The sequence below is a fragment of the Labeo rohita genome, chromosome 1 (assembly GCF_022985175.1).
Source record: "Labeo rohita strain BAU-BD-2019 chromosome 1, IGBB_LRoh.1.0, whole genome shotgun sequence".
In the NCBI taxonomy this organism is placed as follows: Eukaryota; Metazoa; Chordata; class Actinopteri; order Cypriniformes; family Cyprinidae; genus Labeo; species Labeo rohita.
Genome location: NC_066869.1, coordinates 28790013 through 28934191, shown reverse-complemented (window position 1 = coordinate 28934191; position 144179 = coordinate 28790013). Strand labels below are relative to the sequence as shown.

The 144179-nt window shown below is 35.4% G+C and overlaps 8 protein-coding genes across 12 annotated transcripts in view; 4 read left to right on the top strand and 4 right to left on the bottom strand.

Annotated features, from left to right (window-relative positions):
* The window catches only part of rims1b (regulating synaptic membrane exocytosis 1b), an 82329-nt gene extending 54844 nt beyond the window's left edge, over positions 1 to 27485 (bottom strand). The window contains exons 1-3 of one of the 3 annotated variants that reach the window (XM_051104271.1): positions 27118 to 27483; positions 13838 to 14051; positions 8087 to 8107 (exon numbers count right to left, since the gene is read on the bottom strand). In XM_051104271.1, the coding sequence (XP_050960228.1) occupies positions 8087 to 8107; positions 13838 to 14051; positions 27118 to 27284 (402 nt within the window). In that variant the 5' untranslated portion in view covers positions 27285 to 27483. Of the gene's footprint in view, positions 1 to 8086; positions 8108 to 13837; positions 14052 to 27117 lie in introns of all 3 variants that reach the window. The other 2 variants (XM_051104324.1, XM_051104358.1) reach the window with 2 other exon arrangements.
* A 4314-nt stretch (positions 27486 to 31799) lies between these two features.
* On the bottom strand, positions 31800 to 36003 carry cenpk (centromere protein K). Its single transcript, XM_051114731.1, has 10 exons — positions 35907 to 36003; positions 35491 to 35613; positions 34524 to 34580; positions 34305 to 34368; positions 34143 to 34189; positions 33969 to 34051; positions 33495 to 33590; positions 32579 to 32714; positions 32428 to 32481; positions 31800 to 32237 (listed from the first exon to the last, which is right to left on the bottom strand). The coding sequence occupies exons 1-10, from the start codon at positions 35907 to 35909 to the stop codon at positions 32082 to 32084; spliced, it is 819 nt and encodes a 272-aa protein (XP_050970688.1). The 5' UTR covers positions 35910 to 36003; the 3' UTR covers positions 31800 to 32081.
* A 3546-nt stretch (positions 36004 to 39549) lies between these two features.
* On the bottom strand, positions 39550 to 41622 carry lbx1b (ladybird homeobox 1b). Its single transcript, XM_051116344.1, has 2 exons — positions 41072 to 41622; positions 39550 to 40467 (listed from the first exon to the last, which is right to left on the bottom strand). The coding sequence occupies exons 1-2, from the start codon at positions 41382 to 41384 to the stop codon at positions 39986 to 39988; spliced, it is 795 nt and encodes a 264-aa protein (XP_050972301.1). The 5' UTR covers positions 41385 to 41622; the 3' UTR covers positions 39550 to 39985.
* Positions 41623 to 59727: 18105 nt separating this feature from the next.
* slc2a15b (solute carrier family 2 member 15b) lies at positions 59728 to 79449 on the top strand. The gene is made up of 12 exons (XM_051120913.1): positions 59728 to 59855; positions 62210 to 62308; positions 67723 to 67883; positions 68019 to 68143; positions 68483 to 68628; positions 68784 to 68916; positions 72839 to 73026; positions 73119 to 73229; positions 73457 to 73558; positions 76040 to 76115; positions 77653 to 77780; positions 78240 to 79449. The coding sequence occupies exons 1-12, from the start codon at positions 59811 to 59813 to the stop codon at positions 78492 to 78494; spliced, it is 1569 nt and encodes a 522-aa protein (XP_050976870.1). The 5' UTR covers positions 59728 to 59810; the 3' UTR covers positions 78495 to 79449.
* Positions 79450 to 98470: 19021 nt separating this feature from the next.
* fgf8b (fibroblast growth factor 8b) lies at positions 98471 to 103238 on the top strand. 2 transcript variants are annotated; one of them, XM_051120925.1, is made up of 5 exons: positions 98471 to 99059; positions 99147 to 99183; positions 100436 to 100622; positions 101620 to 101726; positions 101971 to 103238. In XM_051120925.1, the coding sequence occupies exons 1-5, from the start codon at positions 98854 to 98856 to the stop codon at positions 102244 to 102246; spliced, it is 813 nt and encodes a 270-aa protein (XP_050976882.1). In that variant the 5' UTR covers positions 98471 to 98853; the 3' UTR covers positions 102247 to 103238. The 2 variants fall into 2 exon arrangements, with proteins under 2 accessions (XP_050976882.1, XP_050976890.1); XM_051120933.1 differs by lacking the exons at positions 98471 to 99059; positions 99147 to 99183 and adding an exon at positions 100258 to 100340.
* An 8209-nt stretch (positions 103239 to 111447) lies between these two features.
* dpcd (deleted in primary ciliary dyskinesia homolog (mouse)) lies at positions 111448 to 115366 on the bottom strand. The gene is made up of 6 exons (XM_051120772.1): positions 115194 to 115366; positions 114858 to 114938; positions 114650 to 114765; positions 114435 to 114568; positions 112568 to 112670; positions 111448 to 112234 (listed from the first exon to the last, which is right to left on the bottom strand). The coding sequence occupies exons 1-6, from the start codon at positions 115255 to 115257 to the stop codon at positions 112130 to 112132; spliced, it is 603 nt and encodes a 200-aa protein (XP_050976729.1). The 5' UTR covers positions 115258 to 115366; the 3' UTR covers positions 111448 to 112129.
* A 57-nt stretch (positions 115367 to 115423) lies between these two features.
* poll (polymerase (DNA directed), lambda) lies at positions 115424 to 126908 on the top strand. Its single transcript, XM_051120757.1, has 9 exons — positions 115424 to 115545; positions 115777 to 115908; positions 117106 to 117403; positions 117570 to 117708; positions 117808 to 118122; positions 118365 to 118538; positions 122124 to 122252; positions 125866 to 126034; positions 126124 to 126908. Exons 2-9 carry the CDS (start codon positions 115800 to 115802, stop codon positions 126483 to 126485), a joined length of 1695 nt encoding a protein of 564 aa, XP_050976714.1. The 5' UTR covers positions 115424 to 115545; positions 115777 to 115799; the 3' UTR covers positions 126486 to 126908.
* A 2304-nt stretch (positions 126909 to 129212) lies between these two features.
* On the top strand, positions 129213 to 143795 carry wbp1lb (WW domain binding protein 1-like b). 2 transcript variants are annotated; one of them, XM_051126797.1, is made up of 4 exons: positions 129213 to 129516; positions 137823 to 137922; positions 138254 to 138415; positions 142017 to 143795. In XM_051126797.1, the coding sequence occupies exons 1-4, from the start codon at positions 129457 to 129459 to the stop codon at positions 142718 to 142720; spliced, it is 1026 nt and encodes a 341-aa protein (XP_050982754.1). In that variant the 5' UTR covers positions 129213 to 129456; the 3' UTR covers positions 142721 to 143795. The 2 variants fall into 2 exon arrangements, with proteins under 2 accessions (XP_050982754.1, XP_050982684.1); XM_051126727.1 differs by having other exon boundaries at positions 129214 to 129516; positions 137820 to 137922.
* The last annotated feature ends 384 nt before the right edge of the window (positions 143796 to 144179 follow it).

Here is a 144179-nt window from a genome sequence, read left to right as displayed (position 1 = left end):
TAAATCCACTTCTGTTGTAATACCTGACGCCTGACGTGGCTACAGGAAACATTTGGTCAAGAAGAACCCCCTTTTTTTTAACTGAAGCTTGGAAAGGAAGCCAAAGGTCTGTGCGATACAGAACTGTGTAAATCACATGCACATCCTGCAACCAACACTGCATGTTTTATCGATTGGATGAATGGTGTGAGAATGGAAAAGCCAGTAACGTTAGTCATCTTTCACGCCTGATGATCAGTCGCAAATGGGTTATGAAAGCAAGAGCTTATATGATGCACAAAAACAGAATATTTTACAACAGATGCGGCTAAAAATGCTTCATTTAGAGTTCTGCGATAGTTCTGCGAAAGTCAAAAATAGTTTGACTTCTAATGGTGACAAACAAACTATTTCATGCTACTCACATGGTGGCGTCCTCCTAGATAATGGATCCCCTCTCACAGGGTCAACCTTCAACTCCATGAACATCCAGAACAAATTTCTTTGAAGAACCGCCAGTGCGAGATACCTCGCATTTTGGTGTTGACCTGATCTTAAAGAGGAGAGAGGCTGTTCTAGGACGGGATGGATATGAGGGAGAGTGAGAGAGAAGGGACGAGAGAGCATCATGGCCTGATTGGATCCAGTTGGCACAGCTCCAGCGTAATCTGAGGTAAATCAGATATGCAGAGGCCCACAGCTGTCAGCCAGCCAGAGAAACACTCTCGGGAAGGATTAGCAATCCCTGCTAATCCCACCGCGCTACTGCTAGCCCTTCCCATTATTCAATCCAGTGACGAGACAATGCTGCCCGTGCTCTTCCTCTCACCGCCACTGGGAAACTACCACTGCAACACTGATCTTGAAAAGATGGACCACAGACTTTAAGTCCGTCTCAATGGAAAACTATGACATGTTCTTATTGGTAAACAAAAAGAAATTCACACATATAGGTGAAAACTGGTTTGGCAGTTTATGGTCAGAAAGTTTTGAGTAGGAAGAAAATCAACAACTTTTGAATGTGAATATGCTTTGGAAAAGACTACATGCGTAGATGGCTAGATTAGTCATCATTAGTTTTGTGCAGTCGAGGATGGGTAAAATAATCCAAGGCTTTAATCCTTGAATTAGATCGAATTCGAGCCGTACGCACAATGGAGGATTCACTTTCTCTCTGACTCATTTTTTTTTTCCAAAGGCCAGTTCACAACAATATCCAGGGCAGCTAAAGCCATTAAAGCTTCTCATCTTGCAAAGGCTTGATTCTAGAGCCCCTCTCCCAACTAGAGAACTGAGGAGAAAAGGGAAATAAAACATTTCAAAATCTAGGCCACTAAGACCTGGCCATTGTTAAGAGACAGAGAGAGAAAGAGATTAAATCTGAGAGAGGGCAGGGACAGTGGTTTCACTGTATTCCTGAATAGCATGAATAGGATTTTCTAGTGCAGGGAGATCACTAGTAACTAAGTATCAGACGAGACCATGAAAATCAGACAGTAAACAAGTATAATTTAATTTAACTGCAGACCTGAGGTCAGCACATATGGAAAGAGAGAGAGAGAGAGAGAGATGGATGAGGAAGGTTGTGTGTTTGTGTGCGTGTGTGTGTACATTTACATGGGTGTAAATACAATCTCTACTGTTCTCCAAGCATAAGTGTGCCAGCCACCCCCTGCTTTGGTGAATACTGTTCTCCATGGTAACCAAATCAGTGAAAAGAGAGGAGATGTACAGACGACTGTGTGAGTCTCCAGTACAGAGTCATGAATATCAAAATCGTGTGCTCTTTTTATTTCCTAACAACTAGGTGGAAACTTGGTACTCTTTTATTCAACACATTCTCACTCCCAACTCAACACATATTGAGGCTTGGTCAGGACCCCTTGGCATCACTTTTTGATGCTCAGGGCATCTCTTTAGCATCACTTTTGGATGTGCAGGGTCCTACATTGCTTTTAGTTGTTTGCATTATGTGTCACATTTAATGGTTTGCATGCATTTCCAAAAACAGAAATGATTTTATATAAATGTATTCTTTCATAAATATTTTGGAGAACCTAACCCTACCCCTACCCCTACCCCTACCCTAAACCCACTTACTTCTGAACAATGTAAAACACAGTGACAGGAATTTATTGCAAAAACTGACCATAAAAAACTGTATAAAACATTACAAACAAGTCGCATTGCATTCCAAATCCTCCAATATCTTTATAAGAAGAACAGAGTAAATAATAATGATTTAAACGCTGAAAATGATCTCGCTTCCGCACATATCAAATTCCAAAATATACTCCTAAACTTGTTTATCCTTACGTAATCGACACATAAGTGCCAACGGCATTTCACAGCCAAAGCTGACGTAACAGTTCTTTTGGTGGCAGTTTTTAAATTTGTGCACAGACTGCACACAGGATGAGCTTTATAGAGACAGAGATGGCGATCATGTCTATTCCTCTCAGAAATCAATTGTTTTGCCTCGGAAGACTTTGTGAGAATATTATTACTTTTTAAATAAATTGCGATTCTAGCTGTATCTCCCTGTTATATCCTGTGTTTTATATTGACAAATGGTTAGGTTTAGGGGCAGGGGTTGGGTTACGTGCTCATAAATGTGTGTAAAAAAAAAAAATAGTTTTGACTGTTTACATTAAAAAACACACCCCAACATGTATGCAATAATGGCAAAATTACTATCCAATATGTCATTTAATCATGATGATAAAATTCCCAAAGGGGTAACCTCTGCGTCAAAAAGTGACCAAGTGTCAATATGTGACAAGTTGGTAGTGAGAATGTGTTTTATTTAAACGTAAGTAACAAAAACTATGTTATAGTTGTTTAGTTCTATTTATGTCTGTAAATCAGTTAAAAAATGAAAATTACCCCATGATTTATTCACCCTCAAGCCATCCTAGGTGTATATGACTCTCTTTTTTTCAGACAAATACAGCCGGAGTTATATTAAAAAATGTCTTGGCTCTTCCAAGCTTTATAACTGAATGGCTGTTAAGATTTTGAAGTCCAATAAAGTACATCCATCCATCATAAAAAGTGCTCCACATGGCTCCCGGGGCTTAATTATGGCCCTCTGAAGTAAAACAACGCATTTTTGTAAGAAAGATATCCATATTTAAAACTTTAGAAACCATAATTTCCAGTTTCCGCTAACTTTCATGTGGGCGTACACGAGAGTGGAATTACAGTGGATGACGTAGGACGTAGGCTCTGGTGCGAACATGCTAGTCTCGAGAGAACCAAGATTTGTTTACAGCAAAGGAAACTAGTCTTGTCTAGTCTAGTCTGCTTATATCGAAATCCTCTGACATTTTCCTTTACAAATCTGCATTTTGTACTTCTAATTGATAGTATTTTGTTTTGCTCTCTCCTCTGCGCTTCCATATTCATCACCGCATTCGTCTTTGTCCTACATCATCTGCAGTTAGCGAAAGCTAGAGATTCTGGTTTATAAAGTTGTAAATATTCACTTTTTATGATTGATGGATGCACTTTATCTTACTTCAAAATCTCAACAGCCATTCACTGCCATTATAAAGCTTAGAGGAGCCAGGATATATTTTTTATATAACTCCAGTTGTATTTGTCTGAAGGAAGAAAGTCATATACACCTAGGATTGCTTGAGGGTGAGTAAATCAAGGGGAAATTTTCATTTTTGGGTGAACTATCCCTTTAAATTTGTTTGTGTCAGTTAATTCAAAACTTGATTCAGTTCAATATTTAATTTGCATTATGCATTTTTCATATATTTATTGATAAATGTTAAAATGTATTCAGGATAGATTTTTTGTTCTATTGCTCAGCCCTAAAATTGAGCAAATAAAAACATAAATATGCAAACACAAAGATATGACTAGTTGTAGAGAACAAAAGCAGTGACATAGGTTTGATACTAAAGAGAAATGAAGGCAGGTGAGACAGAGAGGAATAAGGCAGTCTATTGCATCTGCAGTGGTCTGGGGAAAAGGACTGGGGCTCAACTGTGCTACTTCAGAAGAAATGGGTTATGAAAAATAACTGCCTTCCTCTCAAAAACTGACAGATCTGCTGACACAGTCTCCATTGCACACCCCAAAGAGAAAACTTGCTCATACATCACACAAACACACACGCACACACAAGCACACGCACAGCTTGGATCCAATAAAGCACTCAGGGGAATTTTAATATTAAAGCATACAGACACCTGTGACAGGTTGCTTAGGCTGTCAGTACTAGTTTAAAGGGGTCATATCATGAGAAACCAAATTGTTCTTTGATCTTTAGAAAAATATTGTAACAGAATTCCCAATATTTATAATGCCCTATTCTGTTTCAGAAAATGTACTATCCATGCACTTACAGCCGCACATCAATCTACAGAACAGACTCCTAAAGGATTTTCACATTTGCTTGGCTAGCTCTACTACTGGAGGACTGAAAGGAGGAATAGCATGTGCGAACATCAGCATTTGTGCACGCCGTATAAACAGAACAGGGATAAATAGAGTCCCTAGCCAGCTGCTGGTCAGAAGGGAAGTGTTACACTGGTAAATAAAACTCACTCCTTTCCCTAACAACACGGCTAACGGCTAAGCTAAGCAGTTTTTGCGCTTAAAGGCTGTTAGGAAGAGATTGCTTCTTTATCTTGTTAGCGAGCCACAACCATGTTGCTCGTGAATCATCTTTGCACTAGCTTTCCAAAACATTTCCGCTAGTGAGTAATTTTAATATACTGTATGTAGGTACAGGCTAAATGCTAAGTCCAATCTGCTGTATGATTAATCACATCCTGATGGCTATAAGGCAACAGTATACGTTAGTTTTTTATGTGTACATGCTTGGGTGTGCATACAGTGCACATGATGAAATTTTCAACATCAGCAAACACGGTAAAAAAAAAAAAGATTTTCTGTTGTAAATAAAGATTATGTTTGTATGTTTTACAAGAAAATACTATCTCAGTCTGTTTACTTCAAAAATTCATGTTTAATTCAATTGTACATAAGGTTTCTGTGAAATTTACTATCGATTTCAAATTGAAAATTGTTTTGAAGTCAATCCTAAATTTTTTTTTTTAGTGTAGTATGCGTATATTGTATATGTAGAGCTCTTTTTCTAACTGCGCATACATCAATCAATTTTGTATTTTTTTGTTGTTGTATGAGACCGCAATAACAGAGTGAAAACACAATTTTATCAGTCATAACATGTAGTAGGGCTTCACAATTTGGGGGAAAAGGGAGAATTGCGTGTTTTTATGTTAAAAGTTGTGATTGATCATAAGCTGCTCACGTGTAAATGGACACGGTGCCGCACTTCACTCTGAAACACATTGCCCTTATATTTATTTCATTATATCATAGCTTTGTGATTTGATAATCACACTAAGCCATACTGATTTTGGTTTTATTTCTATTAAATGTGCAGCCCTAAGGTTTGGAGAGAAACAGCCAACATAGGCTCATTGGAAATACGTGCCTCTATATACATTTGTGCAAAACTGAATCAACGTACCTATATGTACAAATCACTGCAGTTTTCAGTTGAAATGAACACTAGAGGCAGTAAAATTCCAACTTTTTACCTCAAGCAGCAGAATAAAATGTGCCTGTACCAATGTAATAAAAACGTGCCACAGTCACATATTGAACGTGTGTTTTAGCGCCACTCTCTGGACATTTCACTTTGAAACTGCCACGAAACATGCAGTTGTAGAAATGTACATAGAGGCAGGTATTTTCATGAGCCTGGGTGGAAATAGCGTACACATTGGACAACGTTGAAAATTTTTGTGTGCATGTGTTGACCGCCTGTGTTAGTGTACCCTATGAAATGAAGTATATGTATTTGGCAGTATGCATATGATAAGTGTACATGTACAAAACATACTTTGGGCTTACTGTTGGAAAGATCCCACCTATATAAAAGCTGAGCTCTTTACCAAAATGATTACAGAATTAGTTCACTCCTGAATTAAAATTTCCTGATAATTTCATCACCCCCATGTCAACCAAAAATGCTCATGTCTTTCTTTCTTCAGTTGAAAAAGAGATTAGGTTTTTAAGGAAAACATTCCAGGATTTTTCTCCATATAGTGGTTCAAATTGCGGTTTTAAAGGAGAAGTCCAAAATGTACAGATAATGTACTCACCCCCTTGTCATGCAATATGTTCATGTCTTTCTTTCATCAGTCATAAAGAAATCGTTTTTTTTAAAGGAAAACATTTCAGCATTTTCTCCATATAATGGACTTCTATGGTGCCCCGAGTTTGAACTTCCAAAATGCAGTTTAAATACGGCTTCAAACGATCCCAAATGGGGTTGTAACCGATCCCAGCCAAGGAAGAAGGGCCTTATCTAGTGAAACAATCGTTATTTTTACAAATATAACACAATTTATATATTTTTTAATGTCAAATGCTCGTCTTGTCTTACTCTGCCTGAACTCTGTTTTTTTTGGTTCATGACAGTTGGGGTATGTAGAAAAACTTTTGCTAGATAAGACCCTTCTTCCTCAGCTGGGATTTACGACCGCATTTGGGATTGTTTGAAGCCACCTTTAAACTGCATTTTGGAAGTTCAAACTTGGGGCACCATAGAAGTCCATTATATGGAGAAAAATCCTGAAATGTTTTCCTCAAAAAAACATAATTTCTTTATGACTGAAGAAAGAAAGACATGAACATCTTTTAACCACAAATGCTCATCTTGCTCTGCGATGTGAGCCTACGAATTCAAGCATTATGTAATCATGTTGGAAAAGTCGCATGTGATTAGTTCTTTTCATTCTGGTTCAAAAAGCTACCTGATCTCATGAAGAAAACGTACCTGTGGGAACTTTTTTGCAAGATGTGAAATACTTGCCAAATATCACTGCAGTTTCTAACAGAAATGAACACTAGAGGCAGTAAAACAGCGAGCACTTGTAATCATTTCTGTACATAGTTATGATTACAGCTACATATGTTTCACTTTTCAGACATAACAAGCTTGCTCAGTAGCTCAGCCGGCAATTGGACTTAGGATGCAAAATCCTTGGGTATGAATCCCGTGAAAAACATGACAGATGAGAGATCAAAAACAAGCTAAAATGGCATGTTTGTGATTGCGTTTTTATGTCACATTCACTTTTGTTCATAGTATCAGGTAGGTGTACATGTAGTGCAGATGGTACGTCATATTAAAACGTCACGGAGCTTTAGAGTTATAGCGTCACTCAACGGACATTTTAAGTCAGAATTGTGGTCACACGTGACCTTTTCAGCATGATTATGTAATGCGTCAAGCTAGTGCGAGATGAGCATTTGTGGTTAAAAAGTATATACATTTCTTTTCAACTGAAGAGAGAAAGACATGAACATCTTATCAGGAAATTTTAATTCTGAGGTGAACTAATCTTTTAAGTACAACCACACACAACATTCAGAAGTATATGCTAAAAAGGAAGGACATTTCTATTTTAGCAGCATAAGTTCAACACCATTACCAGTCATTCAGAAACAGACAACAAGCACAAACACAGCAATAAACACAGACACCTGACAGGAAACACATCACACACATAAAAACGCACAAGTCGCAAGTGCCCACTGGAGTGCAGGGTAAGTATTTTTCTCTGAGTGCTTTCATCAATACTAACAAAGTGAATTGCAACTATAGCATTACGTGCTAAAACCTTGAATTTTAACCTTGAACTTTCACCCCGTGGCATGCCTATTGCAATCCCAGGGCACAAGCAGGTGCAGTGAACATGCACAGATAAGCATTCTCTCATCACTGGTAGCACTTTAAGTGAAAGGGAATCCATTCCATGTTTTGAACATGTCGCTGCTGGAAATCATGTAAATGCAGCTTACATAATGTTTAAGTTAAACCCATTTGACTAAAGAGCAACCAGTTGTGAGACATCAATATTCCAACAAATCCAAATACCCTATTCCCCTAACCCCCTTGCTGTGGCAACAACTTCGGCATCCCTGGTGGTAGCAACAAGGAAGGGAGGGGGATGGGGTTCAGCCAACACATGCTAGTTTCCTATTAGCTGGCTCTCATGAGGAAAGAATTGGTGTTGCCCATGCAGAATCTACAAGACTCAGAATGTCTTACCCTGTCTTTCCCTATGAGACACTTTGCATGAACAGAAGACAAATAATGGGCGCAATATTAGTCAAATTTTCTTTGTGCTCAATATAGCAGAAGAAAAATCAACTGAATTTTACAACACAATGCCATGACAATGCCAGTACACGGTAAATAATGTTTATTAAAGTGTTAAAATAAAATCCGTTTCATAGTTTTATTTTAAGCTACCTTACCATATACTGTAAAGTACAATCAAATGTATATATTTTTGCAAGTAAAATGAATGAATTACTGTACAGCAACATGTATGACACATCACATATGGCTATATTTTATAGTTTTGTCATTTTGACCCAGGGAGGGATTTTGACCCATTTAAGAATTTTCATTTTCATAAACATGCTAATGTTATCACATTGGACTAAAAATTACTGACTTTGCTCCCACAGACTTTCAAATAAATAAATAAAATAAAATAATAATTCAAATAATATAATTATTATATATTATGATATATAATATATTATACAACAGTTCTTTCTGGTCCTCGAATCTGATTTGCTAATAAGAGTGAGATATTAGAGTCCAACAGCCCTTTCATCGTTGTAATTATATCACTCCGTCTGCGGTACTTCTCACAGCGAGTATGATGTGTCGATTTTTCGGACATGTGAGCTCCAGGACGTCAATGTCGTTCGTCGCTCATGAACCCGCTGAGAGCAGCCTCATCTCAGCCAGATCTTCTGGAATTTACCGCTGGCTCTGATATCTCTATTGTGGTTTATTATTAATTATAATTCATTTTGGGTAAATCTAACAGTATCAGCTCAACATTCCTTCGTTACTAGTTCTAAAGTGACGTTTTCAAATTAGCAATGAAGGCTTGGGCTCAGCTGTTAAACTGTCAACTTTAGAGTTGAATCTGTGGCAGAAGGTAGTTCTGCACAAAAGAGGATTTTTAAAGATGCTCCATTGTTGTTTCATATGTATTTACACACTCGTGCCATTGAACTGTTGTATAAACGCAATATTACACTTGTAGACCAGAGATATGGCTGTATATTTTGGCACGCTGTGATTACCTACGGTCGAATCACAACCGTGCCAATATAAAGCCATATCTCATGTCTATGAGTGTGATATTGCTCATTTATTATAATCTGAATTTTTTTTTTTTTGTTACCCTGTGATGTTTCCAATAGAAATTGACCAACCACAAGAAACTGCATATAAATCTTTTGCTATCCCTTCTGGTTTTAGAGCAGTTTTGGCCACTTCTTTAGCTGGCCAGGTTGGTCTTAGTTGGTCAGGCTTAGAGAACAACCAGCAAAAACCAGCCTGACCAGCCTAGCTAGGCTGGCAGACCAGTTAAAACCAGCTGAGACCAGCCAACCATCTTAGGCTGGTTTTTAGCTGTTTTTTTTTTTCATAGGGGATATTAATCACCAAATTTTGGATTCTTTATATCAACATTTTTTCTTTCAATTGCTACAGGTTTTGTATTTCTTTTTGGAACTGACTAACAGGCTTTAATAATAAAATATTTTTGAGTGATAAAACCATTATTTGTGGATAACTGGCAAAGTTCAGTAAAAAAAAAAAACCTGTGGTGCATAAGAGGAACAAAGATTTGGTAATAATAATATTTTGGTAAGATTTGATAAAAATTTTCTTTGGGATTAGGAAATTAGGGGAAAAAAACATTCAGTGCAGCACAAAAGTTAAATAGTTTCTTCTTCTTTTTGTTATTGGTAATGTACATAATGTGTTGCATATTCTGTTTTTTTTTTTTTCTTTTTTTTTTTTTGGTTGCACTGTCTATATTCCACTTATGATGAACTCTGAGTCATCATAATTCATCAGGCTTTCTATTGTGCCACCTGTATTATTAATTATATATATTATATTATTTATTAGTGGTTATCAGTGCATTTTAATATAGTAGCTATATTAACATTATATCACTGTTTTACTACTATAAGTTGTAAAGCATATAAGCACCAGTATACAAACCCACAATAACTGTGAATTTCTGGCATCCACAGCTGCCAGTCCTGAAGGTTTTGTAAGAGATTCGAATCACCCTCTCACACACATGTACATACACAACTTCTTATATTAGCAACAAAAATGGAATTAGTCCATTCAATCCAGTGATTGTGCACATTCAGACGTAACACAGTTTCCTCAAATCACATTAGCAGGGCACACAGCAAAAAGAAAAGAAAAACTCTAACCACTTTATCCTCCTTGAGTCATGCAGTCCAGGAAGCAGAGAGTGAAAGACAAGCAAACAGAGGTAGTGGGGGAAAGGAGGAGGGTTGGAGGTGGAAGAGAAAAAGTGTGAAATTAAAATTGAAAATAAATGGTGAGAAATGGAAAGAAAGAGTGTGTGAAAAAGAAATGGGAGGAGGGAAGAGTGGGAGGAAAAAGTGTTAGTGAAGCAACCGCGTTTTCTCTTGTGCGTCAAAACAGACATATGCATAGAGAGTGAAAAGGGCAATCAAAAAAGCTTTAATAACTCCTTTTTTAATACATGTTTAATACATGAACTGAACTGTGGGTGATCAAAGGTTTGTGTTCTATACATAACAACAGACATGTCCAACAATGGTCATGTATGGCTCTCTGGTAGAGATGAAATGTGAGAACAGAACTGACAACTCTAGACATGTTCTCCACTCATACCAAAATGAGAGCATAACAAAACACAGATGAGGGGTCCAAGCAACCTCACAGGATGCTTATTCAACACTGTGAGGCCTCGCTGAATCTGTGCCTGCGCATCATATTTGTTGACAAATTGTGTTTGATTTAGGAGATCTGTACATGACTTTGTCTCTGTCATGCCCCCAACAGGCAAACACCAGAACTACAGCCGTGCTCTCTTGCAGCCTTGGCCTTTCAAGGTATTGATTGATCCTGGATGCTGGCTGGGAGAATTTGACACCAATTGATCTTCACTGTGAGAATTATCAGAAGGGAAAAAACTAATTCTGAGAAGAAAATCTTAATGTTGATCATTAAGAGGATATGACGGTTTTTATTAGTATAAATGCGAGTCTGAGTGATCAAGGCTGGGCAGAAACTCTTGACAGGATGAACAGCACATAAAAACTCATACACACCTGCACATACTATACCTCTGTTTTTTTTTTTTTTACACATAAATAGAGTAAAATGTTGTTTACAGGAATGGTTCACCCAAAAATGAAAATTACCCCATGAATTATTCACCGTCAAGCCATACTAGGTGTATATGAGTTGCTTCTTTTATATGAATACAATCGGAGTTATATTAATAAATGTGCTGACTCTTCCAAGCTTTATAATAGCAGTGAATAGGTGCTGAGATTTTGAAGTCCAATAAAGGATATCCATTCATCATAAAAAGTAATCCACATGGCTCCTGAGGGTTAATAAAGGCCTACTGAAGTGAACTGATACATTTAAAGAAATATCTACATTGAAAACTTTATAAACTGTAATCTTTAGCTTTCGTTAACTGTTGTACATGCGTTCACGAGAGAGCTGTGTTCCAGCGGATGACATAGAACGTACGCATAGCATAAGCTCTGGTGAGAATATGCTAGTCTTGCGAGAACCAAGTTTTGTTTACAGCAAAGAAAAACCAGTGCCTTCTTAGCTTAGCAAATCCTTGTTTTCTGCTTCTAATTCATGACTTATTTGTGTTTTGTTTTGCTCCCTGTACTGCACTTCTGTGTTCATCACTGCATTCACCTACGTCCTACGTCATTCGTTGGAAGGCACTCTATTGTGAACGCATGCACGGCAGTTGGCAGAAGCTAGAAAATACAGTTTATAAAGTTTTAAATATATATATTTTTTCTTACACAAACATTGATTTGCTTTAGAAGGCCTTTATTAACCCAACAGAGCTGTGTGCAACACTTTTTATGATGGATGGATGCACTTTATTGGACTTCAAAATTTCAACACCCTTTCACTGCTATTATAAATCTTTGCCATGCTATGTTTCTAAATCTTTAAGAGGATAGTTCAACGAAAAATGAAAATTCATAACTCAGCAGGTACTCACCCTTATGTTGTTCCAAACCCAGTTATAAAATGACAATTAAGACAAAAGATATTTGACAATCAATTAAGTTTTGAAACAACATGAGGGTAAGTAATTGATGACAGAATTTACATTTTTGGGTGAATTAACTCTATAAAAGTTAGTTCTAGATGATTATCTAAATCGTAAAATAGACAAAACAATTAATCCGATATCAGCTTAAAGCATTAGTTCACTTCCAGAACCAAAAATATATAGATAATTTACTTACCACCTTGTCATCCGAGATGTTCATGTCTGTCCTTCTTCAGTCGTAAAGAAATAATGTTTTTTGAGAAAATCATTTCAGAAATTTTCTTCATATAGTGGACTTCTATGGTGCCCACAAGTTTGAACTTCCAAAATGCAGTTTAAATGCAGCTTTAAAGGGCTCTAAACAATCCCAGATGAGGAAGAAGGGTCTTATCTAGCAAAACGATTGGCCATTTTCTTAAATAAATTAACATCTATACACTTTTTTAACCACAAATGCTCATCTTGTCTAGCGCTGCAATGCGCATGTGTACGGTTAATTACAGTTAGGGTATGTCAAAAAACTCCCATCTCATTTTCTCCTCCAACTTCAAAATCGTTCTACATCGCTGCAGAAGTACCGACCCAGTGTTTACAAAGTGCACGTGCAAAGAAAATACCCTAACTGTCTTGAACCGAATGCACGTGCATCGCAGAGCTAGAGCATTTGTGGTTAAAAAGTGTATAAATATTAATTTATTTCATTAAAATTAGAGCCCTTTGAAGCTGCATTTAAACTGCATTTTGGAAGTTCAAACTCGTGGGCACCATAGAAGTCCACAATATGGAGAAAATTCCTGAAATGTTTTCCATAAAAAACATAATTTCATTACGACTACAGAGAGAAAGACATGAACATCTCGAATGACAAGGGGGTGAGTAAATTATCTATAAATTTTTGTTCTGGAAGTGAACTAAACCTTTAAAATCACCAATCCTGCCAATATATTGTGCATCCCTAATGTAAACAGCATTATAGAGTTGAGCTTCCATGATCTACTTCATGTCATATTAACAGTAAATACAGAAAACTGCTTTTAGAGCCCTACTGTTTCTATTCCTATTGAAAACTTTGAGATGGACTATATGTGACAGTAGGGGACCTCACCCAGCTGGGCAGGACGGAACTAAGGCAGATTGTTCCTCAGCATGCCCAGTGAGATGAGTCCATTCTCAGGTAAGTCACTCTAGAGGAGGGAGGGCCGTCTTTAGAGACAGCAGGCAAGGATGAGATCCTAAAATAGACCCTCGCATGTTGTGCTGCTGGAAACGGTCCCACACATTACCCTGCTGGTTCTTAGCAAAGTCAATGAAGATTTCACTCAAAGAAGAATCTTTATAAAGCTCAGAGGAGCTGTGGGTGGTTTAGATTCACACTCCAAATCTGTAGACTTGTGTAGATAGAAGAAACTGAGATTAACTGTTTGGATTCTGGATTTGGACACTCAAATCGCTCCGAATTGCATGATTTATACAGATTCAGCAAATTCCCCATCAGGGAATCAACCAAACAAACTGAATGTAGTTACAAAAATAAAAGAGGACTTAAGCAAGCGTATCAAAACAAACAGAATATTAAAATGAAATGGAACTCTACAGTGAGAAAGACAACATGGAGGATGAATGGAAAAAAAAGCAATGAAAGTCTCGCAGCGGGTTCTTACGTTATTTGAGCGCAGCGACACTCTTCCCCCACAGCGGGCGCAGAACTTGGTCTGGCAGTAGGAACACAGATGCCCACAGCCATCTGCAAACTTGGTCTTACGGCATATGCCACAGGTAGGTGCATCATCTTTATGGACAGCCTGCTGTCGTTTTGTTTCTGCCCCGATCTTCCTCACCTGCTCCTTATAACTCTCGAACTGCTGGTGCAGTGTCCTGACAGAAAATAAAAAGGGAGAACAAAGAGAGAACAAAACGGGAAGCGATTGTTAGTTGGTTTGTATTGTTAGAATACACTGTTATTACTGTTAACTACAACTAAAACTATTAACATAGTTGTTAATGAACACATCTTGGTGATATATATGAACTATCTGTGTGATGAACAGCATTTAGCACATGTACAACACAATATTATATCCGAAATGGGTCATATGGTCCATATCAATTCATATTCAAGCTGTAAAATACTTCATCTGAATTGTAACCTAACTCCACTTTGTTTGTCTTCTCCCTTCACTGGAATGAAAATAAACTGTTAATGAATTGCCAATGAGGCGCTGCTGTCTGCTTTAAAAAGATGGGGCTTTGTTCCAGAAACATTTCTCAAAGGAACAGCACATTAGCATAACAGTTCTCTTATAGCAAGTGGTTAGCAGCTCTAATGACCACGGAAAAGACATTAAGCCATTTAAAATAGATTCCCCTTAAAAAAAAAAAAGACAAATTGTGAATTCACTGCACGCATTTCTGTGTAAAAGTTGTCTCCAATACTATAGACTGACAGGTAACCAAAATCTACCGAATATCGCACTGTTTTGTTCAACCCTAATACAATGGATTCATATGAAAATGTACATCAGTTACACTGCAGTAAAAATCGTTCTTTAACAATACAAAACTGAAAAAGCAAGTGCAAAGCATCACCTCTCTTTGTGGCGAACAGCCATGATCTGCAATTTCCTTTCAAAATCCCAAACCTGCATAAAACAGCGACTCCAGAATCCACTGAAACTCTCTAACAAAAGCACACTGCCCACGACTTCTGGTCTTCATGACTGTAAATGCTATCGTTCTCTTTTCCTTGACCACATTTGCAGTTTTCCTTCTGGAATCAGATGGCAGACTGCAGTCCCAGGTATCTGGATGGAGGTTGTGACTTTGGGGAGTCTTGGCCGGTGATGCTATATTACGCAGTCAGGATGAAACGTTACGTGGGAAGTCGAAGGCGTGGCGACAAGGATGAATCATTGGCAGAGGAATCAAAGAAAAGAAAAGTGACCTCTTTAAGGTTATAGGTGGATGTGCCAAAGAAGATCTATGGACATTTTATGTGCAATTATACGCACATATTGAATCAGGTTGGCAAACAGATCTTCTAAATAAGACGACAAGACAACAATGTGTATGGATTTCAAGAAGAATGAAGATTCTAAATAGGAAGTCATTTTTAAGGTAAGTAATACAACCACTAATGGATAAACTTTAAGTTTACTAGAGTTACGTTTGAAGATATTGACTTCCGAGAACGCTGTTGAGGTAGAGAGAGTTGAGTCTGCTTTCAGGTCAGTGCTCTCAGCTGGGAACAGCTGTCATGGTAGCAAGAGACCAGGTCTCCAGCCATCATGGAAACACAAGTAAGCCAGCTCTACACCTCTTAAAGAAACAGCTCACCTAAAAATGGAACCTTTGTCATTGTTTACTCACCCTCAGGTCATTGTTATTTTGAACCCATGTAACTTTTTCTGACCAATTTTTTTTTTTTTTTCCGTAAAATAAAAAGTGAATGAGCACTGTATCTGTCATGCTTCAGAATGATCTAAAAGCACCATAAAATTTCAAAGTTGGTCCCTACATGGGTATATATATGTGTGTGTGTGTGTACATATATATATATATATATATATATATATATATATATATATGGGCCATTCTAAAGAATTGGTACAAAATTGTATGTATGCAAATTGTAAAATATGTATAATTATGTATGTATATGTATAATTTCTAGTAATTGTGCAGTTAATTCTAATATTGTGTTTTCAGGAAGTTTTGGAATATTTGTCCTCTCACCAAATTTGTCACTACCAAAACACAGTAATAATAATTTAATTAGAAGGGTTATATTGACCTATTAAGATTTTGCTTACATCTATGTTGTAAAAAAAATAATAATAATAATAACAATTACTGATTATGATTGTTGTATATTGAATCCAATTTTTCTTTTTCTTTTTTCTCCAAATATTGCTAAAACCAACTAAAAAAACTAAAATACAAAAGTAAAAAAAAAGTTTAGTTTATTTCCCCCAAATATTTTGTCACTATTGAAATGATGTTGGCATGTTTCGGTCAGGACTGTTTTGGTTTTGAAAATTTTATGGGATAACACATAAAAAAAACAAAGATGCCACTACCGAAACTCCACCAAATATTTCAGTAGTGACTGTTTCGGTAGTGACAATTTTAGATTCTTTTGAACCTAGCTCAAAGATGCTAATCAGCACATGGTTAGCTAGCATAGTTCTGAGCAGTGGTACACATATAAAAACTAAATGTTATGGAATAACTGCCAAAAAAAGTGTGCTTAATAGCAGAAAAAAGGTGTTTAATAGTATGCCAATTATTAAAAAGAACTGATCCATTCACAAATCAGACATTACTACTTCTTGTAGTGATTTTAAAAAAAAGTCACAAGTTTGAAACGACATGAGGGTGAGCAACTAATAATGATATTTTTTTTTTAGGACGCTCAAGTGTACACTTTAGAGACTAGAACTATAGACTGGAACTATAAATCTACTATATATCTTAATAGAAATGTACTAACAAATTGTCAGGTTTAAATTACACTATGAATTGTTCTGTGTTTCAGTGATTTAAAGTTTAAAAGGTTGCTTATATGGCTAAATCTAGATCTAGTGATTCACTTGGCTACTTGGTTGGTCTCTGGACCAAAACAGAACACCAATACAAGTGGACATCAATAGATTTCTGTTAGAACAGACTGAGGTTAGGTCTGAGGGTTGAACTTCGGTCTTTCTACACCTTCCCAAAAGGCAAAACAAGTTCTAAAATAGCTGCTAAAAGGGATAGTTCACCAAAATTGAAAAATCTGTCATCATTTACTCACCCTCAGGTTGTTCCAAACCAAGTTTCTTTCTCCTCCTGAACACAAAAATAGATATTCCAAAGAATGTGGTTAACCAAACAGCTGCTGGACCATTTTCCATATTATGGAAAAAAAATGCTATAGAAGTTAATGGGTAAATAATGTAACTAATGACAGACTTTTAATTTTGGGGTAAACTATCCCCAAACTATCCCAAGGGAGCCTCTGATGATATCACTGTGAGGTATACTTATAACTTTGTAACTTAGCTGTACTAAATCCCAGGAGCAGACCAAAAAAGATGCTGTATTTGGGACTCCAAACAACAAGAACACTCTTTTAAGACATCAGGAAACCTTTGAGAACTTTAAGCTTTCCTTCAAGTTTGTTGTGTGACACAAAATTCCTTGTGGGATCAGAGAACACGGGGATGACCTCATTCTGCCAAGTAAGACACAACATAGAGACACCCAAATACTTGACTGAGATATAGTAAACTTTTTGTAAAATCAGATTTAACAACTTCACTGAAAACATTAATAATTATAAATCATTTAGTTCCAGTGTTCAAATTCGATTCATTACAAGAGTGCTAGGATAAAGTCCAATAGCACTGGGACTCATTGTTTTTATCAATCCACTTCTGTTTTACATGTTCCACATAGACTCCGCATTAGTAGATTGGGGGATTGTTCACTAAACCTTTTTGCAAGTTACACTGCTACGACAGTAAATGGTGAAAAAATGACTGAGTCATTGAATCATTAATTCCATAGATGCATTCAAACACGCTCATTCATTCAGGAACAAAACAAATAACTGTCTTTATGAGTGACTCATTGAATTACTTGCTAAAACAAATCATTTATAGCACAATTATTCAAAATAAAGCTTATAAAGATATAGCTTGGCGCAATTTTCAAATTAAATTTATTCAGAAACACTGAACACACACTGAATCATTCACTCAACTGACTCATTCAGCAATGACAATACTGTGAACCTGGATATTTGCATGGAACCATTTTTTTTCTGGTAAATCAAAAATAGACATGCTACAGTAACTGGCAATATTGTGTCTATACAACTTACACAATTTTAAAGGGATAGTTCACCCAAAAATGAAAATTATCCTATTATTTACTCGCAAGCTTAATTAAAGTGATAATTGCATTTTAAATATAGATATTTTTCTTACAAAAATACATTGATTTGCTACAGGAGGCCTTTATTCAACTCCTGGAGCCGTGTGAGGCACTTTTTATTATGGGTGGATGCACTTTATTGGACCTGTTTTGGACTGATGAAGAGAAAAATCTACCGATTGCATTATAAAGCTTAAAGGAGCCAGGACATTTTTATATAACTCCGACTGGATTCATCTGAAAGAAGAAACTCATATACACCTAGGATGCCTTGAGGGTGAGTAAATAATGGGCTAATTTTCATTTTTGGGTGAACTAATCCTTTAACCGTTGTATATAAGCTAGTTTCAGCTTCAGACGTCACGCCCACAGACCGCCTGATGCATATCACACACAAAATTGGAAAAACTTCAGGAGTTTCGAATTCCTCATTGGATTGGTTGAAATATACAAGATTTCTGAGAGAAGTGTGTGTCAAGTTCTTTAACGTTCTGTCTGGAAACAAAGATGCTGAGATGGGAGAAGAAAGCCAGGAGAAGAAAGCCGTCATGTTTACAGATGTGACAATGAACACTTGGGATCAAATAAATGTCGGATTTTCAAAAGTATGTGAAATATGTAAAGTTCGCAGCATAGGCTCTTTAAAATATGTCCAAGAGTTGTTGTGGGGACATTTCCACACCCCTGAACATGACGTGGTACAAAACAAAACATGATTGGTTGCTTTACCTGTTGTCATATGGCCTCTTGGGTGGACCCCAGAGCTTCTGCCATCAGTCTGAAGGTCTGGTTACGCAAGCAATATCACACTCACAATAGTGTGAAAACTATCACTTGTGTAATATTGTGTAATTAAGAGACAAAGACTAAGAGTAATTTGTATAACTGTGAAAAAAGGAAAATCCCCTGTAGTTTTTGTGCATTCTCTTTGCTCCTCATTGCTCTAGTTTTCATGATCCATGCACGGCCATAAAATGCTCCACAGACATTAGATTTCTCTCTGTCTCTCTGTCTCTCTCTTTCTCTCTCCTTTTTCTCAGACATGGCCTGGCTAGTAATTATCACCCGTTGATTACATCAGAAGAGTAGGTGTGAGCAAGACAGCAAGGATGGATGGACAGATGGAAGAATAGATAGGGAGAGGGAGAGGGACAAGAAGAGCAGCACGGAAAAGGGTGGAGAGCAGAGAAAAGGGACTATTTCCATCTCGCTTGCCGATTCCCGGCTGCCGCCTTCACTGGGTGTCTCTCTTTTTTTTCCCTCGATTTTTCACAAATTAATTGAAAGTGTCTAGCCAGATCAGCACTCAGGACACACCACATACAGTACACACAGAAAAATAACCACACAAAAATGACTCAACCCTAAGAGGACTTACCATATATTTAGGCTTACAGTGAATTTATGAATTAATTTGTACTGTGATCAGTATAGTTACACAACTAAAAAAGGAAGTGTCTTGCAACCTATGGAATTATGTACTCTTCAAGAATCGAAATATTTCTAATTAATTATTTATGTAAATAATGTGCTTAAATCTAACTATAGTAAGATTCATTATACTGTGTATAAGTGAAGTTCATTCATAAAAGTACAATCTATATATTCAACCACCATTGCATCCATTTGAAACTAGATACAGAGCAGCGGAAAGAAAGAGAAGTGTATCGATCAGTGAATCAGCTCATAGGTTAAAATCTATTCTTATCCATCATAAGGGAGGCAAAAGAGAGAAAGCACTGTAGAAATGTAGTGATAATGAAGGAGAGGCTGCAGCTACTATGGCCAGTGGTTTACAGCGTTGTGTAAAATTGTCATACTTAAGTAAATATACATTTTTGGAAATTGGCTTAAGTAGTAGCTCATGAGAAAAACACTTAAGTATTAAAGTAACTGACTTTAAATCTACTTCAGTGAGTGATTACCTACAGTAGCTGTCTGCTGCACAATATATATAAATTTGTGGTCACAGGTTTACATAAACCTTGCAGAATTTACAAAATGTTAACAATTTGAACAAAAAAAGGGGTCGTAAAAAATGCATGCTTTTATTTAGTACTGCCCTATTTTTTTAGTACTACCCTAATTTATTCATAACATTTACTTCCCTTTCAGTCAGTCACTTTCGATGTCACGTCGAGACTCACAAATTGGGTCTCATTCGCCAGTGTCGATGTGACATCTCCGTTCCCTCCCTCAGGGAACGAGGGTTACACAAGTAACCCGAGACGTTATTCATAGAGCTATTCATAATAATAATAAAAAATTACCCAGTTCAATATTTTACATATTCTTGATTCTTAATACTGAGCCTCTAGTCTCAGCCCACTGACCGTTGCAGACCGTTGATGCCAAACCGCCTCATGAAAGAAGAATGCTTTCGTGTTTACAACTGTGACAATGAGCGCTTATTGGGATCAACTAAACGCTGAATTTTCAAAAGTATGTGAAACCTGTAAAGTTCGTGGCATCTTTAAAATATGTCCAAGAGTTTTAAACACTGGTCTGTTATTGGGGAAACATTTTCACCCCCTAAACATGACACGGCACAAAACTAAACATGATTGCTTGCTTTACCTGTCAATCATATGGCCTCTTGGGCGGGCCTTGGCCATTCAAAGGGCCCAGACCTTCTGCCGTCAATCTGAAGGTCTGGCTACACAAGACTAACTGAGCCCCTTGTTTACCCTGAGCTGTTAAAATGCCCACGGCTCTTTAGAAAAATCCTCCAGCTCTTGCACATTCTTTGGTTTTCTAGCATATTCTGAACCATTTCCAACAATGATTATTATTTTGAGATCCATCTTTTCACACTGAGGACAACTGATGATTTTTATCCTTCTTATTTATTATTGTATAACATTTTGCAAATTCTGCAAGGTGTATGTCAATTTATGACCACAAATGTGTATAAAAGCCATTAAGCCATTTTTAGAGCCTACAGAAGAGATCAGAAAATTATTGGGAGTCTTTCTGACTTCGGCCTGCATGCAACCAACCAACAACCAACACCTTAAAACCTTCACATCAATGGGCTAAAAACAACTGAGAATACTGCAAGTGATGCCCTAGAAATGATGCAAATACAAACAGTTCAAGTTGGACAATTTGGTCTGCAGGATTTCATCTGAGGGAACAAACAGAAACCTGACCACATAAGCCCTCTAAGGGGGGTCCATTGTTTGTTTAGAGACAGTAATACAGGCCCAGCTCCAGAATAAACTATCGTTATAATCAATTAACGTCTCTGCGCTGCAGAATGAGTCTCATTGTGTCTGCACTATTGTATAATGAGATGATTCATGCAACACCTGAACTAACTCTGAGGCGATCTGAGCGGTAAATGGATTCTAACATACTCTAACTGGATTCTAACTTGATTGGCTGTTGGGTTCAAGAAATCAACAGTTATGTCTGTGATTGGCTACATTGCTAATCACTGCAAAAACATCTTAAAATGGAAACCATCTCCAGTGTAAACCATAAAGCAAACCATAACACACTGAATATTTTTCCAAATTCTGCAATGAAATTTTATTATTACAACATTAACTGAGAGTGCTATTAATTTTGTTTGAGGCACACCCTCTAGCATCCACATAGAACCGGGCCTGCAATAATATAGTAGTAAACAACCACTTCGAACACCCTAGCAACCCCATGGCAGTAAACAAATGGAGTAGCTTTTTGCACAGGCTATTCTCTTTAGGAAATGTATTGCAGTTGAGGTCAAAAGTTTACATACACTTCGCAAAATCTACAAAATGTTAATTATTTTACCAAAATAAGAGGGATCGTACAAAATGCATGTTAAATTTTGTTTAGTTCTGATCTTAATAAGAAACTTCACATAAAAGACATTTACCTATAGTCGAGAAGATAAAATAATAGTTAAATATAAATATCTTTTTTTTTTTTCATTTAGTACTGCCCTTCAGAAGCTACAGAAGATATGTACATGTTTCCCAGAAGACAAAATAAGTTACATTTACCCTGATTTTCAAATTCAAAAAGTTTTAAAGACTATTTGTAAACGTCTTTTATGTGAAATATCTTATTCAGGTCAGTACTAAATAAAAAATAACATGCATTTTGTCTGATCCCTCTTATTTTGGTAAATAATTAACATTTTGCAGATTCTGCAAGGTGTACAGTATGTATGTATTCTGACCTCAACTGTAAGTAATTATATTGCATATATGATTCCTTTAAGAAAGGCGTGGAATTAACATAAGTAATTGCAAACAAAACAAACATATATGTACCCATAAAAAACGGCAGCATGTTTTTTGCTGTTTGTTGATAGTGTTGCTGTAGCTGCAGGGAAGTATTATGTATTTATAGACTAAGTGCCTTTAGTGCCATTTGTAATGGACCCTATGTCTACTCTCTTATTCTCTCACTCACTCTCCTGTTATTTTTTTTAATGTTCACTGACAAGTCTTCATTTTTCAGGTGAGCTATTTTAAATGCCATGGGATGTCATGAGTGATTGAATTGGTGAACAGCGCATTGGTAAACTGGAGAATTCTCTGACTGGTCAGTCACACACACACACACACACAGAAAAACACACATACAGAATTCCCGGGCAACCCATGCAGAATGCTTGTTTATTAAATTTTCATGTTTTTGAGTGCTAAAAAGGCAACTTTTCCAACATTTTTTTCACAAACACACCATATCATGTAAGAGAATGCCCTGTTTTTATATTCCCAGCATTTTAACAAGAGTCTCATGATAACCTATGCTAATACAAGACACCTTCAAGACCATGAAATACAGCCAATAACATTACTGAATCACTTTGTAACTAAGTGTCTCAAAGGAGGTCGAATGATCTTAACATTTATGTGTAAACATGAAAAGGCTAGTGCCTGGCTGTAATTATTAGCCAGTCAATACAGTGCTTAGTCAGAGTAGTTTAGTGTTAGAAGAGCAGATGAACCTATTCACATCTCAAAGCAAACAGGCTCATTATGCTATAAGCCAACTCACGTAATTAAAAGTAAGAATTCATGAGGGAAGGTAAAAAATAAACAGGTTTAAAATAGACAGGGAACATCAACAGACGCCCATGACGAGCTCAATTTTTAAATATTTCAGCAAGGACTTCCAAGTGAGCTATTTTCAGCTTCAATTCATAATTTAATGCTCACGTTTTCCTCCGAGAAACCTTGAAACCTTCCTTATGCTGAGGAAGGAAAAAAGGAAGGAACAAGAAGAGATGATCCAGTGTTTGTCTTTTCAACAAACTGATCTTAGTAACACGCATTATCTTTTTATAAGGACTTTTCTTCCGCAGCCAAGCTACAGTTCTGAGATGGGAGTCTGGCAAGCTGTCCTCAAGAACTGAACCGGTTTCATAAGCCTAGATGGAAAAATGGCTGCCATTCGTTCACTCTTGGTTTAGTCACAGTGGAAAAGAAACAAGGACTAGCACATCTTGCTAAAATGATGCAAAGTAAACATACCGTTTATGTTGATGTTAAACTGTTTTTATTCTCAGACAAGACTAAACTCCTCAAGATCAAATAAAAACTGCGTTTTTCTACAACAGATACAAGTGTCTATTTTGTGTACATTAGGCCATGAGACATTCATCTCCATCAAAACCCTGTTTCTTCTTTACCTGTTGCCTTCATTGTAGTGCGGTGATCTTACACTGGCCTACCCATGACCCCTGTTGTCTATCTGATCCTAACCTTTGAATAATTCCAATGCCTCTTTGGATTCTCTGAATGGAGCAGGTGGTATTTATTCCCTTCGTTTTGGTTTTGCAAAGCTCACAAACTCACAGTCAACACCACTGCAAGCTGGATGTAGGGTTTAGAAGCAAAACACTGTTCTGGACAAGGTGTTCAAAGGAGAACAGCTCTCCAAGGAAGAAGTTCTGGGAGGGAACAGGTCTGTACACGGGACATTTTACAAAAAAGTTCTGTTTTTTACATGATTTTTGTTCTTCCGTATAAATACACAACTCTGTTTAATTGGAAAAACATGCCTGTGGTGGCATTTCTGAAAAAATATGAGTTATTAAATATTGTTTCTTGCGCGTTTTGTGACACTTTCATACTGAAATGCCCAGAGAGTAGTACTACTACTAGTGTGTGAAGGATAAGAGGATAATGTGTGTTTTTCAAAAACACATGAACGTGAACATCTCAGTGTTTTATTGTGTTGGTTGTTGTACATATTATGGCAGTTTGTAAATGAATTGTCTGTTGATTGGCACTAAAAGTTTGAAAGAAACTCCACCTACACAAAACACAACTGATTTTTGAGCTATTATGACTTGTGTTTTACGAGACTCGTACTTGAGCACTCCACATTGCATGTGCAGCACTGTACCGGGTGAGCTATTGAGCAAGTTTACTACATCAGAAAATCCAAACATATGGAGCTGGGTATGTGACGCAAATGCCAAAATGCATTAGCTTATAAATCATGCAGTATTTTTTTTTCAGTCATAACATTGTATTGTGCAAAGAGCCGTGCAAAAATATTAATCAATAATCATATTTAAAAAAAAAAAGAAGAAAAGTTACTACCACTAATGTTCATTTCAGCTGGAAACTGCAGTCAATTGTATTTATAGAAACATAGTTCTTTGCAGTTCTGCCAAAAATGTTGGTAGATGCATAGATTTCCAATGTGCCTAAATTTAAGGCAGAAATCAAACTCAGAAATCAGTTTCATAAGGTTTAATTTTTACCAGGAGGAAGTTCCAAAAACATAATCTCTAGAGGAGCCCTGAGGAGGAAGTAGAGTTTTCTGAGTTGGAACAGATTTGAAGTGAACTAGATGACTGGAATATTTTCATTTTTGTTGTGCTTGTGATTAAGCTTTCAGTTGATTTTTTTTTTTTTTTTTTTTTTTTTTTTTTTTTTTATTCATGTACAAATATGTGTGATCATGTAGCATGTGAAGGCACATACTACTAGCCTGAGCAGGTGCTGCATTCACACATCACCTCTCAATGATTAGCTCTGACCTGTTCTCAAGGCTGCCTCAACATACAGTATGAACAGCTTGATTACAGGGTTTTATCTGTTCCAGCTGGCCTGTTCTCAGCTAAGATAGAGATAACCAAAAAATATACCAATATAATATCTCAAACAAGCATTTCATCAAATACTGACACTGACTGCAACAAACATAAACCAAAAGGAAAATAAATCCATAACTAAAAACACTGAATGTTAACAATCATCCAATGCATATATCAACCACCAACTAAGAAGGAAAAATAACACAAAGATAGAAGGGTCCCTCGGGAGCTACAGTAGTCACATTTCTTTACTAAATATCAATGGGCATAATAGGTTTAATTAGTTAAAACTAAGCATAACTGAGAAAATATGTGTGCTCTCTGTCATCTATAAGTTAATTGCATACTGCCTTAGTAGGTGCTACACTGGATGAAAAAGTATGTGCCTACTGTTTTTCAAATACTATGTATAGTATGAATAGTTTACCTAAAAATGAAAATTGTGTCATCATTTACTCACCCTCAAGTTGTTCCAAGTTGTTTTTTTTTTTCTTCTGCTGAACACAAAAGAAAATATTTTTTAAAATGTTGGTTACCAGTGTCTTCAAAATATCTTCTTTCGCGTTTAGCAGAAGAAACCCATATAGTTTGAAATAACTTGAGGGTGAGTAAATGAGGACAGCACTTTCATTTTTGGGTGAACACCCAAAAAGCACAGGATTCATTAAACATGTAGGATTAAGATTATGGTAAATCTGTATCCATATTTTCCACACGTCTGCCTTTACTACACTGTGGACCTGAGGGTTGACATATGAACAAACACGAAGTCATAGTTGTGTAATATAAACAGATACTGAGACCAATGTTAATTTTGAACTATGCTGCTCCTCTCAGCACGTTCACTACACAGGTACTGACATACCCCCCTGCCACACATTTTTTAGATGTGGCTGGTGAGTCGTGATGTAGTGGCGCCTATGACTCAATCATTGCATGGTCAAAGTTATAGATTACCATTTCCGTTGCAGATTAGTCGTCATAGGAAAAAATTACATAACCTCGCCTCAATTTTCTATCACGTCATTTCCGTCTGAAGAGTATCTGTGAGGGAATACGCGAAACGCAAGAGCCAGCACTGGCGCTCGACGTCAGGTTCTTCTTCATATCATTCATGCCGACGAGAGGGAGAGGATGCTTGTCACATGAGAAGAAATTGTATTTTAGATCTCGAAACACACGATAGTGGCTACAGTCGAAACTTTGAGTAATCCATGTATCTTAAAGATACACATTTTTAGTTTGTAGGCGTCCTCACATGCATCGACAGAGCCACGCGAAATAATCGCGGCCAATCACGAACCACACCCCGGTTGTAAAGCGGTGAAAGACTGTATTTCCTTTCCGGATTGTGGATGTTTTTGAATATATTGTCAATAGCCATAAAACAGACGTTTTGGTTTCTCTGTCGTTTAACGTGTACCAAACTAGACGTGTTTTCTTTCTTCACACACCAACGCGCAAGCCTAATACAGTAGCCTTTAGCCAAGTTAACATTCGCTCTATGTTTCCCCATAATATAAAAGAGTGCTTGGGCGCTTGCTTAAGGGTAAAGAGCGCCTTGTGTTGCCCCCGGAGGTGCATCGGGTGGAGTGGGGTGGCACGCAGTTGCGAAGTATGATTCATCCCCGCGCTCTGTCACGCCCCATCTCCCCGTCTGCTTTCCATGGTGCACCTGTAACTCGCCTGACCTCAAATCTAGCTAATTTCTACTCACACACTGCGGTTGAAACCAAGCTATGCAAAGCTCATCTGTTACATGAACTCCTGCTTTCTATGCAGTAGAAGCCACTGCAACCAGACGTTTTATCCAGCTAAGGATACTTGAAGAATCACGCGTTCGCAAATTGCAAAATCACTACGATTTTAGGGTGTCGTTAATCACACATTACGGGTCGTGAAGCTGTGACTCAAAGGAAAGCGAAAGTGTCGAAAACGTCTGTGGATACACAAAGGAAATCGTCCAGCCCTTACTTTAGCATGGCTTGTTCCTTCTCCTCTTCCTCCTTTTGCCGAACCATCACTGCCATGATGATTTTCCTTTCCTCCTCCGTGAGGTGACTCAAGTCCGGCATATCAGGCATGGGAGCCGGCACGGTGGGTGGGCGAGGGCCGCTTTGGGGCCCTACCGAGGCGGACATCTTTTGCCCCGCTCCCAGGCGTATCTATTGGCAGTATCCCGAGCGCTGGAGCCACACCTCACGACATGGTCCACGGATAGAGCAGCGTTCTTTGAGAATAGTGCAAATCTCGCATGGTTTCAGGCACCCACAACTGTGCTTTTGTTTCTCTTCGTGTGTGTGTATGTGTGTGTGAGATTTTTTTTTCAACCCACCCCTCCTCTTTTCTCGCTACCCCCACCCCCCGCCTCTCCCCTCCACCTCCAGTTACGGGAAGCCCATCATCTCTACGCCCGGAGACGACGCAAACAGAGGGACTCCGGCATTAGCTAGCAGATCTGTGATTTCCCCCTTCACTGAACCGGGGGCTCGGTATTGGGCGACGGCAAAGGCGGAGTCCGTCTCTTGCCCACTGATCAGTCTCTCTCTCTCTCTTTTGTCGCTCTCAGATTAAAAAGAAGAGTCAATGGAAATGCAGATCCGCCGGCGCGTATACCACTCTCACTGACCGCACGCTTACTCATATGTGAAATGGGCAAAAGAGCATATATGTGATAGTCACACTCCCCTTTTCTTTTTGATATCGGTGTTTGTGCTCGACCGCGCACACCTTGTTCTCGTCTCTGTATTTTTAGGAGTAGCCTATCTGGTAATAGTTCAGAGCGCGCTCTCGTCAGGCTATTTTTAGAATCGCTCCCGCGCACCCTTTAAATACAATCAATTTGTCTGTTTTGTCTGTCTGAGGGATGTCTGTAATGAAATTATCCGCAAAAGTCTCATGTGTGCATGACATAAATCATCTCTAGACATCTTTAAAAAAAATAGATGGCTACTGGAGCCCAGATGGTCTGTAAAGTTTAATACATGGTCTAGTTGAAATCATGTTTTGAGAATAAAAAGAAAATCCAACAATATTCCAGCTTATATGGTCAGTTAGATGTAAAGTAAGTGCAAACTGTAGTTGTTTTCAGAACCCTGGACAGCGACACGTGACGCAGTCACGCAGAACGCACCGTCACCCATTTGACTACACTGTAAAACGTGTTAAAACTGTTACTATTAAAGACTGATTGTCCTATTTAACGCATTAAAACGTTTTGTTGGTATAAATAATGTATTTAGGATTATTCAGCGACTGACTTCAGTAAAACTGTTCATTTAGATGTTACAATTTTGCAACGAATTAGGTCAGTAAAAGAGTAAAAAAGGTCATTCACTGTTAATAATGACTGTTGCTCAAGATGTTAAAAGTTTCTTTTTTGTGACATGAAATATTTTTTAGCAACTTTGTGGCTACTTTCTGTGAATGTGAAGGTTTGTAACTGACTGGTTTCTTGCTAGATGTTGGAGGTATGACCTGTTTCATGGTTTCTAATGTTGTGTTATAACAACTAAATTAGCAATTAGTTTGCACCATTAAATTGTACATTTTGAACGCATATCGAAACATACAACTTAGTCGTAAATGCAAATTATTCTTAAGGTGGCCATCTTCATTTATCTTCCCTTAATTATTTACAAGTAAGTGACCTTACTCTTATACAATATATACTTATACAAGTTTTTTTTTTTTTTTTAAATATGCATACAGTTTCATGGGACATGTATTTACAGAGGCATGTACCTGTGTATACAGTATGTGTATATGCACTTAAGGTTAGGCTATTTAGAATAACCTCCATGCCCAGGGTTACAGTAGCCTCCCAGTGTAAACATTTGTCATAATGTGTGTATATCTGCTTTAGAAATCATCATTTAAAGATGTGCCTTTGATGTATGTAGAGCAACAGTGCTGCCAAAAATTAGGTTTTCTCTAATTGTTTACAAACGCTCATGTTTTTCCAAACTTATAAGTTTTTTTTGTTGTTGTTGTTGTTTTAATTTTTGGGATTTGTTTGGAATTTTTTTTTTAAATACAGGTTAAAAGTTTACATACACCTTGCAGAATTGCAAAATATTATCTTTTACAAAATCGGAGGGATCATACAAAAAGCATGCTATTTTTTATTTAGTACTGACCTGAATAAGATATTTCACATACAAGACGTTTACATGGAGTCCACTAGAGAAAATAATAGTTGAAATTAAAGCCCATTTAAACGTTTACATATGCTTGATTCTTAATACTGTGTTGTTACCTAAATGATCCACAGCTGTGTTTTTTTGTTTTGGTGATAATTGTTCATGAGTCCCTTTTTTTCCTGAACAGTTAAACAGCCCACAGTTCTTCAGAAAAAAATCTTTCAGGTCCAATAAATTCTTTGGTTGTTCAGCATTTTGTGTATGTATGTGTGCGTGTGTATGTATTTAAACCTGTTCCAACAATGACTCTATAATTTTGAGATCCATCTTTTAACACTGACGACAACTGAGGGACTCATATGCAACTATTACAGAAGGTGCAAACGCTCACTGCTTCTCCAGAAGGAAAAACAATGCATTAAGGGGTTGTAAACTTATGAATAGAATGAAGATGTGTTCATTTTTCTTATTCTGCATAAATTTATATATATATATTTCATATAGTAGTGCCCTTCAGAAGCTATAGAATATACTTACATGTTTCTCAAAAGACAAAATAAATTACATTTATCCTTATCTTCAAATTCAAAAAGTTTTCAACCTCAGCTCTTAATGCATCGTTTCTCCCTCTGGAGCATCAGTGAGCATTTGAACCTTCTGTAATAGTTGCATATGAGTCCCTCAATTGTCCTCAGTGTGAAAAAATGGATCTCAAAATCATACAGTCATTGTTGGAAAGGGTTCAAATACATAGAAATTGTGAAAAAACAAAGAATATGTTTGGCATGAAGGATTTTTTTTATTTTTTTTTATTTACAGTGTGCAGTTTAACTGTTCAGGACAAACAAGGAACTCATGAACAACTATCACTAAAGGAAAAAAAAAGTTGTGGATCATTCAGGTAACATCATAGTATTAAGAATGAAGCATATGTAAACTTATGAACAGGGTTATTTTTATAATTTTTTTTTTTTTTTTCTATTGGACTATATGTAAATGTCTTTTATATGAAATATATTATTCAGGTCAGTACCAAAAAAAAACAACAACATGCATTTTGTATGATCTCTCCTATTTTGGTAAAACAGTTAACATTTTGCAGATTCTGCAAGGTGTATGTAAACTTTTGACCTTAGCTGTATATACATATGTTTGATATATAAAGCTTTTAAAACAACTAAACTTATGTGTACAAACAAATAACTTTTGATATACAGAGCTTTTTAAATGACTTACATGTTATCTTTTAAACGCTTTATGAAACCATATAAATTATTAAATCCAGTTGATTCATTGGCATAGTCAGATAATCACAATTTCTGGATCAAATTCTTGAATTGACAGAGATTGTTTATAATGCTCTGAGCTCACTGAACCTGATCTAAACCAGGCAGATTTTTTTTGGTTTTGTCAACTCTAAACCTACACTGCAGAGTTTGTTCAACTATCTTCATGCAACAGGCCACTAGAAGCAGACATATGCAAATATATTCACCTCCAATCCAAGAGAACCAATATTCGGAGGTGAGTTAAAGAAATGCTTTATATATAACAAGAAGAACATTTTAAGCTGTGAAGATGTTGAGAAATACGGATGTTTCAGAAACTCTTTGACATTGGATTGTTTTAAGGGAATGCAACCAGAGCAGTGAACACATGCTAGTGCTTTTAAGAAGACAATTCACACATACACAGACAGAAATGGCTGGAGGGCAAAACAAACCCAGATGACTGTTATGGTGTATAACAAAGAGGTTAACAACTTAAGCTATACATCTATTTTACATCTGTTAAGTATAGTGTTAGTATAGGAACAACGTCATATTGTTTGTGTTTCTTTAAAAGAATGTGAATTCCTTTAAACCAACAGTAAGGGCTAGTATCCAACTTACTTTCCCGTAAGAGCGGCCGCAGCCATTTGGAATTCTCATGGGTCTGGCTTCAGGTCTCATCAAAGTCCAACTATTTTTAGCTGTACAAACAGCTCGTTTTACTGCTAAAATATTGCAAATTGGTGTCTTACTATGTAATTGTAATGTATTATCTTAATTATGAACACTGGTTTGTAGTGCAAAGTTTTACAGTTTACTGCGCATTGTTATTCATGCTTATTTCCTCACCCACAGGCTTACTTCCACGTTGAAAAATAAGATGGATAGGGAAAGGATTATATAAAACGCCAAGAGGCCTATAATAAGCTAAATTATTCACCAGGTGTCACTCTGTTCTAAAAAGCTCAATGAAATATTGTATCTGAATAGCAAAATTACATAATATAGCATTGTTATATGCAGTGCTAAATGCAAGAACTACCCCGCTAGTTGAATTAAAAAAAAAAAAAAAAAAAGTAGTTATCTCACGCCCTCTGTTGACTGGACACGGGATTACACAGGAATATACCCCGAGGCTATTGTCACAGAACCTGTAACTGTGGTTGCCAGGACATTTTTAAATCCATGTCCCAGGCTGACAGAGTCACTGAAACAGCACTAGAGATAACTAAAAGTCGTAATGCATGTTAATGGTTACTTTACTGAAGTGATCATTAAAAAAAATCTGTGTACACATGTACATACAAAGTAAAAACAACCACCAACACTTTAGAAAACATGCATTCTAAGTTGTGGACTCGACACGCAACTCAAAAATACATAATTGAATTGCAAAGAAATACCACAATGGCCAAGCTTCATATAAAAATTACGCAAATTTGAAAGAACATATAGACACTGACATTTAACTGTAGACATACAAAATCTAATTTTCATATTAGATTCAGTGAAGTGCTCTTTAGATTCAAAAAAAATTTTCCAGACGGATTTTATTGCAGTCCTCTGGATGTCGTGTTGCAATACCGTTACGAAGAAGCATTTCTGTGTACGGTGGCCAGAAAGTGTCATCAGTAGTCACATAAGGGTCATGAGGAGTTTCTAATGTTTTATTGGTCAATCTCTGCAATAAATAAATAAATGCGCATGATTAAATGTGTTAATGCATAGGGTTAGTAAAAGAAGAACTTTGTATAAGGAAATCATTTATTTTCTGTTCTATTATTTAAAATTTTATTCCACATAAGGAGATTACAGACGTAAAGTAACAATAAAAAAAGAAATGTTTTATTGTGATGGGTATCTGAACATACCTCGATAATCTCACTCAGTGAAATCAGGTTAATCTCTGCATCATATGCAGCAGCCTGAAAAATCCAAATCCAGTATTCATATGCAGCAACCTAACAAAAATCTAAATCCAATATTCTCTGATCTAATTGAGACTGTGAAGGTGACACCTACTCTTTTTTTCTTTGTGCCATTTCCTTGGGGATCAGGAAGTGGGAAGTGCTCAGCTAACATATCGCTCAGCATTTCCATGAGGCTGCTGTGATAGTCCTTCAGATTGTTAATTTTTTTCTTCATATCCTGCAAAACGCTGCAAAATAAATAAAAATATTAATAAGGCGGAAAAACAGAATTGGATTAATAATGTACTACACACCAATTTGGAATAATACATTTTTTAATGTTTTTGAAAGAATCCTCTTTTACTCACCAAGGCCACATTTATATCAGCAAACACAATAAAAAAAATAAAAATAATATAATATATATATATATAAACATAGTTATCTTAAATTGTCATAATACAATGTTGTTATATATATATATATATATATAACAACATTGTATTATTGCAATTTAAGATAACTATGTTTATACATATATATATTATTTTTATTTTTTTATTGTATTTGTTGGTATAAATGTGGCCTTAAAACTACGTTTTAAAACATATTAATATATATATATATATAGTCAAGCATCTGATGCTGAATTACAGATTATAGATACTGTTTTATTTATTTATTTATTTTTTTTTAATCTAACCTACACTTTCTACAAAAATGAAGCAGCACAGCATTGATAATAATAAGAAAGGTTTCTTGAGCAGCAAATTAACATATTAGAATGATCAATTCTAATGAGTGTTCAATTCTAACATAATGTCACAACAGGCTTGATATCATATAAACACCAAACATCAAGTGCCATGAACTCTTACATACATTGTAACAAAACGAATGAACATTCCTGAAAATAACTGTTTTTCTCTATTTCACAGATATTAATTTACAATAGCATGATGATGAGTACATCAATTATTATTCCTTGGGTAAATATCCCTTTAAGGAGTAAAAATGTGATTAACAACCTGTGCTCTGATTTCTCATTTTCAGATTGTAATCTGGTGATTTTCTCACACACTGCATTTAATGCTTCTTTTTTCTCTGCTTGCCATGTCTGCTCCCTGAAAAACATTTTCAGAATGATCACAGAGTTTATATATGTTTAAATTAAACATGAATGAATTTTGTGTGACATAAATTGTCTTAATAAGAAAAGGTTCATTTAAACATAATTCTTAACAGCGTTATTATTGTTAACTGAAACCATAAAAAGGAAAAAATTATTTACGTGAAAGAAAGCTAACTGTTAACTGAAATAAAATATTAAAAAACATAATGTACTAAATAAATTAATTCAAAAAACAAAAAACAGCTAAATTACTAAAACTTAAACTAAAATGAAAACAAATATAGAAAAAGATACATATAAACAATTTAATTAATAATATTAACAATTTTTATTAAAAATAAATAAATAAATAAATAAAAATGTGTTGCACCTTTTCAAAATCTTTTTCTGGGCATCCAGCTTTGCTTGTGAGCATGACAGAACCATTTTAAGTTGACCATTGAGTCTTTGCAACTGTGAGAAAAAATTGTGTGAAAACGTGTAACTTCATTTAAATTTTGGTATATCCTGCTGCCTATTGGGTGTTATTAAAGTGACAACGTACCTCTTCTTTTCCAACAGCTAATAACACTTCAGGGCTTGTTGTCAGCACTAGGAAAAAATAAATGTCTTCAAATATTCAAGTATTTAAAAACGTAACCTTGAACACTGCATTATTTATATTATACAAATTAAATAGAATATAAAACAACAGACAACACCTTACATTTTGGTTCCATTTCTTGCCACTGCTCTAGCTCAGATGTGACTGCAATCAGGCGATTCACTGCCTAAATAAAAAAAAAACAATAATAATAAATAAATAAATAAATAAATAAATAAATAGATTTATGATGTCAATATTTTTGTCTCAACTAAAAGGTAATATTAACATGCACACAGCTGATATTTAAACTCAAAAGCAAGTGAAAGGAGAAGGACAAACCTCATTTGTCTGATCATCATTAGCCTCTGTGTCTGCCAGAATTATCTCATTTTGAAGCTGAAAGATATAAGTGCTTACTGTATGTTGACACGGCAGTTGCATCTTAGCTACATTCTGTCTGCAGCTGACGTCTAAAAATATTCACAACATCAAAAAGCTAATGAAAGGGTATTAAAAAACTGTCACAAACACGTAAATTGTCATGACATCCAATGATGCCTCACCACCCAGGTAATTAACTTAAAAAAAAATCTATAAACATTTTGCTAACATTCCCATTAAGTTACAAAAACATTATCTCTGAAAGATGTCTGAAAGTTCAAAATCTCTTTTTTTTTAAATGTTAAGCATTTAAAATTAAAATGTTAAAAATAAAACGTCTTACAAGAAAAATGTTACATGAACAATGTACAAATAACGTTTTGTGCTAATGTTTTGAGAACATTATTAAAGACCAGAACGTTGAACTTTTCGTTGTGCGTAACGTTTGTTCATAAGAGAACCTTTGGTTACACTTTATTTTGATAGTCCACTTCAGACATTCTACTGACTATAAGTAACTTTGCAACTACATGTCAACTAATTCTGATTGATTTGCAACTACGTGTCTACTAACTCTCAGAGCAGACTGTTAGGTTAGGTTTAGGGTTAGTAGAATTAGTTGACAAAGTTTAGAAGAGTGTTAGAAGATATTAAGCAGACAGTCTACTAATACTCTAATGACTAGTTGACATGCAGTTGCAAAGTTACTTACTGTTAGTATAATGTCTAAAGTGGACTATCAAAATAAAGTGTTACCGAACCTTTCAAGAAAGTTAGCCAGGGTTCTGAGAACGGTCCCTGTTAGACTGACCTTTAGGCCTTTTGGTCCATGAACTGTATATTTTTATAACAATTTGTTTGTCCTTAAACGATTTGTATAGTTAATTTACAACTCGGGACTGAAAACAAGACCATGGCAAGTTACCTTCTGTAGCAGTCCAAACTGCTGCTCACACTCCTCTAACAACACTGCTTTTGCAGCAGCCTCTGAAGACTGAGAGGACTGGATGTCCTGCTCCATTTCTGTTTGTTTTGATGGTGTTGGAGTCTGCAGTTGTGATAAAGTCAGACAAACAATATGAAACAAACAGAAGAGCAAGAAAAGCAAGTGAAACGCGTAAATCATTAGCAAAAACTCCAGCCAGATACATACAAACGGATATTCAAAAGGAGACTGTACAGAAAAGTGACATGTTAGCAGCGCGGCTAGCTAGCTAACGATTTCAAATCAGACTGGTTACTATATGCAAAACAGTTTCGTACAATTACAAGAACAAAGCTTCGTATATTTTGTGGCGATATCATACAGTAAACGTAATGTACAGTCACGATAGTGCTTACCATATAACGTGTACAGTTTTTCTTTTAGGTGAATGCTACACCCAAGTTTGGCACTGAACGCTAAATGCCAAAACAAAAATACCGCCAGCAACAACGTCATGACGTAATGCTGACGTCGCACGCTGTGGCTGTTCAAGGGTTTGGTAACTGCACTGCTTATGCGCAAATACAAAAATTTTGTATTTTTATTTCATCATACACCCATTTGACTAAATATAGAATCAAATTTAAACGAATATTTTCCATTAATGTTAAACGAGGCGTGAATTATATAAGAAGTATAAAGAATTATAAAGAATTATAGAAATATTACAAGACTTGCATCAACAGGATTTTAAAACGACACATTTATTTTACGAAAATAACAAATCTGCGGATCTGAGGTAAGTGAGAGCAACACACGAGAGCAAAACCCACTAGAATGTTGTCCACCAGAGGGCAGCAGAAGAATAGATCTTGGGCTGAGAGTAACGCATTCTACCAAATAAAGGGGGGGAAGAGAGATTAATAAATAGAAATCCTTTTGATGTGTTTATTATCCTGTCTGTAAGGCTGGTAGTTTTACAGAGCTTTATATTCTGCAATATTCCGATTTATTTGACGTTAATTGGCTATAACATGAAAGAATGGAGGTTGTTAGACGTAGATTAAGTCTCTGACAAAAACATAGCCTACTTGTGTTTTCTGATTATGTCTTAATTCAAAAACTTTCAGATATGGGATAGCCATGGGCATTTACAGCCACTTTTGACCCACTGGACTGAAAAGAAACCATTTTAGTCATAAATAAGAAAATGTGAAGAGTTAAGATGCAAACGCCTCTAAATCCATCTGACTTATTTTTTTAAAATTAAATTTCTTTCTGGCTACTTTGTATAGGTTTCTATGTGGTACTTCTGATTGCGCGGAGGCTGGAATTTAGTGATTTTTACACTGTGTGTCAGGAGCATTCACTTAGTATCATTATCCCATTTTTGACCGAGATGGCTGGTTTTGCATCTGAACTTTTCATATACTCTCTTATATAAGAAAATAAGAAAATACACTCTCACTAGTTTAACGTGTCTACGAACAGCTTATAGTATGTGTGTGTGTGTGTGTGTATATACACTACCGTTCAAAAGTTTGGGGTCAGTAAGACTTGTAATAGTCTTTAAAGTAGTCTCTTATGCTCATCAAGGCTGCATTTATTTGATTAAAAATATACAAAAAAAAAAAAACAGTAATATTGCAAAATGTTTTTACAATATAAAATAATGTTTTTTATTTTAACATACTTTAAAATAGAATTTATTCCTGTGATGAAAAGCTGAATTTTTATCAGCTGTTACTCCAGTCTTAAGTGTCACATGATCCTTCAGAAATCATGCTAATATGCAGATTTATTATTAGAATGATCAATGTTGGATAATATCAACAGTTGTGCTGCCAAATATTTTTTGGAACCTGTAATTTTTTTTTTTTTTTTTTTTTTTTCAGGATTCTTTCATGAATAACAAGTTTAAAAAGTACAGTGTTTATTCAAAATATAAATATTTTATAACAATGTAAATTATTTATTATTAACTTTTAATAAACGTTTAATTATTAACTTAATACATCCTTGGTGAATAAAAGTATTAATTTCTTAAAAAAAAAAAAAAAAAAAAAAAAGAAACAATAAAAATGTACTGACCCCAAACTTTTGAACGGTAGTGTATATATATATATATATATATATATATATATATATATATATATATATATATATATATATATATGTATATATATATATATATTCGAAATGTCATGAACTGTTAACTATTTATTGTCTGTAACAGCATTTTGTGATAAAAATAATGATGGTAATTATGTATTAATTTATTTATTTACAATTACACTCTTTTGCCTTCCTACTAACTCCATTGCTAGCATGTTTTTTTTCTTTTCCATCTTTTTAAATATATTTCCAATAACGAATATATCATTAAAAATAAAACATTAACAATATAAAGTTTCCTTTTTCTTCTTCCTTTCTTTCTTTCTTTCTCTACACTATACACTATACCCTACTTTCTGGAAGAAAAAAAAAAATAAGTAAAAAGAACGAACAGAAAAACTGCCCTTACAACTTAATCTTCCTCTTTACAAAACAACGTAGTCTAACATCTATTACTACAACAGTTAGCGTTCAAATTATGCGTTGGCCTACTGTTGTTCCTTTTATACACGAAACACACCTGCTACTGACAGCACACTCAATGCGTCTTGTTTTTTCCAACTCACACGCTCTTTAGCACATTATCCAGTTTTTGGCGTTATTAATCTCCTCAGAGTCAAGTAGGCTTAAGGTAAGGAGGCGAGAGAATCAAACATTATAAACAAAAGGCCCCTTTTAGCAAAGCTGACACGAGGGCCTTGGTTTGAACGCTTAACGAGTCCCCTCCTGAACATGAAACTCCAACAAAATGAGGACGTATTCTTTAACTAAAAAGTCCCCCCACACAAGTTTAACAAATCATTTAAAATCACCAAAAGGGGGACGAAAGTCAGTGCCTCACAAAAAAGAGAGAGTTTCATTGTAATTCATTGACTTGTTCAAAACGCCAAGCTAAAAAGGCGAGAAGAAAAGAGCGGACATTCATGGGTACAGATGCTTTCTCGAGGAGAGACTCCAATGTATGGCCTTTGTTCGCGCTGCGTTAAACTGTTTAAAAGAGGGGTTAACGCAATCCATCAAATTGTCTGAAATTGTGTGAAAATTTCAGAAACCATATGGCCTCCAAACGTTCGCGTCTTTTTTATGTGGCTGGACACACTTGTTTCAGTATGGTGAACCGCAGGAGTCCAGCCATGCGCCATTGTCACTTGTCACATCAGGGTGGATGGCTCATTTGTCCTCAGCTTTCATGCTTTACGCTGGAAATTACAGCTTCACCCGTGAACAAAAAGGATTATATAGCCCTGGAGAAACTGGACCAAAACTTGATGTTTTTGTGTCTTTCTTCTCCTTTTTCTCCCCTGCGCCCCAGATTTGTGTTTCTCACATAAATTTCGCCCAGAATGGAAAAACACACGTTGTTGGGTCAAAAGCCAAGTCACGCTATTGCAAAGTGAAAGAGAGAGCGGAGCAAGCCAAAGGCTCTCTGTTCCTTCTGCGGAGAGCAAAAACAATAGCGTTAAAGGGGCAAGAATGTTTTTCTTCCCTTCTTTTTTCTTTTTGAGGAAAGAAATCAAGGCAGTTAGCAATTGCCAAAAAAGTATGAAGCTCTTGGCTGTCGTGCACAAGTTCGTTAGCTCTTCTGTCAACGGATTTTTACACTGCACTTATGTAATAGCCTATCCGAAAATGTTTACATTTTCATTTTTTTTTCTTTTCTTTTCTTTTTCTTTGTTTTTCGTATTTAAAAAATATATAGGGCTATGCGTAAAAATATAGTTCACAAAAACAGCAGTATAAGCTACAGAGCTCAGACTTTAATTTCTCTATTTCGGTCAGTCACTTAATATTTACAATTTATATAAAAGGATACGCAAAACAACACAATTCTTGTTGTAAATAATAATAATAATAATAAAAGAAAAGTTTTGTCAGAAAATGAGGATTGTTACAGATTTACAGACTCGGCAATAGTTCATCTTTATAAAAGGTATACATGTTTTTATTTTCAAACTCAATACATTAAACGACACATTGGGTATTCGTACAATGGCCTAATTTTAAAAGGCACTAAGTAAAATGTACAAAAACTTTACAAAGAGCAGTCACTGTCGATTGTGTACAAATGAAGCATATACGCAATAAATACAAATGCAAAAATAGTTTTTCTTATCAAGAGGTTGTATTGCTGTTTGTTGCCCTGATTCGTGAAATATTCTTTTATTACACTCATTAAAGCCATTATTACATACAATACAATATATTATATATAAAAACTTCAGCTGCTCACTCGCTGTATTGAACAAATAGGAGTTAGACTTGCATAGTCTGGCTATAAATTAAACTAACTCAGCTTCAGAAAACACTACAATCATGTAGGCGGTTATGTGCATGCGTGTCTTAAAATATAAATTTACAAATCAATATGCAGTGGTTTTCATCACACATCGACGTCTATTTCCACATCCTCGTCCTCGGAGTAGTCTTGACTTGTGTGGTCTGAGAGAGACGACATGGGGGACAGACATAATTTGTGCGCACTCTTGTACTCGTGACCCAGCCGTGGCGAGCACTCGGGCCCCGGATGTCCCGTGACTCCAACTGCACACCTCTCCAGATCGGCGAGTTTAGCGAGTTTATCCAGAGGCACGATACCTGTGGATCTGACCGACTCCACGTCCGCTTTCATCTCCTCCAGGTCTCGCTTTAGTTTTGCCCGTCGGTTTTGGAACCAGGTGATAACCTGCGCATTTGTCAGCCCCAGCTGATGGGCAGTTTGGTCTCTGTCGGCGGGTGACAAGTATTTCTGATGGAGAAACCTTTTCTCTAGTTCATATAACTGGTGGTTAGTAAAGGCCGTTCTAGATTTTCGGCGCTTTTTGGGACTGTCCCTTTGACCAAACAGAGTCAACCCATCCCTTCCTGTGGATGAAAGAAAATGATGCAAAATTAGGCGACACAGGCAGTTTATGTCTTAGAATATCAATTTCTTAGAATATTGTTAATATATAATAATAATTGTTGATAAAGAAACGGTATTTACTTGTTTATAACCATTCTGACTTTATTAATAAATTTAAAGTTGATGTTGATTTTAAAATGAGTCAGACTATGAAAATATATTGATCAAAATAAAGTTGAATTAAATATTTAAAAATGTTCTTAATTGGTACTGATAACATTCACTGAATCTGTCCATTACACAGATGTTCTTTACAATATTCTTTTATGAAAGATTCTTTGGGGAACCCAAAAATGATTCTTCTAAAAACCCACGTTTTAAAAAGCATTGACCTGTAATTGCTACCTGAAAGAGCTATTTTTACCTTGTTTAACCCATAAAATCTAGTGTTATTGGTGTGCATTAATGCATTTAGGGTGATTCAGCGATATTATTTTTATTTTAATAAAACCAGTTAAGGTAGAGGTTATTCTTTTTTCAGTGTTAAATTTGTACATGAATTGTAAAAATGTATTTTCCAATTTAAAACTTTATTTAGAATCCCTAAACATGATCTTTTCTTACCTTCTGCTGCTTGGAGTACACCTAATTCGAGACCTTTGAACGTTTTGCTGGCCAGTTCCTGAAGAGCACACAAAGGCGATGTTTGAGTGATGAGAGTCTGCCGTGATATTGTGATGCTCTGCCGGGGTCTCTCGGATGCTGGAAGCCGGTGAATCCTCTGAGTTCTTTTGACAGTCGGTTTGCTGAGGATGTCTGCGATGCTGAAAGGGGTTAAGGGCTTGTTGGAACTCGCGGGTGGTGGAAGGTGGTCCAGGGGGTTCAGCCCACGGCTCTCCATAGCCTCACAGACTTTGACACCTTTGGTGGTCGTCATCCAAGCAGTCGCAAAGCAGCTTTGGTTATAAAATTTGTGTACAAATTTGGCGAAACTTTTGATTAAAGTATATAATGGTGGATTAAAAATCTAACACTTTCTATTCACTTGTCCCAAAAAGTCTTTTGGCACATAAGTGGGTAGCCTGCTGCCCAACAACAATGGCAACGTCCAACGAGTTAGTCTCTCAGCACCATCACTATCCAACAGCAAATGAGTAGTTAGCCTTGTGCGTTGACAGCTCTGCAGTTCTGTTCTGGAGTTCTGGAGGCTGAGGACTACTTAGTGCTCAGTTAATTAACTATGACGGAAAGGCGGAGTCGTGTAAAGCGATGAAGGTTTGTGTTTGTTGCTGTTGTTTGCCTTCTGCAAAAGAAACGAAGTGTCCTAAACGACGGCTGATAGGTTAATTCTCAGCTCTGATGATGAGCCTACTACTACTAAAAAAACCGTTGCCAATTACCAAATAGCGATTTTGATCAATAAACTTTTGTATAATATCTACATTTTCATGTATATATTAAATTATATTGCCAATGCAACACTGTATTAACATTTATTAAAGTGAATTTTTATTCTCATAAGAATCGACATTAGACTAAGTTAGGAATTTTCTGAACAATATAAAATGAACATTGAGACTGCGTGTAGTATATACGTTAATAAAATAATACATATAAAACATATATTGACATTTGATATTGATTAAATACTGAATTATATTTGTTGGCTGTTTAAGATCGAAGCTCACGCATTTGTCCCGAATGCTAAAAATTACCATATATATTAGGCTATAATGTATATTAAATTCATGTTTTCAGATTACGTAAAAAGTCGTTTTCCAAACGGCACGTATTTTGGTCATTAAGTAGAATTGTAAAGCGCATTCTTACAAAAGCTGTCAATTATGAAAGTTCTTAACTAAGTGCCAATCTTCCACCAAGATTATTATTATTAAAAATACGCTTTTAAAAAGTGGTGTGGCAAATTGTTACCCAAAGAGTTATCTATTTCTACTTGTTTTAATCCATAAAGAATGTTTATGTCTGTTGATTCAGACATATTAAAAATATTTTTGACTTGAATAAAACATTAGATGTTAGCATTTTACACCAACATTTTTTTATATGAATATTTTTTAGAAAAATTAATGATCAATTTAGAGATTAATAGAAGTGCTCCAATATAAATACAATGATAGAACAAGATAAGTCTATAGAGACAATGATTTTAGGAAACACACTGAGCACTTACATGGCAACATGCAGTTGCATGTATGATTTTAAAAAGAACAAACTTTAACTTTGACAACAAACTCTATTTAATTTTAGAGAGTGAGTCGCCCAAATAATCTTTTTATTTTTTTATTTTTTCCATCAAATAGCACACACAGACACACACACACTCTATTCTCACAGGCTGAGTAGGAAACATGAATTAGCCCAGTCAATGTGGTCTGACTGTTGAGTTAATGACAGTCTTGACCTTTTGCTGCCTTCTTTGTTTAGTGTTTCTCTTTAGGCCAAGTGGTTATGAATTAACCGGGGCAGCAAAGTCTATAATACACCTCTATGAGAATAAATAGTGTTTAAGTGACATCTGATATTAGCAATTATAGTGTTGTTATAAGAACATATTATTATAAAGCAGCCATACTATTTATTAATATGCCTATAAACATAACCTATAAAAGAAATACTGGGTGTTTTACTGTATTATTGAGATTAAAGAATAAAAAATCCAGATTAAGCCTAGCAGTAAACAGAAGAAACAACAACAACAACAACAACAACAACACTGTAATATGAAGGAACATTTTAAAAAATTCCTAATTTAAAATGTATAATGTTAATTTAACATTTACTAGCTGTTATCTCTTACACATTGTCTTAAATCACTTAATTTGCTTGATCAATGGGTGAAATTTATAGCTACAGAAACCTTATGTATTTAAAAGATTAATCAAAATGAATTTAAATGATATGATCCATATACACCATACAGCATGCTCAAGGAGAAATTAACATTGTAGTAATTATAGATGTTAGATCATCTGACAACAGTATATTTGCAGCTGAGCCCCTGGCAGGGAGTACATGTCAGGTCAGCTGAACTTTATTTATAAATCACATATAAAACAGCTGATCTAAAGAGCTGTAAATCTGAGGCGATATTAAGGCAAATATTAAGGCAAAAAATTAAAAGCAAGTTAAGATGCAGTGAATAGAGGAATAAATGAAAACACACTGATGACTTTGATCTTTGGTAGTGAATGTGATCTTACGTGTTTGTTGGAGGAATGGAGGAAGTGGAGGGTGCACAGTATCTAATATCTAAGTGAAACATGAGCTTGTGGTAATCCACCAAATCCCACACCTAAAAACGGACCACCTTCAGTGATTATTAAATTACATAAGAATGTGACATTTTTATGTGTATGATCAACATGTATTTCTGTGTAAAAGTGTTTGATCTCATGTATCAGCAGTGGTAGGGAACAGCTTAAACCGCTGCAAGTCTTGACAGAGCCGTCACCATACTGATTTTGGTTGCACATATTTGATATACAATTTTATACTTCTTTATACTTTATACTTCTTCTATCTTTATAAAAACGAATCCAAATTACATAGTGCTTATAAGTTCAATTAAGGCTATTTTGTGCATCTTCTATGTAAAAAATAAAGTAAATTTTTGTATTGTACTGAAAATAATAGCTTGCAAAAGTTTCTCACACATTCCCAAAAATGAGCTTTCATTTTCATGTGAATGTGAAGTTATTCAATTTTCTTGTTATGTGGTGAACAGCTGCAAAGTGTATATGTACTGCATGAAATTTGCAGGAAATTGCTGGATTAGTCACAAAGGAACTCACATTTTTATAAATCAGCTAAACAAACAAATGTATCAAATTTCACTTCTCAAAGTTTCAAGAATTTCATGGTTACGTTCAAAGTAGTCAGGAAAGTGTAATAAACTTTTGTAATCATTTGTAGACTGTTTCTTCCAAAACGCTAATAAGACACAACACTTTTCTGAACAGCTGTTTGTGCATTGCAGAAAAGACTTCCTGATCTATATATAAATACTTATATGTTGTTATTATTAAAAATATATATTATTTGTAGTAATAGCAGTAGAAGTAGAATGTGCATTTATTTATTTAATTAAAAAAATATTTGTACAAAGAACAAAATGTATGTTTGCTCTTATTTTTGTACCATCACCATTATTATTATTACAGCTACTAATAAACGCTTCCATAACAACAAATGTTTATGAACAGGATATCCTTAAGGTCAGAGATCAATGTTGCTTGACTGTTATGTGGACAAACAGCTCAGGCTTATGTTGAGGGTCACAACATTCAAATTAGTCACAGTAAAACATAAGCCAATGGCAATGGGGGTAAAATTACACACATCTATTGAACTGAAAAGAGAATATGCTCATAAAACACATAAATGCAGATGAGAATTTAACTGAAAACACACTATAAGTAATGTGACAATCTTCCCCTCACATTTTACAACTTAACCAAAGTCATTTACTTTATTATTACAATTAAAAACCAATAAAACAAAATCTCTTCTTTTTAGCTTATGCAACAGTTTCCATTGTGATGGAAAACTAGTCTTGCCCAAAAAATAGTATGACAAAACAGTAACGTTTAGAACATGCTTTGAATAAGCAGCCTAAAAACAAACAACAGTATAGACTGAGAAACATTAGAGGTTTCTTGACTCAAAATTAAATGGGCATGCACTAGTGCAACATTATGTAGTGGCTTCAGGCCTAACAAATAATTAGATTCTAAATCAGTGTAATTAAGAGGATGAATCACAAAAGAAAGAGAAAAAAGCTCATCAAGAGCGAAAAAGAGATTTGATACCATTAAATAATGAACTGAAGCAAGGAACATTAATATAATTGTGTATTTCCCCTGAAGGTAAAGGTGAATGGGCTGTAAATTAGAGCTTTTTTCTCCCCTTGGTGAAAACTGAAATGAAATGTGACCCTGGACCACAAAACCAGTCTTAAGTAGCACAGGTATATTTGTAGCAATAGCCCAAAATACGTTTAACGGGTCAAAATGATAAATTTTTCTGTTATGCCAAAAATCATTAGGATGTTAAGCAAAGGTCATGTTCCATGAAGATATTTTGTAAATCTCCTACCGTAAATTTATCAAAACTGAATTTTTGATTAGTAATATGCATTGCTAAGAACTTCATTTGGACAACTTAAAAGGTGATTTTCTTGATATTTTGCTTTTTTTGCACCCTCAGATTTCAGATTTTCAAATAGTTGTATCTTGGCCAAATATTGCCATATCCTAACAAGTAATGCATCAATGGAAAGATATATAAACATCTCAGTTTAAAAAAATTAGGCCTTATGACTGGTTTTGTATATATATATATATATATATATATACATTAGAAAAGTATATATACATATATATATATATACACTTTTTTAATGATATGCTCCTGAACAACAACCGTACACAGAAAGTATGTGAGTGAACGATTTCCTGAGCTCCAGGCGTCTGTCCTGAAGATTCACTAACATAACTCTGCCATCTACTGGAGACATGAGGAACTTAACGTTGCTTGCAAATAGTTCACGATAACTCTTCAACTGTCTGAATCCTGTATAAAAACACACACAAGAAGAAAAGATATAAGAACAATAAATATAAAACTCTCCCGGTTTAATTAAAACAAAACTTGATACGACATACGACAAATTCTAACGCATACACTACAAAAGAACATTTTACTTACCAGACTCATTTACTTCAAAATTACTGAACCCTTAAAATTCAACATGTATTTCACTGAATATGAGGCTGAAGCTGCACAGCAGTCTGCTGCCTCTTTGTCCCTATGGCAGAACATTTGTTACTCTGTGCCCATGTGGCATTGTGCCTGTCTGCTGGTTAGGCCTGTTGCCAGCAGACACAGTCATTCCCCTTGAAAGCTGTTCACACAGCCTGCCATCAAAATACCTCCAGTTGTCTCTAATGGTGTTTGAGAATGTGGCATATTGGGAATGCTTTGTTTTCTAGGCGAACATGAAAACTCCTCATTCCAATACACGTGTTAGAAAACATGTCAAACAATGTTACACAAATGCAATAGTAAATAAAATAAAATAAAAAAGTATAGTAAATGTATACTGTATGTGTGAGCATGTGTGTGTATATAAATGACTAATGAGCAAATGTGACCAAATGACCAAATGTGCATTGCTTCATATAAAATATTCATATTGGAAACTGCAGTTCACTGTAGGCCACAGTAACATGATATCCTTTTCTAACCACATGTTCACTAGTAACACTCAATTAAAAATGCTGTTTAATATTAATTTGATAATATTTGTACAGATATAACATTCCTGAATTTATGATTTCCATATGATTTCCAGATGTGAAATTGTTATATATGAAACATATTAGAAAGTGGAACAATACTAATTGGAATATATTGCATATATTTATCCCATACAAATATGTTTATATATATATACATAATACATAAAATATGTCATTTGCATCTATCCTAAAACCAAAAATCAATACATGTAGATATTATATAAGTAAAGATACTCATGTATTTAAAGAAGCCTCTTCTGCTCAGCAAGCCTGCATTTATTTGATCCAAAGTACAGCAAAAACAGTGAAATTTTGAAATATTTTTACTATTTAAAATAACTGTTTTCTATTTGAATATATTTTAAAATGTAATTTATTCCTGTGATCAAAGCAAAATTTTCAGCATCATTACTCCATCCATGTAGATACAACATATATTACCAGTCAAAAGTTTTTGAACAGTAAGATTTTTAATATTTTTTAAAGAAGTCACTTCTGCTCACCAAGTCTGCATTGATCAATCTTTGATCCAAAGTACAGCAAAAACAGTGAAATTGTAAAATATTTTTACTATTTAAAATTAATGTAATTAAAATTAAATATAATTTATTCCTGAGACCAAATCTAAATTTTCAGCATCATTACTCCAGTCTTCAGTGTCACATGATCCTTCAGAAATCATTTTAATATGTTGATTTGCTGTTCAAGAAACATTTTTATTATTATCATCAATATTTTTAACAGCTGAGTTCATTTTTTCAAGATTCTTTGATGAATATAAAGATCCAAAGATCAGCATTTATCTGAAATAGCTTTTGTAACATTATACACTATACCATTAAAAAGTTTGGAGTCAGTATAATTTTTTTAGGAAGGAAATTGTAGAGATGAATACGTACTTGATCAAAGGTTATAATGTTACAAAATATTACTATTTCAGATATATGCTGTTCTTCTGAAATTTCTATTTATCAAAGAAACCTGAAAAAAATCTACTCAGCTGTTTTCAACATAATAATACAAAAAAAAATTTTGAGCAGAAAATCAGAATATTACAATGACTTCTGAAGGATCATGTGACTGGAGTAATGATGCTAAAAATTCAGCTTCGAGATCACAATAATAAATTACATAGTAATAATAACAATAGTAAAAATATTTCAAAATGTTACTGTTTTTGCTGTACTTTGGATCAAATAAATGCAGGCCTGGTGAGCAGAAGAGACTTAAAAAAAAACATTTAAAATCCTACTGTTCAAAAACTTTTGACTGGTAGTGTAGATATTATTATTTTTTTGTACATACACAAACTATGGGGATTTGATAAACGTATACCTTTGCTTAATGTATGTATGTGAAAATAATATAGGTAACATATACAGCAATATTACTCCTGATATAGGGCAATATTTCCACATTTGTAAAAAGAAAATGTTTAAAAAAAATGAAAAATCACCCTTTTTATTGACAAATATCACGTATATCTATGTTATTGTTTGTCAGTAACATAATACATAGAATATTGAATCTGAGCAGAACATATTGTGCCACTTGGATGTCATATGGTCTTCCTGTCAGACCAATGACTGAACCCAGCTTTACGTATCACAGAGAGACAGAGGGAGGGCTGTGGGGATCTGCTTTGAGCCTTTAACATCAATTACACTCAGTTTGATGAATGGGATGGCATTAGAGAAGAGGAATGCTCAGCTGCTCTTTGTATGTGAGTAAGTATGTGTCGGAGTGAGTGTGTCTTTGTTTTGGTTTGTGAAGTCACTTAGCAGCATCAAGCTTTGTGTTTGTGTGTGTATACTGTACAAGAGGAGTATCTGTGTGTGTCAAAGAGGCTTCGGTCGCCCCCCCTAGCAGTTTGGCCCAAAATACTCCCACATTGAGCCTGTCAGACACTCATCAATCAGAAGGGTTAGTAAAAGCCATTTAGGCAGTTTAACGAGCCGGCCAATCACACGAGAGTGGGTGCATTAGCATACTCAATTGCCCTCATTTATGCCAGAGACTGCTGGAGGTTTGACCGCATTGTTGTCAGAGTCTGTGAAGTGCTTTAACTTTGTAAGACTGGGATGAAATGATTGTGTGACTGAACAATATTGCAAAAAGACAAACAGAGAAATAAAAAACCAAGTACAGGAACTTTAATTCTATCATTACTACAGTTAGCTTTTATCACTTTTATCACAGCACTTTTCCATGCTCTTTTTCTCCTTCTCCTAATCACCTTTCCGTCTATTTGATCTTATTCTGTAATTGATCTTATTTACCAAATTTTCATTTTGTAAAAATTTTCAAATGAGGTTAATGCAGGTTGATTCACTTTCTTACATACATCTATAGATATTTATTCTCGCATAAACCCAGGATCTCCCACCCAGCTGCTCAGACATCCAATATAACCCGATCTAAAAAAGTAGGATTACTTCGTAATAATTTTCATAAAAAAGAATGACATTATTATATTTACATTACATTTAATAAAATAATAGTACTAGTAGTTACATTATTATATTTATAATATTATATAATTATAACATTACAATAGCATTATTACATTATATAATAATAACAATAATAATAATAGTTCTTATTACTGTTGTTGTTGTTGTAAAAAGCATGTATTATTGCTGTTGTGTAATGTTTGTTGTGTTATATATGTATATATATATTTATTTATTTAATAAACAATAACATTATGTAATAATAATAATAATAATAATAATAATAATATACAATGTAATAAAAAAAAACATTATGTAGTAGTAGTAGTAGTAACAATAATAACGATAATAATATTTTTGGTGGCATAATGCACACGTTATTGTCTATAATATATAATTGAATTAAAAACAAATAATAATAATTATTATAATAATATGTAATTAAAAAACAACATTATGAAGTAGTAGTAATAATAATAATAATAATAATATACAATGTAATAAAAAACAACATTATGTAGTAGTAGTAGTAGTAGTAGTAATAATAGTTTTTGTGGTATAACGCATGTATTATTGTTTATAATATAACTGAATTAAAAACGTAATAATAATAATAACAACTATTATTGCTATTATTATAACTAAATAATGTTATTTTTTATTAAATTATATTATTATTATTATTATTATTATTATATATTATTATGTGAAACATTGTAATGTCATAACTATATATGATACGGTTATTACATTGCAATAGCATTATTACATTATATAATAATAACAACAACAACAACAACAACAACAACAACAACAATAATAATAATAATAATAATATACAGTTTAATAAAAATCATTATGTAATAGTAGTAGTAACATTTTTATTGTAATAATATTGTTTATATTGTTGTATAATGCACAAATTATTGTTTATTATATACCATTTAATTTAATAGCTTAATAACTTTAATAACTTAATTTACTTAATAACAAGAAAGAAGAAGAAGAAGAATCATCATCATCATTATTATTATTATTACATAATGTTTTATGTATTTTATGTTTTTTTATTAATTTTATATTATTATTATTATTATTAATAGTAGTAGTAGTATGTGAGACATTGTAATGTTATAACTATATATTATATAGTTATAACATTACAATAGCATTATTACAAAATTTAATAATAATAATAATAATTATTATTATTATTATTATATAGTAGAATAATAGTAGTTTTTGTTGTTGTTGTTGTTGTTGTGTAATACTTAACAGATCAGTGGTTATGTAATGGTAAATGTGTCCTTACATTTTACCTTTATATAACTCCTCTTAAAAGCAGTAACTTTATTATATTATATAATAATTATTATTATTATCATTAAACACTCCCCACATACTCCAGCCCACAAAGTCCAAACCCATCATAAAAGCACATGTCTGTGTTGAGCCATTATTAATATTCTAAAAATCAAATAAATCAAAGGAAAAAGTCATTACTTTTTGGGGGGAAACACTTTAGTATAAGGAGCAATTCTCACTATTAAATATTTTCTTATTAGCATACATATTACTAGCATATTGGCTGTTTATTAGTACTTTTAAAGAACATATTCTACATGACCATATTTTACGTCCTTAACCCTGCCTAATACCTGAACTTAACAACTACCTAACTAACTATTAATAAGCAGTATTACTTGTATAAGGACCCCTTGCTTTCTAAGCAAATTCTACTGCAGTATTTCTTTGGACACTTGGTTTAACAGCCTGGTTGTTAGTGGATTCTACAAAAACAGAATAAAACCATTCCTAAACATCTACTGTAATCACTCTCAAACTAACAAATCCACCTACTCAGCCAACTCTGTGTATCTCTGGTATATACACCTGCTCCCTGACTATATCCGAGCCGCTGATTTCTCCTCCTCTACACTCCAAACTGCACGCTTTCCCACCCAAATGAGACAGTGATGAATCCAAGGGGTTTTTGTTGTCTTGTTTTTATGAACTAGGCCTAAATACCCAGTAACTCTATTCTCCCCGTACAGCTTTTCTGCCTGCTTGATCTATTGTCCTTAAAGAGACTCGAGCCACAAAGAGCAGCTACACATTAACACAGGCCCTTGTCCTGTCTATTCAGTGTAGCAGGGCACAGCTGTCTCACAGTACACCCTACACTTCTGAAGGGTGAGGGGTGACAGGGGGTTCACTTACATTGAGCGGCCCCCTCTGGAGCACCGAGTCAAGAGTGTTTGGGAGAAATTGAGAAGGATGGCAAAAAAGGCTCACTATTTCCAGTGATGGAGAGGGTGCTTCGTCACACGCGACGGACAGCTGCAGCGGCCCCTTTCTTGGCCGCTTCGCTAACAGTGTGGCTCGACGCGGCCTTGTGTCTTTGTGACGAGCTAGAATATGTGTGGCGTGTTTAAGCAGAGTTCAGAGGTCTTTAGCTTAGTTGGTGTGTGCTTTATGGTGGAGGCTGGGTAATTAAAACCCTTTGGTGTTTTAATAGCATTACCACCCATTGAGATGATGATTATACTGACTTTGTGCTGGGAATTTCAAATGTGTTTCTTTAAAAATATTCTATTTACATTTTTTGAATCTTCTTGTTATTATTACGATTGATAGATTTGTAAAAGTGCAATCAGTAAGTCTGTTACAATGTTTGATTTATTAACTGCTGCTACTGCACACTGGAAGCTTTCTTGTCCTTTTTTTGGCTCTGTGTCATCACATTTTTGGATTAAATCACAGCATTTTTGTGTGGTTGTTGGTTCATGCTGGTAAGCAGCAGGATGGAGGTCATTGTGTGTTCATGCTTGACGCTTGAGGTCCCACTTTTTGACTTTTGCATTGCTCTGCAAAAACAGAAATAAGTAGAAGTGCTACTCAGCATAGAAATCTTAATATAAAAGGCACAGAAGCATAAAATAAAATAATTTTATAAAGATAATTCTTAATTGTAATTAAGCCTTTTTGAATGAATGAATGAATGAATAAATAAAGAAAGAAATTAATTAATCAATTACCAGAGTAACCAGTCAATTTTTTTTTTTTTTTTTTTTTAGACCACAAGAAACATCATAAATAAATAAATAAATAAAGTGAGTAAGTAAGTTACTGGAGTAAGCAGTCAATTTTTTACATTTTTAAAGACCACAAGAAACATCACAAATAGATAGATCGATAGATAGATAGATAGATAGATAGATAGATAGATAGATCGATAGATTTTCTGAAGACCACTAGGAACCTAAATAAATAAATAAATAGTTACCAGAGTAACCAGTTAAATTTTTTGAAGACCACAAGAGCATAATAAAGAAATAAGTAAATAAATGAATAAATAAATAACCAGAGAAACCAGTCAGTTTTTTGAATACCACAAGAAATATAATAAATAAATAAATAAATAAATAAATAAATAAATAAGGTTATCAGAGTAACCAGACATTTTTTGAAGAATAAATAAAAGAAATAAATAAATAACGTAAATTACCAGAGTAAGCAGTCAATTTTTTTAATTTTTTAAAGACCACAAGAAACATTATAAATAAATAAATAAATAAATAAATAAATAAAAATAAATAAATAAATAAATAAATAAATAAATAAAGTGAGTAAGTAAATTACCAGAGTAACCAGTCAATTTTTTTAGAATCTTGAAGACCACAAGAAATATTATATCATAAATAAAAAAAATAAATAAATAAGGTTATCAGAGTAACCAGGCACTTTTTTTTTGAAGACCACAAGAAACAAAAATAAATAAATACACAAATAAAGTAAGCAAGTAAGTAAGTTACCAGTGTAACCAGTTAATTTTTTTATTATTATTTTTTTTTTTAGGACAACAAGAAACATAAATAAGTAAATAAATAAATAAATAAATAAATAGTAATAAGTAAATAGTAAGAGTAACCAGTCGATTTTTTTAATTTTTGAAGACCACAAGAAACATAACAAACAAACAAATAAATGAATAAATACATTTTGGGTAAATTGTGTTTATTGCTGTTGTTTCATAAGTTTGAACCTGGATTCTAAAGGTTTGATTAGATGTTACTTAATGGAAATATAGCACATATTTCTCAGTACTAAAACCTTTTACTTTAGTTTTAAGATGTTTCTAGACAGCTTAAAAACAGCATTCTAAAATTAAAAAGATTTAGATTAAAAAAAAAAAAAAGTCAAACCTGATTGATGTATATCGCAAATGAGCACCAGAACTTTTTCAGAACTTTCTGTTTCAGTTAATTAAAGTTGCTGCTTTTGTTTTTGGGTTGACAGATCTTGGCTAGCTTCAAGGGGTATATAGCCTTGGTATGAATTTGTAAAGAATTGGTTTTGACTGCTACTCTAGTGATGAAATGTAAAATGAAAGTCCAAAATTGTAATAGAATTTAGAATTTATTTACTATTTTATGACCACCAGCATTTCCAGCAGCACTCATGCTTAGCTTAAATGCATGCCTGAGCATTAAATATTCTAATACATTAATCATAATTATTTTGACGTATGCTATTATTTTATTTTAGCAGAGACAGCACATTATCTACACATCTGCGTAAATCAGCACTATCTGAGAAAAATTCCCAGTGCAAAAAATATGCACATTTGCTTACAAGACAATCATATATCCTTTGTTAAACCAAAAGCCTTTTTCTTAAGTCAGTACACTCCAATTAATCATATTTACAGCATGACAACCCAAGAGAGCCGTTCCCCAGCTTCTAATGACTGATGCCACATCTGCACTGCTCTGACAGTAGTCAGATCTGGATCTGACAGTAGGTCAGCTTTAAAGTTTTTTTTTTTTTTTGGTTAAGAATCCTTTCAAGGAATCTTAAATGTATGCACCCATACACAATATAATTCTTCTGCTGTATGGATGTACACCTAATGAAAGTCAAATAGACAGATTACCTCTCATAATGTTAAAATGGAGGGCAGGAGAAGAGAGACAGAATGATTAATCATGCAAGGACAGACAAATTAATAAATAACCACCAGACTCAGCACTGGAGAGCAGCCATTATCAGCCAACAGGAATTTAAAAAGCTTAATAGACTGTGATTAAGAAGTCATTTAGCATGAAGCCATGGAGATATGGTCCCATTACTGTACCTGTATGTGTGTTTTTATGAATGTAGGTTATATCATATCAGAAATTTCATTGCAGTAGTTATATATAGCTATTTGTGGATAGTTTACCCATTTTCTCACCCTCGTGATGTTAAAAACCTGTAAAAGATATTTCTAAAAAATACGTTTTATTAAACCATGACCCTACAGAGAAAAAGTGGTTTGGAGAATGTATGGATAAGCCTAATTTAATTATCTTTCACTATTTGGACAAAACAGTTCAAAACATCTTCTAAAGAAAGAAATTAATATTGGTTTGGATCGACATGAGGGAGAGTAAATGATGACAAATTTTTCATTTTTGGGTAAACTTTGGGTGATCTGTTTATTGTAATTTGGCCATCCACGGATTGTCCAGCAGGGGTCAGTAGGAGCTCCATTTATGTGCCATTTTTGCAAGCATAATATTATTGATAGCACGATAGCACCCTCTACAGCTTAAACATCACAACTCTTTGAAAATTCAGCTTCAACAGAAACTCACCATCGAGTACGTGCTCTAACCTATGAGGGTCAATATCACCATATGGTGCCTTTCAGCCCTCACAGTACTCACAAATTTTGGTCTTAAAGGAGAGGTCCACTTCCAAAACAAAGATTCACATATAATGTACTCACCCCCTTGTCATCCAAGATGTTCATGGCTTTCTTTCTTCAGTCGTAAAGAAATGATGTTTTTTGAGGAAAACATTTTTCCAAAATGCAGTTTGAATGTGGCTTCAAACGATCTCAAATGTGGTTGTAAACGATCCTAGCCAAGAAAGAAGGTTCTTATCTAGCGTAATGATCGGTTATTTTAATAAAAATAATACAATTTATATACTTTTTAATGCCAAGTGCTCGTCTTGCCTGTACTGTTTTTGTTCCAGTTCATGACAGTTAGGGTATTTCGAAAAACTCCCATCTCATGTTCTCCCTCAACTTAAAAATCGCCCTATATCACTGTTTTACCTTTTTTGCCAAGGGTGTTTGATCTTCTTTGCATGTTCACTTTGCAAAGACTGGGTCAATACTTCTGCAATGATGTAGGACGATTTTGAAATAATTTTTTAAGTTGAGGGAGAAAATACAATTGGAGTTTTTCGACATACCCTAACTGTCTTGAGTCAGAATACACAGAGTTCAGGAAGAGAAAGGCAAGACGAGCATTTGAGATTAAAAAGTATTTAAATTGTATTTCTTTAATGAAAATAACTGATCGATTCACTAGATAAGACCCTTCTTCCTCGGATGGGATTGTTTACAACCGCATTTGAAGCCACATTTAAACTGCCTTTTGGAAGTTAAAAAATCAGGGCACCATATCAGTCCATTATATGGAGAATGCAGAATGCAGAAATGTTTTCCTCAAAAACATAATTTCTTAATGACTGATGAAAGAAAGACATGAACATTTTGGATGACAAGGGGGTGAGTACATTAAATGTGAATCTTTGTTTTGGAAGTGGACTTCCATAATAATAATAATAATAATAATTAAAGTCACTAAAGGGGATGGCCTTTTCTTAAAGGGGCAGATTCCCCAATATCACAGGGTAGACAACAATTCAAGGGACAAATGAACAATGGGCAAACTCTTGTTTTTTATTAAATAAAAATATAGTTTTTTTTGAGTTTGAACTTCCAAAATGCAGTTTACATGCGGCTTCAAACGATCCCAAATGCGGTTGTAAACGATCCCAGCCGAGGAAGAAGGGTCTTATCTTTCATTAAAAAAAAAATACGATTTAAATACTTTTAATTTCTAACGCTTGTCTTTCATTTATCTCCATGAACTCTGTGTATTCTGATTCAAACCTCTGATCGTATTTTCCCCCTCAACTTCAAAAATCATTTCAAAATCATCCTACATCGCTGCAGAAGTACCGACACAGTCTTTGCAATGTGACCATGCAAAGAAGATCAAACACCCTTAACAAAAAAGGTAACAGCAATATAGGATGATTTTGAAGTTTAGGGAGAACATGAGATGGGATTTTTTTCGACATACCCTAACTGTCATACCCTAACTGTCATGAACCGGAACACAAACAGTCTAAGCAGAGTAAGACAAGATGAGGGTTTGGCATTAAAAATATACATATTGTATTCTTTTTATTAAAATAACCAATCGTTATGCTAGATAAGACCCTTCTTCCTTGGCTGGGATTGTTTACAACCACATTCGATTGTTTGAAGCCACATGTAAACTGCATTATGGAAGTTCAAACTCTGGGCACAATAGCAGTCCATAATATAGAGAAAAATGCTGAAATATTTTTCTCAAAAAACACAATTTCTTTACGACCGAAGAAAGAAAGACTTGAACATCTTGGATGACAAGGGGTTGAGTACATTATCTGTAAATTGTTGTTCTGGAAGTGGACTTCTCCTTTAAGCTCCCAAATAAAAAAGCACCATAAAAGTGTCAAAAATGTGGTCCTTGTGACTTGTGCATCATATTGGTTTAAAGTTAAAACGTCCTAATGATGAATAAAAAATGCAGCTTTCACGTCACAAGACATTAACTGGAGTCATGTGGGATTACCTGTGGATTATTGTGATGTTTTCATCAGCTTTTTGGACACCCATTCACTGCAAAGGATTCACTGATGAGCAAGTCATGTAATGCTTAATTTCTCCAAATTTGTTCCCATGAAGAAACAAACTCATCTACATCATGGATCGCATGAGGGTGAGCACATTTTCTGCAAATTTGCATTTTTGGGTAAACAATTTCTTTAAGACAAGAGCTTTTTACTAAGAGGACCTATAATACCTGAAAAAAACTATTAACATTCATCTAAATGGCTGTTGTTTAGCTTACAAATGATTTCCTAGAAATACACAGCCTGGAGGCTGTCTTCTTTGCACCTCAGTTTGAACATCTGTCATGTGATTCATCACTCATCAAGTGCTGAAGGCAAAGTAAAATATATATCAATTTCACACTTTCATGAACTCTCCAAACATAATATCACTGGTACAAGTTCTACCAAACTATTTTAGAGTATACATATCTACATTTGAATAGCCTTCAATGGGGAAACCTGCTTTTTGCCTTGATAACAGTGTAGCTACGGCATCTAGCAGCAGGGGGGTAAAGGAGTAACATTAACCAACTAATGGATGTTACACCACGGAAATCAATGGATACCTCTGTGTGCGTACATGAACACTGTATGTGATTCCAAACACTTGATTGGGGAATTTGCCACTGACGCTGGTTGTAAAACATAAATATCATTGAAATTAGAAATTTAGGTGTTCCATGCTGTGCAGATTGTTGAAACTTAAAACTTAAGTGTGAGATTGTAGTTCCTTCACGTGTTCCTACCAATGCAATTTAACACGTCCCATTACTCTTTAGATTTAGAGATACTTGGATGAATGAGTGACGAGAGTAAAGTAAAAAAAGTGAATTAACTTCCTATGTGAGACAATAATTGATTCTTCACAAAAAAAATGGTCTGATGCTATGGACTTCATGCTGGGAGTCATATGACAAGAACATACTTAGAAAAGCACATGTAGATAAAATGGCTGCCAGGTCTGTCAGCGCACATCATCACTCTCTGATATATATAAAAAATAGTAAATAAAATAAAGTAAAGTACAGTAAAAATAGTAAATGATGTTTATCTGAAAATGTAACAATGCAAACATGTTTTCTGTAAGGGTTAGGTTTAGGGTTAGGGTTGGGTTAGGGGATAGACAATATCGTTTGGTCAGTATAAAATCTACAGAAGTCTATGGAAAGTCCCCACAATTCACAAAAACAAACATGTGTGTGTGTGTGTTTATTTATTTATTTAAAATGTAGAGGATTTGTGTGGGAGCATCTTCTCAAACTCATGTGAGAAGAGAGAGGGGCAAAATAAAAAGCCAGAGGGAGCTAGTACAGTGCCAAAAGAAACACAGACACAGAACTATTATTTCAATATTTGTCAAAGGTTAGTCACAAGGCAGAGCAACTGAAGAATTTTTGAAACTGAGGGGAAACAAATATATTGAGAACATATTTAGGCAGAGCACATGATAGTGTATAGAGTGATATTGCAAATATTTTTTTCTTTTGAATTGAGTGTTTGTGATGGACCTTAAACTCTGTTAATGTAGTCTTTTATAAAAGGATTTTGCCCCAAATAGAAATTCAGAAATTCTGTCATCATTTACTCATCCTCATGTTGTCCCAAACCTGACTTGTCATGACTTTTTTCTTCTGTGGAAACCAAAGAGTTTTGGTTACCACTGGCTTCTATTCTATAAAAAGAGGAGCTTTTCTCAAAATATTTTGTCTTATGTTTCACAGAAGAAAGAAAGCCATTCGGGTTCGGGATGACAGAGAGTAAATGATGAAAGAGTTATAAATTCTGGGTGAACTATTATCCCTTTAAGCCCTTATGGGCCTGATGCAAAGCTACGGTCACCAAACCGTAACTAATGTTTTAAGGCTTGCAGCCTAGTTTCACGTGAGTGCTTAAATAGCAGTAATAATTTGCACAGTAAGACATTTACAAATGTAAAATGTAGCAATTCAGTTACAGTTGATGTGTAAATTTCAGAGTTTGATGACCATGAAGAAATGATGGAGATCCATGGGATCAGGAGGTTCAATTCCATTAGTCTGACGTCTTCATGATGCATAGTCAATGTATCAATCATCTGTATATAGAACACAGAGAAAGTAACAACAAGAGAAATGAAACACTGGTTTTCTGTGTGCACAGACTGAGTGGTTGCACTTCACATATCCACCTTATTTTTTCAATGCAGAAGTAAGCTGTTTTTTGGTAATATGTTACACTTAATAATGAGAAGAATGTTGAGTAATGGTAAAACTGTTTGCACTACAAACCAATGTGTTCATAATTGAGATAATACATTAAAATTATATGATATGACACACCAGTTTTCAATATCAAGCAGCAAAACAAAATGTTTAGTGCAGTTAAAAATAGCTGGATGCATGAAACTGGAAGCAAGACACATTAAATTTACAAATGGCTGCTCTTACGACAAAAAAAAGGTGGATAGGTTAAATAGACAATACTAGACTATTACTATAACACAAACATCTCACTAAAAGTATGCAAAACTTTGGGGTTTAATAAAAGGAAATGAAAGTTGTAAAAAACTAAAAGCAAGAGTTCACTGGAGCAGTGAAAGTGTAGTTAATTTAAATAAAGAGTTAAATCACGCGGGTTGTTAACATGTGACATGTCAGTCTCGCATTTTGACCTTTTAAAATGGTGAGAAATGCTTGTAGGTGGAGCTGCATTTGTCAGCAAGCAGTAGTTGGTTGAACGTCGCACACTCTCCCTCCTCCTTGTTAAATGTGCAGAATTCAGTCATTACACAGTCAAAAATAGCCTGCACTGGGATGCCGGTGGTATAAACAATAGCCGCTCTCATTCAAATTTTAGTCAGAGAGACAATTTCGTTTGAGCTTTTAGATGGCGGAGGAGGTTTTGATAGAACCTAATGGGAAAAGTGGAGGGGTAAGTAAGCCTAATTTATTTTGCATATTAGGATTTAATAATAATAATAATAATAATAATAATAATAATAATGTATAATAATGTGTAATCATTTTTGACGCGACCAAGAGTTTTGAGAAGGAGAAAATAACATTCTAAAACAGTATAAAACTTGATGGTTTCTCTAGATAAAAAGGCATCACAATGCTGTTACAATTCGCATCGTGACGTATCTGTTGAATTCGCTTTTACAGGGAAAAGTTGGCGTTATAATGAAATCATCTTTTTTATTTTGTTTTCGTAACTGTCTGCAAATCTGCTGTTTAACTTCTAGGCTAATCTCTTCAAAAGCGTAACTCATCTAAATTCATTGTAATTATTTATCTGTTTATTTATAGCATTTCTCCAACCTAAAACAGACAGATATTGTCTTTGACAGCAGGTTTAAAAAAATAGATATATAACAGACGTCTGTAATGAATAATTTTCATATGTGTCTTTGTCAGACAACGCTAAAGAGGCACTCAATTCTTACGTAACGCTACTGTTGCCAAAAATGAATAAGCTTACGTTACATACAGTGTTGTTACTGGTGCTAAACCTATGTCTGTGCTTTCTCAGAATAAAATATCTCTTCTTTTATTTTACCAAAAATTCAGACAAATTTATTGCTACAGAATGGCACTAGTCAGTTTGGCTCATGAACCTGTGTTTTTTTTTTAACACTTCTGTGAAGGAAGCCCAGCAAGTCAGTAATATTAGAATATTTCCTACAGCTTGTGTAATAATATGCTTATAATTTGATTGTAAATTAATGTACGGTCCTTATATGTGCCTTTATTTGGTATATTTCGCATCAAACAAACATTAAGTAACGTCGTTTTCTTTGTGCTTTTTCAAAGTTCATGGTCAAGTTTATAAAGGCAAAAGATTTTTAGCAAGATGCTATCTAGCTATAGGCAGCTCTCTAGGAGAGACAGCAAATGGCAGCAAGATCTTATAAAATCATATTAAAAATAACAACATGAGTAGTAAATCTTGTCAGGCAGAAAAAGAAAAATCTCAAAATGTAGTGTGAATATACAGTAGGCAGCATCAAACTATAACCCTAACTTCACAAGGATATGTTTATAGGGGGCTTTCACACTGGCTATTTAGTAAAAACAGAGCATGGCTCACATTTAAAAAAAAATATAAATAAATAAATTGGTCATGTGAAAACTGTCATGAGCATTCCCATTCATTTTCTGCGAGTGGGTTAGAAAAAAAAATCTTTAGTAAGGATAAACTAAATCAACTAAAGAGATCAATCACAACATTACAACTTTTCATTTGAAGCTAAAAAAAAAAGACTTAGCCCAGCAAGTATTGTGATTGAATAATATACTCACATTCTAAATGACTATACAATTACATGTCATTGATTCTGAGCTCTTCGTAGGCTTGTCTTGAAAGGTTTACACATTATTGCCTAAATTCTCTGTGAAGAAAAAAACATATTTACTCTATCTTGTGAACATCTTGTGCCTGGTGCAGAGAAAGCTATCCCAGATAGCACATGTACGTTAAAGATCTGTTGATCTGGAAAGCATCTGCTGTGTACAAACGTCTGGCAGACGTCTGTAAGATGTCAGTTTTACATACATACTAAATCATAAACATCTTAAAGACATCTAATAGACGTCTATTTGACATCTGACCGGAAATGTCCAATAGATGTCCAAACTATGTAACAAATACGTCTTGCAGATGTCAAATAGACTTCTCAAAGATGTATGTGTGCTATCAGGGACCATTCTGAGAGCCCTGTGTTTTCTTTCTATGGACCCATTCTTTTGAGAATAGTCTCCCACTATGCATGATACAACAAAGTTACTGTTTATTTTTATGTTTGCTCTTTTTACACATTTTGTATTTATCTCATGAAAGACACACTTCATACTTTGAGTTTTTCACTTCTTCTCAACTATGAAATTCTTTCATTTAACTGCTTTCCCACTTTTGGCAGGTGGTGATAGTGATTCTGTACATGTGCAGGGTAATTACTGTAACTCAGTTTGCCTGGGCAGTGAACACTCATGCCAGATCTAGTCATGGTTCACTTGTACGCTAATGCAGTCACATGCTAACTGGATCGGCGCCAGAGTCTAATACTTTAGGCTCAGTTACGGCTTATAAACAATATAACATTTGTACTTAAAGTGTGATTTTGTACTCCAGAGGGGAAAATGCAATGTTGATTATTGAAACAAATAAAAAGCTGCTTCATGTTAGAAGTGCTAGACATCTTATGAAAATTTTAAATCCAAAAACAGGGATATATGTTATTACAAATGGCTATCAGACTCATGGTTGTCTTTTATTTGTTTCTCCAGCATCTAACCACATCCCTGTTGGCGGTAGCGTTCCTCTCTTCCTTTGGGAGCTCCATGCTGTATGGTTATAACCTGGCTGTTGTTAATTCTCCTGCAGTGGTGAGTGACATGACAAACATAATTTTTCACATATAGTAGCCTCACATAACTTTTTATGCAGCTGGATTGAATCACTTGCTGAAACACTAATCACAGTTTGTTCACTTCTTTCCTTTAATGTTGATTGAAGGTGTGTTCTTAAAATATGAAATTCTGACATAACATATTAACAACTATTTAAACTACAACTGATGTCAGTACCACAACACAGGTGCTCTCGATTCAATTCAATTCAAATTCAAATTTATTTGTATAGCGCTTTTCACGATACATATCGTTGCAAAGCAGCTTTACACCAAATTGACATTTTTACAATATATGTAGTAGTAGCTTGATGTACATATGGTAGAGATGTGTGGTAAAGATCAATTAATGACGTAATCAAACAGACAAAGAACACTATAAATTAGTAGCAGAATTTGGTAGTGCTGTATGTTTTCAGGGTTGGCATCATCTGAAGTCCTCTGTGGGGTTGGCATCATCTTTTCTTAAGTGTTCTGGATCCAGACTGGAGCTTGTGAATTCCTAGTTACCATGGGATGTCAATCCCATGGCAAAAACAGAGAACAAATAGGAACATAATTAGCGTAGCTGCTGTTAAAACTAAGAAAAGGAAGGTTTGTTAACCAGAGCTAAAAGATTAATAATGAGCATTTGATCAGATATAACTGCAGGAAAAGTTTATGAGATGCATTATTTGAATGCTTGGCTAAAAAGATGAGTCTTTAATCTAGATTTAAACAGAGAGAGTGTGTCCGAACCCCGAACGTTATCAGGAAGGCTGTTCCAGAGTTTGGGTGCCAAATGTGAAAAAGCTCTACCTCCTTTAGTGGACTTTGCTATCCTAGGTACTACCAACAGTCCAGAGTTTTGTGACCTTAGGGAGCGTGATGGATTGTAGCGTGGTAGAAGACTAGTTAGGTACGCAGGAGCTAAACCGTTAAGTGCCTTATAGGTAAGAAGTGCTATTTTGTAGCTGATGCGGAACCTAATAGGTAGCCAGTGCAGAGACTTTAAAATTGGGGTAATATGATCATATTTTCTTGACCTGGTAAGGACTCTAGCAGCTGCATTTTGGACTATCTGTAGCTTGTTTATTGAAGATGCAGGACAACCACCTAGTAGTGCATTACAATAGTCCAGTCTAGAGGTCATGAATGCGTGAACTAGCTTTTCTGCATCAGAAACAGGTAACATGTTTCGCAGCTTGGCAATGTTTCTAAGATGGAAGAATGCTGTTTTTGTAACATGAGAAATATGATTTTCAAAAGACAAGTTGCTGTCTAATATAACACCCAGGCTTTTGACTGTAGTGGAAGTAACAGTACATCCGTCTAGCTGTAAATTGTAAGTCAAAAGATTCTGTGTATTGTTTTTAGGTCCAATAAGTAATATCTCTGTCTTATCTGAATTTAATAGCAGAAAATTGTTGGTCATCCAATCTTTTACATTTTTAACGCACTCTGTTAACTTTGATAATTCAGAAGTTTCATCTGGTCTTGTTGAGATATATAGTTGAGTATCATCAGCATAACAATGGAAACTAATCCCGTGTTTTCTAATAATATTACCAAGGGGCAGCATGTATATTGAAAATAGTAGAGGACCTAGAACAGATCCTTGTGGCACTCCATACTTTACTGGTGATAACTGAGATGACTTCCCATTTAAATAAACAAAGTGGTAGCGATCAGACAGGTAGGATCTAAACCATTTTAAAGCCTGCCCTTGGATACCTGCATAATTTTGTAGTCGATCTATTAGTATGTCATGATCTATAGTGTCGAACGCAGCACTAAGATCAAGTAAAACTAGCAGTGAGATGCAGCCTTGGTCTGACGCAAGAAGCAAGTCATTAGTGATTTTAACAAGTGCAGTTTCTGTGCTGTGATGGGGCCTGAAGCCTGACTGAAATTCTTCATAGATATCATTTTTTTGCAAGAATGAGCACAGTTGAACAGATATAACTTTCTCTAAAATTTTAGACATAAATGGAAGATTAGAAATGGGTCTATAATTTGCCAGTTCACCAGGGTCTAGTTGTGGTTTCTTAATAAGAGGCTTAATAACCGCCAGCTTGAATGGTTTAGGGACGTGACCTAAAGATAACGATGAGTTGATAATATTGAGAAGCGGTTCTTCTGCCACAGGTAACAATTCTTTTAGTAATTTAGTGGGTACGGGATCTAATAGGCATGTTGTTGGTTTAGACACAGTGATGAGTTTATTTAACTCTTCCTGTCCTATAGTGGTAAAGTACTGCAGTTTTTCTTTGGGTGCGACGAAAGAAGTTGACATATTAGATGCAGTATAATCTACATTGGTTATTGCATTTCTGATGTTATCTATTTTATCAGTGAAGAAATTCATAAAGTCATTGCTATTAAACTGTAAAGGAATATTTAGATCAGGTGGCGTCTGGTTATTTGTTAATCTAGCCACTGTGCTAAATAAAAACCTAGGATTGTTTTGGTTATTTTCTATGAGTTCGCGGAAATGCTCAGCCCTAGCAGCTTTTAAAGCCTGTCTATATCTGGACATACAGTTTTTCCATGCAATTCTAAAAACTTCCAAGTTAGTTTTTCTCCATTTGCGCTCAAGATTGCGAGTTTCTTTTTTGAGGGAATGGGTATTACTGTTGTACCATGGCGCAATACGTTTTTCTCTAACTTTTTTCAATTTGATGGGGGCAACAGCTTCTAACGTATCGGAGAAGATGGTGCCCATATTGCTAGTCATCTCGATTACAGTAGAGGCTTAAAATAGTACATATACTTTCTGCCTATATCATATGTGATCATACTGAGAGCATCTTCATGCTCATTAAGAAGAAATAAGTATGACAATGACAAAAATAGGTTCGAAAAAGGTCATTCAAATACAGATACAGCAATTTAGAGACATGACATTATAACGTTTTTGGGGAGAGTGAGTTTTTCTCTACAATGATTACATTCATTGCATTCATCCATTCCAATGTCTGTTCTACACTGTATAATTTTGACTTGTGTTACTTTGATTCGCTGGTTGTATAATTACAGCAGACTAGAGTCTCAAATTTGAATGTGATCAGCTGAGAAGTCACTCCAAAAGTTTAGACAAAAATTTAACCCTTGTGCGACCTTTTGGACATTTTTGTCAATTTTAGTTTAGTTTTTTTTATTTTTTTGATCATTTTGCCTGTGTTATTGCCAGGTGCATAAATTTTGGCACAGGCGTGTATTTTTATTGGAATTTTACTATTTAACCCTCATTTCCTTTAATGAGTCTATTTTGCACTAGGTACAAAAAATAGTTCCTCTCAGGACCTTAAGAAAAAAACGTCCCCATTGATTTTCATTCTGTTGGCAAGGCTTCAAAATTAATTTTTTTTACAATTTTTTACCAGATGGTGCCATTTTTTTTTTTAGATTCGGCCAATAAAGCAAATACTCGCTTTATTTCTGTTTTCTGCTTTTATTATAGAGCCAATTGGATAAATAATGCAGCTATAATTTGTGGGTGTGTTGGTATGGATGTCAGAGTGTGGTTTGTATGCGTGTCGTAAAAAAAAATTGTGTGTGTAATATCTGAGAGAGAAAAACTCTACTGCAAATCACAAATCCAACCACTGTGTGCACCAGCGGAGTTTTGCTGGCATCTAATGGGGAAAATTTGGTACTGTGCCCAAACAAAATCTTCCTGAAAGCTAATTTTTTGAGATATCAACCTCAAATTTGGAACACAACTTGTTTAGATTTAGAGCTTTGATTTTCTAGCAGGTTTACAGTTCAACATATTTCATAAAATATATTTTATATAAAATATTGTTCATAAAGCATTTTCATAAACGTAAACCACTATAGCTTTTTTTTTGGTTTCACTTTTGAAACTTTTTCTGCTTCAACAATAATCTTCTTTCAAATGTGGCCAAACTTAAGTCTGTGCTCTGCAGCTTTAAATTTTTATGACAGTTTTTTGACAAGGACATTTTTGTCCACTAAGGACCTATGTGTAACTTTTTTATTGACGCACAAGGGTTAAATTTACTGCATATTTACTTACCCTCAGGTTGTTTAAGATGCAGATGAGTTTGTTTCTTCATGCAAACAGATTTGGAGAAATTTAGCATTACTTCACTTGCTCACCAATGGATCCTCTGCAGTGAATGGGTGCCATCAGAATGAAAGTCCAAACAGCTGATAAAAACATCACAATATTAAACAAATAATCCACACAATTTTAGATGGTGCTCGATTTGTGCATATCTTTCTCCTTTTCATTCAGAAGAAAGCACTGTTGTGAAACAGTTTAATCGCAGTGGCATTTAACTGCAAAATTATGCAATTATTTGTTAATAGATTTTCATTCTATTGGCAAGGCTTCAAAATTATTTTTTTTTTACAATTTTTTACCAGATGGTGCCATTTTTTTTTTAGATTTGGCCAATAAAGCAAATACTCGCTTTATTTCTGTTTTCTGCTTCTGCATATTATAGAGCCAATTGGATAAATAATGCAGCTATAATTTGTGGGTGTGTTGGTATGGATGTCAGAGTGTGGTTTGTATGCATGTAATAAAAAAAAAAACAAATTGTGTGTGTAATATTTGAGAGAGAAAAACTGTACTGCAAATCACAAATCCAACCACTGTGTGCACCAGCGGAGTTTTGCTGGCATCTAATGGGGAAAATTCTTCCTGAAAGCTCATTTTTAGAGATATCAACCTCAAATTTGGAGCACAACTTGTTTAGATTTAGAGCTTTGATTTTCTAGCAGGTTTACAGTTCAACATATTTCATAAAATATATTTTATATAAAATATATAAAAGCATTTTCATAAACGTAAACCACTATATCTTTTTTTTTTTGGTTTCACTTTTTAAACTTTTTCTACTTCAACAATAATCTTCTTTCAAATGAGGCCAAACTTTAGTCTGTGCTCCGTAGCTTCAAATTTTTATGACAGTTTTTTGACAAGGACATTTTTGTCCACTAAGGACCTATGTGTAACTTTTTTTATTGACGCACAAGGGTTAAATTTACTGCATATTTACTTACCCTCAGGTTGTTTAAGATGCAGATGAGTTTGTTTCTTCATGCAAACAGATTTGGAGAAATGTAGCATTACTTCACTTGTTCACCAGTGTAATGTAATTAATAGTGTAATGCTAAATTTCTCCAAATGTGTTCCGATGAAGAAACAAACTCATCTACATCTTGGATGACCTGAGGCTGAGTATATTTTCCGCAAATTTTCATTTTGGAGGAACTATTCCTTTAAGTGTGTGGTTTAAGTTAGTTGAAATGCTTTAGGTAGTGAATCTTATATCGCTGTCTAACTGTTCAAGTATGACTGGCAATGCCCGGATAATGTAGTAGAAATGTATATTATAAGAGCTACACAGAATCATATTTTCTTTGTTTATCTCACAGTACATAAAGGACTTTTTTAACCAAACCATTGTGAGGCGGAATGGATCAGGAGTGGATGAGGAGACTCTCACACTTATATATTCAGTCACTGTGTCTATATTTGCCATTGGAGGCCTGGTGGGCTCTCTGACGGTGGGAATGCAGGTTACCAGATTTGGGAGGTACAGTATGCAGCTTATATATGTTTTTTTTTTTTTTTTTTTCTCCTATTAGACATAATACGAATAGTTCTGAAATGTTGTCTCATTGTAGTTCAATAGCTACTTGAATGCTTTGTGCAACTTTATAATTTGTAGGAGAGGGACACTGGTACACAGCACAGTTCTGGTGTTTATCGCCGGAGGGCTGATGGGCTTCAGCCGATTGTGTGGATCTCCAGAGATGATCATCATTGGGCGCTTCATTATAGGGATACATGCAGGTCATAAGTTCAGTCATCATTTAATATTGAAGGCCTTAAATGGCAAAAATGAAAATTCTGTCATTTGCTCACCATGTCATTTCCACAACTATATGGCATTCTGTTTTTCTGTGGGGCATAAAAGAAGACTTTTTGATGGTTGTCTCAGTTTGTTTCTTTTTTCATGAACAGCAACATTTAAGCAGATTTAACCATTTTAGTGTAGTCCTGTTTTTCTTAAATATGCACATCTAACTATGTCTACTCATGTTGGATTTAAATTTCTAGTGGCATCACTAGTATTAATTTTATATATCGAGCTGCTGTACTGACATGTGCTCCTCTGTTGTGGTTCTATAGGAATTTCTCTCAGCGTAGTGCCCATGTATCTGGGAGAAATTGCTCCAAAGAATCTCCGGGGCTTTCTAGGACTAGTTCCCAGCATCTTCATCTGTATAGGAGTGTTTATCGCTCAGATTCTGGGGCTTCATGAACTCTTGGGCAAGGTGGTTGGGCAACATTAGATCTGTCTCTGTTATGAACACCACATATTAATTGATATATTCCAAACTTTTGTTGTGCCAATATAGTTTAAACAGATCTGCTTTTCTTTCAGTCTTGTTAAGTATTTTTAACATTAATATTTGGTTGTTCCACACAGGAAGAGCACTGGCCTCTGTTCTTTTCTCTAGTTGTGGTGCCTACATTCATACAGCTCATGTTGTTGCCATGGTTCCCAGAGAGTCCGAGATATCTGTTGATGGAAAAGCGGAACATTCACGCCACTATCACAGGTAAAGACTTTTCTTAACTATAAGAACAGTTCACCTAAAAATATATGTATATATTTTTACCATCATACTATTCTACATCCGTCCGTAATACATTCTTTCTTCTGTGGAACACAAAAAGTGTTTTTTTTTGTTGTTGTTTTTTGTTTTTCCATGAATACAAAGTAACAAAATTATGCTTTACACAGAGCAATTGCATAAATTTAGAAAACTTATATACCGCTCATATAAGTGTAACATGCAGTGCTAATGTCAGAAACGCACGATGAAGGGGTAATCCAAAAACACCATTTTTAATAGTACATCCAAGGAAAACAAACACAGCGAATTCAGGAGCAGACCAAAACAGCAAAGCATGTCCATGTGATAACTGGCAAAACACAGAACTAAAGGAAGAGAATTTATACAAAGAAAAGAGAGGAACTAATGACTGACTAAACACAGGTAAACTGAATGAACTAATCAGGGCAACTCAGGAAAACTGGGACTGAATCCGCCTCCTATACCCTCATTCACTATCCCTTACATTAGGTCACTTACTCAGTTCACTTGAAGGAGTTACAGTTAACAGTTAAGTGAATTTGGGTACTAAGTGCATCAGAAGGATGGCCACTTTACATAGTTTGTGCTTACTATTTAATAATAATCATTTTAAACTGGCAAACGGACAAGATCAAAGGATTTATCTTGAACTCTGTCAGGCAAATGATGTTCAAACCCTAGTTAAACAATTGAATAATCAATTTACAATGAATGTATACCTGCATTGTATTATGCTGTGCACCGTGGATGAGCTCTTTTAAAGAAATAATGTACTCACCCCCTTGTCATCCAAGATGTTCATGTCTTTCTTTCTTCAGTCGTAAAGAAATTATGTTTTTTTGAGGAAAACATTTCAGGATTTTTCTCCATATAATGGACTGATGTGGTGCCCCAAGTTTGAACTTCCAAAATGCAGTTTAAATGCGGCTTCAAACAATCCCAGATGCGGTTGTAAACAATCCTAGCCGAGGAAGAAGAGTCTTATCTAGTGTAACAATTGGTTATTTTCATAAAAAAATAATACAGTTTATATACTTTTTAATGTCAAACGCTCGTCTTGTCTTTCCGACCTCTGTTTTCTTCCAGTTTATGACAGGGTATGTCGAAAAACTCCCATCTCATGTTCTCCCTCAACTTCAAAATCGTCCTACATTGCTGTTTTAACTTTTTTGTTAAGGGTGTTTAATCTTCTTTGCATGTTCACTTTGCAAAGTGAACTTCTTTGAAGAACTTCTGCAGTGATGTAGGATGATTTTGAAATTATTTTTGAAGTTGACAGAGAAAATACGATCAGAGATTTTCGACATACCCTAGCTGCCTTGAGTCAGAATAGGGTTGAGTTCAAGAAGAGCAAGACAAGGCAAGCATTTGAGATTAAAAAGTATTTAAATTGTATTTTTTTTATGAAAATAACCGATCATTTCGTTAGATAAGACCCTTCTTCCTCGGCTGGGATCGTTTACAACCGCATTTGGGATCGTTTGAAGCTGTATTTAAGCTGCATTTTGGAGGTTCAAACTCGGGGCACCATATCAGTCCATTATATGGAGAAAAATCCTGAAACGTTTTCCTCAAAAAACACAATTTCTTTACGACTAAAGAAAGAAAGACATGAACATCTTGGATGACAAGGGGGTGAGTACATTATCTGTAAATTGTTGTTCTGGACATGGACTTCTCCTTTAAAATGAATGGATGGATGATTCAGCTGCGGGTGCCATCTTCTGGCGAGACGCGGGAATTCTTTCGGCACCCAAATTTTGCAGTGAATTATGGGTATTCTCTAGCCGTTGAGTGTACGTCGGTTGTACACTAATTTTTGCTGTGCATTGTGAGAATGAGTGAGTGCACTCGAGAATGTCCACTATGGTTTCGGTTGCCACTAAAAATGGCTGTCCCCTCAAATAGTGGCCTGTTGGAGGGTATAGGGGGCAATTTCGGATACAGCCTAGGTCAAATGAAACAAGGCAGGAGGAGAACAGGAACACAAACAAAAGTCCATAACCATGACAGTAAGTTGCATGGACTACTGTATTGACTTCATTTATATGCAGTTCATTGTAATTGTTTGGAAAACTGTGACCACTGCATTCTCTGGTATGTAAAGTTTGAAAAAAAAAAAGTTTCTGTTTTACAACTTACAATCTTCCATGAAAAAAAATTCTAGAAATTCTTCTGAATGTTCCCTACATTGAGGCTGATTGAATTGTGTGGAGGGATTAGTGACCAGCAGACTCTCATAAGCTGTTATTGTATGTACTGTGATCTCAAAGCTTCAGAAGCCGACACTACAAAGGCCCATCGGTCACGCAACAGCTACCAGCCAGGAGAACTTACTGACTAAGAATGTGAGACAGGATTAGAAGAGAGTCACAGCGGAAACATTAAGCTATTTCCATACAAAAAATCATTTTTGTATGATTTAACTGTAAGCATATGTATTTTTTGAAAGATGACTAGATGGATGAGATAATTAATTACACATTTACATATTTTAGCTAACTAGCATCAACATATGCTTATGGTGTATAGCCAGAGGAAAACTTAAAAGTTTCTCCAAAGGTTATTTTCGGCACACTTTATGGTATTTTCCTTGCCACAGTGATCTTTGGCTTCTTATTTAATGTGTAATATAAGTCTCAGTTGTCCCCAGAATGTGTCTGTGAAGTTTCAGCTCAAAGTTTTAACCCCAATAGATCATTTGTTATATAATTTTGAAAATGCTTATTTTGAGTGGAAGCAGAAACACGCTCTTTTCGCGCATGTCTCTTTAAATGCAAATGAGCTGCTGCTCCCCACCCACTTTTCCATAATAGGGCTGCCTTTACATCTAGTACCCAGTGTTGCCAGATTGGGCAGGGTTCCAATTTTGAATTTGATTGTGCGGGTAAAAATTGGCTTGGGCGGGTGGACAAAATTTGGGCTGGTTTGGGGTCAGTGTGGCAGTTTTCAAACATCTGAATTGTATAGGCTAATTGGTTTACAAACAAACGTAAGTGTGTGTGTACTGGATCCGGTCAGTCATCACAACGTTACTAAACTACATACGCACACTGCAGAGGCAGCTGATGCTGATGTTGGCATGGAAATTCGCACTTATAGCCAATCACTATGGATCAGCAGACAGATGTGATGATTGATGGGTTGTTAGTGCGATAAAAGATCAGATTTTTAATGTATAACTGAATTATGATATTTGAATGTATATTCAAATGATCACAATGCCTATATAAGTTACACAGTAAAGACTGGGAAAGTGACTCTGAAAACGTGAATCACACCTTTATTCTTCTATATCTATATTTATATTAGATACAGAACAACAATTTAGAGATAATGTACTCACCACCTTGTCATCCAAGATGTTCATGTCTTTCTTTCTTCAGTCGTAAAGAAATTATGCTTTTTGAGGAAAACATTTCAGGATTTTTCTCCATATAATGGACTGATGTGGTTGTGGCTGATGAGTTTGAACTTCCAAAATGCAGTTTAAATGCTGCTTCAAACGATCCCAAATGCGGTTGTAAATGATCCCAGCTGAGGAAGAAGAGGGCAGGTCCAGGACTAGAGACTAAAGCACATGGCAAAACACACACAACAGAATCTATGGTTATCTATCTTGTATTTCATCAAAAAAAAATCTTCATTTGTGTTCTGAAGATGAATGAAGGTCTTACAGGTTTGGAACGACATGAGGGTGAGAAATTAATGACACAATTTTCATTTTGAGGTGAACCATTCCTTTTAATTTTACATTATTACAAGGGACACTTTTTAAAAGTGTAGGGTTACCAGAGTAGTCTCTTGTTCTGATTTTTGGTTGTTTTGATGTGGGCTAATGGGTCTTATATAATGACACTCAGATTCTGATTCTTTTTTGCAGCACTGAAGTGGTACCGTGCCAAGTGTAACATTCAGGCTGAGGTGGAGGAGATGCAGGAAGAGCAGCGCTCATTGTCCTCTGTAGAAACTGTTTCAGTATTGCAGCTCTTCAGGGATCCGTCTGTTCGCTGGCAGGTTGTTACGGTCCTTGTGGTTAATGCTGGGATGCAACTGTCAGGAATCGATGCGGTGTGTGTGTTTATAACATTGGAAACTGTTGATGATAAACATAAAAAAGGCTAGAACATTATTTGAGATAATAAAATGGTTTTCATTTCCAGATCTGGTTCTACACCAATGCCATCTTTGAGAATGCGGGCATTCCTACTCATCAGATTCAGTACACAACTGTGGGCACTGGAGCCATAGAGGTCATCGCTGGACTCATAGGGGTGAGAACACAATGAATGATACCAAAAGCAAACTATAAATTTAGCTGTGATTATTATTGTGATTATTGTGTACATACATTTAGGTTGCTTATGTGCAGCAGTAAAAAACTCAACATGCCTGCAGCTTCGATGCTGAGTAAAAAACTCTCTAGAATGGCAAATATAATTGGCTCTTAAGTAACAATGTGAGTAATTCATAATCTCATAATTCTCTGGATGTTGTTTAGTGCTTTACTATTGAGCGTGTGGGTAGGAGGCCTCTGATGATTGGTGGCTTCAGCTTTATGGGGATCTGCTGTGCTGGAATCACTTTCTCCCTGCTATTACAGGTAATTACGAACACCAAAATTTACTTACATTTAATTTGCATTTACATTTAGTCATTTAGCACATGCTTTTATCCAAAGCAACTTACAAATTACAAGTTACATCTTAGAAGTCTTGGTTAGTCTAACACAGTAAACGTAGCAAGGTTTTTTTTATATAATAATAAATAAAAAGAAAACAATTAGATAGAATAGAAATAGAGTAAAGAGTGCAGATAGATAGATGAGATGTGTTTTTAGCCATTTCTTGAAGTCCTTGAAGGACTGAGACTCAGACTGAGTTGGGCAGGTCATTCTACCAGGAGGGAATAATTAAGGTAAAAGTCAGTGAAAGGTCCCCTAAGATTTATTTTTGGTGTTTTTGCCTTTATTATGATAGGACAGATCATAGCTGATAGGAAGCTAAGTGGGAGAGAGAGAAGGGGGGGTTTAGGAAAGGTCCTCAAGCCAGGATTTAAACTCATGACACCCGTAGCGCAACGGCGCTGTATGTCGGCGCGCTGCCCGCAAGGCTATCGGCGCCGACCATGAAAGTGATTTTGTGCCTTTTTGGGATGCCACTACAATGCAGTGTTAGTTTGCAGAATGCAAGCTTCTGGAGGGCACATAAGTCTGAAGTAGTGAATTTGAGTAAAGAGGTGCTGAGCCAGTGTTTGTTTTGTAGGCAAATATCAAAGCTTTGAATTTTATGCGAGCGGCTATTGGTAGCCAGTGCAAATTGATAAACAGAAGTGTGGCATGTTTGCAATATCAAGCAGCAAAATGAGCAGTTTTGTACAGCTAAAAATAGCTGGAAACGAATGACACTGGAGGCCAGACCAATTAAATTTACAAATGGTTGTGTGGATAAAGCAAATCTGCAGGACAAGACAGGACTTGCTCTTGTCGTAATCTATTTAAGATAATTGAACCTTAAGTAATAATTAGTTTTTACTATAACCTATTATAGCTTAAAGGTACTTTAAGTCTATATTGCTACTATTTACATAGTTTTGAGTGAGACTAAAATTATTACTAGAATTCAAGAAGAGGGCAGTAAAATCTTTTAAATGTATTCGAAAGAAGTTATTCTCATCAAGGCTGCTTTAATAGATCAGAAACACAGTAAAATCAGTAATATTGTGAAATGAAAATTATTACAATTCGTTTTCTATGTGAATCTATTTTAAAAATGTAATTTTGTTACTGTGATGGGAAAGCCAAATTTCTGAATTTGAATTACTGAATTTCTATAATGTGTATATATATATATATATATATATATATATATACAGTGTTGGGGAAAGTTACTTTTAAAAGTAATGCATTACAATATTGAGTTACTCCCCAAAAAAGTAAATAATTACATTACTTAGTTACTTTTTATGGAAAGTAATGTGTTACTTTACTTTTGCATTACTTTTTAAATCTGGCTAGGGCTTGCTTGTTTGTTTTTAATATAAAAAGTTCTATTTTTGGCAAATGTAAAAGCCTTTTCACACCAAAAGCCTCAGGTTTTGAGAAAAGTCATTCATTAGAGAAGACAGCAAAAGAAAAAAATGTCAGCTCTTCAGCAATAAAAAAGGAAAACAAATGTTAGATTATCTTTTTTGCTTATTAGTATGGTTGAATTGGATCATCGAAGGTTGGCAGCAAAGACACTGGTTAATAAAATGGGATTAAAGGCATAAAGGATATTTGTATTATTTAACATATTTAATTATTGCAGGTTTGTGTCATAGTTTAATTTCACTGTTTTTATTCATTTTTAGAAATACTAAATCTGTTTTATGTGAGTGAGATGAATTAATGCATGTTCACGTTTATTCTAGAACTAACATATTACTCCAGATTTCTCTCAGGGTGGGAACAGGAGAACTTTTAATCAATAAATGGGGGTAAAAAGATATTTTCTTGTCAATTAAAAAGTAATGCGTTACTTTACTAGTTACTTACTAGTTGGAAAAAGTAATAATATTACGTAACTCGCATTACTTGTAATGCATTACCCCCAACACTATATATATATATATATATATATATATATGAAGAGTTCAGTTGCAAAACCCTTTAAAAGCCACTTTGGTTAAATAGATATAATAGAGATAATGATACTGAGTGAATGCTTTCGACACATAGTATACATCCATCAAATACTTTTACTTCAAACTCACCAAAATCCCAGCCTCAGCCCAATCAGAAGTACAAACCTATACATAGAAGCCTGATAAAATGCTTACTTTACTTTAATGCTTACCCTAAAGTACAATAGTGAAAAGGCATTTTTGTACCTTACCTACCCCTAAACAGTACATATTAGTACCCTAAAGGTACATTTTAGTACTTTCGAAAGTACATATTGGTACCTTCAAGGTACATATTGTACCATATTGCATTTGTATCTTTTCACTTTGTACCTCAGGGTACTGCCCCAGCGACAGAACTGTACCTTTTTTTCTGACAGTGTATATATATTGATCTCTGCTTTTTTTTTGTCTGTGTTAGGCTCATGTATCCTTTATGCGGTATGTTAGTGTAGCTTGTGTGGTTGGAATCATCGCTGGATTCTGCATAGGACCTGGTGAGGATCTCACTGAACAGGAATATACCTGTCATATCATGTCTTCGTGTATATCTGACTCTTAAAGGATGCCATTTATATTTGTAATGGTCTAAAAATAAAATGTTATATTCATGGAATTACTGATCTTAAAACAAAGCCAAGGTTTGCTGCCATAAAGCATTTTATTTGAAAGACTAGTGCCACCTGCTGGTGAAAGAGTATTTGTTTTGGAAAAGAAAAAATGCTTTGAATTATGTGCTACAGTATGTATATGCTACATAACTTGCCATATGCTCTGTTGCTTTTTTTTATTAATTAAAATATATGGTAACACTTTACAATAATTAGCCATTTGTTAACATTAATGTATTAAAGGAGAAGTCCACTTCCAGAACAAAACTTTACAGATAATTTACTCACCCCCTTGTAATCCAAGATGTTCATGTCTTTCTTCAGTTGATAAAAAATTATGTTTCTTGAGGAAAACATTCCTGAATTTTTATCCATATAGTGGACTTAAATTTTGGAAGTTTGAATGAAAATTAATTGACATTTTAACCTCAAACGCTTGTCTATTCTCAAAACATCTTGTCTATTCTCTGGGATGCGCATGCTAGTTCTCTGTAATCCGGGTCAGTTAGGGTATGTCAAAAAACTCCCATCTTGTTTCCTTCTTCAACGTCAAAATCGTCCTACATCGCTGTTTTACCTTTTTTTTTTTTTTTTTTTTTTTTTGTAAGGGGGGTTTGATCTTCTCTGCATGTTCGGTTTGTAAACACTGGGTCGGTACTTCTGCAGTGAGGTAGGACAATTTTGACGTTGGGAAAGAAAATGAGATGGGAGGTTTTCTACATACCCTACATACCCTATTTAACTGTATTGACCGTATCGAACCGGAAAAAAAAAAAAGATTTCACACAAACTTAGACAAGACGAGCGTTTGAGGTTAAAAAGTAAATAAACCGTCAGTTTCTTTAAAAAATGACCAATCGTTACGCTAGATAAGACCCTTCTTCCTTCCATCTGAAGCTGCATTCAAACAGCATTTTGGAAGTTCAAACTTGGGGGGCACCACTGAAGTCCACTATATGGAGAAAAATTCGGGAATGTTTTCCTCAAGAAACATAATTTCTTATCGACTGAGTTAAAAAAAAAGACATGAACATTTTGGATGACAATGGGGGTGAGTAAATAATTTGTAAATTTTTGTTCTGGAAGTAGAATTCTCCTTTAACTAACATGAACGAACAATGAACAGTACATTTATTACACTATTTATTAATATTTAATATTAGTTAATAAAAATACAGTCGTTGATTGTTTGTTCACGTTAGTTCACAGTGCATTAACTAATGTTGACAAACACAACTTATGATTTTAATAAGTTAATTAACATTAACTAAGATTAATAAATACTCTAAAAGTATTGCTCATTCTTAGTTCATGTTAACTAATGTAGTTAACTAATGTTAACTAATGAACCTTATTGTAAAGTGTTACCAAATATATCCTATTAATATGACTTTAATGTAGTTATATGTTTGCTCCTGCACAGCTGGTGTCCCGTTCCTCATGACAGGAGAGCTTTTTAAACAATCTCATCGACCTTCTGCCTACATTGTAGGAGGTTTTCTCAACTGGATATCAAACTTTATGGTGGGATTTGTCTTTCCATTTCTTCAGGTAAGCCTGTTTTTGTCAAACTTAATATTCAATCTTAAAATTTTAAATGTAAAATGTCCAAAAAAAAAACAATTTTACAAAACAAAAATTACCAAACATATATAAACATACAGATTTCTGCATATAAGTTGTTTTAATAAACTTGCATATATATATAGTTGGCATATATGGTTGCTACGTATAATACAGTAAAAAAATAATCATGTACTGTATATGTTATTAACATAAGTAAATAAATAAATATAGAAATCTTACAATGGAGATTTTATATATGTTATTAAACAATATCTTCAACTGTGAAAATTATATATTGTCCTATAGGTAATATATGGTAATATCACTCATGATATAGGGCAGCGTATGTTCTATGTTACATTTCTGTATGTTTAATTACAAATTATATTGTCAGCATACTAACTGTTCATTTGCACAATAAATTGATTTTCATTGTATTTTCAGACGTCAGCTGGTGCGTTCTGTTATCTGGTATTCTGTGGTGTGTGTGTGGGGGTGGCAGCCTACGTTTTCTTCATCATCCCTGAAACAAAGAACAAAACCTTTGTGGAGATCAGTCAGATGTTCGCCTTAAGAAATGCATGTAAAATTGAAAACCAGCCGCTGGGAACAACTGATCAACTCAAGCTCAAAAAAATGAATGGGTATGGTACACTGGAGCCTGGAGATGTGGACAAAATGGACAGGACAGAGAAATAGTGGTAAAGAAAGAGGGCAGTATTGTTTCTATGCTACAATGTCTGGTGCTACAAAACACTGTTCTGTGTGTTGTGATTGATTTTTTTTATGAATTATCCTGTGTCATTAGATCACTTACTACAAAAGCACCATTAAAGTAGCCCAAATGACAAGTCGTATGGAGCTTTAATGGTGCTTTTGTTTGCAAAACTTCTGAAGCCATACAACAGTTTGTGTGATGAAAATTACTTATTACTTTACTAGTAACCAAATGTCAAATCTGCATGTTTTAAAACTCTCCTGGTTATTTTAAAGGCACAATATGTAAGATTTTTTTATTCAAATATCCAAAAAACACTAGTAGCGTTATAACAGAATTTTTTAACACACTAAAATGTATCTAGTATGATAAAACAGCGCTGTTTTTCCAACATACCCAACCGGAAGGAGCAAAAGCTCTGCTGCTTTTTAGCTGTGTATCGCGCTCATCCTTTATTAACAATCACTCCATCATTGTTTAGTTTCTATGACTTTAGGCGCCATGCGTTATACTACAGTGATTTTAATAAGTCTTTTAATGCATTAGCTCATCCATGAACATGATTTCTGCCCAAGTCCTGACAGATCGACTGTGGGGATGAAGACAACAACTCCCATGATTCCACACTCAATCAAGGCATCATCAAACTATGCCTTTGGTTCTTTGTTTGTTTTGAGTATGCGCCCTCTACTGGCGAAAACTTACATATTGTGCTTTTGAGATGTCATTAATTGATGTTGTGTGGATTATATCTTATATGGCAGTTCTATATTTGAAAGCTACAGAATTGCTTTCTTTTTAAAAAAGGTTGCAGCGCATTCAATTTTGAACTGCCTGAGAGCTTCAGTTTTGATTTGTTCCTCACACAAAACTATCATATGCCTTAAGAAGACTAAGAATATTAAGCACAGGTCATATGGACTACAGTACAGTTTGAAAAATTTGGAGTTTAGAGATATTTTGATAAAAGTCTCTTCTGCTTGGCAAGGCTGCATTTATTTGACCAAAAATACAGTAAAAACAGTAATAGTGTGAAATATTACTACAATTTGACATAACTGTTTTCTATTTTAACATTTTGTAAAATTTAATTTATTTGCAGTAATGAAAAGCTGAATTTTCAGCATCATTACTCCAGTCCTCAGTGTCACGTGATCCTTCAGAAATCATTCTAATGTGCTGATTTGCTGCTCAAGAAACATTTATTTATATCATCAATGTTGATTGATGATTTTTTTAATGAACAGAATGTTCAAAAGAACAGCATCTATTGTTACTTTTGATCAATTTCATGCATCCTTGCTGAATAAAAGCATTAATTTCTTTCAAAAAATAAAAAAGCTGCTGACTCCAAATATTTGAACATTAGTGTACTTTTGTAATATAGAAAATAATGATTTGTGAAGATACACTCTATTTTTATCATAACCTCAAGTTGCATTGCAGGTAAACTGTTCCTTTTTTGCAGATCATTTTAAAGGGGTCATCAGATGCAAACTTCACTTTTTCATGTTGTTTGAACATTAATGTGTGTTGGCAGTGTATGTACAAATCTACCCAGTAATGATAAAATCCATGCAGTGGTTCTTAATTAATCTGTAAAAATAATATCCTCTTTTTCAAATCGAGCCATTCTCAGATGCCTGTCGATGTGGCGTCACACCGACAGAGGCCGCTCCCACGATAGTTGATTGACATGAGCGTCTTACCTCAGATCAGCTGTAACAGTCAGACCTCCATTGTTTCGATGCCGGAGCAGGGATGTAAGTAAGACAAGAATATCTCTGATGGAGCGATTGAGGTGTTGTGTTGCTGGATGGTACAATGAACATAGTGGTCGTCATTTACACCCGACATCTGAACCGCTGAAGATGCAGTGGATTACATTTGTTTGTGAAGGGAATATGCCTCCCGATCTACATAAATGCGCTATGTTCGCGCAAATCATTCGTGATCCAGCTTCACTTACAGCAGAAGTGAGTATAAGGGTTTTTTTATTAATCTCTGCAACCTTTCCTAATAACGTGCTAGTTAGCAAGTTTTGCGGCTAAATTAAACAATCTCTCAGAGCAGCAGGTCACTCCACAGAGAGAAGAGAGGGGCGGGACGAGCAGAGCTTATTTGCATTTAAAGGAACAGAATGGGATGATTTTTGTAGAGCTAAAAAGGATGTTTTTTTTGAGAATTTTTAACCAAAGTATATTATAGACTTTTCATTAAAACCCTAGAGAATCATATCAACTTGTGGAAAATGGGCATCCTATGACCCCTTTAAATAAGAATGCATAGGCTAACTGATAAATAACCAAAGAAACATTTATATGTTTATACTTTATATGATTTATATTCCTCCTACCGGTTGAAATCTGTGACCTGTCAGGTATAACATGGAAAAAAAAAAAATATTATTATTGTTGTTTTTGCTGACATTTAGTAAACTGTCCCTTCAGTATTTTTCTTAAACCATATTGTATTACATGCTCCTCTTCTTTATTTATGTGAGGGAGTATGTTCTTAGCTACTTTAGTAGTATTATTCCATAACAAAGGGTATTTGCCTTTATGGGGTACACTTAATAATAGTAAATTAACTTTAAATAAATATGTTAGCAAGATTATTAACCAAATTATGATGAAACAAATCAAATATGTGACCCTGGACCACAAAACCATTCATAAGTGTCAACTGTCAAAATTGAGATTTATACATAATCTATAAGTTGGTTAAATTAACTTTCTATTGATGTATGGTTTGTTAGGATAGGACAATATTTGGCCGAAATACAACTATTTGAAAATCTGGAACCTGAGGGTGCAAAAAAATCAAAATACTGAGAAAATCACCTTTAAAGTTGTCAAAATGAAGTTCTTAGCAATGCATATTACTAATCAAAACTTAAGTTTTTATATATACACGGTAGGAAATTTACAAAATATCTTCATGGAACATAATGTTTACTTAATACCCTAATGATTTTTGGCATAAAAGAAAAATGGATCATTATGACCAATACAGTGTATTTTTGGATATTGCTATAAATATACCAGTGCTACTTAAGACTGGTTTTGTGGTACAGGGTCACATATCAATGTCAAATGTGCTGTAAATGTGAAATATGGTTGTAAGCTATATTCTCCAACAATATGCAATATTTGTTTAATACAATTGTAATGTCATGTGACTTTATTGATGTGTAGTATGTGTTAAAAAGCACAGTCTGACATGTGCAGGAAAAAACAGTAGATGGCGTACCAGGACATAAATATGGCCACACTTTTCTAAAACGCTTTCTGTTTGATATAGGACAGGGGTCTTCAAAGTGATGATTCCCATGTGAAGTACCCCCTTCCTAAAAAATAAAGGCAGCTGTCCTATTTATTTTCATGTATTAAGATGAATTTATACTGTATGAGAAAAGGTCATGCTGTAAATACAGTACTACGACATGTTGTCTGTTCCACAGACCCCTGAGCATCATCTGTTTAAACCATAACTTAAACCAGTTTTTTTAAAGGCAAAAACTCACGTAATAAATAGCACTAGTTCTTTTTCTCACTTTTTCTATATTTAAAAGTTTTGTTTAAGAACACACACGGTTGTCTTTACAAAACAAGCTTCATCATCACATCTTCCAGCACCTCAGATGACAGGAATGGTAGAGCTGTCACCTGATCACCTTGTACCATTGACATCACCCTGAGATTGGGGTGGAGTATCCAATCACATGGCCTGCTGGGCTTTGAGTGACAAAGCGGCAGATACAGAGAGTGTTTGATCGATTGACACTCCGCTCAGTTCCTCCCGAGACATGCAAGCGCACACTGTCACTGACAGATTGTGTCGAGTGTCCACTGAGCCCTTATCACTTACATCAATCCATCCGCCCTTCGGCCCTACTAAAGACACACACGCACACCATCTCCCCAAATCCCCCATCCATTCACTGTCAAGAGTACCAGCACATACCAGTCAGATGCTTTCAACACTCGAAAAACTTGCCATGGAATTCCATCTCTGTCTTATCTCTCCAGTATGGCACAGCATGTTTTTCATACCTGTCTAAGCTTCCTGTGACTCCAGACATTTCATCCACAGGAAACCCTGGAGAGCCAAGTCTTATTTTTCATACAGTTAGGTATTTTTGCTGGAAAAAAAAAAAAAAAATCTGATTACTGCACACAGAATGTGTTCTATTATTTAAGGATTATGCTGGTTCTCTGATAAAGTCATATTATTATAGTATTAGTTTATTATAATTAATAATAAAAGTATATAAATTATATAAATAAATTATTATATATATCACTTATAAATCTATACATCAGTAATAATGTTTAGAAGACTTCTTTTCTAAACATTATGATTACCATTTATATATATTGTATAGATAATACAGTGCCTGTAGAAAAGCATACCCTGTGAAAACCTTTACCTTTTGTCACATTACACCCTGGAAAAAGCAAAACAAAAATCACTGAGTCTAACTTTTTAGGATTTTAAATCGGGATGATCACGGCTATGATTACATCAGTACTTTCACAACAGCCAAAAACAGTTGCTGTACGTCCGTTGGATACTGCTTCTTGAGTTTTTTTATAGTAACACTGTATAATCGAAAACGTGCTACAACCGCAAGGAGTAAAAGAAGTTCTGGGCTGAAATCGTCTAAGTTTTGAACATACCGGGTGAGTGCATAAAGCTGCTAGGACGCTAGCTAAACATTAGTTGCTGAAATGACGATCTGTTGCATAAAATCACGTGAGTCAATCTTGTAGTGTGTGATGCACCACTATTTTCAAATATTGTAGTGTGATTTGAGGGAAGATAATCTGCAAAGATTCTCCTTATGTGTGCACTGCAAGCAGATTTAATAATCGGTTAGGATTTTAAAAATCATGTAGTGTGAGCCCGGCTTTAAAGTATACCATTATAAACTTGCTCAGGTGCAAGCAGTCAACTTCCAGGATAAACACCAGGCTAACTGTACCACCTGACATCAGTAGTAGTGGTGTTGATTACTTAAGAAAAAAAATGTGTTGTTTCTTGAAGATTCCACTGTTAGTGCATGGTACGGCAAAGAATTCACCATGGTTGGGAAAGTGCTTTCAAAAGACCTCCGGGATAATGTTGTAGAAAGGCACAAGTTAGAAAAAAGGCTACAAAAATATTTCAAAGGCTTTAGATATCCCTCAGAGTACTGTTCAGAGCATCATTAAGAAGTGGAACGTGTATGGCACCACCAACACATTGCCTAGATCAGGCCGTCTGTCTGTCCAAAGTAGATGACAGAGCCAGGAAGACATTGATAAGAAAGCTACCAGGAGGACAAAAGCAACTTTGAAGGATTTACAAGGCTTTATGGCCAGATCTGGTCAGTCTGTGCATGTGATATCTCTCAAGCTTTACACAAAACAAAAGAAGCCTTACCTAGAAAAGTGTCACACTCAGTCTCGTTTGCGCTATACAAAAACACATTTGGAAGAGTCTGATGCCTTCTAGCAAAAGGTGCTATGGTCTGATGGGACCAAAATTGACCTTTTTGGACTGAACTCCAAGCGCTATGTTTGGCGAAAAGCGAACAAAGCACACCACCCAAAACACACCACACCTACTGTGAAGCATGGTGGTGGCAGCATTATGTTTTGGGGGTGTTTCTCTTCAGCTGGGACTGGGCGATTGGTCAAGATTGAAGGGAAAATGGATGCTGCCAAGTACATCCAAATTCTTGAGGAAAACCTGCTTCCCTCTGCTATACAGCTGAAGATGGGCAGGTCATTCACCTTCCAACACGACAATGACCCTAAACATACTGCCAAAACAACAACAAAATGGCTTAAGAATAAGGTTAATGTCCTTGAGTGGCCAAGTTCGACCACTGACTCAAATCCAATCGAAAATCTGTGGATGGATTTGAAGAGAGCAGCCCATTGTCGCTCACCACAGAATTTGACTGAACATGAGCAATTCTGCAAGGAAGAATTGGCAAATATTCCCCAATCAAAGCTAGTACAAACATATCCAAAAAGACTGATGGCTGTAATTAAAGAAAAAGGTGGCTCAACGAAGTAATAAATCAAGGGACTGATGACTTTTCCAACCATGTTATTCTATTTTTGTTGTTGTTGTTTATTAATTTGCAGATCTGCTGTGTTTTTTTCTTTCACTGGTTTGATGTTGTAAGACCAAATTGTAAATAAAACTGGAAAAGTTATTTGGAAAGGGGCTTGATTTCAGGCTGTATGACAAATAAAGTAACTATGTTAAAGGGGTATGATGATTAAGATTATTATGATTACATTACTATCACTGTTATAACTCTTTGATTTTGTTTTTTGGTGACCTGTGTTTGTGTATGCGTGTGTATGTGCGTACATGCAAGCATTCTTAGGTGATTAACACATCGACAGTCCCTAACTGGTGCTGCAGAGCGACTGTGTATGTGTACAGATAATGGAGATGATGGGCGCCTGAAGAGGGACAGAAATGCCCCTGGAATGTGCCAATCTCATGTTCCCTCAGAATGTTCCTGAAAGCATTCCAGGCTATTGTGACCCGACTCAGCACAAATAAAAAACCTGTATATTTACAGGTTTACAGGTTGAGAATTACTTTCAAATTCTAATGCGATTCTTACATTTAAAATGAATGTGAATTGAGTTAGTAAGCACACTGAACTGCAATTTTTGATTGGAAGGAAATGGATTTATAATTAAAACAAGATTCACAATTTTTGACAGAAAATCAAAGTTGTCAAACCTAGTTTGACAGTTTGTATGCCTTGAAATGAAAATTATCTCACCATTTACTCATCCTCATGAGTAACCCAAGAGTATAGACCAACTGTATGACTTTCTTTGTTCAAATGAACAGAAAAAAATAATTCATCTTTCTGATTCCATACAATGCAGGTGGATGTAACCCTCAGAGTTGACACAAAAACAATAAGCAAGCTATTGATTCACTTCAGAAGATATTGATTTATCAACTGGGATCATATGGATTACCGTCATGTTTGTTTTGCATGGTTTTTGCTGTGTCAGCTTTGAAAGACCCTTGCACTTGCATTATATGGATGCACTCACAGACATTCTAAAATTCTAAAAATATAAATTTTTGTTCATATGAAGAAAGTAATATACTCTACATCTGGGATAACATGAAGTAGTCCTAAACAAATTTTAATTTTGAGTATACCTTTGAAGGAACAGTTCACTGAAAAATGTGAATGTCCTGTTTAATTATTCACTAAAGAATATTTTTAGCTGAACCCATGGTCCATGGCAATTCAAAATATATATACATCGATCAGGCATAACGTTACACCACTGACAGGTGAAATGAATAACACTAGTTATCGCTTCATCACAGCACCTGTTAGTGTGTGGGATATATTATGCAGCAAGGTGACATTTTGTCCTCAAAGTTGATGTGTTTCTAGAAGCAGGATTTGGGCAAACGTTAGGATTTGAGCGAGTTTGACAAGGGCCAAATTGTGACGGCTAGATGACTGGGTCAAAGCATCTCCAAAAATGCAGCTCTTGTGGAGATCTTGTGGGGTGTTCCAGGTCTGCAGTGGTCGGTATCTATCAAAAGTGGTCCAAGGAAGGAACAGTGGTGAACTGGCAACAGGGTCACGGGCGGCCAAGGCTCATTTGTGCATGTGGGGATGAAGGCTGGCCCGTGTGGTCCGATCCAACAAGCTACTGTAGCTCAGATTGCTCAACAAGTTGGTGGTTCTGAGAAGAAATGCTGGTTCTGATAGAAAGGTGTCAGAATACACAGTGCATTGTAGTTTGTTGCGTATGAAGCGGCATAGGCGTAGACCAGTCAGTGTACCCATGCTGACCTCCTGTCCACCGCCAAAAGCGTCAACAGTAGCCATGTGAGCATCAGAACTGGACTATGGAGCAATGGAAAAAGGTGGCCTGGTCTGACGAATCACATTGTCTTTTACATCACGTGGTTGGCGGGTACGTGTGTGTCACTTACCTAGGGAACACATGGCACCAGGATGCACTATGAGAAGACGGCAAGCCTGCAGAGGCAGTGTGATGCTTTGGCCAATGTTCTGCTGGGAAACCTTGGGAAACCTCCATGTGGATGTTACTTTGACACGTACCACCTACCTTAGCGCTGTTGCAGACCATGTACACCCTTTCATTGAAACGGTATTCCCTGGTGGCTGTGGCCTCTTTCAGCAGGATAATGCATCCTACCACAAAGCAAAGATTGCTCAGGAATGGTTTGAGGAGCACAACAACAAATTTGGGGTGTTGACTTGGCCTCCAAATTCCCCAGATCTCAATCCAATCGAACATCTGTGGGATGTGCTGAACAAACAAGTCCAATCCATGGAGGCCCCACCTCACAACTTACAGACTTAAAAGATCTGCTGCTAACATCTTGGTGCCAGATACCACAGCACACCTTGAGTTGTCTAGTGGAGTCCATGCCTCAACAGTTCAGGGCTCTTTTGGCAGCAAAAGGGGGAATAACACATTACTAGGAAGGTGGTCATAATGTTATGTCTGATTGGTTTATTTAGTGTTACACCAATCAGACATAGTGTTGTTTATCAAAATAGTAGTACTGTTTTATCCTGGAGGATTGTAGCAATGATGAACTTGGCTGCTGGTTTGGCTGCTGGATTAAGCTGGTCCTTAGTTGGTCATGAGCTGGTTTAAGCTAGTCATGTGCTGGTCCTAAGCAATTAGCCCCTGCTCAGGACCAGCTAAGGCCGCTAAGGACCAGCACATGACCAGCTTAAACCAGCTCATGACCAGCTAAGGACCAGCTTAAACCAGCTCAAACCAGCAGCCATGCTTCAAAACATACCTAAAAAGCATATGCTGGATTTTTCAACAGGAGGTTCACGGCTGCATGCATGAGCGTGAGTACGCTGAACTGATGTCTGCTTTTCTAACTCTCAAACTGATGGCTCCAGATGACTTCCATTTATGAAGGACCATGAACCATGAGTTCCACTAACTGTTTATTATTCTACTGAGGAAATAAAGTCACTTACATCTTGGACGATGTGATGACCCTGCTGAAAAAAACAAAAAAAAAAAAAAAAAACAATAGAGACCATCACAGAATTTGCAATGGTTTTACTCATTATAAAGGGAATGTTTGTAATAGTATTTGTAGTGGAAACCATTAGAATGTCTGTGATGGTTTCTATTGTTTGTTCGTTTTTTCAGAAGGGGAGTGAGTACATTAACAGCAAATTTTAATTTGAAAGGTTTTACACTGAATTGAAAGGGAGAATTTTTTACACAAACCCACAAAGCTTTTTGTTATTTTACTTAAAGGAGAACTCCACTTCTAGAACAAAAATTTACAGATAATGTACTCACCCCCTTGTCATCCAAAACGATCCCAAATGCAGTTGTAAATTATCCCAACCGAGGAAGAAGGGTCTTATCTAGCGAAACAATTGATTATTTTCATTAAAAAAAAAACAATTTAATTACTTTTTACTCTCAAACACTCTATTGTATTGCTCTCCCTGAACTCTGTGTATTCTGGTTCAAGACAGTTAGGGTATGTCGAAAAACTCCAATCGCATTTTCTTTGCAAAGTGAACATGCAAAGAATAGCACACACCCTTAACAAAAAGGTAAAACAGCGATATAGGGTGATTTTGAAGTTGAAGGATCTGTCATGAACTAGAAAAAAAAAAACAGTTCAGGCAGAGCAAAACAAGATGAGCATTTGATAGTAAAAAGTGTATAAATTGTATTATTTTTACCCTTCTTCCTCATCTGGGATCATTTACAACTACATTTGGGATCGTTTGAAGCCGCATTTAAACTGCATTTTGGACGTTCAAGTTCAAATCCTGAAATGTTTTCTTTAAAAAAACATAATTTCTTTACGACTGAATAAAGAAAGACATGAACATCTTGGATGACAAGGGGGTGAGTACATTATCTGTAAATTTTTGTTCTGGAAGTGGACTTCTCCTTTAAAAGTTGCTTCAGGAGCTTTAAGAGATTCATAATTTTATACACGGTACAGGTGTGGTCTGTTTGATGGAACGAGGTGAAGAATTTAGAGGATGGAGTGAAGATGGGGTCAGAGGAGCATGATCCTATAGGGTTTGTGATCCCCTAACAATCTTGTGGTTGTCCCCCACCCAGATGGGGGTCACAGCGCAAGATGGGGTCACATTTAACCCCCTTGCCACACACACTCATGTACAGCTTTGCCTCTGTGACAGACAGATGATTAGTTCTCCAGGCTGGCTGTGGGAGAGAGGAGTCCTGTTTCCATGATGCAATAGCTGACTTTTACAGTGACATTTACAATTGTAGAGAGACTGATGCACCATGGGATATCTGGAGGACTAGGGATGCCAACAAACTAATGTCATACCACATACCAAAACCACCAGGTAAGATTTATCATGTCAGATCTCTGCATATCTCACCCTACAAACATTTCGGTTTCTATTCAACAAGAGTGACTGTATAAAAATAAGTCACTTTTTCTGAAAAATAATGTTTTCTTTATCTATAAAAGCAAAGCATATATGAGACTATGAATGAATCGTGACATTCTAAGTATTACTGATGCTGGATATCAAGGAGTATTTTAAGGTTTAGTTTCTGCAAACACTCAAATATAATGAGGGACCCCTTTCCTAAAATATAAAAACAGCTTTCTTATTTCCAGCCCATTTATACTGTGGAAAAATACAGTACACGCAAAATATTATATGTGACATAAAAATATTCATGTCTACATCAGTTTTCTACACACCATTAAGAGTTATGTTAAAGGGATCTTTCACCCAAAAATGAAAATTACTCCATGATTTAGTTACCCTCAAGCAGTCTTAGGTGTATATGCTTTTCTTCTTTCATACAAATACAAGTTCTACTAACACGCTCTCATGAACACATGTACAACAGTTAGCAGAAGCTAGAGATTATGGTTTAGAAAGTTTTAAGTATGGATATTTTTTCTTACAAAAACACGTCATTTTGCTTCAGAAAGCCTTTATTAACCCCTGGAGCCATGTGGACCACTTTTTATGAAGGATGAATGCACTTTTTTGGATTACAAAATGTCAACACCCATTCATTGCCATTTTAAAACTTTGAAGAGCCAAGGCTTTTTTTTAATATAACTCCAATTGTATTCGTCTGAAAGAAGAACATATACCTAGGATGGCTTGAGGGTCAGTAAATGTAATGGATTCACTGAGGAAAGTGTAGTTGTGCAGTTTATTCACAATCCATAAATGGATAAATCACTAACATAACTTGATATAACTTGACCATGTACATAACTCACCTTCAGCGATTACAGGAAACAACATTAATATATGACATTAATACTAACATGGCAAACATGAGGGCTTAAATACTAGACAAGGGGAACACATGACTAAACCAACCAATGAGCAAACAGAACTAAGAACCAGACAATAAACCAATAAGAAAAAAGACACACGAACGAGACAACCAATCAGAACATGACACATACACTTGGCAGTATAACATGAGGATCAAGGAACACATGACAAACCAGGACTAAACTACAAGACAAGAACAAAAACAAAACTCAAACCAACGTGACAGTAAATCGTGGGGTAAATTTCATTTTTGGGTGAACTATCCCTTTAAACACATCTGACACACATCCGTCCGACACTAGGTGGAGCTATAATAACTCTAAAACCATAAGTGCTAGAAAAGGCCCTACAAACTGTACACTTACATGTCGTATATGATATTCATGAAAATCTTTCTGCCATTTCCAATGTTTTTTTTTTGTTGTGTTTTTTTTTTTAAGTTTCAAAGCTCGAAACTTGACACAAACAGACAATTATGTAGGAAATTCTGAGAATACACACCAAGTTTCCTAAAAAGTCACCTATAGGGGGCTTTAGACCCGAAAAATGACAATAACACTGATGCATGAAGTTTAAAATTAGTATATCCTCAAAGTTTGCTTATGTAAACTCTCAGCAATGCTCGCATTAAACCATTTAGCAGATACAATTTATATATATATATAAATATATATATATATATATATACATAAAATAAAGTTTTTTTTTAAGTATGATCTTTTTCTATCAGTTTGAATGGCAAATAAATGCTTAAAACCAGTTATGGTGCAATGGTAATATAGTTTTATATAATTAGTTTACCAAGAAATCTGCCGACTAAAATAACGTGCAAGCATATACTGTTGACCTGTGTTGACCTGTTGACATGTGACATCCCATGACACACAACTGATGTAAGTTTAATTATACATTTAAATTAATAAATTTTAAATGTAGAATGTGAGTCCACATACACCACATATCTCCTTATCACATATTTTAATCTTTTGAAAGTCAGTTGCTGTTTTTGATGACAGTGTGTTGCTGTAACCTGTTTCATCAAACTCTGACTGTCAGTCAAGTTTCAAGATGGACTTTGCTGTAAAAATCCCATCGTAAGATATATTTCAACTGAATCACTAATCACCCGAATTGCCATTTTCAGCTTTATTATAATTGTTGTTGTGGTTAAAATGTACTATTATTATTTTACTTAATATGTTTTGTATTACTTATACTTATTTTACTGTTTACTAATAATATTTACAATTATTATTAGTGATATTATAATACTATTAATAATCATTCTTAGTTAATTATTTAAATGAGAAATAACCTTAGATTTCGACCTTATTTTGATGGGGCAACTGAAGGATTTGAGGACAGTAAGGTTCAGGCAGTGAGGGTGAGGTTAAGGTTGAAGAGACAGAGGCTGCAGCAGGCTAAAGCTCAGCATGGTAAAATAATTAGGCTTGGCTTTGATGGGGACTAAACAAACATTACCGCTCTCAACACTGCCCTTTTTTCCCCTCTTCTCCTCTCCGCGATGAGTTCCCTCTGAAACTCTGGCCAGCCGACTCCCTTTCTGCTTTCTCGCTTTGTTTTGCATGCAAGTACACACACACACACATACACACATATGCATGTTCTTTCTCCCTCTCTTGCTCTTTTGCACTGTAGAGTCTCTGGAGATGTGTTGCAACTTTTCTGGAGAAGCAGGTGAGTCAGAACGCATATTTTGCAGCTTGTCTGATCTGTGTTTCAAATTTGGAATTGGCATATAAGATAAATAGTCCACACTGGATTGCCAGCAAAATAAAATCTTGACGTTTTAAAGCGAACAGGGGGGTTATAAACCTTTATCATTTGTGATTACTCGAAATTTGAGCAGTTGAAGCCTGATACAAGTGATCTAATGAGGCACCTTAAATCCTCAAGCAAATGTTTAGCATTTGTGAACATTACATTGTGAATGTAGTCTTTTAGTTGAATTAGCATTCAGCTATCACTGAGTGTTTCTGGTCCATTGGAACACAAGCCTACAAAGATCAGTAGAGCTCTGATTCAAATTCCCTATCAATCACCATATGTCTCTCATCACTAGAGTATTCTGACCCAAAAACAGGCATTTTAAAGTCCAAGTATTAGGGTCAAAAGCAAGCCATTTCATCTTTGGCTTTTCCGTCTTTTTTGGGATGAAAGATGATATAGCAGGTAGTGACAGGGTAGCAGTGACCCTCTCCAGAGCGAATTCCGTTGTGGGAGGTAACACCCCCATGTAGCTCCTAGGAAGATTTCAGCCCTCTTTCTCCCCCTCGCTTTGGATGGACAACAGTTTATATTCAGACCATATATATATATATATATATATAAAACCTTCCCAGTTTTTAAGCAAATGGGATTTCCACCACCATACCCAAACTAAAGAAAACTCTTTCTGGAGGGGTTTTCAAAGAAGTTCAAAGCTTGGAAACATAATCATACCAGAGAGTCCGATCGATGATGCACCTGGGACAAAAATGTTTAGGATTTAAAAAATCATTTCTATCTCATCTTTCAGAGGCCTAAAGCTGTTTTAGGTACAGAGGGAGAGAGAGAGAGCGAAAAAGGTTGGAAAAGCAGAGATGGGAGGAGATGAAGAGCACAAAGTTAAAGAGAGAGGACAAGTGAAATAAGACAGAGAGGGAGAGAAAAGGGGGGATGTGAAGAGAGAAATGGAGAGGAGAGAGCTGGAGAAAAAGCGGGAAAGAGGCAGAAAAGGAGAGTCCCTGAGGTCCATTGAATTTCCTCTCTTTCTTCTCGTCCCTTTTTCAAGCCTCTTTCCCTCCCAGGTCTACACAGCTGTTTGGACACCAGGGGCCACTTTTCTGCACCCAGATGAAAAAGAAAAAGACTCAAAGCAAACTTGCAGGTAGGCCTGCAAAAGCAATCGCTCTCTCCAGCCCAGAACAGAAAAACAGAAGAAAGGGGGAGCACGAGGCACAAAAGTGTGTGTTTGCTTTAGTGTGTGAGTGCGCTAGGTGCGTGCGTAAGGGAGACCACATGCACGCCCAATACCAGGAATGATATCTGCTTTTATTGACTTTGTTAAACCGTTCTCAATGCTACTTCCTATGTGTTTACAAGACAGTAAATCAGATCTCATTCAGAGGAACAGAGCACCCATGTCAAGGGAAAAATCCCTCGATGGAGAGGAGAGTAAAAGCCGAGGACAGGAGCATCCTCAATCTGAACTCCACTACCCTGGCCTGTCTAAAAGATGCTGCCAACACTTTCCAATGAGATTTAGCTTGTTAACATTAAAGAATTAGGGGTTAATAATGACCTAACAATGAACATAAGGCATGTTGATGGACTGACTGTACATGATCTGTAATCACACCGCTAATCATCAATTAAATAAACACATGGGAAAACAGTATTATAGTAGGTCTGTAATGAAAAGAATAGTTCAGCCCAAAAATGTACATTTTCTGGAATTGTACTCACTCTCAGGCCTTCCAAGATGTAGATAGTTTGTTTCTTTGTGGGAACACATTTGGAGAAATTGAGCATTACATCACTTACTTGCTCACCAATGAATCCTCTGCGGTGAACGTGTGCCAACAGGATAATAGTCAAAACAGCCGATAAAAATATCACAATAATCCACAAGTAATTCACATGACTCCAATCGAAGGCGAAGAAACAAGATTTTGTAAGAAACAAATCTATAATTAAGATGTTTTTCATTTTAAACTGTTGCTTCTGGCTGAAAGGCTATTAAATTGCTTTGTCCAGTGAAAAAGTAATTTTGTCTGAATCAGAAGAGAAGTATGTACAGATCAAGCACTGTTTACAAGCCAGAACAGTTCTGAACAAAAATGATGATGGATTTTGATTTGAGTGGACAACAGGGGACTGATTTTTTTCACTGGAGGAAGTATCTGAGGGTGAGTACATTTTCAGCTAGTTTTCATTTTTGGGTAAATGATTCCTTTAATAGCCATCTGAAGTCCTCTTATTTCATTTTCAATAGAATCTTTAAATGAGACGCTAGATACAATTTGCTGCATTTTTTTTTTTTATGAAATAAGAGCACGTAACATATGAGAGAGATGAAAGTAAAGCTGGTTGCCAAGAGTATTGTACAGCGCCGTGATGGCAAGGACTTTGATCGACTGTTCAGAATCAAGTTTCTCAGAGAACTGTAATAACTAATGCTAACATCTGCATGAAACAGGAATTGCGGTCGTGATTTAATGTATCAAAATGTAGAGCAGGACTCTTAAATTACTTTTGTTTGAAAATAGAGTATTGCAAGGATGATATTTTTGTAAGCTAAAAATGAAGCATTCTGCGTTAGTTCAGACAGGCTTTGTAGTCAAATCTGCTATCAGCTGATTGAAAAATTTCAAACCCAGCCCCTCCGCTATCAGCTGATCCGATCCCTGTGCACTCGATTGGCAAATCTCAAACAGGGTGCTCTACTTAAATGCAGAATCAGCTAGCTTGCTTTGCCGCTTCCTCTACACGCTGCTTGCCACCCACCTCCTCCCCATCTCCTCCTTCAACTTATGTTTAACTTAAACAATGTCATTTCCTTGTCATTGTTGCTTGCTCTGTTCGGGGTTTTGTGCTGCTTTCCTATTCGTAAACTGGGAGGGCTACCCATAAGTTATCTTTTGTGTTCTTTGACTTAAGAGGTCCTGACTGAACCTGCGTTTTAGCACTTCTGGTTCTATCATCGTGAAGTCAGTGGGTTTTTTGAAAGGGTTCTTGATTAAATGATTGACATAAGGTCTTTGGTGAACACAAGCTCAAGATATTTTCATGTTTTGTTCTATGACATGAAATACATTAGTGATATGCACTTCTGTGGTTTTATAAGCTTTTAATTCTCTTAAAAAATGTGATTGCAAACAAGTAGGGATAGTTCACCCAAAAATGAAAATTCTGTCATTAATTACTCACCCACGTCATTCCAAATGTGTAAGACCTTCGCTCATCTTCGGAACAAAAATTTAGATATTTTTGATGAAATCCGAGAGTTTTCTGAACCTGCATAGACAACAACGCATTAGTCTATGTGATGGATTTCATTAAAAATTATGTAATTTGTGTTCCAAAGATGAACAAAGGTCTTACGGGTTTGGAATGACATGAGGGTAAGTAAAGACAGAATCTAAATTTTTGAGTGAACTATCTCTTTAAATTTTTTAAGGACATTAACCATTATCACACCGAACAGAAAAACTCATGTACTCACTAGCTGCATTCACAGCCTCAGTGTGTTTATAATCATGCTCTTGCAAACTATTCTTACTTAAACTATTCTTTTAAATAACTACTTGAAGTCATGTAACAGTGGTGTAGTTCATTTATAACTTTTTTTCTTTTTTTTTTTTTTGTCTCAGCAATTGTGTTTAGGCTTTAAAATTTAGAAGGGCTGGGTTCATTTTTAAAGATTCATCATGATGAACAAAATCGTGTAAGAAAAGAAACATTTATTGGCCACAGAACTTATTTTCTGCAATAATCCAAAAGCCAATGGAAAAATCCTATTTTGGTTTTGGTCAAGGGAACAAGGATGATACTAAGATTTTCTCTTAGCACCAAACAAAAGTTTGGAACAGCTTTTTCACTCTCATTGAGCTCTCTCTCTTTTTTAAAGACAGTTCTTAGATTTTCTTGTGCTATCCAGGCAGTTACAATACAATGAACAGCTGAATCGAGTGTGTTTAGAACAGCCTCTGACAGCATGTATCATCCAGAAACATATATAGTGATTGGTGTTACTGGATGACACCTGTGTTCTACTTCCAACTTTGTTTCCACTTTCAGGCACATTCCGTTTTATTTTCCTCCATGGTGTCTACCTTTCCACCTCTCTCTCTCTCTCTCTTTCTGTGTCTCACAGTCATGTGTATTTTTGTGCTTGGCATCTACCAGAGTGAATAATACTTTATTTAATGGAGTGGGCTCATATTAGCTCCTTCAGACATTTACTCATTCCCCTCTTCCTTCTTAGAATAACCAGAGATTCCCATGCCAGAGTTCTTGTTTCACTCAGTCTCTCACTTTTATTTTCCCGCTGCTATTTAGAAGGACAGAGACAATGTTTGGAAGAGCATCAACCACTCAATGACCAGACATCAGATGGCAGACCTGGACCAGAACTGGTTAAGCAAGAAGAGTAATACAACTATGGAAAACAAAAAGTCTATAGGAGAAAAAAAAAAACAGTTTGGATGTGATATTAAAATGCACCCTTGGGTTTCCTCAAACTTGACAAAAGCATGACTCTTGGTTAACCACTGCTGAATTATTTTGGCTGTTTGACCACAAAGAGTTAGAGTGAGAGAGAACAAGAAAGAAAACAAGCTCCTCACCCTGAACATATTCCATTGTTGTAGAGGGTGTTTAAAAGCTATGAAAAAAGACAGGTCAGATAAAGGAGACACTGTGTTCTGTTATATAAACAAATTAGGGATTTCAGTTCAACATTCAGACGGAGGCAGTTATGCTTTTCTGTCCAGTAAAAGTGACTAACAATAAAATGAACACACTGAACTGTGTGCAGATAAGAATACAAAGAATATGTTAAGGTCTCAAAAGCCAAGACAACACAGAGAATGTTAAAACAATTGTGAATACACTAAAGATACTGTGAAAGCACTATCCGGTACATAATGTGGAGTCAAGTCAGTGAAAACAATATATACAATTTTTAATATATTGAAGGAGGAAGGAAATAAAAGTAGTGTATACACATAGCTGAAATGGTCTGAAATTTCTGCTAATGACACCATATGCTTGGTATAGTGGAAATAACTAATGCTGTAAACCAATGAGACATTGTAAAATGTAATTGATAAATTTAATGGAAATCAGTCAAGACATTTGTCATTTCAGTATTTTTACCCTTGAATAAATGAAGTTAGTAAATAAGCACCAAATAGGTGTTCCAAAAGTTTCTCAAATGAGCACTGTCAGTGCTCTTGACCTCAACATATTTTATTGCAGAAACACATTGAAATCCAAGACATAACCTGAACAAAAGTTCCCAACACACAAATTCAGTGTAATATCTGAGATAGGACCTGACTAACTAGTGCACTGAATCATTCCAGGTGGCAAAATCGCTCGTGGCCGTCTCCCTCTGGATCTAATCAATCAGGTACATTCTCACCCTCTAAGCCAGCACTCAGACTGATATGAGTGATTTACGGGATGGAATTAAACCAATACCGATAATGACATTTTCTATGCTGCTTAGCAGCTGGTTTGTCGCTCCTATGTGCGCTCAAAGGTGTGAAAACGGTTCATTTTTGGGGTTTGAGTCATGCATGGGAATTATAGTTGCAGTTTGAGATTGGTGGTACTTGCAGTGATCCATGTTATGGTCATTGCAGCATATTGAAGGCTGAAGTAAAAACTTTTATTTGCCAGAATGTGAAGAAAAAAATCCCACTAGCAAATGAAGACATCTTAATATGCAGTTGAGATACACCATTAGATTCCAGTCAACTGTAATACCAGTATTGCATTAAGACATGGTGATTTTATTGCATACAGTTGGAGTCATGATTTAAAAAAAAAAAATCATGTATTACATTATCAAGCACAAATGTAGGCTTCATGTATGTATTTGAATAGTTCAGATGCTTTGTTTTCTGTTGGATGTAATCTATCAAAGTTAACTAAACTGTTTGGACAGCATATGTCTAGCCATTATATGTTAAGAACTCTCGTGGAGCATATATTACTTACACATGCAGTGTGTGAACTGTGAATGAAAAAATGAAAACTGGGGTCACCACAAAGGCATAGTGAAGCAAAATCTTACAGGCAGCCAGGGAATAGCTTAATGTAGCTGTATATATTCTGGAGTGGATATCAGAATATTTGCAATTTTCTCTTTTTCCTTGTGGGAGATTTTTTTTATTTTTATTTTTTTTAAACAAAAATTCCTTTTAGGGGCTGGGTTATATATTTCTTCACTTTGGGCTGGTTGGGTGTTCTTAGACCAGTGTATGATGAGTATTATGTCTATCATGATTTCAGAATGTTATGCAGGTAACATTAATTATTAAAAAAAAGTGCATATTTTTAATGATGAAGATTCTTATTATACGTTTTACGTGCTGTTAACCCTTTCAATCATCATTTTAGTAAGCAAATGCACATTAATTGTTGGATAGCTCAATAAAAATAGCAAGTCTGTTCTAGGAAAGTTCAAAAAAGGTAAACTATGTTTTATTTATTTCTTGCTAGAATTGTAAATGGAAACTAATTACAATTTAAGTAACATTAATATTTTTATTACTTTGGCAATATTTCCATAGGAAAAAGTTTTACCTTGACTCAATTAATACTTTCACTTAATGCAATTTTTAATGTGAAATAATCAGTTAATTAAAATTATATATACATTGCATTTTACGTGAAATTGTTTTTATTGTTCATAAAATTGTGACTAAAATAGGTTCATTTCAGTCAGTTTTTTAAGTGTATCTATAACTTTATAAACTCTTCTAGTAAATGTTCAGGTTAAACGAAATGTGTTTCTCGCTCAGTGAAGGAGTTTAAATGTTGAGGGGTGGGATGGCGCTTCTGTGGAGGTAACGGGAGTCAGACTACACGTGAAGAGTGGGTTTGACATTGGGAGCTTGAAAGTGGAGAGAGACACAGTGAGGCTTCTGCTCTAAGCCTCTCGCCAGGGAAACATCAGAGTTTATCAGCCTAAATGAGACTTAAGACTCTTCCAGTGACATTTACATCAGTACTGGACATACCGTGAGGAAACATAATGCAAAGTCTCAACACGGGCGCGCGCACGCTGCCGGATGTTGTCGCTGATTTTCTATGAAGAATGTTTTATTTTTCGTATCTTCGCTGTAATCGGACATCGATCATGAATTATGTTTGTGAAAACAGTCGCCTGTAAGGTGCTTGAACTCTAAGGAATAAAAGTGAATTTACCTGACGGATTCATCTGACAGTGGACTCAGTGGATGAATAAATCACTGTCGATACCAATATATTTTATCCTGTCATTCGGTTTATTGTTATTTTTGCTAAAAGTCCGATGGACCAAGCATCTTCATACAATAATATACAAGCACAGAGGAATTAATGAAGAACTTATTGTTTCGGATAATAATCAGAGAGGGCTTGGAAATCTCACAATGAGGCTGAAATCATCGAGGTTAGGATATCTGTAAGTACTTAATATGGACTTTTGCTAAATAGTCGTTTTTTATATTTTAAAAAATAATTCAGTAATTAACGTTTTTTTGTATTTCAGATTACTTCAGTTTATGACTTTGTGTTTTTACACTCAGGTAAGTCTGCATTTTGTGTTTGCAAACTAATAGGTAAACTGATGAAAACATGTAATGTCTAATAGTGTGTAATATCAGTTTTACCAGTTAGAAATGAGTTAGGGGGTGAAATCACCATCATACATGACAACCACCCCTTCAGGAGACTGTATAATTTGTAAGTGCCTCTGTAAAAAATGTTAAAAGGTTAGATCTGGTTTATAATTTTAGTGATTGTGTGGATGTTCAAAGTACAAAACTGATTTCACCCGAATCAGGAGGATGTTTTCTGTAATTAAATAGGCCTATAACTTCCATAACTTTTTACCTTAATGCTAAAAAATAGAAATATAATCTCAGACTGTAGAGGGAGGGTTGTGACAAGACTTTTCAATGTATGAAAACTGAACAAAATAGGACACAGGTGTGACAACTGTGATAGGCAAACAAACAAATCTTGTGATATGTTATCATATATTCTGTGTATTTTAATATTAGTTTTCAATTTGTTTCAATTAAATGTTTCTGTTATGTTTAATATTTTTAAATAAAATCCATAGTATCATAAAAGCCATAGTTTCTATCAGTGTTGCATCCCACCCAGTTGTAGGTCAGATTATAAAAGCAACACTTTTTTAAAAAAAATCTGACAATAACATTTACAGTTCATAATAGGAATAGTTCATAAATTTATAAATACATAGGAATAGTGCAATTAAGTCAAAACAAAACAGTCATTGAAACAAAAATGTGTTACAACTCAGTCTCCCCATTCGAATATTTTCCAGTCAAGCATGGGCAGGATACACTGAAAGCGATAAAACTTTTACACACATTAATCTTGTGCTGTTATATGTGTGCAGTAAATGTGTTATAACCGTGCAAACAACTCATTATTAATAGAGTCATTGGCAAATTGTCAAACATCTTGAAAAGACGTAAACCCCTCGCTTTAAAGGTAATGGCTCTAACATGTGGGCACGGCGCATGGCTGACTTACAAAAGAAAATCGTTATGAGAAAGAGCCCAGAGAGACAGGGGTGAAAGATCAGTGTTGGTCGAAACGACCCCTCATTGGCATGTCATCCAGAGTGCGGATAGTGCATTTGCCCTGAGAGTGCCAACCATCTTGTGTCCTCCACTGCAATATGAATTATTTGAATCTGATGAGAAACAGTGTAACCTTATTGTTCTTTTATACATGTCGCATGCCTCACATTAAATAATCAAAATACAGTTTTGATTATATGTTCTTCTGTCATATTTTTTATAGATGACGATGCAGTCCGTCTCTGTACCCAATTTTAAGCACCATGTAACGGAGCAGAGTCGTCTGTCGGACAGGATGAGTCGGAGATTAACAAGGACTTATCAGCTCTATAGCCGGACGAGTGGTAAACACGTACAGGTTCTGGGCAATAAGAGGGTCAACGCCAACGGCGAGGATGGCGATATTCATGGCAAGTCACAGTCTTTACAGACACATTATTTTAAACAATAGGACAAAACAAGTTGAGGGTATTGCTTCAGAATATCCACTGAATGTCTTTGCCAAAAAGTAACCTGCATAGTTTGAAATGGATTCTATATTGTTGAGGTTTGGGAATCTCAAGAGAAAGCCGTTTTGGTTCTGGAAAACACATCAGTACTCATCTTACCTCTGCCGTCTTAACATTTCCTGAATAGTTCTCCATATAATAAAGAGTTGTAGGACAGAAATATGACATGCAATTTTCTAACCTTTTCTAACATCATTAGTTTTCATCATTCATGTCTTCCAAAACAAATATGTTTATTGCAAATGTTCCTGTATTATGTGTGAGGCAAGATGACGATCTGAAGTTTCAATCACTTGTCGAGAGCTATTCGCTCCAAAACGACGTGTATTTTTTTCTCTGCTAAATGGACGGTTGACATATGATTCATAGCGTGCATTGACGCTGCAAATAGGCAATGAAAAGTCAATCTTGGTTTATTTGAACTCAATGTCATTTTAAAGCTATACAGTAAGGCACCTGTTTTAAGTGAGCTGCGGCACTTCTTCTCCAAACAAAACAGTGGTTAGAATCCCGTCCGCTGGGAACGAATTCCTGTCACCGAAGTATTTCTGCGTGTCTAGCCATCTTTCCACTCGTGCAGTCCATCCACTTTGCCCACTTTTTTGGAGGGTCATTTTATGAGGAATTTTCATAGCTTTACAACTCAACGTATGAGTCAGTTTATGAAGAGAGGTGAGGTCAGCGTCATCAGTTTATACCCTTCTTTGTTACTCTTACTCTTACTCTTTGTAGTCTTGGCCTAACACACACACATTTGCACATTTAGACTAAATACTGGCTTTTTCAGCCAATACAACAATCTCAAAACTCTCCAGTAGACAATCAAAATCATGATTCATTTGTACGTATCACCTAAAAGTGAAAATTAACAGCTTTTGTAATGGTTTAACAATTCCAGCTAAACTTGTTGTGGAAACCGACACGTTTGGAAGCCGGGTTCGAATCCGAGGAGCAAAAACAGGATACTACATTTGCATGAACAAGAGAGGAAAGCTAATTGGACGGGTGAGTTTAAGTAATTAAACATCTGGTTTGTTTATGTTGAATTATTCTGCAAAATGATGTTGTTGAAATAGGATTTCAATACAACATAGATAATTAAATTGGCTTGAATGGCACTAATGATATCACAGGTAAACTCATCATGCTCTGAGAGCAAAACTGAGCCTCGTAAATCTCTCAGGCTTAAATAGCAGATTTCCGAGTTTGTCATTTCAGTCCTCGGCTGTCTGTCTCTTTTTGTTGCCAGAGGAAGGGCCGTGGCAGGGACTGCATATTCACCGAGATTGTTCTGGAAAATAACTACACGGCTTTGCAGAACGCCAAGTACAAAGGTTGGTACATGGCCTTTACGCGCAAGGGTCGACCCAGGAAAGCCACGCAGACCCGGCAGCATCAGCGAGAGGCCCATTTTATGAAACGTCTTCCTCGAGGACACCTGTTAACAGAACAGAAGCCTTTCGATTTAATCCCATATCCCCCCAACAAGAGGACTAAGCACCATCAGCGCACAAGCGCGAACTGAAGGCAGAGTCGTATCTTATACCGGAGCGCTATCTTAATTTGAGTTTATCTAATCTATGTGCATCCAGAGTTACTGGACATCATGGCGAACTGATGTGTAAAATTTAAGGAGTCTGCAAAGGCTTAGAATTGGGATGAATGACAGTACTAAGAACAGTTTGTTCTGGGACAATTACTGAACTGTTGATTGAACAGAGGACACTGTAAGCCTTGTAATAATGAGCAACACATCTCTGGGAATGAAGCAAGACAACAGAACACACAATACACAAACACTCTCAGAAAAACGTGCAAAAATTGTATTTTTAGGCATAAAACAGCTTGTAACTGAAACAGAACCCTCAAGTCAAGACATTTGTTTGGCGACATTTACATACACCAAACTTTAGGTTTTTATAGAGGGGTTTGTTCATACATCGTTCTCCTGATTTATATTCAAAATACATGTTTAAAATGTATATCTTGGCTGTTGAGAGTATTTTCTGATTTATGGAGTGATTAAAAAAAGAGATATGCTAAATCCCCTCTATAAAAACCTTTAATAAGTCAACAAAATAAAACAATAATTTTGAACCTGAATTTATCCAATATCCAAATAACATTTCCTTACATGCTGTGATTAATCAACTGGCAAATGAATGGTGATTTTAAATTGATATTACATACATTTGTACCTTATTTACTCCTTAAAATTTCATAGTAGTACCTTAGGGTGACATACTGCTACCCTAAGGTAAAAAATATCCATCCATGTAAGGTACAAAGTTATCGCTGTAAGGACTTCTGCCCCGGTCACAAGCTGTTGTACAATTTTTTGCACGTTTTATTCTGACAGTGAGCATGGCAGCTACCTACTGACGATCCCAAACGTATGCAGATACACACCAATCCCATGACGTGTAGTGATATTATCGAAAATCATCTTTATTGTTTGTACATGACTATATATTTTTATCGGAAGATTGTAAGATACTTAAAAAATGGAAATATTTATTTTAGAGCGTGTATTAAATTCATGTAAAAGTATTGATTTAACAAGGTCTCGGGATGGGTGATTCATTGACTCCCTAACGGCCTTTGTGGGAACTTTAAATTCGGACTGTGATTGATTCGAGTCCTTTGAGATGCGCTTCTACGCTGAATTTGCTTTGAAGGAGTCAGCGATCATTAGCTGACAGGTCGAATTCTCACTCTCTCATAGATCACGCTGTATGTGTGTGGGCGCATCAAGAACACGAGCACGACAAGTGTGGGTTAAAGTCGAAGGCCTCCAGGAGCAAGTCGGCCAAATTGGGAGCCAGTTTCTTTCAGAGTCAGGCTTATTCAGTTGACAACAACAGCAGCCTGAGAGAAACCTCAAGGGCATGATCGGGTCTATTCAAGAGGTATACTTCCAGGACCGTATAGCTGTTGTTATGTTTTTTGGCGCAGCAGTCGAACTCCCAGAAAAAGAGGCCTGAGCCTCAGATAACTGTGAAGCAATATCTGTGACAGGCCGGTCTCGATTGAATGTGCTCAGCAAGTGAGACTGGGCCTTTGAATAGCTCGGGCCTTTCGCTTTAGAAGAGATGAGGTCAACCCACCATTGCTGTCCCAAACAAAGGTTACCACCGTGTAGTTGCATTTCTGCGACCCGCGCACCGTAACCCTCTGATCAAATGCTCCCTTTGTAGGCGCCGTAGAAAAGAAACATGTTATACAATGGTGGACCTGAATAATAACACAAGGAGGGGTCAGCTATCAAAAAAGGAAGCCCAGTCACACAGAGGGGGTGAGGGCGGGCGAAAGAGAGAAACCAAGAGCGACTCGGGGGAAGAGAAAACGTTCGGGGGGTGTCATGGGTTGAGATGTGGGCGAGAGGGGCTGAAAGAGGGCAAATGGCTGGGAAGAGGCAAAGAGGGGCACAGACGAATGAAAAGGGCCAAAAAAGAGTGTCTCTCTGTTGAGGCAGTTGAGCATGACCATTGAGGCCTCAGGATGGGGAGGGAGAAAGGGAAGAAGAGACACTGAACAAAAATCACAGCGCTGAGCTCTTCCCCTGTCGCCTTTTTCCCAGGACTTCTGATTTGTCAGTTGGCCCTTGGACTGCTTCCACGTGCACAGCCATGTTTCGCTAGAAAAGCATCTAGAAAAGCATTTGATTGACCTCTTTAAATTGCTGCTTTGTTCTGTTCCTGTCAAAGGACCGCCTGGCTAACACCAGGCCTGCATCGTTCGATAAATTAGACTGCATCTTCATAATTTAAAAGGTTTCTTGTTTCTGAATATTGATCACAAATTTCTAAAGGATCAAATTAACAGTATCAGTGTTTTAGAAGTACTACACACACACAATATCTATCTATCTATCTATCTAGTCCCCATAACTTAGGGAATACCAGGTACACACATACACGTATATGTTTGCAGTCTCATAATTCCAACTGATATTAATAATTACAACTGATATCATATACTAAATGACTGAGGATCAAACACTAACATGCACTTTTAAAGTCGTTCCAAAAACAACAAACTCAGGCAGAAACATACGCCTCATTGCTAAGAGACTCATGCTTATCATACACTACACAATTTTCTGTAAAATCTGCCCAGTATCTGTAGACTGGCTCTGACTTTGAGCAACTAGCGCTGACTCCTCCAGACTGCAAACTGATGTAAAAATCTGGGCAAAAGTTGTATAGTGAATAGCAGGCAGCCTTAGGAATAGTTCAACAAAAAAAAAAGAAAATTCTGTCATTAGTTACTCACCCTCATGTCGTTTCAAACCTGTAAGACCTTTGATCATCTTTGGAAAACAAATTAAGATATTTTTGATAAAATCCGAGAGCTTTCTGACCCTGCATAGACAGTAATGCAACAAGATGTTCAAGGCCTAGAAAGGTAGTACGGACATCATTAAAACAGTCCATGTGACATCAGTGGTTCAACCGTAATTTTATGAAGCTACGAGAATGCTTTTTGTGCGCAAAGAAAAAAAAATCTTTATTCAACAATTTCTTATCTTCTGTGTCAGTCTTTGACGCTTGTTTACAACAGTTCCACAATGCATGTGTGTGCATCGACAGACAAGGAAGAGAAGAAATTGTTGAATAAAGCCGTTATTTTAGTTTTATTTCAGTTTTCTTTTAAAGCTTCATAAATTTACAGTTGAACCACAGATGTGACATGGACTTATTTATCAATGTCCTTACTACCTTTCTGGGACTCAAATGAGTCAGTTTTGTTGCTGTCTATGCAAAGTCTCAGATTTAATAAAAAATATCTTAATTTGTGTTCTAAAGATGAACAAAGGTCTTACAGGTTTGGAATGACATGAGGATGAGTAATTAATGAGAGAATTTTCATTTTTGGGAGAACTAACCCTTACAGGATTACTCCACTTTCAGAATAAAAATTTCCTGATAATTTACTTACTCCCATTGTTTTTGAGAAAACATTCCAGGATTTTTCTCCATTTAGTGGATGTCAGTGGTGCTCAATGGATTAAAGGTTAAAAATGCAGTTTCAGTGCAGCTTCAAAAGGCTGTAAACCAGGGGTGTCAAACTTCGGTCCTGAAGGGCCGCAGCCCTGCAGACTTTAGATGCAACCCTAATTTAACACACCTAATCCAACTAATCAAGTTCTTCAGGCTTATTTGAAAACTGCAAAGTATGTGGGTTGGAGCAAGGATGGAACAAAACTCTGCAGGGCTGCGGCCCTCCAGGAACTGAGTTTGACACCCTTGCTCGAAACGATCCCAGACGAGAAATAAGGGTCTTATCTACTGAAACGATTGGTTATTTTCTAAAAAAAAAAAAGTACAATTTATATACAGTTAGGGTAGGTCATTTTCTCCTCCAACTTCAAAATCATCCTAAATCACTGTTTTACCTTTTTTTTGTAAAGGGAGTTCAAAGGGAGAACATGAGTTGGGAGTTTTTCGACATACCCTAACTGTCATGAACTGGAAAAAAACAGAGTTCAGGCAGAGCAAGACAAGATGAGCGTTTGACATTAAAAAGTATTTAAAATGTATAATTTTTATGAAAATAACCAATCGTTTTGCTAGATAAGACCCCTCTTTTCTACAACCGCATTTGGGATCGTTTGAAGCCGCATTTAAACTGCATTTTGGAAGTTCAAACTCGGGGCACCATAACAGTCCATTATATGGAGAAAAATCCTGAAATGTTTTCCTCAAAAAATGCAATTTCTTTACGACTGAAGAAAGAAAGACATGAACATCTTGGATGACAAGGAGGTGAGTACATTATCTGTAAATTTTTGTTTTGGAAGTGGATTTCTCCTTTAACTGCACATAGGATCAATTGAAACTGTTTCCTTTCTTTACAAGAATAAGCTGTAATATGGATCAGACATCCAGTCAAATGCTTGAGAAAATGTAAAAACAAAATAATGCAAATGTTGACCACCACCCAGTTAAAAAAATAAAGGAACAGAGATCAACAGCTCGCAACAGCATTAGCAACAGATCGCTCATGTAGGACCCAGTGACCTACAGATAACAATCAACATTTGCCAAAAAGTCCAAATGAGTCTGTCAGAAAAGCCGGTACCTCTAAAAAAACAAGGACTGGAGGAACTATAAGAATCTCTCTCGGTAGCAGTTAACCGATAGACATCTGACTCCTTCCATGTAAGAAATTTCTAAATAATTTTTCACAGACCTCAGGCCAACAATCTCCCCTGGACATTAGGTATTGGTTGAATCTGGAATCTCATATTGCTGTGAACTGGAGCGTACCATCTTTGGGCAGCATGAGAAGGGGTAAAGACAGCGCCAGGACTCTTGCTCCTAGAAGGTTTCAATGATGTGTGCAGATGTTTGGCTTGCAGCACTGCTTGTCAACACACAAGTGTAATGATGCACAATGGTTTCCGTCTCTTTGTGGTCAATACGAGGTTATTACGATGAGAGGTTGCCACACAGCAAAAGCTGCAGTTTCAGGTGAACAGTCAGTATGTTTTTATTCATTTTGACAACTCATATCAATGGCATGTCCTTGCAGTTCCTAACATTACTAGAGCCAGAAGACCGATGCCAGAAATTAGGCTCCAAGATGTGTCACAGGATGTTGATTAAATCAAGCAGGTCAGAGTTTACTGCTTTAAAAACCTTCAATATTCACATGTATTTATTTTTGACTGCTTCTACAGTTAGTTCGTTTAAGGTAGGGTCTTTAATCAAAAGACTGACCTTGATCAGTTTGTATGACAAAATCCTGGGCGTATACTGAAATGGGAAAAAAAAAAAAATAATAATAATAATAATATATATATATGGGGTATCCAGTCCTGCTGCTGGAGGTCAAATATACAGAGTTTAGCTACAACCAGCTCCAACACCTGGAGGTTTTTAGGGAGTCTGAAGGCCTTGATTACTTAGATTTAGGAGTCTTTAATTACGGTTGGGGTAAAACTCTGGACCAGTGGTCTTCAAACTTGGCCTTGGAGGGCCGGTGTCCTGCAGAGTTTAGCTCCAACTTGCCTCAACACACCTGCCTGGAAGATTCTAGCATGCCTAGTAATAGTCTCGTGTAGCCAGACCTTCATACTGATGGCAGAAGGTCTGGGAACCTTTCCGCTTTGAAGGCCTAAGAGGCCATATGACAGACAGGTAAAGCAACCAATCACATTTCATTATGTGCCACATCATGTTAACAGACTGGTTTGTAAAACTCTTAGATGTGTTTTAAACATTTTGTGCCGCAAACTTTAAATATTTCACATACTTTTGAAAGTCCAGCATGTAGTTGATCCTGATAAGCGATCATCGTCACAGCTGTAAACAGAATGGCATTCCATAAGGGGGGTTTGGCATCACAGCATCTTTGATTCCAGGTGTTATGTTAAAGAACACAACACACATCTTCTGGAAATCCTGTATAATTTAACCTATCTAATGACGACTTTTGAAACTCCACTTTTGTGTGCCATATGTTCAGCCAACGGTCCATGGGTGTGATGTCTGAGGCTGAGAGTAGCCAAGCAAGACTTTGATTAGCTGGTTCAGGTGTGTTTAATTAGGGTTGAAGCTAAACTCTGCAGGACACCGGCTCTCCAGGACCAAGTTTAGAGACCCCTGCTCTGGACAGTGGCCCTCCAGAAACTGGTTTGCACACCCCAATACAGGCTACCATTATTTTAAATAATACTGGAGAGCAGGGGGATTGAACTCTGAGCCTGTGGGGAAGCTGAACCAGCCCTTGTTTTTAACCAATCTTAAACAAAATTGGTGGAATGACCATACATATTTGAAGAGTAATCCATTTTACTCACTCAAAAAAGAGTTACCCATTCAGTCGGTCACTTCGAGTCACATCAGTGACCAACGAATTGGGATCTCGCTTAGAGAGACCAATCTCCTTCGAGTGTCATCAAGAGGGTAGGGGACCTGCACGCATTTTCGGTCGACGAATCATGCCTAGAGTTCGGGCCGGCGGATTCCCAGGTAACCCTGAGGCCCCGGCCCGGCTGTGTGCCCAAGGATCCCACTACTCCCTTCAGGGACCAGGTGGTGAGCCTGCAAGCGCTGCCCCCGGAGGAAGCGGACCCAGCCCTAGGTTTGCTTTGTCCCATCCGACCAATAAGATGGTACGTAGCCCGACGTAGCCTGTCACCGACGTGACTCGAAGTGACTGACTGAATGGGGAACGTCTCGGTCACGTATGTAACCCTCGTTCCCTGAAGGAGGGAATGGAGACGTCACGTCCCGTCACCATGGCTGCTGTACCACTGACGTGACGTCTCAATTTCCTCCTTCAGGGAATGAGGGTTACATACGTAACTGAGATGTTTTTTGCTGTTCAGAGTGATTTTTGTAGTAACACTTTAGAATATTGTTCCATTATCAGTAAATAACTACACAGGAATAAATAACTAATGCACTATTAACATTTTAGTAACTGCTATTAACTAACCAAAAACCTAACGATTCAGTAAGAAATAGCGCTCAGTTGAAAGTGGTAGTTCATTATTAGCTAATCAACTAGCATTTTTTTCATATCTCCCAGAGAACTACTAAGATCTACTGTATACAGGTTCATAATTAATGTGAATATGATGCAAAATGTATAATTAATTCTAAAGTGAAGATCATGGTAACCCACTATTAATGACTCAAGTATTACCAAATCCATCAGAAGAAATTACTAATTATTTGGATCAGTATTCTAAAATGAAGATCATGGTAACTCTCTAGTAATGACTAAAATCATTGTAGGCTTTTGCGGTATATGTAAGGTTTTGGATAGTAATGACTTAAGTGTTACTACATCCTTCTAAAGGAATTACTAATTATTTGGATCAGTATTCTAATGTAAAGATCATGTTAACCCACTAGTAATGACTCAAGTGTTACCAAATACCGAAGTATTACAGTCCAGAACCTTACAAAAACCTCAAAAGTGTACAATTCACTGTAAAAAACAGTCAACTTAGAGTAATTTGTTACCTGGCTGCCTTAAAATTTTAGGTTCAGTCAACTCATAAAAAAACATTCAACTTCTTGAATATGTATGAAATGTTAAATTATACTAAGTGACAATTTAGATATTTGAGTTGATTCAACTTAAAATTTTAAGGCAGCTGGGTTACCCATCTGTTAAGTTTAACAAACACAAATATCTAAGTACAACTTACTTAGTACAACTTAACATTTCAAGTTGGCTAAACTTATCTGAGCTGACTGAACATAAAATTTTAAGGCAGCAGGGTAACAAATTATTTTAAGTTGACTCAACAAATTGTGTTTTTTGTTTTTTACAGTGAATGACTTTAGTCATTACTAGGGAGTTATCATCAGTTATCTTCACTTTCGAATACTGATTGAAATAATAAATCCTTCTGATGGATTTAGTAATACTTGAGTCATTACTAGTGAGTTACCATTCTCTTCACTTTTGAATTAATTATGAACCTGTATATAGTAGTTCATAGTTGTTCTCTGGGAAAAAAAAATAGTAGCAACTTAGCTAATAGTGAACTACCACTTTCAGCTGAGCACTATCAGTTTCTTGTTAGTTAATAGTAGTTACTACAATGTTAATAGTGCATTAGTCATTTGTTCCTGTGTAGTTTTTCATTAATGACAGAACCGTATTCTAAAGTGTTCAAGGACTCAAGCTTCTTGTGTCTGAAAAATTACTGACAAATTTGAAAAATATCACACGTGTTTGTGCTTTAAGAAGTTACAGTATGAACTGTACTGTTAGCATTATGTTAGCTATAAACTGCTGGATGATACAAGGATGTTAAAATGGTAGGAGTGGGGTAGTTTGAGGCAAACATCCTGGGGTAAGTTGAGCCAGTGGCTCACCCTTTAGATAAGCCTTGTTTATGAGAAATGGCCATTTAAATTTTTATGAAATTGTACTTCCCTGTAACATTTATAAGTGGGATATTGAGTACTTTTATTTTTAAATAAAACTTTTAAGAAGTCATCTATACATCCATTGCATTATCTAAATCTTGATGTACTTAGGGTCATGGGAAGGAGCCTAATCCAGCATCTTGAGCCACAGGTTGGGAAACTTTTTGGATGAATGGCCAGTCCATCACAAGGCTCACACATAGATTTAAAAAGGTTTTTTTTTTTCCATCTTCCTTTGATATAGCATGAGATGAAAATGTTCAGTTTTACCTCAGCATAAACAGTAGCACAGTTTAAATCCATGTGGCTCAACTTACCCCGCATTGGGGGCAAGTTGAGCCAAGGGATTTTTTTTTTTTTAAAAAAGCAGTTTATTTTGGATCCAACGTGATTATTCCCAAGTTTTAGGTTTTGCATCTTAAATAATATGCACAAAATAATTAATACTACTTAAAAACATATCTTCCATATTTTCAATGCCACTCTAAAATATTACATGTTTCATGTTAAAAGCCAGAACGAGAGACTGCAGTGTTAGCCCTGAATGCTGGCTGGTGAATTCCAGGGCAGAAAACATCCTCCTCGGAGGCCGTTATACACAATAGTGAGAATGACTTGTGGTTTAGTGCCTGTTTTATGCATACAGTCTCTTGGTTTGGCACAAAAGCTGTGGAGTGGGAACTAGAAGCAAAGAATCACCAGAGTTAGAAACAGTATATTCACATGGTATTGTTGTCTATGCCTTAAAGCAACAAAGAGTTTGTGTTTGCAGTATTCTATTTACAGTAGAAATACAAACAACAGCACTGTGGTCCATGCCAAACATCATACATAAACATGAGGTGAATGCAGATAAAATCAAGGAACCCAGTTGAATCAAATATTTAATTTTCCCACGATGCACTTCAAGAAAACGGACAAGTCAAGACGGCAGTAAGTTCAGTGACCTTCATGTAATAGAAATTTGTTGATGAATCTCTAATAATAATACAACTGTACAACTTGTAGATGCATAAGCAGTCAATTTATGAATTTGCTCTTCAGCTGTACATTTACTGAATGAGTGCTGGTCTGCCATGCTGCCGATTGCACTGAATAATTGTATGCATTCTTCATACATTTTATTTTTACTTTTTTTTTTTTTGCATCTACTATATTTATTTTATGATTAGGATTTTTTTAAGCTATAGCGTGGAAATAGCGGGAATAAAGCAAACGTCTTATCTTAGTAATAACCTTAGTATATAACATTACTACTACTACTAATTTATTTTTATCAGTAATATTTATTATTTAGACTCAAATAACAACTGTACAGTAGGAACATCAATCAGCATTAACATTTGAAATTTTATATTGAAAAAAAAAAACAAAGATCACATGTTGAAAGTGAGTTTCTTGGACATACAAGGCTGACAAAAACATACCATAGAAATGTGCCAAAGTGTCTAAATGAATGTGAAGAAACAGACAAACACAATAACACAAAGGCTTCGGATCCACGGCAGTTCACTGAGTTTTACAGTCGATATCTCCTTCACTTGTCCCCTTTAGTTTCTTCAGTTCCCCAAGCAGCTCCTGTTCCAGTGTTATAATCTCCTTGGGCTTCTTGTACTACAAAAGTGAGAGAAACTCCATATAAAATCCATTGCTGGATGAAATAGCTGAGTACTGAAGCAGACGACAGGGGTGAGAGCAGTTCAGTCCAACCTTCTCTACTTAGGTGAACCAATAAAAAGTGACAGCATAGTTGCCCTTTTGATGATCTGAGACCAGATTTGTGTGCTCTCTTAGTGAGGATTAGGGCTTTGGCAACTTGGTCCCAGATTCACGCAAAAGGGAACGTTCCTCTACATTATGCGGAAAAAACTGTGACTACATACGTTATACTACAGAAAGAGCTTAGAGAAAGTGATTAAGTGAGACTAGCGGTGAGAGTTCACTCACGCTGATGATTAAAGTGTTGTTGGCGTGGGTAAAACTCAAGGCTGTGCTCTCCAAAGGCAGCTGGCAACGGTCAAGATCTGGAATACTGAACTTCTTATAGTACCTGGGAAATGAGAAGATGAAGAATGAGAGAATATTCCTCATGGCCAGCCATGCAACTTCCATCTAGCTCAACAGTGCCACCTACAGGGATACAGTAGGGCTACTGTAACTAAACAATTTCTTCATCAACACACTTTTCACTAGGTATGACTGGAAAAAAAGATGATTTATATGCTGAAGTTGCCTTTTTAGACTAATTTGATTTGATACACTACCAGTCAAAAGTTTTTGAACAATACAATTTGTATTGTTTTTTTAAAGAGCTTTTCTGCTCACCAAGTCTGAATTTATTTGATCCAAAACACAGCAAAAACAGTAAAATTGTTAAATGCTTTTACTATTTAAAATAACTGTTTTCTATTTAAATATATTTTTACATGTAATTTATTCTTGTGATCAAAGCTAAATTTTTAGCATCATTATTCCAGTCTTCAGTGTCACAAGATTATTCAGAAATCATTCTAACATGATGCTAAGAATTCAGCTTTGAAATAAAAGGAATAAGTTACATTTTAAAATATATTCAAATAGAAAACAGTTATTTTAAATAGTAAAACATATTTCACAATTTTACTGTTTTTGATTTACTTTGGATCAAATAAATGAAGGCCTGGTGATCAGAAAAAAAAAAACATGAACAATCTTACTGTTCAAAAATGTTTGACTAACAGTGTGTTTATTGTATTTGTCCAATTTTAAGATTAATGCATTCATATTATGTAAAGTGAAAAGCTGTGTTTGTAAGAAACAAATCCAATGAGATGATTTAACTGTAATCCCTTGCTGAAAATACATAATAGAGTCCATAATTCACAATGACGCTTCCTCCAGTGAAAACGTCCATCCCCTGATGTCCTCTCACATCCACCCACATTTTTGTTTAGAATGGTTTTGGGCTACTATGTGTATACAGTGACGACAAGATGACTTTTTAACTGGAGGAAGCATTATTATGGAACCAATGATTAGAAGTTAAAAACGTCTTGATGGATTTGTTTCTTATAAACATGCAGCTGTTCGCTTTAATCAATGTTAGTCACGTCTATTACTTATGAATTACTGTGATGTTTTTATCAGCTGTTTGGAGTCTCATTCTGACAGCACCCATTTACTGAAGAGGATCCATTGGTGATTAAAGGGATGAAAATTCTGTCAATAATTATTCACCCTCATTTCGTTCCAACCCCGTGAGACCTTCGTTCATCTGCGAAACACATCCAGGTTCCACGTAAGAATGTGCATGAAAGACTGACATGGAAGAGAAGAAATTGTTGAGTTTTGTTTTCTTTGCACACAAAAATTATTCTCATAGCTTCATCAAATTTAGGTTGAACCACTGAACTACTTTTCTGGGTAGTAACGTTGCTGTCTATGTAGGGTCATAAAGCTCTCGGATTTCATCCAAAATATCTTAATTTCAGTTCTGAAGATGCACAAAGGCCTTATGGGTTTGGAACGACATGAGGGTGAGTAATTAATGACAGAATTTTTGGGTCAACTATCCATTTACGTGATGTATTAATGCTACATTTCTTCAAATTTGTTCCTGTGATGAAACTCAAATACATCTTGGACAGCAACAGGTTGAGTACATTTTCAGCAAATTTTCATTTTTTGGTAAACAACTTCTTTAATGACAACTTAAACTGCCCTCTTTCTTTTTTTTTTAAATGTGATACTTGTTCCAATTTAACCAGGCATCCTCACCACATACAATACAGTCAAATAAACACTTACTAAATAAACAACATACTAAATAACTGACTTTTTGTTTGAGGTTCGGACGACACAACATCTTTCCGTCGGCTCTGCTGAAACACTGTACACTTCAACAGGGTAAGAAATATTGCGGATCCTCCATTGGAAACTGGTCTTTGTGTCCCTACGCATAAACATTGGCTGTGTGCGTAAAAACAGACATTATTATAAACAGATTAAGAACATCATCTATTCAGTAAGAAAGTGAAGTATTACCCTTACATTTGAACTGCTCTCTTTGATTAAATCAGAGGTAACACCGTTTGGGTTTGTTTCACCAACTTCCAATGTCCACTGTCCCTGGCCTCCAAAAGTGCTTTTTTGTCGCAACTTTCGCACTAAAAATAGATGAAATAATTACAATACAAAACTGCATTCACGTGCGATTAGATAATCGGTTAGTTGAAACAAGAAAAGAAAAATGACTTACAAACAAGTTCATCTGTTTTCAGGTCATACTCCTCAGCCATCTCACTGCCATCCTCAAACAGATAATGAACTTTCCTTTTCCCTAATGAGAAAGACATATGAAGGCGGCTCTTATTTATACTTTAACATACATGGAACAATTTTCAAGCGATAAACTAAACAAACAAACAACTTTAGCTGGTATTTTACGATGCTTTACACAGGTCTCGTTGCTATTAGCGTGTAGCAACTATATACGCCTTATAAATTTTATTAGCAACACTATTAACACGCCTGCCAGCATAAATACACATACAGATGAACTAATCTAAAAATAAAAGAGAAGATATATGCGCACCATCAGATATTAAGGCAGTTTTCTTGGCTTTCCTTAAAGTATCTGCCCAATGTTGAACAGCCATGCTTCATGCAGTTTCATTTCCTCAAACAACCCCACGCCTGAGGTTGCTAAGGAAACCGCTATGCCCCAAACAATATATTTCGTATTTTTAATGCTTTACAAAGCTTATATACAACAATATATGTAATTATAACAACCAAACGTATTGAAAATAAGTATAAAAAGAAATTTAGAGTTTTAAATGTGTCGTTTGTTTAAAACGTCAGTGCTAGTTTTGACTATGACCCGGAAGTTGATCCGTTTAAAAACACTTCTGGTGGGTTTTTTTCTAAAAGAGGTGCTGGAAGAGGTACGTCGGGGTGTTTTTAAGTCATATAAGTTGCTATTACAGTGTGATTGTGCATTTAAAGATGATGTTTAATAACCGTTGTAATGTAACGATCCGTTCATTCGCTTCCTTACATGAGTCAGCGCTGCTTGCCTATATAAGGACTTTGGTCTTATGAAGCTTTCTGCTGTAGATCTCTGTATTTTTTGTATTCTGTGAGCCCTGTTGATCACAGTCATTTTTTTTTTAAAGCTCCTCGCCTTTCGCTGGCTGGAATGGAGGGTCATGGCATCCTGAAAGCCTTCCCCAAAGTAAAGAGACCCAGGGCTAATGATCAAAAGGACGCGCCTCCCCTCAAGAAAACGCCTGCTGAATCAATAACAGGTTCATAATTCTCTCTCTAAAATACATTTGAGTAAAACAACAAGAGGTTAGTTTAAGAATGTCTAAATTGAAATGTGAGGATTAGAATTTAAAGACTTTTTAGTTAAGTTTAGTCAAAATTTCTATTATATGAAAGGTTTTTAAAAGATTAAAGATTTATGTAATTTTGTGTTTTTTATAAATATATATATATATATATATATACACACACACACATACATACATATATATATATATATATATATATATATATATATATATATATATATATATATATATATATATATATATATATATATATATATATATATATTTTTTTTTTTGCTTGACTTGTTTTTGACTTTTCAATGTTTCATGCAGTTCTGATATATATGTTTAAACACATTCAACTGCCGATCGTGTATAACTAGTATTAGTGGTTGTATTTTAAAGGGATAGTTCACCCAAAAAAATATTCTGTCGTTTGATTGCTCATGTCATTCTGTTCTGAGCTTTCTGATCCTGCATAGACAGCAACGCTGCAGACATGTTCAAGGCCCAGAAAGGTAGTAATGACATCTTTTAAATAGTCCATGTGACGTCAGTGGGTCAACCGTAATGTTATGAAGCTACGAGAACTTTTTGTGTGCAAAGAAAACAAAAAACAATGGCTTATTCAACAATTTCTTCTCTTTCGTGTCAGTCATCGACATACATTCATGAGAGGAAATTGTTGAATAAACTGTTCCTTTAACATCAATAATTCGGACAATAGCAACTGAATTAGGCTGCTATCCCTTTAAAAGCAAATGCATGGATGCAATGGATGCAATGTATGCAATGTACTGATACACGTTCCCCTTGCTGTTTACGTTCACTTAAGACTTAACTGACTGTGTTTACTTGAATACTTGTCAGTTATTTTTGTTTTCTTTGCACACATAAAGTATTGTCGTGGCTTCATAAAATTTAGGTTGAACCACTAATGTCACATGGACTATTTTAACGATGTCCTTACTACCTTTCTGGGCCTTGAATGTGTCTGTTGCGTTGTTGTCTATGGAGGATCAGAAAGCTCTTTTATTCAAAAATCTCTTAATTTGTGTTCTGAAAATTAAGAAACGTCTTACGGGTTTGGAACGACATGAGTAATTAATGATAGAATTAAATTTTTTTTTTTGGTGAACTGTCCCTTTAAATGTTTTTGTTTATTCTTAGGTTCTGTTTTCCAAGGAGTCACAATATACATAGTTCCAACTGGTATAGGGAAAGCCAGGTGTGATATATTCCATCGGCAGATCACCCAGAATGGAGGGCAGGTAGTTTCCACATTCTCTCCCAGCTGCACACACATCGTGGTTGATGATTCAGTTGATTGTAAGAGAGCTTTGAGACTTCTGAAAGTAGAAAGACTGCCCTCTGCTGTTCATCTGGTCAAATGCACTTGGTTGAGTACCTGCATCAGTGAGAAAAGCTTACTAGACCCTGAAGACTACAGCCTTCTTCCTCCAGAAAGGTAAGGCCCTGGAGTCTAGACTTAATTGTAGTGCCATTTGCCTGTTGTTTTTATGTAAGAAATTTGTAAAAATGCACTGTTTGACTTTTGAATACATTTGTAAATGTTTATTCAGTGTAAAATGTATAGAAATAAATACTTAATGAATCTTAATTAATCATCTCAGTCCCACAGTTGCTCACGCTGAGGAGTCAAATGAGACAGCAGCCAGCCTAGTTCCAGATGTAGCAGCAGCAGCAGTAGCACAAGATCCTTTGAAAATCCTTGAAAATCAAGAAAATCCTCAAGAAACTCTCACAGAGACGGTAAGGAAGGGAGGAATTGTCTCCATCTGTAATTGTCTCCATCTGTAAGATCCATCAGTTGTTTTTCCTCTCATGCAGTGCTATTAATATGACTCACAGGTGCCAGAGATTCAGGAGGAGCACCATGAGGAAGATGGTGTATCTCAGAATGATCTGGAGGCCTTGATCAGTGGCATTCAACCATCTGAGAGCACACCGAGCCAGAGTTTGGCAGAGAATCCAGTTTTGTCTGGGAAGTGGGTCTGTTCCCAACCATCCACAACTAAAGGGGAGAACCATAACAAACACATTACTGACAAACTGGAGCCGCTGGCCAAAGCCTATACGCACACAGGCGATAAATGGAGAGCTCTGGGCTACTCTAAAGCAATCAATGCCCTTAAGAGCTACCACAAGCCTATCACTTCATATGAGGTCAGTTCAGATACAGATATGAATCCCTATAGGTTTTGGGGTTTACTGAGGTGCTTATTTGTGTTAAGAACACATATGGTTGTCGTTGCATGGTCATTTGCATATTACGACTAGTTTCAGGCATGCGTCAGTGATTAATAAATACTTTTATAACAGATATTGCTTTTTAAATTTTTCAAATATACAGTAAAAATATTAATAACTTGGACATAAAGATTGTTTTTTACCCCATCTATTTATAGGAAGCATGTAAGATCCCCGGCATTGGTAAACGCATGGCAGACAAGATCATGGAAATCATGGAAAGTGGGCACTTGCGTAAACTAGATCACATTGGGGAGGAGGTGCCTGTTCTTGAAATGTTCACTAACATCTGGGGTGCTGGAGCCAAGACTGCGCAGATGTGGTATCAGCAGGTAAGACTGTCACACATGGAATTGTAGTTCAACTTTTAGTTTGAAAGATTAATATTAATTGTATGAAAAAATTTGTATGTGTTGGGTGCCACTGTAATGCAACATGATTTAATAAACTATACAAAGCCCTGCACGTGACGTGCAAGGAAAAAGAAATGGATATAGTGGTTAGAAATTAAAAATTCTCTCATTAATTACTCACCTTTATGCCTTTCCAAACCCCTAAGGCCATCGTTCAATCTTTGGAACACAAATTAAGATATTTTTGATGAAATCCAAGAGCTCTCTGAAAAGTGTTCTCGTAGCTGTTTTAAGGATGTCCTTACTACCTTTCTGGGCCTTGAACGTGGTAGTTGCATTGCTGTCTATGCAGGGTCAGAAAGCTCCTGCATTTCATAATAAGTATCTTAATTTGTGTTCCGAAAATAAATAAATGTCTTACGGATTTGGAACGACATGAGGGTGAGTAATTAATAACAGAATTTTCATTTTTGGAAGAACTATTCCTTTAAGAACCCATTTCATTAATAGGGAATGAGTTGGTATAATGTGGCCACGATTTAACAATAACGAGGGAGTGAATTAGTACAACATGGCCACAATTTAACTAAAATGTGGGAATGAATTAGTACAATGTGACCACAATTTAGCTGAAATGATAAAACAAATTGGCTTAACGTGGTGCATCTTGGCTATGATTTGATTAAAATGAGGGAACTAATTTGTTCAACATGCCCTCAAATTAATAGAAACATTAAATAGCTGTTTTAAGAAATCACAGTTCAGTCTTACAGTCTTAGACTATGTAAATGGCCAAAAAAATAAATAAATAAATCAAAGTGAGCCTGCAAGCTAATCAGAGAAAAAACAAAACATAGAAAGCTACAACCAATAATGTGAATTTTTATGGCATCTTTCCAAGCTAAGATGGGAAATGTTTGGGAAACTATATAAGCAGTGCCTTGCAAAAGTATTCATACCCCTTCATTTTTTTTCACATTTTGTTGCAGCCTTATGTTAAACTGATTTCAATTAGTTTTTTTCCCACATCAATCTACACTCCATCAACCGTAATGACCATAATGTATGTTGTATAGGTATTCATTCAACAGGGCAATAGGCCCCCCGGGGTAAAAGGCGTCTTTGATATTATTTTCCCCTAAACCACTAGATGGCAGAAAAACGTGGTGCAGCACTTTCCAAAAGAACCGCTTTTCAACATACACATGCAAAATTGTCTGATACTTGAAGCGTTCGCGGGCAGCAGCACAAAGTCGATTCTCTGCTTACTTGATGTAATATTTAATTTTTTTTTAAACTGTTGTAGATTTAAGTAGCAAATGAGAATAGCTAAAATTATATCTTGAGACAAAGGTCTTCTTAATGATTTTCAGTTTTGTTAAAGATAATTAAAACAGCAGTTTTTAAATAACGAAAGAATATGTAAAAGTATGGTGTTTGGGGTAAAAAAAGCGCCTTTGCTGTTGGGGCTAAAAGGCACAATAATTAACATGATAATTAATAGAAGGCTGACTTTTCCATTTGTTAACATGACATTGTTAGATTCAGATGGTAAATATCATATATAATATTGGGTGTCCATCTTAGAGATATTTACTCTGTTTAGAATGAAACCATCATATTTAAAAACATGATATTAATCATATCATATAATAAAATATAATTTGTTGTTACTACTGTAAATCTAAATTAAATTATTTTGGGATCTCCTTCAATGCTTTCAGAATCTTTTAAAATTATTTTGTTCTGTATTTTAAAATGTTTTATATTAACATAGTTTAATGAAAGTATATTTATTGAACAAAAAATAATTTTATTTAGTAAAATAAGTAGGAAATAGTAAAGACTTTGCTAAAGTGATTGTTTTGAACAAGTATTAACTTATACATTATTTAAAATAAACAAACAAACAAACAAACAAACAAACAAAAACATTATTTTAGCTAAAGTATTTGTATCAATACTGTGTGCCTTTTACCCCATGTGTGGGGTAAAAGGCCCCCCTTGCCACCTCATACATTTATGAGATTTTTAAACAAAATAAACGTCTTGTATGATTTATTTTCACACAAAATCTGTTGCTCCATAAACGTTCAATACAAATGTATGTATTTTTCTGCAATCATACACTTTGGGCACAGTGAAAAGCACAATGTATTCTTAGGGCTGTCTTTAGCCTTGTTGTACCCTACCCTTAATTCTGTACTTCAGTAGGGTATGATGCAAGAAATTTTGTACATCTGCATTTGGCAATTATCTGCCATTCTTCACCTTAAGCTCTGTCAGGTTGGGTGGGGATTGGCAGAGATTTTCAGGTTTCTCTAGAAATGCTTGATTGTGTTCAAGCCCAGGCAGTGGCTGGGCCACTCAAGAACATTCTGTAAGCCAGTCTTGCTGTGTGTTTAGGGTCATTGTCCCATCAAGGTGAACTTTCTGCCCAGTCTGAGGTTCTGAATGCTCTGGACTGGGTTTTATTTAAATGTCAATTTTTTTTTTTTTTTTTTTTTTTTTTTTTTTTTTTTTTGGTGCGTTGAGCTTTCCTTCTCTTCTGACATGTCCCTACTTTGGAACCTCCGATGCTTGGACCAAAGAATCTTGTTTCACACAATCTGAGAGTTCTTTCTGTGCTTTGTTGCAAATTCCAAGTGGCTTTCATGTGTCATCATTGAGGAGGATTGAGTTTGGCCACACTGCCATAAAGCCCAGATCAGTGGAGTGTTGCAGTGATGTTTGTCCTTCTGTAGGCTTCTCCCATCTGCATGGGAGTATGATCGTAGAGCTCAACTAGTGTGACTATCAGCTTCTTGGTCACCAGTCTAACCAAGGCCCTTCTCCATCAATTGCTCAGTTTGGCCAGGAGGCCAACTCTAGGAAAAGTCCTAGTTGTTCCAAACTTCTTCCATAATGGATAATGGAGGCTACATGCTTCTGTGAACCTTCAATGCAGCAGAATTTTTTTGTAAACCCAGATCTGTGTCTTGACACAATCCTGTCTCTGAGGCGGTTCTTTTGACCTCAGGGCTTGGTTTTTGCTCTGATATGCTTTTTTTAGCTGTTAGATCTTTTATTGAGAGGTGTGTGCCTTTCCAAATCATACTCATTCAAATGAATTTGACATAGGTTAACTCCACTCAAAGTGTAGTAACATCTACAAGCAATATGAATGTTCCTGAGCTCATTTTCAAGTGTTCCAGAAAAGGTTATGAACACTTATGCAATGGAGTCATTTCACTTTTTTATTTCTAATAAATTTGCAAAGTCGTTACAAACCTGTTTGCGCTTTATGGCGTATGGAGTGTAGATTGATGTGAAAAAAAAAAAAAAAGAAAGAAAGTAATTTAAGACATTTTAACATAAGGCTGCAACACAACAAAACATGCACAAAATTAAGGGGTATGAATACTTTCGCAAGGCACTGTATATATTTTGTATGTTTGGTGCTACAAGTGGCGCAGAACATTTAAACTCTCTTTAAACTCTGTGGAACATATTCAGTAATATTAAGCAACAACCATAATATTTTACAAGTTTAAACGGATGATTTGATTTCTTTTACTATCAAAGGGATTTCGCACATTGGAGGATATTCGCACTAAGGCGGTTTTGAATCACACTCTAAGGATCGGACTAAAACACTACGATGACCTCCTTGAGCGGATGCCGAGAAGTGAAGCAAATGCCATCGAGAGAACGGTTTGTACAGACCTTATTTTAAATGGCCTGAAGTAAAGAAAATAGCCATAACCAAGCAATTAAACTGAGGGATTTTCTTTGTTCTTACCATCAATAACAACGTCGTCCGGTTGAGAAGAACAAGAATGTATCTACTTGATTTTCACAGCAGTAAATAATAAAACCAAATTTCTAAAAGACAAGCAATCAAGAAGAAGAAAAAAAAAAAAGAAAAACAATTTTGTGTTGGCGGCAACAAAACTGTCAATCTTCCTCGGTCAGCTGATGGACATAACAGAGATTGTTAGTGAGTCTGTCGTCCCATAGGAAGAGTGGGAGCTCTTGAAAGCTGGCGCTTCATAAGTCAGAAGCCACTGAGCTCCCTTACAGAGACTTGGGCCCAAGCCAGTTGTTTTCTTACTATTACCTGGAACGTCCCACTGTTTTCCTCTTAACAGACCTGATAGATAAAAAGGGCAGATGAAGAAGATGAGTGCAACATGTGCTCTCATAGCTTGACAGGAATGATATGTAGAGCAAGTAAACTTATTACCTTCAGTATTTCAGCTCTAGATTACTGGAATGCTATGGAATAAATTAGTGTTTAAAAATAAATAAAAAATTTAACATTCACAACACAACTTAAACATTTTCATCTATTTTATTATTTTCTATAATCGGCATAAATGCACTGTTTTTCCAAATAAAAAATACAAATTTAAATTATTTGTGCTATAAACACTAGGGGTGGGGGGGCGGAATCAATTCACATATGAATCGCGATTCAGTCTTCTAGCGATTCACTAATTTCAAAAATCGATTTTCTAGTTAATCTAATAATAATAATAGATGTCGTCGGACCAAAAACAGCACAGAAAACGAACAACGTGTTCAACGTGTTCAACATGATTAGATGCTTTCTAGCATTAGCCTGTTACATTACAGTACATAATATATATTTCACTTACCATATAAACAGTGTAAGGTGATATGACTGTCAATGGCGAATGATTTGCAGACCCTGAGCACCACTGACAAATCTCTAATCTTGTAAAATATGTGGTAAGTAGGCTTACTGCTGCCCCATGTGATTGTGAATCTCGAAAGTGAAAATAAAACACAAGCGCGCATTCGAAGGCACGTTTCAAGGCTGTGCATATTAATAACGGGTCCCTGATGACCGCAATTTATATACATTACACTGTGTGCAGAATGATCTGGTCATATTTTTTTCCCAAACACATTTTACCAATTCCAAACCACAACAATCTTAATAACTACTATTAATTTTGTATTTAATTATTTGTAAGTGATAATGTATTTAATTATTTGTCAGGTGTGCATAATTATTAGGCATGTTTTCTTTTACAGATAAAATGAGCCAAAAAAGATATTTAACCCAGATTGAAAAGTCCAAATTATTAAATGCCCACGAGAAGAATGCAATACTAATGCATTACAAGAATTTGCAAAGTTAAGGCTTGACCATTGGACAGCGAAATGCTTGTTGAGTCTGCATGGTCAGAAAAAACAGGTGGAGAAGAAAAGATGCATGTTAACTGCAAAAAAATTAGGAATTAAGGTGAAGAATTAGGTGTGACACCATCAGGAACCGTTTAGTCTCCAGCGCCACCATTTTCCAGAACTGCAACCTACCTGGAGTCTTCAGAAGTACAATGTGTCAGGTTCTCAGAGACTTTGCTTGGTAAAAAATCCTAAAAAAATGCCCCTGACTTAATAAGAATAACAAGCTGAAGTGTTGTGAAATACATGAAGACAGTTTTTTTTTTTTTTTTTTTTTTATATATAGGCTTTATAGACAGATAAGTTGAGAGTGACTCTTGAAGGACAAGCATCACATTCTCTTGTACCTCTGATTCAAGAATTTATCTTCCAAAATCTGGCAGTACATTTTGGGAGTTCATGTTTAGTCTCCTATCCTGAAAAGTCTGACTTGCAGAGATGGACTAAAATGAACTCCCAAAACAAAGGTTCCAGGTAGGTTCACACCTAATTCTTCACCTTAATTCCTAATTTTTTTGCAGTTAACATGCATCTTTTCTTCTCCACCTGTTTTTTCTGACCATGCAGACTCAACAAGCATTTCGCTGTCCAATGGTCAAGCCTTAGCTTTGCAAATTCTTGTAATGCATTAGTATTGCATTCTTCTCATGGGCATTTAATAATTTGGACTTTTCAGTCTGGGTTAAATATCTTTCTTGGCTCATTTTATCTGTAAAAGAAAACATGCCTAATAATTATGCACACCTGAATATAAGGAGTTTTTCACTTCCAGCCTTCGTGGACAATTATATATCACATATAAATGATTAAATACAAAATTAACAGTAGTTATTAAGACTGATGTGGTTTGGAATTGGTAAAATGTGTTCGGAAAAAAAATATGACCAGAATATTAACATGCCTAATAATTCTGCACACCGTGTATAATTACACAACCATACAATTGTGAGAGAAGGCATTGAAATGCATTTTTTCGTCCCATCTAGGGGTTTTGTTGTACATATAATTTCCTCTTCCGATACGATCGGATTCGGGCACGTCCCTAATGGCAAGTGTAAAATGTTTTTTATTAATTAGGTAGTTAATAGTTAATAGGAAACACTGATTTTGATGTCCAAACAATTTGATGGAAAAATTGTGAATCATGATTAAAAATCGAAAAATTGTGATCGATCTTTAATCTAATTGTGACACCAAGAATCAATTTAAATAGAATCGTGAGGTACTGAAAAGATTTCCACCCCTAATAAACACAACAGTTCATTTTGGTTCTCAAATCTGATTGGCTGAGAGGAGTGTGATATTCTAGTGATATCGTAACTCCAACTGTTTCACCGTTTTGTATCACTCCGCTTTGTATTTCTCACAACGAGTGTCATGGTGGACGCCCAAATTCACTATAATTTTACAAATAATACTGTTATGTGTCATGAAATGTAGTTTTAACAGTTTTCAGGTGAGAATGTACTTGTTTAGACTTTAAATATGCAATTTTTTAATAAAGAAAACATCAATTTGAAATTTTGCTTTGATGTTTTCGGAGACGTGAGCTCAGGCGTCAGTGGCCGTTCAGTGCTCAGTCCTACGAAGAGCAGCCTCACTTTGGCCAGATCTTCTGAAATTTGCCACTAACTCTGATGTCTTTATAGTGGTTAAACATGAGATATAATTTGACACACGTTTGGGGTTGGTAGGTGTTTTTGAAAATGTTTTGGAAAAGTCTTTTATGCTAAGCAGTGCTGCATTTATGTGACCAAAAATACAGTAAAAACTGTAATATTGTGAAATATTAAAATTTAAAATAACCATTTTTTTCAAATTGTAATCTTTTTCAAAATGTCATTTATTCCTGTGGTGCAAAGCTACATTTCCTGCAGCGTTACTCAAGTCTTCAGTGTCATATGATCCTTCAGAAATTAATAGTTAAGATTTTCTTCTTCCATTCTTTCATTTCTATCACATATGATTAAATGGATGCATTCTTGTTATTGAAGTAGTAATTAAAAAAAGATAATAGTAGTGTAAATAAGTTATAATTATATTAATTATATAAAAACATACATTAAGTAAATTACATAATTAAAGTAAAAGTATATTATGTGACTGACAGGTGAAAGAGGCAGCTCACAGTGTGGACGCACAGCTGGTGGTTATGGCGTGTGGTTCGTACCGCAGGGGGAAGAGCACATGTGGAGATGTGGACGTTCTCATCACTCACCCTGATGGACAATCGCACAAGGGTGTTTTTAACAAAGTGTTGCACCTCCTCCATCAGAGTGGTATGCTGTTATATCACAGAGAAATGGTTCATATCATTTTTTATTTAATTTCCATTTTGCGTTCATGATGTTATTATTTTCCCATCCAGGTTTCCTGACAGATGACCTTGTTAGCCATGAGGAGAACGGTGAGCAGAAGAAATACATGGGCATCTGCCGGCTTCCAGGCCCTTCACAGCTCTGCAGGCGCCTAGATATCATTGTAGTGCCCTATGCTGAATTTGCATGTTCTCTTCTGTACTTCACTGGCTCCGCCCACTTCAACCGCTCAATGAGGGCATTGGCTAAGACCAAACACATGAGCCTATCAGAGCACTCACTGAACTGTGCTGTGGTTCGGCAGCGTGGTGTGAAGCTGGTGGCGGGAACTCCTTTACACACACCGACGGAAAAGGATGTCTTCGATCAGCTCGGCATACCGTACAGAGAACCGCATGAACGAGACTGGTGACACGGCTAAATACATATTATATTAAATTATATGACTGCAAGCTTTACATGAGAACATCTTATGATTTTAACTATAGGGAATCATGTGGATGTAATCACATTTTTAATGTGGGAGAGCATTATTCACTGTGGGAGTTATTCACTATAGTGATGAATTGTTTAATTTTGATCAAATGGCATCAGGTTTCTTAAACTTTTTATTGGATGTATTCTAATGAAAGAAATGTTATTACCTCATGTATATTACTTAAATTATATAAATTATTAAGGCATCTCATAACTTATTTTAAATTGTTTCTTTTATCTTCAAAACTTGGTAAATATATCAGCTGTTACTTCTGCTTCCAAAAATAAATCTTAAAAAGGGAAATCTTTCACATGCTCATGGAACAGTTTCAAACTCTGCCATATGAACTCATAACACTAAAACACACTCACCTATTTTTTTATTTTCATTCTTACACCAAAAATGTCTGTTTTCAAATTTCAGCATCTGTAGGGTATTTATTGTTTTACCACGTTTAAAACATTTCAGTCAAGAAGATTATTTTTTGTGCTGTAAAAGCTTGAGTTTAAAATTACCATGATTAGCATGTAGTTAGAATGTTGTTAATCATGTTTCAAGCATTATTAGCATGTTCCTAGCATGTTGTTAGCATAATTGGAATGTTACTAACATGATTATCAAGTTAATAGCATGATTCTAGCATGTTAATAGATTGTTAGCATGACTAGCAAGTTACTAACATAATTTTAGCTTGTTGCTAGAATGATCTAACATGTTCTTAACATGATTAGCAAGTTACTTGTATGATTCTAGCATGATTAGCATGTGTATTAACATGTTGACATGATTAACAAATTACTAACATTAGCATGAATTTAGCATGATTAATAACTTACTAACATGTTGATAGCATGATTAACAAGTTACTAGCATGATTCTAGCATGATTAGCAAGTTACTAGCATGATTATCATGTTATTAGAATGTTAGCATGTTTTTAGCATGATTAACAAGTTTTGGCCTGATTAGCAAATTATTAACATGATTAGCATGTTGGCATGATTAGCAAGTTATTAACATGTTAGCATGATTAGCAAGTTACTAGCAGGATTCTAACATGTTGATAAATGTTATTAGCATGTTGTTAACATTATTACCAAGTTACTAGCATGTTGTTAGCATTATTAGCCAATTACTAGCATGATTTTAGCATGTTGCTAGCATGTTAGCATAATTAACAAGTTACTAGCATGATTCTACTATGTTGTTAGGAAGATTAGCAAGTTACTAGCATCTAGTTAGCATGATTAGTAAGTTACTAGCATGATTACCAAGTTACTAGCATATTGTTAGCATGATTAGCAAGTTACTAGCATGATTCTAACATGTTGTTAAATGTTATTAGCATGTTTTTAACATTATTACAAGTTACTAGCATTTTGTTAACATTATTATCAAGTTACTAGCATGATTTTAGCATTATTATCATGTTATTATAATGTTAGCATGTTGTTAGCATGATTTTAGCCTGATTAGCAAATTACTAACATGATTCTAGCATCAATTTATCATGATTAGCATGTTAGCATGATTAGCAAGTTACTAGCATGATTCTACTATGTTGTTAGGATGATTAACAAGTTACTAACATCTAGTTAACATGATTAGTAAGTTACTAGCATGATTACCAAGTTACTAGCATATTGTTAGCATGATTAGCAAGTTACTAGCATGATTCTAGCATGATTATCATGTTATTAGAATGTTAGCATGGTGTTAGCATGATTAACAAGTTATTAGCATGATTTTAGCCTGATTACCAAATTACTAACATGATTCTAGCATCAATTTAACATGATTAGCATGTTAGCATGATTAGCAAGTTACTAGCATGATTCTAGCATGATTATCATGTTATTAGAATGTTAGCATGTTGTTAGCATGATTAACAAGTTATTAGCATGATTTTAGCCTGATTACCAAATTACTAACATGATTCTAGCATCAATTTAACATGATTAGCATGTTAGCATGATTAGCAAGTTACTAGCATGTTAACATGATTAGCAAGTTACTAGCATGATTCTAACATGATTAGCAAATTACTAGCATGTTGCTAGCAGGATTCGAAAATTACTAGCATGATAGATAGATTAGAAATATTGGAGTGGAAGTTTAAATGAGTTTAAATGGATTAGAAATATAGCACATAGAAGGGAATCTTGATGGAGTCTCAAAGGATTCTTGGAGTTTAGATTTTGACAGTTGGAATATGAAAAGTCTTGGTTCATTTGAACATTACTTCAATGGAAGTCTATGGGATTTTTATGATTTTTAATCATCATTTTTAGGAAAACCGTAAGTCGGATCAGTCTGAAAAGATATAGCAACACAAGTCAGAACAGTCTGAACTCTGAAGGTCTCAGGGCTGAGTTTGGTGGTTCTAAGCTTGTAAGCTCTAGGTCTATGACCTAAAAATAAATAAATTAACACAGTATCGCCCCCTTTTGGCGTTTCGATGTTATCCAAAGAAATGGTCAATGAACGTCTCAAAGTGAATCTTTTTCCTAAACTGATTCAAATGAATCGAGTTACTAAGATGATTCAAATCGACTACTGCTTTGTACGCTACCTCGGTGGGTGGATCGGGGCACAATTTGTCCCATCATCACGTTGCGCACATGGCGTAGGATGTGACTGCGCCACACCCAGTTGTGCCTGAACTGCAGTTCGCAGGGACTCGCTTGTGTAATAGTTGGGGGCAACCAGTGGCACGGAGCTCATGCTGCTGCTCCACTGCTGTGCCTCCCCTCATGTCCCAATAACAGCAGAAGGCGGGCGGTGCATGAGCAACGAGAGCGTTTGATGCTTTCGTACGATTTACGTACAATACGTATATTTACAACTCTTGAGCTGTGACCAAAGTCAACACTGAGACATTGTAATGTCCTATCAGCCTGTTTAAAATGGGCTTGTTTTTATATATCGCTGGATCTGCCAACCCCACCGAGGCCACTGTCTATGAGGTGAGAAAAGTCTTACATGTCTTGTTCAACTTGTTCATATGTCATGCCGGTTGTTTGTGTCAAACTTTATTTATACCGTTGGGATTTGGTGCACGCTGCGGGCTCTACCACTTGTTGACTCGCCGACTGAACTTTTTTGCGTCTTTTATCCACAGTTTGTAGCGTATTTTAACAGGTTATGTTCTTAACAGCGGTCAAGTTTCGTTGTATTTCTTTTGCAATCTGATACATCTGTTTGTTACAAGCCTTGCGTGCTAACCAATAGTCTTGCGTCAGGTCACGGAAGTGTAGGTCTGTGTCTCAAATCGTGGTTGGCTGCTTACTAGTCAGCATTTTTTCACATAACATGATGGCCAAAATGCTGTCTAGGTAGGCGACTCCCAAGTATTTGAGACAGTGCCTGAGAGTAAGTATGGGCCAAGTTCAGTAAACAAAAGTGTACAGTGTTAGCAGTGGCTAACAATTCAACTGTTACACATTTTAAAGGGATACATTTAAACTAGAATAAACTAAAACTAGTTATGTTGTGAATATAAATGAGTCAGCATGTGTTTATAATAACTATATATACGTTCAATATAACGGCTGATTCAACAATTGAGTTGAAGCAGTCAATAATCTACCAACGTTAATACGTCTTTCACAAGTATGATGTCTCTCTCTTTTGCAAAGGTCTATAGATTTTGTTATCACTGGTGAAGATAGTGCTCATATCTTTGCTTGTAGTTCAAAGAAGTGAATTCATCATTAAAATGTGCTGAGTGATTTCTTTTTTCCCTGATTGGCGATGAGTTAGTACAAAGTAGGTTTTTGTTCTGTTTTACAGAGCTGGATAAACAGAATATTAATGCTTGAAGGAGAAGTTCACCTCCAGAATGAAAGTTTCCTGATAGTTTACTCACCCCCATGTCATCCAATATGTTCATGTCTTTCTTCAGCTGAAAAGAAATTAAGGTTTTTGAGGAAAACATTCTAGCATTTTTCTCCATATAGTGGACTTCAGTTGGAACCAGTGGGTTGAAATTGCAATTTCAGTGCAGCTCTACACGATCCCAGCCGAGGAATAAGGGTCTTATCTAGTGAAACGATTGAATGATTGTGTATAGAGATACTGGTGTCTTTTCATCGACTGGTCCTGAGGTCCAACTGTCATTTTATTCTTTTTTATTGGATGTAATTGAAGTTCAAAAAGAAATATACAATGCTAGGAAACTTTTAGTGAAAGAGACAGTTGTTCCTAAAGGACATGAGCAGGTTCTGATGATCTTGTTTGTCGATTTGAAGTTCCTATAGGGTTGCTGGGGTCATTGAACTTTTTTTGTCTTTTAAGTTGTGTTCTTTAATTGTCTTTTTACAAGGGTATCATTTGTCATTTGTCAGTGTATAAATGCAAAGTTGAGAAAAAGTGATTGACTGACACATGTCTGGATCTGTGCGGGAGAGAAAATAGTGTGTGAGAGAAAAATACACCAACAAAAAACTTCTTTGTTCTTAAACAAACATCACTTCCACAAGTTGTCTTAATGCATTGTGTTTCTTTCTGAAGCATCAGTGAGCATTTAGCCCTTTTGTAACAGTTGCATATGAGTCCCTCAGTTGTCGTCAGTGTGAAAAGATGGATCTCAAAATTATAGTCATTGTTGGAAAGGGTTCAAATACACAAAAAAGTTGAAAAACCAAAGAATTTGTGGGACCTGAAGGACTTTTATGATGAAAAGCATGCAGTTTAACTGCTCAGGACAAACAAGGGACTCAAGGGAACGACTATCACTAAACAAACAACAACAGATGATGAACACAACAACAACAAAAAAAAAACTATTGTTTTCTCCTGTGGACTATATGTAAATGTCTTTTATGTGAAATATCTTATTCAGGTCAAGAACTAAATTAAAAAACAACATACATTGTGTATGATCCCTCTTATTTTGGTAATGTAACGTTTCCAACAAGTAAAATAACTAACATTCTGCAGATTCTGCAAGGTGTATGTAAACTTTTGACCTCGACTGTAAAAGGGCTTTTTACTATACAGGACTAGTCAGCATTTGGAATTCCTATAAAATCATGTCACAAAACCTGTAAATCACTCACAAGATCATGACAGTACTGAAGTCGATAAACTACAAACTGACTGTAGGTCCATCAGACGACTACATAATCTGAAGATAAACATCACTCATCAGTTGCAAGCTGCAACAGGATTCTACTTAAGAGTGTATTGTGTAATACCGCGTGCTTTTGTGATCAGTTCCTCCCTCTGAATAAGAATTAAAACCACATGTTTACCCATAAGACTGAGTTTTAGCTGACTCAGTGTTAGTATTAATCTCTTATGCTATTTATTAAGATATTTGACATTGCTGAAGAGAATGAAAGCTGGGATTAATATTACACACCGATGGCCAAATCAATCAACTGCTTTAAGTGGCTGTAGCCAGTTCTAGTACAGGATTATCATATAATACCATATCATATGCTGTCTCTGATACTCCACTTCTCACTAAGACTGTGGAAAACAGTGTTGGCTAGTCAAGTATCGTTATTAGACTGGCCAACATTATCTGCTGCTTTCAGCAGCATCTCATTATAACCTATTAAACTTGAATTAGTTTTCTAATCTAATGTTTTCTAGCACCGAAACCGGATATGGGCAGAATGTCCACAGCTGCAAATAGTTTGTTCAGTCTGTGAACGTCTACATGCGTCCCTCACATGTTGCTCACATGCTTTTGGCCACTGTTGAAAAAATGTAAAACCAAATGGCATTTATTTGAAAAAAAAAAAAAAAAAAAAAAAAAGGTTTACTTCCTTAAGAATTTTTTTAAAATCAATGGAACCTTTCTATGACACAAAAGTTTGTTTTTAAGAGTAAAAAGCCTCTTCATATTAGTTCACACTAAGAAGTGTAATTCTCCCTTTTTTTATTTATGTTTATTTATTTATTTGCAAAAATGGTTCTTCTGTAGCATTACTGTAAAAAAAAAACCCTTTATTTTCAAGAGTGTATGTGGTCACTCTGTGCGCTTAAGACTTCACATTGACTTAAAATGACCTTGACACAATTTGCTTGAAAGTAGTTGCAAAAATAGGCCAGAAAAGCAGAATTCATTCTGAGAAAAGGTCTTGCATCATTTGTTTGCAGATTCCACATGGCTTGATATTGAGTATTTGGTGGAATGTGATTCATTCTGTTTGGCTTAAGTGTCCAAATACTTGTTTTGGGTCGCTGTGTGTTTAATGATATCCAGAAACAGCATGTCCAGTCTCATGGTGCAGAGTCAGCATTGGTTAATTGTGGATGTTTGTGGTTAGTGATAAATAATACACTCAATGTGCTGTGACAGTCCTTGAAAAGAATGTTCTCAAGGAAAAGGCACAGGGTCATGGAGCTACACTTGACCTGTTCAGCAGGACGGAGACATTTCTGGGATTCTATGTCTACTTTGGTCTTGAATCTAGACTTTTAAGGCTTTTATGGTGGACAGCTTGGTAATGACTGTGTTGTGTAAACTGTGTGGCAAAAATTGGCAGCTGTGGATGCTAGAAAGTCTGTCTTAAAACAATATTTCGGCAATGTTTCAGGCATTACGGGAAGACATTTTGGTGCCTGTATATTTTGTATTTCATTTAACAGCCTATGATCTACTTAAATCTGCTGCTTTTACTGATTTTTATACTTGATACATCATTATAATATAAGATGTTAAAATGATGGTCATGTTGATTTAAAGTTGATCAAATTTGTGCCGTCCATAAACAATGTGAACTGACATTCATTAACCAATGTTGCCCACACAGAGGCAAAACATCACATCACTAACTTAACATAATACTGTACATGACACAATACCCTAATATGCATCACTTCAAAACTAAAAACTGTTTACATAAAATGATTTTAATGTCTTAAATATATTTATATATCAATTTATATATGAATGCACCATAAATTCTATGGAATTTAAATGTCAAAAACCGTATTTACAATCAATATTTTTTAATTATGTCTGATATATTTTATAATATAGTTTATGCATTTAACAGGTTTTATGGGATGTGCTTGCCTTACATTATTATCGTTGCATATTAAATGTAAATGTTCCTTTAATCTATGTTTGGCTATTGACATATTTATTCAAATCTGCTAAATCAACAGGCAGTGCAGGACCAGAAAGTACAAACTCTATAGCCTATTAAAAACATAATTCCTAAAATAAATGTTAGTCAAGCAAGTCAGCAAGCAAGTATTGTGCAAGGTATTGTTGTTTGTTACCACAGCAACCGCTTTATGTGTCCAGGTTTCAGCACACTTCTTGTGTATGAAAAGTACCTTTCACAAAATTGGCAAAATTGCAAGAGAAGCTCGATGTATATTGGCAACTATAATTTGTTTTATTTGTTAGTATATAGAGCTGCAAAACGATTAGTCGCAATTAATCGATTAAAAATAAAAGTTTATATTTGCATACTATATGTGTGTACTGTGTATATTTATTATGTATATGTAAATGCACACACATACATGTATATATTAAGGAAAAATGTTATTTTTCTATATGTAAAATATTTATATTTATATATAATATAAATTATATACAAGTGTTTACATACAAATATGTACCATACATACAAATATATTTTTTTAAATGTATAAATGACGTGTACGTGTGTGTAGTTATATACACACAATAAATGTACACAGTAAACACACATATAGTATGCAAACATAAACTTTTATTTTGAATCGATTAATCGTGACTAACCATTTTTTTGCTCTGTTAGGATATTGACATAGCAAAATTATCATATATATATATATATATATAAATATCATATATAATTATCATATATATATAAAAATATCATATATTGCCATATATATGTTATGCCAATTTAATGTTTGTTTGTTTTGTTTTTGTTTTTCTGTTAAAACACTCCCAAACGTTTCGTGTGTGTGTGTGTGTGTGTGTGTGTGTGTGTATATATATATATATATATATATATAAATAATTTTTTTTTATTTTTACATTATACATATATATATATATATATATATATATATATATTATTTTGTATTATTAAATATTTTATTTCATATATTATATGTGTGTATATATATATATATATATATTTCAAGATGTAGTATGACTCTTAGAAACGGTCATGAGTGATTTTAATGTAGTCTTTGACAAAAATATAATATTTTATTATTATTTTTTATGAATTTTTAATTTAGTTTTAGTTTAGTTATTTTAGTACATAATGTTAAGTACATAAACATTTAGCTGAATGATAATGAAAAATGTTACCTTGGAAACTAGATTAAATAAAATAAGTGATTTTGTTTTATATTTTATGATTATTTTATATTTATTATTTCAGTGAACATTTATTTCAAGTAACGAAAGTGACTTTATATATATATATATATATATATATATATATATATAAAAAGTCACTTTCGTTAAAAAAAAAAAAAAATATATATATATATATATATAATATAATATAATATATATATTTTTTAATTGGAGCAGCCCTTTACTTTTTTTTTTTTTTTAACATTTATAGGCAGACTGAACAAAAAAATGAAGGACAATTAGGTATGTTATAGTATCTGAAACATTCAGACAGAACAAAAAAAACACTGTTTTTTGGTTACCTCTTTGTTTTATTTTGAGCTGTCTACTTGCATATTGAGGGAGCATCTCATTATAATGTAGTCCTCCTTACACTCCTCTGCTGCCTGTAATTTTCCGTAGACCAATCCCTGGCCTTTGAGTAAAGTGTGTGTGTGTGTGTGTGCCCCTGTTCCTCTGCTGTGTATCATGACTGTTGTGCTGAAGGGACTTTCACAAGGCTGAAGGACTGAAGGAGTATCATGTCTATACTGCAGCGGGAGACAAGAATGGTAGAGAACTGGATAACCTAACTTTCTTATTTAATCATTAACTGATTCATGAAATGAAACAAACATGCCTTTTTGAAGGTTTCTGCTTGTCTACCTGCAGCCTTTATATTCTTGATGGTAACTGGATGTGCTTAATGTATAACTGGATTTGCTTTACAAAGAGAAAGAAAGCTGATTGAAAAGGTTAAGTAATAGTTAGGTTTTGCTGTGCACAACATCGACAGTGTGACACTATCAAATATGAAATGTTCAGGCAGCTTTTGTTCTTCTAAATTTGGATTTGACATGAAACAAGAGTTTTTGGATTTTGGGGCCAGTGCTTTGTTCACTGACATGATGCTTTTTCTGCAGATCTAACATTTCAAGTTGTGAAAATCATGCAGTGATAATATATTTGTAAAGTAGTATGTTTTTATCTTGAATAATATGTTTATAATGATTTTTTGAAAACAATGATTAAGATGTTTGCATGTATTTAAGGTGTAGGAAAAATATGTTTTTAAACTGTTACAACATTTTTCAAGAATGATATAAAAATGTTCTGATGCAACAAACTAAAAATCATTTAATTTTTCTTCATTTCAGAACATTCTTATTTCTGGTAAAATGTTTGTTGGATTCAGGGTTTTACCTGCCAAATTTGTTGTTTTATTTCACACAGATGATTAACCTATTTACTGTAAAACACAAATTGCACTGAAATATGGCATTGTGTTTTAGAGTGAATAGTTCATCACTGGATTATGCTGCTTAAAATGAGCTAAACTCAGTCATTATGCTATTTGTAAACAGTTGCATGTGCTTTTGTGGTAAAATAATACAGTGACGGTGTAAGATGAAAATACAGTGGTATTGAATAACTATATACTGTGTTCAAAATATATACATTATGCTTAATAATAACATTATTGATATACCATGGTAGGCATAAGGTATAAGTTGTACAAAACATAATATTACCATAATATTTTTTATTTTATTTTTTTTTTTAAAGTTTAATAGTTCACTCAAAAATTAAAATGTATTGACAATTTACACTACCAGTTAAAACAGTTATATATATATATATATATATATATATATATTTTTTTTTTTTTTTTAAATAAGTCTCTTCTGCTCACCAAGCCTGCATTTATTTGATCCAAAGTACAGCAAAAACTATTTGAAATAACTCTTTTCTATTTAAATATATTTTAACATATAATTTGTTCCTGTGATTTCAAAGCTAAATTTTTAGCATCATTACTCCAGTCACATGATCCTTCAGAAATCATTCTAATATTCAGATTTGCTGCTCAAAAAACATATATTATTTTTTTGTATGTTGAAAACAGCTGAGTAGATCAGCATTTATCTGAAACAGAAATCTTATGTAGCATTGCAAATGTCTTTATCATCACTTTTGATAAATTTAAAGCATCCTTTCTAAATAAATGTATTAATTTCTATAATAATAATAATAATAATAATAAACTCCAAGCTTTTGAATGGTATAGTGTTTAATGTTACAAAACTTTTTTATTTCATATAAATGCTGATCTTTGGATCTTTCTATTCATCAAAGAATTCTGACAAAAATGTACTCAACTGTTTTAAATATTGATGATAATAATAATAATAATAATAATAATAATAATAAATGTACCTTGAACAGCAAATCAGCATATTAGAATGATTTCTGAAGGATCATGTGACACTGAAGACTGAAGTAATGATGCTGAAAATGAAGCTTTGATCACAGAAATAAATTATATTTTAAAATATATTCACATAGAAAACAGTTACTTTAAATGTTAAAATTATTTCACAATGTTACCGCTTTTGCTGTATTTTGGATCAAATAAATGCAGGCTTGGTGTAGATAAGTTTGTTTCGAGGTGTAGATAAGTTTTTTCTTCATGGGAACAGATTTGGAGAAGTTTAGCATTACATCACTTGCTCATCAATGGATCCTCTGCAGTGAGAAAGCAATATTACGGATAGAGGACTCGGTTTGAAGTTAAAAACATCTCAATAATTGATTTGTTTTTTACAAACATGTAGCTTTTCAAGATGTTAACTGATGGACTGGAGTGGTGTGAATTACTTGTGGATTATTGTGATGTTTTTAGCAGCTGTTAGGACTTTCATTCGGACAGTACTCATTCACTGCAGAGGATCCAGTGATGAGTAGATGTAATGTTAAATTTCTTTAAATCTGTTTCCATGAAGAAACAAACTCATCTACATCTTGGATGATCTGTGGGTGAGTACACTTAAAGCGAATCTTCATTTTAGGGTGAACTCTTCCTTTAAAATTTGCTGTTTTAGAGATAAATGCTGAATAATCCACAAGACATTTATCTTGTATCCTGTTTTTCTTTTTCTTTCTTTTTTCTTTTTCCTCCAGCAGGTACTTCACTGTGAGGGTGTGAATAATAAAAGCTACGTGTGTGAGACGGGACACTGTTGTGGAGAGTCCCAGTGCTGTAGCTACTACTATGAACTCTGGTGTAAGTACATCAGTGATGATGAAATGAAACTTAAAATTCAGTCAACATGAATCAGATAAATTTCCTGCCATCGAGATGTGGAATTTTGCTGTGCAAGAATTTATGAGACCAAGCCTTAAGAGGCTCAGAATAACTAAACAAAATATAAGCTTTAAGATGCTTGAGCTTCTGTGGAGTAAAAATGGCGATGCTTGCAAATCCTTGACCATTTGTACATTAGCTGGCTTTAGTCTAGAAGGAATTAATCAGTTTAAGTAACAGTATAGAGTACAAAGAAATAATTGGTTGGTTCTTATGCCGGATTATTTCCATGTGGTTTATTTTTTTTCAGGGTTCTGGCTGGTGTGGGCCATCATCTTCATCCTGAGCTGCTGCTGTGTTTGTCATCATCGTCGCACCAAACACAGACTGCAGCAACAACAGCGACAGCATGAGATCAACCTCATTGCCTACAGAGAGGTTCACAACCAAACCTCACTGCCCTTCTACTTCAGTAATGTCATCATTCTTATTTATCCTTCTTTTTTTTGCTACTTTTATTCTTTTAGCAGAATCCCTGCAAAAATGAATTTAAAACATAAAGTAATAATAATAAAATAAAACTGACTTGGGCTAGTTCACTTAAAAATGAAAATTCTGTCATTAATTACTAACTCTCATGTGGTTCCAAACCCATAAGACCTTTGTTCATCTTTGGAACACAAATTAAGATATTTTATTACATTTTAAAGAATATACAGACGATGAACTAAGAGCCAACTAAGCACCACTTGCAGGGTCAGAAAGCTCTCGGATTTCATCAAAAATATCTCATTTAGTTTTCTGAAGATGAATGGTCTTATGGGTTTAGAACCACATAAGGGTGAGTAATTAATGACAGAATTTTGATTTTTTTGGTTTAACTATCCTTTTAACGTTATATATTTACAATATGTAGAAGAAATATTTCATTTGCTAGATAATGTTGATATTGTGAGTGCTTGTGTAGAGTAGCAATCAAATGATTTGTAAAAGTTGGGAGTAAAACATTTAATCTACTTAATTACATAATGTGATTTAATTGAATTAATCACATATTCTCAGTTAATATTAGCTAATGCCAACAGTTAATATTAGTATATCGCTTTATAATTTTTAATATCTCTTTCAAAGCACTTAAGTATGTGTTTGGATTGGGAGTGAAATGTTTTCATCACAATGAAATTTGTATGACAATTTTTTGTAAGGTTTTTAAAAGAATCCTCTTCTGCTTACCATGGTTGCATTTATTTGATCATAATACAGTAAAAACAGTAATATTGTAAAATATTATTACAATTTAAAATAATTGATCTATTTTAATGCTTTTTTTTAAAAATGTGATTTATTCCTGTGATGCAAAGCAGAATTTTTTAGCAGCCATTACTCCAGTCTTCAGTGTCAAATGATCATTCTGATTTTCTGCTCAAGAAACATTTCTTATTTTATCAGTGTTAAAAACATTTATGTTGCTTCATATGTTTTGTGGAAACCATAGGATGTTATAATGAATAGAAAGTTCAAAAGAACAGCACCTGTTTAATATAGTGGTCTTTAGTAACATATCTTTACTGTCACTTTTGACAGCTTATTGTGTCCTTCCTGAAAGAAAGTTTTAAAGAATTAATTCTAAAAAAAGTATTGATTATTTAAAAAAAAAAAAAAAAAAAAAAAAAAAAAAAACAACTTTTGTGAGGCATCCCACAGTTCTCTAAGAACCACTGGACAAATCTAGAAAATGAAAAGTCTAGAAGATTAATAAATAGACACACATTTCAGTGACTAAGGATACACTGTACTATACAGACATACAGACGTTTTAATCTAATCTAGTCAAGATATGTTAGAACAAAAGACCCGTAGTTTACGCTGAAGGCACGTCACATGATGATAACAACATCAGTTGTTCTTTGCTTTGTCATTTATGGCTTTTTTAATTATTTAATCTTAAGATAGTGTCATATAAATGCTTACTTACAATAGTACTTGAAACTGAAGTGTACACAATTCTAAACCTAGCTGAAGATACATTACCTACCCTGTAGAAGAGATATAAAGCTTCACTGGGTTTGATTATAGTGGCTGTAAAATAACTGCTTTTTCTTGGGTTCATGTCTTTTTTCTTTTTTCTTTTTTTTTTTTTAAATGTTGGGTGGGTCTGGGAATGGTTGACCTCCTGATCAGAGACCAGTGTAGATTTGTACTGTACTGTGACCACTAGACCACAGTGAATCTCAGTGAGAGCCATGTGATGTAAGAGTGGATTTTGGTTTGGTGTTTTGCACTGTTGCAGTATAACTCTAAAGCATTGTAACTAAGTGGATTTATATTGTTATTATACATTGATAAATATAGCATTCCTTCTAAATAAAACAAACAAACCACAGTGACCCATTTTTGTGTTCTTATTAAATTATATTGATCAGTCTTCAGCCAAATACTTTAATCAAAATATGTTAATTACATATTTAAAAAATAAAATTATACAAGTGGGTCATTCTGTGTCAACCCAGCCAGAGGTCCCCAGCTCAATTTTTTTATTTTGCAAATGTATTTATTTACTTATTCATTTTTTAAATAACGCTTAGTAAAAGTATGTCGATGAAAGCCAAAATATTAAATGTCATGGATGTATATTTACTGAGTAATTCACTATTTTGTACAGTGGGTTCAAAATGACAATTTTCATGTGGGATTCAGAGCCAAATTACAGGGGGTTAAAATGATTAAGAAAGATTGCAGCGTCATAATGTTATTTTTATGCAGAGATTGGCAAGTCTATTAGTAAAATCTCTTGACTTTAGCAATCTTTGTCGCATTATGTGCCAACAGTGAACTTGCAAATATGGAAAGAGCACTTTTCAAGTTTTTCTCTGAATCTCAGGTGAAAGTTGTCATTTTGACACCACTATACACGTTTATCTTTCTTCAGTAAAAATATTAGCAAAATCAAAAATCTGAAATTTGGTTGATTTAACATGGAATGACCCAGTTTGTATTTCCTAATTATTGGCACAGCCACCCGACCTCACAATCATGATGTAATCTTCATTCAGTCTTTCTCATTTATGTTTTATGTTGTCAAAAACATAGAGAGAACAGATATGTTCGATGTAACAATTTTCCTGGTCTCCCCTAATGCTTAATTTAAAGTTATAAGCACAAAACTAAACATTCTGTGATAAAGTACAGTTTGTTTTGATCAGTCATGGATCAAGGCCAGATCACAAAATCTGATGAATCATGCTGATTGTTGATTTAACGAGCTTATGAACTTAAATTTTGAGTTTTGTGGATTAACAGCCTGTTAAAAATAGTACATATTTAAATAAAAAAAAAAATTGTGCTGTACATTATCTTGTTAAAGTGATATTTCACAGGAAATCTCAATGGTCAAAAAGTTCAAAACTCATCAAAATCAAAGAGTTAAGTTGAAATTGACATCAAATGTTGAAATCATGAAATACTAATTATGAAGTCAAAACTGAGTCTTAGAAGTAGAATTTTTTTTTTAAAAGTCAAAAGTATGACATTTTGTCATTATTATGAGTCAAAAGTATTGCATACTAAATAATTATGTTATAATTACGGTATAAACAATTAAATTTATGATATAATTTGTACAGAAATTTAAACCTGACATGCTGGTATGATTGAGATACTAAGTCAAAATTGACATACTGTACATATTGACATACAAGTCATCATAAAATATCAAGACTATTAGGTACAATAAAGTTAAAAATTATAATATAAATGATCCAAAAAAGTCAAAACTGAAATACTGTCATAATTATGATATGAGTTTAAATTACATGTCATAATTGACAAAGACTCATGTCATAATAATGACTTTTTTTCTTATAATTTTGACTTGAATGACTTCTTATGACATAATTGACTTTTTATCTCATGAATGTCTTTTTTATTTTTCTGTGGCAGAAATGGGCTTTTATTAGAAAGTCAAAGAAAGTCATGCAGGTTTGGCTCTTCAGCCAAAACAAAGTCTTAATTATGAATGCTTCATGTTCTCCCAGCTGTTCTCAGACATTTTCCCACCATTCTTTCTCTTTCAGGATTCCTACCCAACTATCTCCTTCCAGAATATGAGGAGGCGGTGCATCGGCCTGCTACGCCCCCTCCTCCATATAGTGCCTTAAATGTCGGCCCTCCAACCTACACGGGCCCTTTAACCACTGACCAACAGGATGCGCACTGCACACCCAGACAGACCACACCAGTGCCCCCTGCATCTGACACGCTCTCTTCCAGACCCAACCTAGAGGAGATCCACACCTCTAACGGGTACCACCAGAAAGAAGACAGCAAAGGCGAAATCGAGTTAGAGCGGGGCAGATCCGCACAGAGCGCTCTGCCCATAGAGCAACCTACCAGCACGGACAAACAGAACGAGTGCAGGAAGGAGCTGCTCAGGAACGTGGCGATGCCTGACGAGAAAGAGAGGGTTCTGGGCAGGCACCGCAGATTTACGGGGGACTCTGGGATTGAGGTGTGTGTTTGTGGACGAGGCTTGGAGAGCCATGAGCCTAAAGAATTCGAGGGGCTTTTGAGCGAGGAGGACCAAGAGGACGCAGAGGATTTCTGTGAGGAATGTGGTCTTCGTTCTTACGAAGAAGAAAATCAGGGACTTTTGTCCCCAGAAAACAGGCTGGAGCGTGGTGCATCACCTTCACCCCAATCCCAACCTCAACCTGTTTGCCTCTATGTACATACTGTTAATGAACAAGAGGGTCCACAACATAGTAACACAGAATCGTAAAGTTAGTGACATTACTGTGGGGGAAAAAAAATAAATAAAAAGAGTGAGATGGTAAAAAAATAAAAGGAGGACATACATACAGGGAAGCTGCAGTATGCAGTCTTTTGCCGAGTAATCGCACAATATATACATTTGTTTGTAAGTGTGTGATCGAAACAACAAATGCTCTCTGCATTGATTTATGTACAGAGTAGCTCTTTACGCCGTTAAAAAAAAAAGCCCAAAAGTGCACAAGAATGGGCTCTACGTGCTTCTCCAGACAATACATGTGGTGCTAAAATAGACACAGAGTGCATTTAGGCCATGCCCACACCCTCTCCATTGACTTTGTATTGCAGAAAGCTGCCTCCTTGTCTTTTCTGCCTTGTAACAAAAACAGAACAATGCTCAAAAGCTGCTGTGTGACAAGGTGTACAGTACACAAGCTAAAAAACCCAGAACTATGTTTTTATATGTTGTTGACCCCCCCATAAAAAGTGTTTAAGGACACAAATAATTGTAGATGTCAGGGTATTTCACGTTGGGCCATTCAGTTGGGTTTCTCCAACAAAAAGGACACTGACATAGATCAATAAAATATAGTTTCTCAATATATCTCCTCCTCTCAGTTTCACATAGGGTGGTGAAATAATCCTTTGACATGGTTAAAAATAATGAATGTTTCCTGTCGCCAATTATGTTTCCCTCCACTGGGCGTCGTTCTCAGACTAATATGACACGTTGCGCTCTATTTTGGTGTCCTTAAACACATGTTTTTGTTTTGTTTTTTTTTAGCTTGTTTATTGTACACCTTGTCACATAGCAGCTTTTAGAGATTGTTCTGTTTTTTGTTATAAATCAGAAATGACAAAGAGGCAACTTCCCAAAATACAGAGTCAATGGAGAGAGTTAGATTGTCGCGTGACAATTTTGACAATTATGACGCGCCGCTCTGTCTCTATGGTGCGTTCAGGTACACCTGGGAGATTCATATTTATGAGTTGAGTCACCGTAGTTATGACATTAGATGCGTCAACGAAAGATGCGTCATACCTTTTCTACCAACAACAACAACAAAAAAAAAAAAACCACAAAATGATGAAAAAAGAATGCACATAAGGTGTGTTTTTAGCTTTTTAAAATATTTTTTATTTAATTTAAGATGTAGGGCTGGAAAAATAAATCGATGCATCGCAAATCGACAAGTAATTCTGCATCGATTCTGAGATTTTCCGAATGCAATAATACTGTGCTCGCTTCCAATTCCTTACGCACATTTGAACATAAAATAATCATTCATAATGTTCAAAAAGGTTGAAGTGAATTACAACCCTGATAGCATGCATACATCACAGAGACGTCTATTTGATGTCTGCATTTACATCTGGAACAAAAACAGACTTTTTAGAGCTTTTGCTCATCTGCAATATGTCTGTAGAATTAGATGTTTTTAAGGTGTTTATGATTTAGAATTTATGTA

What these genes read in the sequence shown, in the direction of transcription:
- dpcd (XM_051120772.1), bottom strand. Translation starts at nt 115,257, where the DNA reads ATGGCTGTTCAACATTGGGCAGATACTTTAAGGAAAGCCAAGAAAACT. An exon ending in AACTGCCTTAATATCTGATG is followed by an intron (nt 114,939 to 115,193) that starts GTGCGCATATAT and finishes CTTTCTCATTAG; the next exon opens with GGAAAAGGAAAGTTCATTAT. An exon ending in GAAAACAGATGAACTTGTTT is followed by an intron (nt 114,766 to 114,857) that starts GTAAGTCATTTT and finishes ATCTATTTTTAG; the next exon opens with TGCGAAAGTTGCGACAAAAA.
- poll (XM_051120757.1), top strand. Translation starts at nt 115,800, where the DNA reads ATGGAGGGTCATGGCATCCTGAAAGCCTTCCCCAAAGTAAAGAGACCC. An exon ending in GCCTGCTGAATCAATAACAG is followed by an intron (nt 115,909 to 117,105) that starts GTTCATAATTCT and finishes GTTTATTCTTAG; the next exon opens with GTTCTGTTTTCCAAGGAGTC. An exon ending in AGCCTATCACTTCATATGAG is followed by an intron (nt 118,123 to 118,364) that starts GTCAGTTCAGAT and finishes ATCTATTTATAG; the next exon opens with GAAGCATGTAAGATCCCCGG.
- slc2a15b (XM_051120913.1), top strand. Translation starts at nt 59,811, where the DNA reads ATGGCGGAGGAGGTTTTGATAGAACCTAATGGGAAAAGTGGAGGG. An exon ending in CTTTCTCCCTGCTATTACAG is followed by an intron (nt 73,559 to 76,039) that starts GTAATTACGAAC and finishes TGTCTGTGTTAG; the next exon opens with GCTCATGTATCCTTTATGCG. An exon ending in TGGATTCTGCATAGGACCTG is followed by an intron (nt 76,116 to 77,652) that starts GTGAGGATCTCA and finishes GCTCCTGCACAG; the next exon opens with CTGGTGTCCCGTTCCTCATG.
- lbx1b (XM_051116344.1), bottom strand. Translation starts at nt 41,384, where the DNA reads ATGACGACCACCAAAGGTGTCAAAGTCTGTGAGGCTATGGAGAGCCGT. An exon ending in TGTACTCCAAGCAGCAGAAG is followed by an intron (nt 40,468 to 41,071) that starts GTAAGAAAAGAT and finishes TTTCATCCACAG; the next exon opens with GAAGGGATGGGTTGACTCTG.
- cenpk (XM_051114731.1), bottom strand. An exon ending in GCAAGAAATGGAACCAAAAT is followed by an intron (nt 34,190 to 34,304) that starts GTAAGGTGTTGT and finishes ATTTTTTCCTAG; the next exon opens with TGCTGACAACAAGCCCTGAA. An exon ending in TAGCTGTTGGAAAAGAAGAG is followed by an intron (nt 34,052 to 34,142) that starts GTACGTTGTCAC and finishes TTTTTCTCACAG; the next exon opens with TTGCAAAGACTCAATGGTCA.
- fgf8b (XM_051120925.1), top strand. Translation starts at nt 98,854, where the DNA reads ATGAATAAATCACTGTCGATACCAATATATTTTATCCTGTCATTCGGT. An exon ending in TCATCGAGGTTAGGATATCT is followed by an intron (nt 99,060 to 99,146) that starts GTAAGTACTTAA and finishes TTTGTATTTCAG; the next exon opens with ATTACTTCAGTTTATGACTT. An exon ending in CGAGGATGGCGATATTCATG is followed by an intron (nt 100,623 to 101,619) that starts GCAAGTCACAGT and finishes TAACAATTCCAG; the next exon opens with CTAAACTTGTTGTGGAAACC.
- wbp1lb (XM_051126727.1), top strand. Translation starts at nt 129,457, where the DNA reads ATGGGCTTGTTTTTATATATCGCTGGATCTGCCAACCCCACCGAGGCC. An exon ending in CCGAGGCCACTGTCTATGAG is followed by an intron (nt 129,517 to 137,819) that starts GTGAGAAAAGTC and finishes TTTTTCCTCCAG; the next exon opens with CAGGTACTTCACTGTGAGGG. An exon ending in CTCACTGCCCTTCTACTTCA is followed by an intron (nt 138,416 to 142,016) that starts GTAATGTCATCA and finishes TTTCTCTTTCAG; the next exon opens with GATTCCTACCCAACTATCTC.